The following is a 144,179-nucleotide window of genomic DNA, read 5'->3' on the forward strand; positions in this document are numbered from 1 at the left end:
TGCAGACAAAGCGGGCTCATCTTTCTGTTAAAGGCAGGCTCCCCAGGCCTCATATTTATACTTTCAGAAGTTGCAGAGTTCTTAGTATCATAAGGTGTCAACAAGACTTCAATATTCACAGTTGTCTGCCTGTCAGGAGAAAGAAACCCTCTGCAGAATCTCAGTCTCTGAAGTACAAAGTACAACTTTTCCTTTCTGGACATAATTACTACATTTGATTAATTGTCTTAGGAGATAGTTCAAGCTTAATTAGAGCTAATTATCTTAATACTAACTGATGTTCCACTAACCATGAGAGAGTATACTGATTTTCATATTATATCTTCTCTGTCCAGTCTGTTATGTGTGTAAACGTTTTAATTATAGTGAAATTATAAGTTAAGACTGCCACACCCAGTCTTCATCCTTTCAATTTTTAATTTATATTTTCCATGCTTAATCATGTCATCTTTATTATCCAACATTTCTATGTCAATTTCTATATAATTTCTAGGACTCTATACTCCTTCTTTGGAGTTAATTACTGTCGTCCTATTTAAGGCCTCATATTTTATTTTACTCTCTCTGCTAGATAGAAGGAATTATTTGTCACAGGAAAACCATCTGTTTAGTATGTTCCTCATTTTCAAGAAAGTCACATTTATATAATAGACTAGATTGATAAACATACTAGAGTATGAAAGAATAACATTAGTAATTTACTGAAAGTTTGTATGGACATGATATAATCAAATAAGTAACCATTGTTGCTACTGAAGTAAAATATAAATATCTACAGATCCATAAAACTGATAATATAGTAGATAGACTGAGGTTGTAGAACAGTGTACAGTGTGTAGTATGTACAAGGTCATGAGTTCAATCCCGAGCAACCTCTCTTCTATGGATAAAAAGTCACCAAGTAAAAATATGGGAAAGTTGCTTCAGTGTTTAATAATGAAGTAAAAGTCTTTCTCTATCAATATTTTATTTATCACTATTTTGGACTGTGAATACATAAGTATAGTAGCACCTCAAAATTTTAAAACAACGATCTCTGAGAACTATGCATTGTACACAAATAAGAATCTTGGTTGTGTTTATGAAAATAAATACTTCAGTTAAGAATCCAAAAGATTTGTGGATATGGAAAAATAGAAACTGGGTTATTAGTGAGTATAAAAGCATTAACAAAGACATCATAGAGAAACCTCAGATTTACTGAATGTTAGTGTTTCATTTAGTTGTTTAAATTCGTGTTTCAATGTATAACATATCAGAAAATATATGAGCAAAAGATTGATTTCTCCTTGCTATGACTTCTTCAACCTAATTACTCTCACAAGAGACAAGCCCTATTTTGTTCTTTTATTTTCTTATAGAGCTTCTTAATATAACAAACATAATTCTAAACATAAAATTACCTTTCATTTATCAATACAATTAATCTAGCATAACTTTAAAATTAGTTGTAACTAGATCTTAGCTATCATGATATACCAAGATATTTTGAATTAGACCATTCCTTTACAAGATCTCGAACATTTCCTTAGATTGGTCAATATAGTTGAATCTTTATATGAACAGATAACATCAATAGATGTAGATACCATGCTTTTAAAACAATACTGAACTCTGTGCTACTAATAAGAGCTGAGGAATGGATCCTTTCCCAGTGGCTATTCTCTCTTAATGAGATTGCCAACACTCAGCCAGATGTCCACCTCTGGGAATGAGTACAAAGGGACTGAAAAGTGCATAACCAAGGGACAGAAATTCTTGAACAGCCAGCGTTGTGGAATCATTCTCTAAAGACAAAGTTAGATATAAAGAAAGAAAACAATCTGTCCAATAAAAGAAAAGAAAACAAAGCATCAGAAATAAAACATTTTGAGTAGCTTTCATTTCAGGGGGAGTTTTGCAGAGAAAGTTGGAGTTCTGAAGGTAGAGAACACGCTGGTGGTGCTTATGGAGAAGAAATACCATGTAGCCACTGGCCATACCCATGATACCCTGAAACACAGCATCCCTCAAGACCATGAGGGTAAGAAAACTCCATCTCATTATCAAGTTGTCTGGTACAAAATAGCAATAGTTGTCATGTTTGCTAATTTGTGATGTGTTCATACTGCTATTTTTTATGTGGAATAGTAAGTTAATGCTTATCAAGGAATTGAGAATCCAAAAGAACAGCAAAGGGAGAAGGATGTGCCATTCAGATTGAAGCTTTAGCTTCCTCCACACAGAGTCTCTGGGGCTGATGATGATGGCCTGGACTAGGGTGAGGAGACTGCTGGTGCAGATGGAAAGTCCTCGAGCCATTCTTGTGAAGTAAACAATGATCTTACAGCCTATTTCATCAAAGAAGTTTCCCATATCTAAGGCTATTGTCTTTGGTATTCCTTTTAAGAGAAGGATCATAATGTTTGTAAAAGTCAAGTGGATAAATATAAGGTGTATAGATTTCTTCTGCGTGCCTTCAAACATGAATATGTAATTCACCAAAACAAACATGTTCCCCACAAAGCCAAGTCCAGTCACAAAGAAAAAGGTAGCTCCCTTAACAAGAGTCAAAACCATGTCTTCTTTTGTAGGCAGAGAAATTTGCTTTGAAGAAAACATCAGTAAATATTGATACATATCTGCAAAAATTATTTCATACCAATAGTGTTTGTATGGAGTGGAGAGATCGTCACAATATATATAATGGTGCATCATTAGTCCAAGAATTATTCCTTTCCTTTGGCCCTGGTTTTGGGCCATTCTATGTAGTCTAAAATGTCTTCCTGACAGTAAAATTTTTAAAAATCTAAAATTTCTCTCTAAATCTTCTAAGTCCACAATAGCATAACCATATCATTTGTTTAAACTTTTACACACGTATGTCCTATCAGTCTTGAACTGAACCTCAAATAATTCCTTATGGTTTTTATTTCATTCTTTCGTATTTCTACCATCCAGAGCCAAAATGACACGAGCTTATGTTCTACCTGTTTTCCTTTCTAACAGACCACATATAGATTCTTGTGCAACCCAGTTACTTCAAAACTTTAATGTCGCTCCAATGATCATATTATAACTTTCATTATGTTTTTTATTTTGTAAACTATTATTTTCTACTTGTATCTTTTGTGAGTACAGTTTCACCATTTGTATTTCCTTCAAAGTTTTATATCTTTGATAGCTCTACCTTAATATTCCTGTACTTCCAAAATCCTAACTGATTTTGTGATCATACAGATATTTCCGTATGAAATCAATAGTCCTCAGTATCAGGTCAAACTCCATTATGATTCTGTGGAAGATCGAACACTTAAAGTTGACTCAGTTATACACATCCAGGAAGAAGTTTTGATCTGAGAAGAAATTATATAACCCACTGGCCAGAGACAGTATCCTAGAGAAACATAGGAGGGTTTTAAAGGTTGAAGTTTCCAGAGTGACCTTGAGGGCCTTTATGTGACCTTGGATGTGTTTTGGATATGTCGATATTTCTCAAGCTAGATTATCTAGATGGGTATTTATCTTATGTACTATCATTACTTGAGAGCATTATTGGTATGGGAAAAGACCAGTGAATTAAGAGTAATGGTAGCATTTTAAACTGCTCCATGACCTTGTGAAAACCAATGATTTCAGTTTACTTTCAAAGCTACTTTTTTCTGAGTTATTCCTTTTAGTTTGATGAACAATCAGGCTGCATGTTCTATCAGTCCAAAGTCATCTTCCTATTTCAGGCTTAGAGGACTTGCTTTTTCGTATCTGAAAGTTCAATTCTTATTTGTTCCCTGGAAAATTTATGTACAAGTATGGACAAGTTCTGGATAATAAAATAAAGGAAGACATTTGAACTAATCTGTTGGTTTTGAACTTTAAAAAATAAACTTTGGACGCGGCGCTGTGACTCAAGTGGTAAAGCACTAGCCTTGAGCTGAAGAGCTGAGGGACAGTGCCCAGGCCCAGAGTTCAAGCCCCACGATTGACCAAAAAAAAAAAAACAAAAAAACCTTGGGCCTTTTTGGAAAGGAAACAATTACCCTTCCCTTCTTTCCAAATATAAGAGGATAGCTAGGTTTTTTTCCTACTGCAAATAGAATATTGATTAATAGAAGTATAATTGTTCATTATCTCGGGTTATATCAACTCCAAGCCTGGGAAACTAATAGCTGGAATTCTCAAGAGGAAAATAGTAATTTTTAAAAGCAATTCTGGTTTATATTTCTCACTATCAAGCAAACAAAGAAAAATGAATAAAATTGAGAACAAATGTATTATGAAATTAAATTTAGGGGGTGGAAAGTTTTTCTGGGGATTTAGCAACCTAACAGAAAACACAAATTTGACTCATACACAAATGCATCCAAAATTTAAAACTTAAACTCAAAGTACATTGAAAAGGAAGTGGTGCTGATACAATTTAAGTCAATGCAAGTCAAACTGGAGAAGAAAGAAAAAATAATTTTTCATAGAACATGGATAAAATGATTCTTTGAAGAGGGAAAAGAGGCAACTTTATTGAAAGATCTAGTACAGAGCACTGTTATGATTAATATTTGATCCTGAACATAGGCAAACAATTGATTCAATATTTCTAGAATCATATTTCTAGAAACTGGCCTCCTTTGCATTTCTGGCCTCAAAGTCTTGCTTTGTAAGCTATAGAGGAAGAAGAAGAATGAAAGTCCTAAGGCTCTCAGAGCCTCTTAGCAACACTCTGGTTTAGTCAAAGAGAAATTAGTATTCATGTTTCTGATTGCAATTTGAATGGCACATTATGAATAAATCAAAGAATTATCAGGATTACTCACCTAGTAGCTGTGGTGCAGTGAAAGCGGAGGTCGGTTGTCTGGCAAGCTGAGGCCTCCCAGGTCCTATTTGTACCACCCCGATGTGTGAAGCTCTAGGCTTTCCTAAACTATCAGACTTTAATTTTTTCAATTGTGTCCATGTCAGAGAGAAGCAAATTCTGTAGAATCTCAGTCCCTAAAGTACAATTTTTTCTCTCCCTCTACAATTAATACATATCATTGTCTCAGAAGTTATCTTTGGCTTAATTGAGACTTAATTATTTTAATAGAAGGAGGAAGTGAAGTGAAAACAAACAGCAAATCAAGTGTCTAGAGCTTGTGTCCAGTGTCTTCAAACTTGTTTTCATCTTCCCCAAGTTGCAAGCTTTGGAGCAGAGTGAGACTAGCTTCTGAGATAGAAAAAGTCACTTCCTTTTCTTCCTTAAGTCCTTCTGTAAACACAGAACATAATAAGAATAGCATTTCTGGGGCTGGGAAGTTGCTCAGTGGTTGAGTGCTGGCCTCACATGCATGAGACCCTGGGTTCGATTCCTCAGTACCATATAAGCAGAAAAAAGCCGGAAGAGGTGCTGTGGCTCAAGTGGTAGGGCGCTAGCTAGCCTTGAGCTGAAGAGCTCCAGAACAGTGCCCAGGCCCAGAGTTCAGCCCCCATGACCAACAAAAGAAAAAAGAAAGAAAAAGAAAAAGAATAGCATTTTTTTTCCAAGAGTGGGAGCAGCACTGGGCTGTTTTGAAGGCAAATTCATGGTCATTGGTCATTTGTGTATCTTGGCCACCAAAGAAACAAAAAATACTGTGCATAAATGAAAGAACACTCCTTGGTGATATGTCCATGATGTGGTTTTGAATAGGGAAATCCAGACACAGAGAGATTGAATAAGTTGGACTTGGCATCTTAAAAGTAAACAGAAATTGAAAAGTGGCAATAATTAATTTTACCTGGTGCATTGAATAGCATTTCTTTGTTTTTAGAGTAGTTGTTTAGGAAAATTATAAATTATTTTCCTCTCTTGTTTATATCTGTGCATATATATGCACAGTATGTGTACATGCATGTGTGTGTGTGTATAGAAGTTCTCATTCTGTTGTTGTTTTAATAAATCAGAAATGTTTTTCCAAAGGTCCTGAAAGTGTCTTTAGAACTGTAATCCTCATGGAAGATTGTGCTCAATTGCCCAGTTTTTGCATGAAGGAAAGAGCTTAGCTTTACTGTGTACTTTATTTCAAATTGTCAAATCATCCTTGTCAAAAAGATGTGATGGTATTTTTTTTCTTTTTCGTTTTCTTTTTTATGTCAGTTGTGGGGCCTGAACTCTGGGCCAGGGCGCTGTTCTTCAGTTCTTCAGCTTAAGGCTAGCTCTCTACCACTTGAAACACAGAGCCACTTCTGGTTTTTTCTGCTTATGTGATGCTGAGGAATCGAACCCAGGGCATCATGGATGCAAGGTAAGCAATCTACCATCGAGCCACTTTCCTAGCCTGTTTTTTTTCTTTTTCTTTTACTTTTTTTTAAAATAAAAGCAATGAACTAAGTGGAATAGTCCCCCAAATCACTAGATAAATTTAGGATGAACTATGTGCAACAAATAGTAAAGCTAATACTCTTAGTTTAGAATGAGGAGTTATTTTGCTTGAGAACATGTGTTTAATATAATTGCAATCTTTTGGTCCGTATTCTTTGATAATTGTTACATAATAATTAGGTATTTTTCAAAAATAAATTTCTCTTTGTCTTTTAATATAGGTTTTCTAGGTTGGGTGGAGAAGTTTTTAAATGATCCTTTTAGTGATCTTTCCTCAACACATCCAAAGAGAAGGAGCATCTGATATAGTTATGCTCCTCTTTGTGGCTTAATAATTCTATATACAACAAACGAGGTTTTCTTCATCCGTTCATTGGTTGAAGGACACCTAGGCTAATTTCATTGTAAATAGTACTACCATAAACTTAGTTGTGAACACATATGGATTGGATGTTGACTTACATTCCTTCAGGTATATGTCCAAAAATTTAAAGCCAAGTGTTGGTGGCTCATGCTATAATCCTAGCTACTCAGGAGACTAAGATCTGAAGACCACTTTTCAATGCTAGCCCAGGCAGGGAAGTCTGTGAGACTCTTTTTTTTTTTTGTTGGGGTCCAGTCATGGGACCTGAACTCTGGGCCTGGGCGCTGTCCCTCAGCTTTTCAGCTCAAGGCTAGTGCTCTACCACTTGTGCCACAGCACCACTTTTGGATTTTTTTTCTTTTTGCTTATGTGGTGCTGAGGAATCCCAGGGTCTCAGGCATGCAAGGCAAGTGCTCTACCACTAAGCCACCTTCCCAGCCCCCAGTCTGTGAGACTCTTATCTTCAATTAACCACCAGAAAACTGGAAGTGGTGCTGGGTACAAATGGTAGAGTGCTCACCTTGTGCTGAAGAGCTCAGGGAAAGTGCCCAGGCCCAGAGTTCAAGCCCCATGACTGACTGCCCCCCCCAAAAAAAGAATAAAAATAAATTGCTTAATATTTGTATTATCTTTAAGTAGTTGTACAAAGGAATTGCCATTTAACAAAGCAGCTTATGAATACAAATGCATCTTGACTGATATCACCCCTCTCACCATTTTCTCTAGTTGTTTTTAATTTTTTGAGGAATCTCCATAATGTTTACACTAATCCCAGTAATAGTTTATGAGGGATCCTTTCATCCTTCATACTCATCAGCAATTTGTTGTTTGTTTTTTAGATAATAGTGATTCTCACCATGGTGAAATTTAGAATTCAGTGTTTAATTGTTCTTCATAGAACTGTTTAAGAAGTTTATGTCTTCGTTCAATTTAATGAGGTCACTTCCATCTCAAAAGTAAGTCATTTCTTTAGATTTTCCTTTATATTGAACCTCTTTAATTGGAAGGTATTTTTTAAATATTTCCCAATCACCCACTGAATTTTGTTGGCATTTGTTGTGCTATCTCCCCTTGTTTTCTAATTATGTAATTATATTGATGTTGGTTTTCTCCATCACCTCTTTCTTGCTGATGTTCTGTTTTGCTTTGTTTTTGGGTTAGATTGGAAATTTTGTTTTCAGAGAATCAACTCTATTGTGTATTTTAGTCACAATTTCATGAATTTCTGCTCTGACCTTTGGTATTTCTGTCTACTGATTTTGATTTGTTCTTGCTTTTCTAAGCCCATGAGGCACATCAAGGGATATCTACTTGAAGTATACTTTTTTAATGGAGGCATTCATTTTCCTATTTGGCATTGTCCCAGTGCTATCCCCAAAGATCACAGTAATTTCTGATTTCATTTCTATTTCATTCTAGCCATTTTCTGATTCCCTCAATTATTCACTGATCATTCAAAAATGTTTCATATGTTTTACATATGTTTGCATAGTTATCTTGCTGCTGGATTCTAGCTATATTCTTTTGCAGTCTGATGAAGTTCTGTGGTTCATACCTATGGTCCCAGTTACTTGGGAGGTAGGTTTTGGAGAACTGTGGTAGGGTATTCTATGCAAATTTTAGTGAGAGCCAATCTCATTCAATAAGCTGTGCTTCGTGCTGCAAGTGTGCACTCACAGCTAAGTGGGAGGCCAAATGTAGAAGGATGGCTATCTGAGGCTAGACAGAGGGGTGGAGAGGGGATGAAAGATTTTAAAGAAAAAAATAGAAAAAAGGGCTGAGTGTAATTATAAAACCAACTTGGTACTAACACTTGAACAGAGGCCTGAGGTCAATGGAATAGAATGGAAGACTCAGAAATGAACCCACAGATCTATAGCCGTCTAATCTTTGATAAGGGAGCCAAAAACAGGATGGAAGAAAGACAGCCTCTTCAACAAATGGTGCTGGCAGAATTGGCTACACACGTGTAGGAAACTGCAGTTAGATTCTCATGTATCACCCTGCACCAGAATCAATTCCAAATGCATCAAAGACCTTAATGTAAGACCATCCACCCTGACAATACTACAGGAAGGGATAGGGGATACACTAGGGCTTCTTGGCCCAGAATGAACCTTGCTAAGTAAAGATCCAGAAACACAACCAATCAAAGAATTGCTGTATAAATGAGATTGCATTAAACTGAAGAGTTTCTGCTTGGCAAAGAGCATAGCTATCAGGATAAATACAAAGCTTATGGATTGGGAGGAGGTCTTTATTAGCTATACATCAGACAAGGGCCTCCTATCTAAAATATTATTAGAGCTCAAAAATTAAACCCCTAAAACAAACCCTCAAACAACAACCTATCAAATAACTGGGCTAAAGACTTAAAGAGAGACTTCTCCAAAGAAAAAATAAGAATGGCCAATAGACACATGAAGAAATGTCAACATCTCTGGCCATAAAACAATATTGAGATTCTACTTCTCCCTAGTTAGAATGGCCATTATCAAGAAAACTAATAACAGATGCTGGCTGGGATGTGGCCAGAGGGAATGCTAGTACACTGCTGGTGGGAATGTAAACTTGTTCAACCACTCTGGAAAGCAGTATGGAGGTTCCTGCAAAGTCTAAACATACAGCCTCCCTATGACCCAGCAATCCCAATCCTGGGCACTTACTGAAGTGACCACAAACCAGCCCTCACTAATGCCAGTGGCATAACCATGTTCATTGTAGCATTATTTACCATAGCTAGGATATGGAATCAGCCCAGATGAATGGATCAAGTAAATGTTGTGTATATACAGAATGGAATCTATGCTTCTATCAGAAAGAACGACCTTGTTCCATTTGTAAGGAAATGGAAGGAGTTGGAAAAAATTATATTGTGATGTAAGCTAAACCCAAAGGAGCATAGGCTGCATGGTTTCACTCATTTGTTATAACTTGAATATGACCATAAACCTACGAGTTAATCCAATGGATAGTAAAAGACAAATGATTACACTTGGATATGCTTAATTAACCAGCACTCTAAGCATTGCACAGTGACAACAAGGGACGATATTCTTAGGTGGGGATCACAATGGCTTAATAGCTATGTCTATATGACCATATAAAATGATGCTAATCAAAATGAATTCCAAGAAATGGAAACAAGAGGAGTTTTTTCTTTCTTTTTCCTTTCTTTCTTTTCCTTTGGTTTATTGCCTGTTGTGACTGTTTTTTAATTTCTGTACCCTTTGTCATGCATATAAGTTTATTTGATTTGTGGGAGGGAAGGGAAATCATAGCAATGGTGGGACAAATGGTGAACCAATTCAACAGTGATACTCACTGTTGGAACTCACTATATTGGAAATGATGTTTACAACTTGGAGGTAAGGTGGAGATGGGGAAAGTGGGAGAAGATGAGGGAGGGGATAACACTGCTTAAAAAGATATATACTCATTACCTTAGTTATGAAGGAGTAGCCCCTTTGTACAGCATATGAAAAGTGACAATAAAATTATTTTTGAAAAACAAAAATACAATGCTAAACCTAAAAGAATCAAACCCAGATGTTTTGTGGTTCACCAAAGACATATTGAGCGCTGAGTAATATAAAAGCACTAATCATTTTTGTTTCATTCATATTCATTTTCATTTATTTGTTTCATATGCTTTGAATGTACAAAACTGGAAATCTGTGACAGAAATTAAATTCTAATTATGACTTCATTAACCTAATTTCTTTCAATTTTATGCTATTTTTATATTGTTGATGAGTTTCATAATGTAATAGCAGAAAATTAAATATATTATTCTATTTTAAAAATACTATTAATCTCATATAGCTTTTAAATTATGGAAGAATCTGTGTACTATTATATATCAACATAATTTGAATTTTCCATCTTTCACAGGACCAAGAAAATTCCCTTCTACAAGTGTGCATGTTTTAAAACATTAGCAACAATGGCTGTTTACTGGAGATTTAGGTTATATTTTAAAAACACCATTGGTGCTGGGCATGCTGACATATCACAGTGAATCCCAGTTGTACAGGATGCAGAGACAGGTGGATGACTAGGTGAGGCCAGACTAGACACATATAGCTTCAAGACTCAGCCTCAAAAATAAGAAAAAAAGGGCTGAGACCATTGACCAATGCTAAAATGGCTCGTCTAGTCTAGCATGGGCCAGATTTTATTCCCAAACCAAGCAGAAGAAAATGAAACAAAACACTAAAATTTATGGAATCAATAAAATCAATGAAATGGAACTATCCCTAATGTGAATGCCAACATCCAGTGAGATTGCTATCTTTGGGAATCAGCATAAAAGGACTGAGAATTGCATAACCAATCCTGAAATATTCTTGAATATTTTTCATCATGGAATTATTCTCTAAGAAGGAATTGAAAGGTAGAGAAAGAATACATTCTGTCCAATAAAAGAAAAGAAAACAAAGCATGAGAAGGAGAACACTGTGAGCAGCTTTCATCTCAGGAGATGTTTTGTAGAGAAAGTTGGAGTTCTGCAGGTAGAGAACACGCTGGTGGTGCTTGTGGAGAAGAAATACCATGTAGCCACTGGCCACACCCATGATACCCTGAAACACAGCATCCCTCAAGACCATGAGGGCAAGAAAACTCCACCTCATTAAGTTGTCTGGTACAAAATAGCAATAGTTGTCCTGTTTACTAATTTGTGATGTGTTCATACTGCTGATATTTTTTATGTGATATAGTAAGTTCATGCTTATCAAGGAACTTATTATCCAAAAGAACAGCAACAGGGGTAGGATGTGCCATGCAGATTGAAGCTTTAGCTTTCTCCACACAGAGTCTCTGGGGCTGATGGTGATGGCCTGGACCAGGGTGAGGAGACTGCTGGTGCAGATGCAAAGTCCTCGAGTCACTCTCTCTAGGTAAACAAAAATCATACAGCCTATATCCTCTAAGAAGTTCTCCATGCCAAAGGCTGCTAGTGTCTTTGGTATTACTTTTAAAAGAAGCATTATGATGTTTGTAAAAGCTAAGTGGATGAATATAATGTGTATAGATTTCTTCTTGGTACCTTTAAACATGTGCATATAATTAAAAAAAATAAAGATGTTCCCTACAATGCCAAGTACAGATATAGAAAGGAAGATGGTTCCCTTGAAAAAACTCAATGACATAATCTTACTTTATCAGCATTGAAATTAGATCCAGCAAACACCATATTTAAGAAACCATCGGCAATGACAATAGGCAATCTGCAAAAAAAATCATAGGATATTTTTGCACCTTAAAGAATAGTCCTGTATTATGCAATTGTTTATCTCTTATCCATAGTACTCTGGCTTTTTCTATGTGACACTTTGTGCAAATCTCTCAGTGCAATCTAAAATGTCTTCTTTACAAATGCTTTCACAAATCTAAACTTTCTAACGAATGTTTTGAGTTCATAATAGCAAAACCTATCTACTTCCTTAAATACTACACATTTAACATATTCAAATCAGTGACAGAATTGAATCTGATTGTCCTTTAGAATTTCTTCCTGTTTTTTAAAATTTCATTCTATCATATTCCCATCAGACATTTCCACAGACCTTGACTGATGTCTTACCTACTTCCCCCACCTCTTCCACCCCAGATGATGATCAAATCCGGTTGCTTTAACATTTTCAATGTCTTGGAAATTTACATAGTATCTTTTGTTAATTATTCCTTTTACTTTCATTTTGGTGAGTACAACAGCTCAGGGATTATGTTTTGCTTCAAAGTTTTATCTTTGATGCCTATACTTTAACATTTTCATGTTTCAGTATCTCAAATGACTTGATGGTTTTAACTGCTGATAAGTATTCAGTGGATTTTGGGCCTCAGTATTAGGTCAAGCTGTGTAACCTTTTCAGCTGTGATATAGCACTTAAAACTGAATCAGCCAATAGTGTCTCTGGTCATCAAATGGGATATAACATCACTGGCTCCAGCTGGGATGAGTGCCCTAGAGGAACTGTTGGTTGCTGCCTGAAGGTCATTAGGAGGGGTTTAGGTTCCCATTTTGTGCCTATCAGGACCTCTGAGAGAAGCCTGAATCATTTCTGGATTTATTGATATTTATCAAGGTAGATCAGTTATTGTATACTGTTATGAGAGCTGGTTTTGCATTAGCAACACCCAATATTGACTGCATATAGTTAAGTCAGGTGGGAATGTTATCGGTTTGAAATGGTAGTATTCAAATAGGGTGTCATGATGGCATTTTACAGTTGCTGCATGACTTGAGAAGAAACAATGATCTCAACTAACTTTGCAAGCTGCTTCACCTATGTCATTTTTCCTATAAAATTGCAAGTTCCCCATCAGACCAAGTTCACTTTTCTTCTTCAAGCCTGGATAGGATTTAATCTTTAATATCTAAGAGCTCTAATTTCATTTGTTACCAAGAAATTATGTGAAAGAATTGATAGTTTTTACAAAATAAAATAAAATAAATTATTTGCATTTAAACTATGGAACTTTTGCATATTTTGGAATGTCTTTTTGTCAGCTTTTCCTTTCTTCTTCCTTCTAAATATTACAGGATTGCTTAAAATTAATTTGTCCTGAAGGTTTCTCTCAGCATGGTCTTCATAGAGCCTGATTTATACTCAACTTTGGTAACAGCTATTCCCTTTCAAACCTTTCCCTGAGAACTGAAGCAATTTATGCTATGCCAGTTACTCATGGGAAGCAATAATCCATCCTACATATCAAGCATATTATGAAACACGCCACAAGATTCAAAGGCAAACAGTATCAATTACTAATCTTAAATTTTGTTTAAGAATTTAGAGATTATAATCACTGAACTTTTAGTCAGAGATTTTAATCCATTAAACCTTCTGCAATCAATATATCTTAATATTATATCTTATAGTATATCTTTTACTCTTTGATTAATGCTTTTTGGTTACCAATGAGTCCCATTTTTCCAGCTCTTTCGTTCTTTCCCCAAACTCCCAAAACTGAATCAGATTTGGAATGAGCTTCTTAGATACGTATTAAGAAACTTGGGTTTTTTGTTTGTGAGTTGGTTGGTTTGGTTTTTTGTTTTTGGTGAGAAATGAATATCAGAGGAAGGCATAGTGGCTGCTTGCCTATATTTTCTTGGGAAACTCAATAGAAAACAAGTTTTAAAGATAGGCTTTACTCCAGGTGCCGGTGGCTCATGTCTATAATCCTAACTGCTCAGGAGGCTGAGATCTTAGGATGGTGGTCCAAAGTCAGCCTGGGCAGGAAAGTTCATGAGACTCTTAACTCCAATAAACCACTCAGAAAACCAGAAGTGGCACAGTGGCTCAAGTGGTAACACACTAGCCTTGAGCTGAAGAGCTAAGGGACAGAGTTCAGGCCTGTTTGGACCTAGCATTCAATAATTGAGGCAAGTTAATGCCCACACTTGGCCATTTTCTCAAATAAAAATAAGATAGTTGTCCTTTGCTACATAAAATTCATGTGAGGTTCTCTTAGGTTATGGTATTCACAACTTCACAGACCTTTTCATTAACTCCCTAATTCAAGCTGAGAACTTAACATTCAAGTTTCTAAGGTACTTTTTTTTTTTTTTTTGTCGGTTGTGGGGCTTGAATTTTGGGCCTGGGCACTGTCCCTGAGTTCTTCAGCTCAACGCGAGTGCTCTACCACTTGAGACACAGCGCCACTTCCGGTTTTCTGGTGGTGATCAGAATCTCATGGACTTTGCTGCCCAGGCTGGCTTTGAACCTTGATACTAAGATCTCAGCCTCCTGAGAGCTGAGGATTACAGGCGTGAGCCACCAGTGCCTGGCCTGAGGGATATTTTTGTAGCACCTATTTTGTAGTAAAATAAGGAATTGTTAAATCTACTTACCATGTTGCTGTACTGAAGACAAAGTCCTTTCTTGCCAAGGGAGGCTTCCCAAGTCATATTTGTACCCTCAGTGTCTCTAGAGCTCTCAGAAACTAGCCCCGACACTTCAGTTTTCACACTTGTCTCCCTGACAGGGTGGAGGAAACTCTGTAGAGTTTCAGTCCCTGAAGTACAACTTTTGCTCTCCCTCCACAATTACTACATTGATTGCCTCAGAAGTTGTAACAGCTTAATTGTCATTTATTTATTCTAGATAAAAAAGTGAGAAAGTATAACTTGAGAACAGGTATGGGAGGGAAAGTGAAGGAAGGGGTGACACTGAAAGAAAGAAATGCACTCATTACCTGACATAACATGGTCTAGCACCTTAAGACTATGTAATTGTAACCCCTATGTATGGTATTTTCATGATAAAGAATTAAAAATAAAAAAAAGACTTAAAGAGAAACTTCTCAAAAAAAAAATAAAATGAGAAAATGAACTATAGACCACTTTTTGATATCTAAACTTGCCCACGTCTCCAGATTTATCTTATTCCTACTGAAGTTCCAGTCTGTGGGAGCCAACTATTGAGTTAGAGAGTAGGCCACTTCCATTTCTCAACTCCTTCTGTAAGTGTATGAAATTACTGGATAGTACTTGGGATTCCATTTTCTGAGGAAGTCCTAATTGTTTTTCTGGGGAGGATAAGAATCACCTAGCCCTATGTATGCACATAGGCACTTCATGGACTTTGCCATATGTGGCTTTTGATTCCTTATGTAACAATAAATGGGACTTAGCAAATTAGGTGTGCCCATTTCTTCTCTTTTCAAAAAATCAACTCCATTGTTAAGTCATACTTACATAATTTATGTATACCAGTGATTGCCCAATCTATTAGTCTACTGCCAAGAAAGCCCTTTCTAGTCCCTGGTACAAAGGATTATAAATAAATGTGGACATAAAGCTGTAAATGTGGATTCTCCATTACTTAAAGCATAAGAAAGCTTCCTCAGCTGGGAATCTGCTTTGTTCTCAAACTCCATGTTGCTTCCCTCTCAGACCAATCTTTTTTATTATCCAAAGACCTTATATGAAGGACTTGCCTCTCCCAATCTTTCTATGTATCTGAAGATGGAATATGAAGGATTGAGTCCTGTCTTATTCAAGCAAAGGGTCAAGCCAAGCACCGGTGCTTGTCTGCAGGTAGATCATTTGGATCTTGGCCCCTAGGAGACAAGAGCCCCCACCCCCCAGGTGGAGCAATCCACTTGACCCGGCCCAGGACACCACCCTGAATTCCAAGAGAAATGTACTCATTATCGTACTGATGTACCTGTAACCCCTCTGTACAGTATTTTTACAATAAAAAATATTAAAAAGGTTGCTACACAGAAAAAGAGAGAGACAGGAAAAAACTGTGCATTTATTTATTATGTCAGTGGTAGGGCATTGGGTCTGGGCACTGTCCCTGAGCTCTTTATCATCAATGCTAGCTCTCTACCACTTTGAGCCACAGCAGCACTTCCAGCTTTTGAGTGGTTAATTGGAGATAAGCCTCCCATGGGAACTTTTCTGGCTTCAATTGCTTCCATACCATCCTCAGATCTCAGCCTCCTGAGTAGCTAGGATTACAGATGTAAAAGCCTCCAGCACCCAGCTACATTTGTATATTTACAGCGCATTAAATAAGTTTTCTGTCTCTTGCTCCCTGTTTCTCTTTCTCTCAGAAAGGCACAGAGGAATGTTTAAAAGCAACTGACAACCCTATTTACAAATTTCTGTTTTTTTTTTTCCTCACAGTGATGGATGAGCAATCCAAAATCTCCAATGTCATAGTTTGCGTTCCTATTTTAGAATTTTATTTTTTTATAATGCAATGTACGTTATATAAATGTGTGCTTATATATATGCACATGCATGAAACATTTCGAGATCTCTATTACAGCAGAAAAATGATGGGATTATTTTATAATACATTTATGTATCAAAACATCATTTAGTTGCATGTTAAGGTTAGTTATATTTATTGCTTGTACCAGGCTTGAACTGAGGGTTGTAAGCTCTTTCTCAGTGACTTTTTTCCCCTCATAACTGGTACTTTTTCACTTGACTCAGGCCTCCAACCCAGCTTTTTGCTGGTTAATTGGAAATATTCTCACAGACTTTTTTGCCTAAGTCTGATTGCATTCTGCAAACCTTAATATCTGGGCATTCTAAAGTGCTAGGATGTATAGATATGAGCCACCATTGCTCAGATCTGCTTTTAATTTTTTTAATTGAAAGACAAACAAACCACCAAAAAACAAGGAACATAAACAGTGCTGGATAAAAAAGTCAGCTAATTTTGCTTAATCTCTTATTCTCATACATATTGCCTACCCACAAAATTTCTTACAGAGACATTTAGATTTCCAGAGACCAGTGCTGGGCCTATTGCTCTTGCTTCCTCTAGAAAGTTTCCAAACTCAGAAGCTCAGGAGATGACTTTGGAACAAATAGAATTTTGGCTTCCATTCCATCAACTGCTTTCTACACCACCAAGTCTTTGCTCACAGAAACCTTTTTTCTGCTTCAAACTTATTTGTTAGGTGAGATCTGCAGCCAGTAGAAGGGCATAGCTTTAATAAAACACAGCTGAAAAGATTTTGCACACCTTCTAGATGAACCTGAGATGTAATGGACTGTGGTCTCCCCAGAGCATGGGTGAGTTGAGATCCCTCCTGTGGATGCCTGAGGCAGTGGGAGTTTCCTGAACTTCCACTTTCTCTGGTCTCCATGGGAAATCAGAGAAATGTTCACTTTGGTTTCAGCAATCACAACACACTCCTGCTTTCGGGAGTGGTGGTACATTTGTGCCATGAATCCAGCCCACATTTGCATCCATGAAAGGGTGAATACTCAGGATTGTGACTGGAGCAAAGACTTGGAGTTGTTCCTGTGCAGGCCATGTCATGAGTGACTTGAAGTGGAAGCTGTGTTCTCCAAAAGTGGTCTGTTGGCCTGTGAAATTTACAGTAGAGGTATCAATGCCAGAGATGCCCCAGCTATACATTGGAGCCCCATCTGGAGCATTGTTTTCAAAGCCGGGGTAGTATCCTTTGTAAAAGAATAGTTTTTCCCTGTGTGTATTCATAGATATTTCCTGACTATTATGGTCTTGCATGTGTTTCTAATTGGCATACAGTGTTTCTCATGATCAATTTCCTTAATGCTTTTGAAACCAAAGATCATCTGATTTTCTGTACAGATCTAAGTGACATCTCGGTTCTTCATCTTTCTTTTGTTCCTTAGAAAGCTGCTGGTACATACTTACAAGGTACTAAATAACTTCCTTAAGATTGTAAACAATAAAGTTTATTTGGTCTAACATACATACAAGGTTATTGGTTAATCAAAAGTTGGGGTTTGAGGGAAAATACACTATGTATTTGAAGGAGCAGAAGTATTTTCTTCCCAGGCAAGAAACTACAGGATGAGAATAAGAAGAAAATAAGGATCTATCTGGCCAAGATTCTAGAATCTCTGAATCAATCTTAGATTTTCAAGAACTAGACTTCTTAAAAATAAAAGAAATCTATGAAAATAAAGCCTTATTTTCATGATATCATAGTATGATAGCATAAAGAAATTTGGAATGTATTACACCTCTAGCTCATTGAGGAATCAATGTAAAGTAATTTTTGTACTTCTCAGTGAACTTTCCAGTATTTAGAAACCTGTGCATTCCTCATGATCAAGATGAAGGGGCTGAGACCAGCATACCTAAGACCTAGAAACACCTTGATATTTAGTACTGTGCAGGCATGTGTCATGATAGAGCCTATATAAATTGTGGAAATGAAATCTGCCCAATAAAAAAAAAGAAAACAGGTCAAGAGAATGAGAGCACTATGAATGGCTCTGATTTCTGAACTGGAATTGTGTGTGAACCTGGAGGACCTATGAAGGTAGAGGACTCGCTTGTGATGGTTATACAGATGGAAAGCCATGTACCCACTGCTCCAGTCCACGAGACTCTGAAAAATCACATCCCAAAGAGACAAGAGGGAGAGGAAAACCAACCTAACTACATGCTTAGATTAATGCATATGACAATATCCAACATGTATTTCAATTCTGGAGCTATTCATGCTATTGAGGAACAAATAGGAGCTTATCAGAGAGTTCAAGCTTTCTCAACAGGGTGGTTCTGGGGCTGATGGTAATGACCTGGACCATGGTGAGGAGACAGGTGGTGCAGACGGAAAGGCCTCGAGCTAGTTTTTCCATATAAATCACACTTTTATAACCAACATCACCTAGGAAGTTTATAAAACAAAGATCTGTAGTTAATATACCTCTGGCCCCTATGCTACAAATGATGAGTGTATTTGAAAAAAACAGGTGAATGTGGGTAAGGTATATGAGTTTCTCTTTTTCAGGACCCATAACAACAGTATATACATGTTTCACAAGTACAAGGAAGTTTCCTAAAATTCCAGGACCAGTATGCGTATAGAAGATTATCCTTTGAATGAGGTTACTCCAAATCATCTGATTTCATATACAGGACCAGGAAAAGCCTTTTGAGAAGCACAACCAAATAAAGATGACATATTTCAAGTCTATTGATTTTCCCTGTTTATATAGTAAAGTAATGGTTTATGAAGTATGTAAATGTACAAGGTCATTTCTTGGAAGATGCCTAATTTTCTTTCTTTCCTCATTTCCTCCCTCCCTTATTTCCTCATTTCCTTCATTTGTTCTCTTTCTTGTTTACTTTTTATCTTCTTTCCCTCACATCTTTCCTCTTTTTCTTCCTTCCCTCCCTCCCTCCTTCTCTCTCCCTTCCTCCCTTCCTCCCTCCCTACCTCCTTCCCTTCCTTCCTTCCTTCCTTCCTTCCTTCCTTCCTTCCTTCCTTCCTTCCTTCCTTCCTTCCTTCCTTCCTTCCTTCCTTCCTTCCTTCCTTCCTTCCTTCCTTCCTTCCTTCCTTCCTTCCTTCCTTCCTTCTTTGCTTCCTCTTTTACTCTTCCACTCTATCTGTCTGTCTGTCTCTCAGGTCCTGGGTGCTGTCTTTGAACTTTTTATCTCAATCAAGGCTACCACTCTACCAATTGAAACACAGCTGAACTTCCACCTTTTTTATTTTTGGTGGTTTATTGGAGATAAGTGTCCCATGGACTTTCGTACCTTGGCTGCTCTAGAACTGTGATCCTCTGATCTAAATCTCCTAAGTAGCTAGAATTACAGGCATGAGGTACCAGTGTCTAGGACTTTCTTCCTTTCTTGATTCCTGGGACCTGGGGATTCATGATGACTACAATTTAGACACAGATTACATGCATCCACCTGTTTTTCCTTCTTTGTATTCCTCATGTCCAAATTTTCTATGATCATTTTCTTTTTCCACAGGAGGTAAGCAAAAGCAATAAATACATGCAGTCAATTTCCAATATGTACACATTTCACTTCTCATACCCAATACATACAATCATTATGGTGGATTTTTTCTTTTTCTTTTTCTTTTTAAATCAGGTGTGTTGCTCCTGGGTGTGTTCCTGAACCTGTTTGTGTTCAAACTTAGTAATCTACCAATTGAGTAACAACAGTAATTCAGGTTTTAGAGTAGTTAATTGGCGATAAGAGTGTCAGGGGACTCTTTTGCCTCGGCTGGCTTTGTGTGTGTCTACTATGATCCTCAGATCTCAACCTCTACAGTAGGTAGGATTACAGGCATGAGCCACCAGCACCTGTCATTAGTAGTTTTGTTGTACTTTTCCTTCCCTGGGATCATCTGAATGATCCTGTATACATTCATCCTTCAAGTAAGCAAAGAATCCATACCCTGTAAAACAAACTACTCTAAAATCTCCTGCTGTGATTGTAAAACCACTTTATGAAGTGGTATCTTTTTCTTTTCTATGCATTCTGTATTATATTAAAAAATGAAGATCAAAAAAAAAATAAAAAATAAAAAATGAAGATCACAACATAAATTTATGTTGCTTTTATTCTTACAAATTATAAAAGCTTCCCATGTCAACCCAAATTTAGTCCCCAACAATTTTCTTGTTTATCAAATTTATTTGTGCAACATAAAAGATCATTCCCCACTTCCTATGACAGTTAACATATAGACACTTTGCCAAAAGAATATGAATATGTCACCATGGTGAACTTTTTCCCAACCAGTAACCTTCTTAGCACAATGCTGGCTATGGGTCAGAAATCAGCTTGGAATTTTGACTCTTAGTATTACCTGACCCCACCGGTCTGTGTTCCCTGGTTGGCTGGATGTCTGCCAGCTGCCATCATCCTCCCCTGCATAGTGAGAACTCCTTGGAGGTGTCGCATTTGAGTCTATTTACTTATCCTCCCTAACATAATCTATTCAAGCACTATTAAGTGCTTGAAAAACAGCTTACAAATAAATTATAAACTGAGGCACATGATTCAAAATTTGACAATAAACTCAGTTCAGCAATGTATCAGCTAAACAGATTGGGAATGTATTTGGGTTCCTTAATGTTTCATTAAGGATGTTAAAAACTGAGTGGCCTGGAGAAGTCAATGCACTTTGATTTCAGTTTCAGTGTCTCCTCACAGGTAGAGATGAGTTGAACACACAGGTTTCTACAGATACAGGGAATGACAGGGACTATCCTTAAAGACACTCATAAATCAGAGTTAATTTTTACTTGCAATATCTCTGGTGTTGCTATGGCTAAGATTTTACTTTAGAAAAATATACCAGTTGGTTCTCTGACATATCAATAATAGTCTTTGGAATAAAGAAAGAGTATTTTCTTGTCTTGATGAATGTCACAAGTGAGCTGGAAAAGCCATTCACCTATATCTACTCTAAAAACTGTTTAGGAGAGACATTGATGTGTATAGCTCATTAATATTTTAAAAAGGTTCTTATCTCCTAACTCAAGGGCTTCTTTTATTTTGTCTTTGGCCATTGTGGGGCTTGAACTCTGGGCCTAGGCACTGTCCCTCAGCTCTTCAGCTCAAGGCTAGCACTCTACCACTTGAGCCACAGCACCACTTCTTGTTTTCTGAGTGGTTTATTGGAGATGAGAGTCTCAAGGTCTTTCCTGCTTGGGATGGCTTTGAACTGCGATCCTCAGATCTCAGCCTCCTGAGCTAGGATTACAGGCCTGAGCCACTGGACCCGGCTCAAGGACTTCTTGTAGAGAGAAAAACAGAGGTTACCGGAATTAATAGGTCTTCTGCTACCTGGGTTCTGTTTGATATTTTCCTATTCTACAAATGGTCAAATGTTTCAGACCCTTCTCTCTCACCACCTGCATCTGACCAGCTCTGCCTCCACAGCTTCCCTTGTAACAACAAAGGCAGCCGCAAACTACAGTGCTGGATCACTTACCTACATAGTCTCTGCAGCTGCATCATGGTGGATATTGTGATTAAGCAGTAAGAGTCAGGATGTATTTATTCTTCATGAGTCCCACTGCTCATAAACCACTCCATTGTTGTCAAGATGTGACTGTCTTGAGTTTTATCTTCACCAGGTAAAAAGTGCTCCTTCTGCACCTCTCCATCCCTGAGGCACAATTCTGCTGTCTTCTTACTACTCTGTAATTTGCTGAGGCGAGAAACTTGCTGAGTGAATTATAGTGAATGTGCATTAATAAGGAGTGATGGTAATGGTGAAGAGTTCCCTAAAGTGTCCAAGTTTCTTAAACTTGGTTTTCCCTTTATCACACATCCTCCATTTATCACCAAAGCCAGGAAGTAATGTTAAAGAAACTTCTGAGAATCCACAGAGATCACTTTCTGAATATTTTCTGAGTATACCTTCATTGATAGAAAAGATCATCCAATGGTACAATCTAGATCTCCTCTTGTACATATTGTCCAGGACATGGCAGTTGGGGACTTATGAAGGGCTGGGATGGTGTGTGTCCTGCTTTCACTTCTGGCTGTTTGCTTGGGTCCCTTCATGTGACTTACTGAAGTATTCCCTTCTGTTTTATGGTACGTCTTAGAGGTATTTTTCCTTGAAATGTTCAGTGCCAAACCAAGATTGTCTTTTTTTTGTTGGTTGGTCTTGGGGCTTGAACTCAGGATTTGGACATTGTCCCTGAGCTCTTTTGCTAAAGGCTAGCACTGTACCCCTTTGAGGAACAGCTCTAAGTCAGATTTTCTGGTTGTTATTTGGCGATAGAAGTGTTACACTTTCCTTCCAGGGTAGTCTTTGAACTGTGATCCTCAGCTCTCAGCATCCTGAGTGGATAGGATTACATGTGTAAGTCACCAGCCCCAGCATGATTGTTTTTTAGATGCTCAATTTCTGTGGTCATTGCCCATGAGAGCTGAGAATATGTGTGTAAGCTTCCCTATGAAATTCACACCTCAGTTCTGTATCCCTAATACCATTTTCAGAAATGGTCTCTTTCTCATTGGACACCACAGAAGATCCAAGGAGAGGGAGGCAGGTAATTCTATATTCACCACAGGCAGATATGCAGATTTACCTTAAACAACACTTTCCTGAGCTCTTCCCATTGCCTAACACTTCCTGACATAAAGGAGTGCAGTGAAGTGAGTGGAATAAGAGACCTAACATTCAGATAACACTTGCTTTTTTTTAACTCATAAAACACTTGTATGTAGGTGGTGAAGAGGAGAGAAGAGAGGAGGTTTATACTCTTACCTGAAGAACTGAGAGCAGAGTCTGTGGGTTGTCCAAACTCCCTGCCTTTCTGTGACAACTTCTTCATGAGGATAGAGTACTTAGGCATCCTAGAATATCTCTCTGATCCATACTACCTAGTGATTTGGAAGCTGAGAACACCATTGTATGATCTTTTGCTAAAGGAACAGGAACACTTGTAAGACTTGGTCACCAAAGAGATGGTGGGTGTGGCTATGGCAATGGATCATGATCAGAATACTTTCGATCACTGAGATCTTGGCGGTGATTATTTGATTTTGTTCTGTGGTATCTGTATGTACACTGTAAGAGGAAAGAGCTCTCATTGATCTATACAATGAGAAAAACACACAGAGCAACTAAAGAGAAATCTGGCTTGAGTCACTAAATGTATCATAATCAATTTTCAGATTTGAATCCATATCATAACTCCTTCAAAGGAGATGAAGCCAGAGTCCCATCACAGTGATATCACTCCAAAGGTGTGCTGCCAATGTACCACCCAGGCCTGAACAAAAACAACTGCAGTCATTCACTAGTGTGCTGTGTAACAGGAGATCTACTTAGATTTCTTAGAAATGGATGAATATCAACTTTGAATAGAAACTGTGTTCTGGAGATCCAAAGTATTTCTATGAACCACAGGAATATGGCTTTAATAAAGAAATGTAATTACCAGAGTTTTATCTCAGGTTCATGTTTTCTTAAAATAAATATCTGTGGATCTTTGTTCTTTTGAGTTAAATCTTTTATTTCTCTTAGAACCGTTTCACATTTTTCAGTTGTTTAACTTTTAGAACCTTGTTTTAAGTGATGAGTATCTGTATGGATTAAAATGTTTTAATTGATATTAAAAAGGTGCTATACAGAAGGCTCACAGTTACACAAGTCAGGTAAATATTATATTATTTTTAAAAATACTTTATTGTCAGTGTTGATGTTTTGAGGTTTGCCTTCTTAGGGTTTTCTGAATCTCTTGAACTTGAAAGTTCATTTTGCCATTTGAAGTTTTCAGTCAATTTTTTCCCCAATCTTCCATAACATTTTACAGGCAAAAATCAATGCAGAGTTCATGTCTAGTATAGTGGAAAACAGTACTTGTGGATGTATGAGAAGGGAAACACAAAGTGATGTGACTTCTATCCAAGTGGGCAAGCTATGAAATTGTATGAGTCTGTGTTTTATTGCTACCTTCAACCATTTTGATGTATAAAAAATTTAGGAGTATTTTAATTTTTTATTAATTTCCTGCTGATGATTTAGATGCATGTTAACTATTGTCAACTCTGTTCTGAAGTAAAAGTGGAGCTTAAATAGCATGGTTTTGGGAAAGTTATATTCGAGGCTAGCAAATGATAATATCAGGCAGGAATTATATCTTCTTTGTGTATTCCACCCCCACCTTTTTTTCTGTGAGATGAAGTCTCTCTATTCAGGCTAAGCTGAGCTTGACATTTTAACCCCTAACCCCAGATCCCCACATCTGTGTTGACAGCTGTAAACTACCACACTCAGCCTTCTTGTTCTTAATATTCAGTAATATATTCTTCATGAAACAAACTTCATATGATAGCAGTTAATTTCCAGATTGTGACATACTTTGTTTGAATTTAATACTAATAATTGATTCAGAAAGTTTTACTTTGTTTGTTCTTTATGCTGAATGCAAAGGAAACACTTTTACAAAAATCTGTGAAATAAAGTTAAATTACTGTTTGCCTTCAAGCAAGTTGCAGCTATATGCAAAAGAAAGGTTCTGTACTTATAGTAATTTAAGTAATTTAAGAATTGTATATGAATAGTACTACTAACTCTAAAAGGAACTGACATTTATTACTATTACATAGGGCAATGTAATCCTGTATGTTCATATAGACAATAATGATAACTAATAGAACATTTTTTTTTGCCAATATGGGACTTAAAATCTTGGATGCTGTTCCTAAACTTTACTTGAGCCATATCTCCACCTTTAGCACTTCGTTGGTTAATTAGAAAGAAAAATCTCATAGGATTTTCCTGTCTAGGTTGGCTTTGAAAATATGATCCTCAAATCTCAGCCTCCTGAAAAGTTAGGCTTACAAGTGTCAACAACACCTGGCTTGGTCAATGCATTCTAAATGTATAAATTTGTAAACCTGTCTCTACCCAATTGATCAAAGCTTTTGTGTTTTGTGCCTATAATAAATGGCATCAATATTTTAAATATCTCCATCAGCTATTTTACTAATGAAAGTATGTATGCTATGCGTATACCTGTGTTGATTGGTTCTCTTTTAAGAAATTAATTGCAACCCCTGTTTAAATTAATGTAGAGTCATATTAATTTATAGCTATTTTAAATAAAGGCAATGAGAGCATGATGGAACATGCCAGGGCCCTAATGAATGGTGTCTCCGAAAAACGCCATTCTTTTTCCCCCCAATATGACTCCTTTATCCATTTAAAAAGAGAATAACTTATATTGATAACTACAATGAAAAACATAGAAAGGAGTCAACTGGAATTTCAGCTGCTGTGTCCAATTTCTCTCACAATGTACAGTTTCTCTTATGTTTGTCCAGAGATTCTTCATTCATATCACATAAGACAAATTTGTTTCCCTGAATTTTAGTCCCATTAATGACTTTGCTTTTATGAGAAGGTATCAAACTTTTTCTTTTATCATCTGCATACAATCAATTCTATTCTATGGATGAATATTTTTGTCTATTTTCAAGTAAACATTTACATCTGCTACCCTTTACATAGTGTCTTTGAAATAATGAATCAAACAATATACAATTTTTAGATTGTAATTCTCAAATATTAAATATATATGTATGATCAAGTGTTAGAAATGAAGTTCCTGGCATAAAGAATATACTAGTAATGTTGGAAAACTTACCAAGTTGATTTCCTGCTTCTTAATACAGGTAGTGTGCTACTAAAAAGCTAGGCTCACCAAAACAAGTATTAGAGTCAGTCCTTGAGGCTATCAGAATAGGGAATGAGATTCTGTGTCACTCTTGTAGTCCAAAATGTCAGTGCTAGTTCAATATTGCAGGTCTCCATTATTGACATTGGAGAATCAAATTTTACATGTTTAAGCTACTTTGAAATTACTTTGTTTTACAAACAACAAAACAAGTCTAAGGCTTATTTCTATCACTGACAAGTCACAGCAACTGATATTTTCAATGTCTTTGTTTCTGAAAGAAAATTGCAACAGGTCAGACCTCCATCTCTTTGAATCAGCACAAAGGGACTGAGAAATGCATACCCAATGGTCAAAATGCCATGAATGTTTAACATTGCAGAATTAGTTTCTAAGACAGAATTTAAAAATAGATAGAGAACACAGTCTGTCCAATAGAAGAAAAGAAAACATAACATCAGAAGGAGAACACTGTGGGCAGCTCTCATTTCAGGAAGAGTTTTGTGGAGGTGAGAGCTCTGAAGGTATAGAACACGCTGGTGATGCTTGTGGAGAAGAAATAGCATGTAGCCACCGGCCCCGCCCATGACACCCTGAAATATGGCACTGTGCATGACCATTAGAATAAGAACTACCCACTTGGCTTTCTGACTTTCTGGTTGAAAATAACAATAATTGTTAGTTTTAGCAGCTTCTGATGTGTTTTCTCTGACGTTTGCGATGTGTCGAAATAAGTTGATGCTTTTCAAGGAAGTGAGGATCCAAAAGAAGAGAAACAGGGGAAGAATTTTCTTTGGAGTCTTTGGCTTAAATCTCCAGCAGAGAGAGCTTCTGGGACTGATGGTGATGGCCTGGACCACAGTGAGGAGAGTGGTGGTACAGATGGAAAAGTCCCGGGCCACCTGCTCTAGAAAAACAACTACCTTACAGCCTATATCATCCAGGAAATATCTCAAACCAAAAGCTGCTATTGCCATTGGTAATCCTTTGGAAAGAAGTATTATGGTATTTGCAAAAGCCAAATGGATGAGAATAAGGTGTATAGACTTCTTTTGAACTCCTCTCCAAAATCTATGTATAAAATTCACAAAAACAATGATGTTCCCTACAATGCCTATTGCAGTTATAAAGAGGAAGAGGGTTCCCTTGACAACATTCAACATCATTTGTGTATGATGAGAAGATGTTGGATCCAGCAAACACATCTCTGAAGGGAATTCATCAGTAATGGTGATATAAATGTGGGAAAGTATTTCATAACTTAGAACACTTTAGAGTTTAAGAGACGATCATGATATATGTAATTGTTCACACACTGTTGGTACCAAAATGATTTTTATGTACAAAATGATAGTTTTCCCTTTCAAACTCTTTGTGAGTTATTTTTATTATTTTCAAATCCCTTTTGGACTGCCAAAATCAAACATCCAAATTTGCAGTTTAGTATTCTTTTGAGCACTATCATAATCAGAACACAGGCACAAATTGATTCAGTATTTCTAAAGTCGTATTTCTAGGAAGTTGCCTCCTTCGTATTTCTGGCCTCAGAAACCTGCTCCAAAGAAGAAGAAGAATGGAAATCTGTAGGCTCTCAGACCATCTCAACAACACCCTGTTTTAGTCAAAGAAAAATTAGTGTTCCCAATGAAAATTTGCGTGACATCATAATTCAAAGAATTATCAGGATTACTCACCTAGTAGCTGTGGTGCAGTGGAAGCCTTGGTCAGTTCTCTGCCAAGCTGAGGCCTCCCAGATCCTATTTGTATCACACTGATGTGTGAAGCTCTTGCCTTTCATAAACTCCCAGGCTTTAATTTTCTCAGTTGTGTCCATGTCAGAGAGAAGCAAACTCTGTAGAATTTCAATCCCTGTAGTACAACTTTTCTTCTCCCTCTACAATTAGTACTTATCATTGTCTCAGAAATTATCTTTGGCTGAATTGAGACTTAATTATTTTAATAGAAAGCAGTGAAGTGGAAAACTGAACAGCAACTCAAGTGTCCAGAGCTGTGTCAAGTGTCTTCAAACTTGTTTTCACCTGCTCCAAGTTGCAAGCTTGGAGCAGAATGGGACTAGTTCCCAAGACAGAATAAATCACTTTCTTTTCTATCTCAAGTCATTCTTTCAACAGAATATAATAAAGCTGGTCACTATTGGGGACTCCATATTTGAGCAAATCCTTACCAGTTCCTTGACAGGACAAGGGGTCTTGAGCCATGCCTCCAATGCAACATTTTTCTGGAAAATTGGAGATAGAGTTCACAGAGTTTTCTGTTGGCATACAACTGAGGCCCTCCAGATTCAAGTCTCCTAATTAGGGCAGAGATTTGAGGCACTGGTGCACACTTTCTAAAATTTTTATTTGAACAAAGTAGGGGGGAAGTGTTTCTATTTTGACCTTTCCATTTGTGAATAAAATGTGTTCCAATCAAACTGACTTGTTCTGTTTTTCTTCACCTGTTCAATTGATAAAGAATTAATAGCTGGAAACTTGCCTTGAGCTGAACAGCTGAGGAACAGCACCTAGGCCCAGAGTTCAAGCCCCAGAACCCCCCGAAAAAATAGTAATGGGGCGCTGGTCGCTCATACTTGTAATCCTAGCACTAAGGAGGCTGAGATCTGAGGATCACATTTCAAAGCCAGCCCAGGCAGCAAAGAGGTTCTTTCCTCCAATAAACCACCAGAAAATTGGAGGTGGTGCTGTGGCTCAAGTGGTAGAGTGCTAGCCTTGAGCTGAAGAACTCAAGGACAGTGCCCACACTCTGAGTTCAAGCCCCATGACTGGGGAAAAAATATCACAATAAACAAAGAGCTAAAAATTAGAAAATTAACCAGGAAAAAATATTAAAAGTTAAATAGCAAAATATTAATGCAACAACAATTAAAGCAATTAAAAATAGGCAACTAACTTGAACAGACAACTCTTAGAAGTACAAGTCATTAATAGATAAATGAAGAAATGTTCAACATCCATATCCATAAAGGAAATGAAAATAAAACTTCACTGATTCCATCTCACCAGTCATAATGATTATCATCCAAAACAAATAGCAATAAATACTGTCAGATTGAAGGGAAAAAGAATCTATTGATACCTTCGTAGAATGTAAACTAGTGCAACTATTATGGAAATATGTTTTCCTTTCCTCATAGAATAACAACAAATGGGACTCAAAGATTCAATGAGATCATCATTGTCTTTTCACAAAACCAATTCTGAAAGTAAACTTCTGTTATTCATCTACATTGAAGAATAATGCTTTTATTATTTATTCTACTACCCTGAAGGAACACTGAGAATAAATATACTCACACAGGACTGGAATTTTATGTAAAGGCAGCTTTTTTCCCAACAAAGTTGGAGCAACACTGGGCTGGGCTGGGAGGCAAAGTCATGGTCATTGTTTCCCATTTTGTGTATCTTGACCACTAAAGAGACAAAAAATACTGTGCCTAAACCACTAGAACATCTCTTAATAGCACATAAATTTTCCATTATCTGATGTTGAGTAGGGAAATCCAGACACAGAGGGATTGAACAAGTTTTACATGCTGTTTATTAAAGTAAACAGAAATTGAAAAGTAGATATAATTAACTTTACCTGGGACAATGGGTAGCATTTCTTTATCCTTTACAGTATTTGTTTATGAAAATTATAAATTCTTTCCCTTCATGTTTATATCTATGCTATGTATATGCACATTATGTGTGTGTGCCATGTGTGTGTATGTATAAAAGTTATTAAATTCTGTTGGTTTAACAAGACAGGGATGTTTTCCCCAAGGTCCTGAAACTCTCTTTAGAGCCCTTATCCTCATGGAAGACTTTGCCAAATTGTTCAGTATTTGCATAAAGGAAATAGCTTAACTTCACTGAGTACTTCAGTTCAAGTTGTCAAATCAATCCTTGTCAAAAGATGTGAAGACGGTATTTTTTTTTTGTCGGTTGTGGGGCCTGATTTCTGAGCCTGGGGGCTGTCCCTCAGCTCTTCATCTCAAGGCTAGTGCTCTACCAGTTGAGCCACAGAGCCACTTCTGGCTCTTTTTGCTTATGTGGTGCTGAGGAATCAAACACAGGGCCTCATGCATGCAAGGCAAGCAGGCTACCACTGAGCCCCCTTCTGAGCCTTGATTTTAGCTTTTTGAGCAATCTCCATAATGATTTCTTTAGTGATTATACTAATTCACATTCCCACCAACAAACTATGCAGAATCTTTTTTTCCTGCATGCTCATCAGCATTTATTGTTTGTTTTCATGGTAATAGTGAGTCATACTATGGTGAAATAGAATCTCTGTATATTTATGCCATGCATTTCTTTTACAACTCAAGATGTTGAACATTTTTCATGTGTATAGTTGCCATTTGTTGTTTTTAATGCTGTCCATTCATTTGCCTAAAAGTTAATTAGATTATTTGATTTTTATCATTTAGATTTTTGGACTCTTATATACTAGATATCTAGCGGTCTGGAGATTAGCAAAAAAGACATTAACCGATACTTGAAATTATCTATTATATCTGTTTGGTTCCTTTTTAATTTGCTGTGATTCAATTAGGAAATTCTTGTGCTTATTTTCTGTGCTTCTAGTTTCCTGTTCATGAAGTCATTGACTTTCCTATATTTTGTAACCTTTGGCTGTTGTATTTTCAAAGTTTAAAATGTCTCACTAAGGGCATTTATTTATTTAATTATTTACTTATTTACTTTTCGGCTGTGGTGGGGCTTGACCTCTGGGGTTGGGCGCTGTTACTGCACTCTTCAGCTCAAGTAGAGCGCTCTACCGCTTAAGCCACAGTGTCCCTTCCAGTTTTCTAGTGGTTTATTAGAGGTAAGAGTCCCATGGACTTTCCTGCCCAGTCTGGCTTTGAACCGTGATCCTCAGATCTCAGTGTCCTGAGTAGCTAGGACTAAAATATGGGCCCCCGGCTCCCGACAGGGCTTTTATTTTTATTTTTTCTTTAATTGTTATTATTTTTTTATTGTGAAAATACCGTCCAGCGAGGTTACAATTACATGAGTAAGGTGATGAATACATTTCTTATCAAGCATTGTTGCCTCCTCCTCCTTTGTTTCCCCTTCCCATCCCTTCCCATCGTCCCCAGCTCCATAGCCGCCTCCTTCCAGCCACGAGGGCGAAAGTTGTAAAGTTTGTTTTCCACATAACGACTTGTACATCTCATTGTTGCAATGGGTGCACCTGAATCCCTATTTAAACAATTTGTTTTTACCCTTCCCCTTCACAAATTATACCAACATCAAATACAGTGAAAGAGGAGTTATACCATGGGGGAGGGACATACAAAGCAACAAAGAAATCATCTTATTAATATATTAGAAACAATCACAAGAGAGAAAAACCATTTGAATCCTTATCTTGGGGTTCATTTCGCTTAACAACTAATCTGACCGTTTCTGCTTGTCTCAGACATATACTAGTTATTGCAAATAAGGGAAACCATGGGACCTGTTTCTTTGGGCCTGGCTTACTTCACTTAATATAATTTACCAGCACACCTTTGTTTATTGCAGCATTATTCACCATAGCTAAGATATGGAACCAACCCAAATGCCCCTGAGTAGATGAATGGATGAAGAAAATGTGGTATCTATACACAATGGAATTCTATGCCTCCATCATAAAGAATGACATTGCCCCATTTGTTAGGAAATGGAAAGACTTGGCCTTTTATTTTTAAATAGCCTTTGTACAAGGTGAAGGACAGAGGTCTAATTTCAAACTCACACCTGTGGATAACCAGTTGTCCTCGAACAAATTGTTAAAAAGACTGTCTTCTCCAACATAGGTTTTAGGGTCTTTTGTCAAAAACCAGGCAACTCTAGGTCTATGGGTACATTTCTCAATATTCTATGATATTATTTTCTGTTTCCCTTTCACTCTGGTTCTGTTGAATTCCATTTTGTTCCCATCTCATTGTTTGTCTGCATGTCTGTTTGTGTCATTACCAAAGTTTTTTCTTATTCAGTCTGAGTAGTCCAATTCTAAGTCAGCATTTCTGTTGGTCCTCAGGTTTGTTCTATTTGAGTTCTGTTGTGAATGCCACATGAATTTTAAGACTGAGTTTTCTATTTCTATGAAAAATGACACTGATGTTTGGATGTGGATTGCAGTATATGTAGAATAGTTTCAGTAATATAGCCATTCCGTCCACATGACTACTGCCAATCCATGAGCATGGAAAGTCTTCATCTTCTATTGTCTTCAAGTTCTTCCCACATGGTTGTGTAGTTAAAATTATATGAGACTTTCACCCCCTTCAATTTATTCCTAGGTATGTAGGTGTGCTATTGTGAGTGATATTGTTTTCCTTCCCTTTCTTAGCATGATTATTGATGATATTGAATAACTACAGAGAGACTAGACATATTTGTCTCACTCTTGACAGTTTTCTACACTTAGTCAAATATTAGCTATAGGCATATTATATGCAATCATTACTATGTCACAGTACATCCTTTCCATTCCTGTTTTTTTTCACAGATTTTATCATGTAAAAACAGTAAATTTCACTGGAGGCTTTTTTCTGTATTTATTGAGATGATTATGTGTTTTTATCCATTATTCTGTTTATGTGGTACATTATGTTTCTGATTCCATGTGTTTGAAAAATCTTTCCTTCACTAGAATGAAACCAGTTTGATCATACTGTATGGTTTACAAAATTCATATTTGAGCTACCGTTTATGTGTAATACAAGGAAGTTATGTGATATTTCCTTTCCTGTGCAGAGTGCACTTGGAACAAATTCAACCACTTCACCCCTTCTATTTTCCTCTCTCTATGGGCTTTTTGACGTGCTGTTTTTCAAGTATTTTATTGACAATTTTCACCTATGGGCATGAGTGAGATTTTCTATACATTTGAGATTTCATTTGTATTTGATTTAATCATTTTCTGCTTCCTTCAATGATTCACTGATCATTCAAAAATGTGTTATTTCTTCTACATGCTTTTGCATATTTCTCTTGCTGCTGAATTCCAGGTATAGTCTGATAAAATCCAGCAGCTCATACCTGTTGTCCCAGATACGTGAGAGGAAGGCTTTTGAAAAAGGGTGGTAGGATTTCCTAGGCAAATTTTAGTGAGAGTCAATCTCATTCAGCAAGCTGGGCTTTGTGCTGCAGGTGTGCACTCACAGTTAAGTGGGAGGCCATATGTAAAAGGATGGCTATCTGAGGCTAGCTCACAAGGCGGGGTGGGGAGGGGAGGGAAGATAACGAATGAAAGATTTTATATAAAATAAAAATAAAAAAGGGCTGAGATATGCTATTTTTTTTGTATCTGTGATGACTGGCTTTATCCCATAAATTTGGTTTATTTTGTTAACATTGTATAAGCTGCTTAGAAACATGTGTCTTGTTGGTGTGTATGATAAAATATTCCACACATGTCTTTTAGGTTAATTTGACTGATAGTACTGAAATCTACATCCCTACTCCTTGTTACCAGAGTTGTTGAAGTTTCCATTTCCAGATTTTCAATTTATTATTTTTGCATTACTGTGAACTATCACTAAGAGGAGGCCTTCGTTTAATGGAGGTGGGGGTGTCTGTTAGCCAATGGAGTTTTGTCTCATATCCAGGATTTGTTTTAAATATTTTGTGTTTTGGCTATTTTGTGGTTTGAACTTGGGGTCTCATGTTTGCTAGCAGAGGCTTTACTACTGATCCATGCCTGCTGCCCTTATGCAAAACAGTGGGTTTTCCTTATGAAATTCCAGAACCAATCTCTGTGTTTTTCTGTCTCTCTCTTTCCTCTCTTCCTTCCGTCTCTCTCTTTCTTCCTCCCTCCCTCCTATTTTTGCTCCCTCCTTTTGTTTTCCATCCCTCTTTCCCTTCCTCCCTCCCTCCCTTCTTTCTTTCCTTCCTTCCTTCCTTCCTTCCTTCCTTCCTTCCTTCCTTCCTTCCTTCCTTCCTTCCTTCCTTTCTTTCTTTCTTTCTTTCTTTCTTTCTTTCTTTCTTTCTTTCCTTCTTTCATTCTCCATTCTCCATAATTTTGGAGCAGTTTGCCCTTTAAAGCTAAAATACTATATTACACCTACATCCAATAAAAAATCTGAGGCACAAAACTGTTATTCAAAAGTATTCAAATGTAACTTAGGATCTCAACATTGATACTAATAAAAAATTAAATCTGAGAAATAAAAAGATTATCATAACCAAGCTATTTCACTGCACTAACTTAGAAATATATGAAGTTTAAAATTTTTGTTTTATTTTTGAATGAGCATATAATCATAATACCAAGGGATTTCATTGTTGTGATTGCATACATGCACACTGAGTACCTCTACTCAGCTCACTCTGCCCATTTTGTTCCATTCCTACCTTTTTTCTGCTTCCATCATCAGGGTTTTGGGGAATTGTTTTCTGCCTCACTGGCTTTTATTTCTCCCACTTTTTGAATACATATTTGCCTATGTATGTGTGACATCCTTCACTCCCCTTCACTCCTCAGTATCCTTTCTTTTTCCTCTCTACCCTACTACCATTGTTCTACCCTAGATAGTCTTTTGTTTTTACTTGGTTACCATGGTTATGATTGTGATTACCATCATCATTGTACGAGAAGCTGCTATATTTGATTTTTTTATTTAACTGTTATTGTAAGATGATGTACGCAGGGGTTAAAGTTACATAAATCAGGTAATGAGACCAAAAGAAAAGAAACTGGCCCTTGCACCCTGATGCTTCCACTTATACCTTCAAAGTGGCTTGTGTTATGGCATTTGCCACATGGGTGAGATAGGATCTTGATAACTTTTTTCCTGTCTGACCTCAGACCAGAGACTTCTCAATCTAGGTCTCTTGAGTAGCTAGTATTACAAGTGTGAGCCACTAGAGCCTGGCTATGTGTAACAATTTAACTCACGTTTCTCTCTGTCTTCTCTATGTCTTAGCATCAGAATTTATGATCGTAGAAGTGACTTACGTTTCCAAATATCAGCTCATATTTTTTGGTTGTGGGGCTTGAACTCTGGGCTTGGGTGCTGTCCCTCAGCTCTTCAGCTGAAAGCTAGTGTTCTACCAGTTGTGCCATAGCACCACTTCCGGTTTTCTGAGTGGTTTCTCAGAGATAAGAGTCTCATAGGCTTTCCTGCTTTGCCTGGCTTTGAACTGTGATCCTCAGATCTCAGCCTCCTGAGGAGCTAGCATTACAGGTGTGAGCCACCAGCCCCTGGCTTCCTAATCTCAACTCTAATATCTGGAAGGAAATGTAATAATGCTCAATTAAGGAAGCTAAGTGTCATACTCTTTTTCAGTAATTTTTGTTACCGTCACAAAAAAGCACCTTATCCATTTAGAGACTTTCTTTAGTGCTAACCATCTCCTCTTCATGATTCAGTGTTTCCTGTCAATTTTATTTCTCTTCAGGGATTCATATTCCTTCCTTTTAGAATGATAATGGGGACCTAGTTGGGGACCTCTTATTTGGCCTTATTTTCTGTAGCATAGATGAAGAACAGCCTGTCACAAGAAAACTCTGAAACTAAGATAAACACCATACTGCACATCTCCAATCACACCATAAACCCTCAAACATCACAGAGTATGACATGATAATGTTACTAACACCAATTTTGTGTGGGTATAATGCAAGCCAAACACACAAATAGATACAGAGCCAGAAAAAAACATGTAGATGAGGCATTCTTAACAATGGAGTGAAGAGTGTTGGGCATTTGAGTGCTGGTGTGTGAGGAAGATACATGTCAGCAGCTGGCCTCAATCCCGACATTTTCCCAAACAAAAGACTACAAGTATAAAAATTTTGGAAAATTTAGCAAAATAAGTATTAAAGTAGTAATAAAAAGTATTTTTACTATTTAATACTGGAGTCTAAGTCTGTGTCCATCAGTGCCAATATTTTCTATTATGGATATGTGAAATGAATGAAACGTTATGTATTCTTAAACATGAGTGATTTTTGAGGGCTCACACCTGTTATATTAGGTAATCAGTAGTTTGAGTTCTCAGGTGGTAGTTTAAAGCCAACCTGGGCATGAATGTCTGTCAGACTCTTATCTCCAACTAAACATCAAAAAGATGAAAGTGGAGCTAGGGCTCAAGTGGTACAGCACTAGACATGAGCACAAAAGCGTAGGACAGCACCCAAGCACTTGAGCTCAAGCCCTAGGAATGGCACCCCTACCCCACAAAATGGTTGACATGATATATTATAATCATAACTATGCATTCCATAAAAGTTTTTTTCATTCCAAAAAAGAACAACAACAAAAAAAGCTGTGTGAAGGTATGAGAGGGACAAACTGGTAGAAAGTAAAGGAAGGGGTGACGTTGTTCAAAAAAAAAAGAAATGTACTCATTACCTCATTTATGAAATGTGAACTCCTCTTTAAACACTTTAATAGTAACAATAAAATTATTTTTGAAAACACAAAGTGTTTCACCACAATAATCATTCCCAGCTGTTTTGTCGATTACTAAAGACAAACTGTTCATTGAGCAGTGTAAGAGCACTAATCAGTGATATCTATAGACAAATTTCTATTTGTTGCATTTTCATTTATTTGTTTAACATGCATTGAATTCACAAAAAATCTGGAAACCTGTGATGAAATTCTCCTGATTATGACCCCACTAACCTAATTTCTTTCAAAAGAGGTGAGATTCTATTTCCGTCCCACAATCCAAACAGAAAAAAACAGAAAACATGAAATCTATGTAAGCAATAAAATCAATGATATGGACCTTTCATAAATGGGTATCCTATGCTAACATTGAGCCAGATTTCCATCTCTGGAAATCAGTATAAAGGGACTGAGAATGGCATAACCAACTTTCAGAAATTCTTGAATGTTTTGCATCATGGAATTATTCTCTAAGAAGGAAATTAAAAGTACAGAAAAAGCACATTCTGTCCAATAAAAGAAAAGAAAACAAAGCATGAGAAGGAGAACACTGTAAGCAGCTTTCATCTCAGGAGAAGTTTTGTAGAGAAAGTTGGAATTCTGCAGGTAGAGAACACGCTGGTGGTGCTTGTGGAGAAGAAATACCATGTAACCACTGGCCACACTCATGATACCCTGAAACACAGCATCCCTCAAGACCAGGAAGGTAAGAAAAATCCATTTCATTATCGAGTTGTCTGGTACAAAATAGCAATAGGTATCACTTACACTAGGTTGTGATATGTTCATACTGCTGATATTTTTTATGTGGAATAGTAAGTCCAAGCATATCAAGGAATTGAGAACCCAAAAGAACAGCAATAGGAGAAGGATGTGCCACGTAGACTGAAGCTTCAGCTGCCTCCACACAGAGTCTCTGGGGCTGATGGTGATGGCCTGGACCAGGGTGAGGAGACTGCTGGTGCAGATGGAAAGTCCTCGAGTCACTCTCTCTAGGTAAGCAGACATCACACAACCTATATCCTCTAAGAAGTTCTCCATGCCAAAGGCTGCTACTGTTGTTGGTATCACTTTCGAAAGAAGCATTATGATGTTTGTAAAAGCCAAGTGGATGAATACAATGTGTACAGATTTCTTCTTGGAACCGCTAAACATGTGCATATAATTCAAAAGAATAAAGTTGTTCCCTACAATGCCAAGCCCAGATGTAGAAAGGAAGATGGTTGCCTTGAAAAAACTCAAAGACATAGCGTACTTTATAGGCAGAGAATCTTGGATCCAGCCAACATCACATTTAAGAAACTGTTAGTAATGACAATAGGCATCTGCAAAAAAAATCACATATTTTGCAGTGTAAAACACAGTCAAGTTCTATGAAGTGGTTTATCTTTTGTCTAAAGGACTCTATTTTGTTCTACATGACAGTGTGTAGAAATATTTCACTATAATCTGACATGCCTTATTGAAAAATATGTTTACCAATCTAAACTTTTCTATGTATGATTGAGTTTATAATAGCAAAAACCTATCTACTTCATTAAAGCCTGCACATTTAAGATATCCAAATCAGAGTGACAGATGGAACTTCCAAGTCCTTTAACTAGACATTAACTGTTTGTTTTTTTTTAAAAAAAATTTCTACCTAGTGAATTCTCCTCAAACATTTCTAGACACCTGGCTTCATGATACACCCCCAAAGTTCTGAAATTCTATTGTTTCAACATTTCAATGCCTTTCAATAACTTCCATTGTAGCTCTTGTTTTGTTAAATATGCCTGGCTTACCTAAATTTTGCTTCAAAGTTTAACTTTGTTTTTATTTATTATTTTAAATTTATTATTGTGAAAATTCTGTACAGAGGGGTTGCAATTACATAGGCAAGATAATGAGTACCTTTCTTACCAAGCATTGTTGCCTCCTCCGTTGTTTCCCCTTCCCATCCAAAGTTTTACTTTGATGCTTATACCTTAACAGTTTTTGTGTTTCCTCAAATGATTTTATGGTTTTTACTGCTGACAAATATTCAGTGGATTTTGGGTCCTCAATATTAGGTTAAACTGTGTTGTTACCTTTTCAGCTATGATACAGCACTTAAAACTGAATCAGCCAATCGAGTTCTAGTCATCAAATGTCAGAATGTTAGAACCCCTCTGTACCAGGTAGGAGGGGTGCCCTAGAAGAACTCTGGATTAGTGCCTCAGGGTCATTAGGAGAGGTTTAAATTCTCATTTTGTGCCCATCAGAACCACTGAGAGAAACCTGAATCATTTCTGCATTTGTTATTTATCAAGGTAGTTCAGGGGAAGTGGATTACCTAGGAATTGTGTACTCTTTTATGCTGAGAGCTGTTTTTTTTTTTTTTTTAGCAATACCTAAATTTGACTGTATGTAGATAAGTCCATTGGGGGCATTATTGGTTTGAAATGGTCATACTCAAATAGGGTGGCATTCAAACGGTGGCATTTTACAGTTGCTGTGTGACCTGGGAAGAAAGAATGATCTCAACTGACTTTGCAAGCTACTTTAGCTGTGTCACTTTGCTATAAAGTTGCAAGTTCCCCATCAGACCAAGTTCACTTTTCCTCTTCAAGCCTGGATAAGATTTAATCTTTTACATCTAAGAGCTCTAATTTCATTTGCTACATAGAGATTATGTAAAACAACTAACAGTTTTTTTAAATAAAATAAATGAAGTTATTTGCATTAATCCATGGATCCTTTGCATGTTTTGGAATGTGTTTCTGTCAGCCTTTCCTTTTCCTTTCCTTTTAAATACTACAGGATTGCTTTAACTTAATTTGTCCTGAAGGTCTCTCACAGCATGGTCTTCATAAATGTTTATATTCAGCTAGCTTTATGATTGTAGTTATTGCCTTTCAATCCTTTCTGTAACATTTGGAGCAATTTTGCCTATAAAAGTGCCTCATGGGAATAACCCATCGTAAAGATGAAGCATATAATGAAACATGCCACAAGAATCAAAGGCAAAGAGTAACAATTACCATCAAATCTTAAAATTTAAGAATTTAAAAATTATAATCACTAATTTTTGAGTGATTTTTGGGGAGAGGATCTCAAAGTGAGGAATACCTGAATAAGGAATAGTGAGCACTTGCCTACATTGTCTTGGCAAATACAATTTAAAAAAAGACAGCCTTTACAATAAGCTAAGTGGATTAAGCCCTGGCTAGAATGAGCATCCAGTAGTTGGGGCAAATTAATGCCCACACCTGGACATTTTCTCAAGTAAAAGTAAGATGGTTGCCTATTGCTAAATACTACTAGAATAAAATTCATGTGAGTTACCTCAGGCCTTGTAATTAACTCCCTGATTCAAGCAAAGAGGTTAATATTGAAGTTTCTAAGCACATATTTTGTAGTAAAATAAGAAGTTGTTAAATCTACTCACCATGTTAGCTGCACTGAAGACAAATTCCAGCTTAGTCCTTCTGGCCAAGGGAGGCTTCCCAAGTCATATTTGTACCCTCAGTGTCTCTAGAGCTCTCAGAAACTAGCACTGACACTTCAGTTTTCACACTTGTCTCCCTGACAGGGAGGAGGAAACTCTGTAGAGTTTCAGTCCCTGAAGTACAACTTTTGTTCTCCCTCCACAATTACTACATTGATTACCTCAGAAGTTGTAGCAGCTTAATTGTCATTTATTTATTCTAGATACAAAAGTGAGAAAGTATAACTTGAGAGCAGGTACAGGAGGGAAAAGTGAAGGAAGGGGTGACATTGTCCAAGAAAGAAATGTACTCGTTACCTGACTTATGAAATGGTAACCCTTCTGTACAACACCTTAATAGCAACTATAAAATTGTATTTTATAAAAAGGGGAAATTGAACTACAGACTAGGTTTCCGTAATTAGAGTTTCTCACTTCTCCAGATTTGTCTTATTCCTCCTTAAGTTCCAACCTGTGAGAACTAGTTATTGAGACAGAGATTAGGCCACTTTTATTTCTTTCTCCAGTTCTCTGTGAGTATATGAAATTATTACAGAATGGTTAGTACTTGGGACTCTGTTTTCTGAGTGAGTGCCAATCATTTTTCTCGGTAGGATAAGAATCACTTTCTTCTATGTTTACATGCACATAGGCACTTCAAAGTCTTAGCCATATGTGGATTTTGATTCTTTATTTGTTCAACAGTAAATGGGACTCAGCAAATTAAGTGTGTTCATTTCTGCCCCCTTTCCAAAAAATCAACTGCAACACAGAATGTTAAATCACACTTCCATAATTTATCAATATCAACAATTGGTCCTATCTATTATTTAGTCTCTTGCCAGGAAGGACCTTTTTACTTTCTGGTACAAAGTATTGTAAATAAATGTGGACATAAAGGTGGGATTCCAGGTGAGAATATATCATTATTTTTTCCAGTAGTGAGAGACAACCTCACGGTTACTGATTCTGGTCACTGAGATGATACACTATTATTTATGCATCTGTAATAGTCTCAGTTTTGTGATGTATTTGGTACTTTTCTCTTTGAAGAAATATACATATATATATATATATATATGCGGTTTTCTTTTTCCTTTTTTGTTTTTTCTTTTGGCTGTTGTGGGGCTTAAACTCATGGCCTGGGCACTGTTCTGAGTTCTTTTGCTCTCAATTGCTTTGAGCCATGGATCTACTTGCATTTTTTGAGTGTTTAAATGTAAATAAGAGTCTCAGAAATTTTTTCTGTCTCAGCTGTCTTGGAACCAGGGATCTTCAGATCTCAGCCTCCTGAGTAGTTAGGATTATAGACCTGAGGCCCCAATTCCCAGATTGTGATTTCTTTTTCTTACCTTTTAAAAGAAACAATGTTTAAATCAGATAGTGTAATGAATTTAAATTAAAGCTTGAAATCTCCAACATCCCTCAGCATTCTTTAGGTTTTCCCAATTTGGTTCAGCCCGTTTCCTCGGCCAGAATTACCTATATCTTCACCACCTCTAGCAACCTTGTTCTTTGTGATTCAAATTAGTCTGTTCACAGGCATTTATGATTAAACTCCTCAAAATTATGCACCACTCATGCACATTTTATTCATTCTTATGATACATCAAAATAGAGCTAAAAAATCTATGTCCGTTCTTTCCTGAGTCCTGAGTCTTTAAGTTTTAAGTGCTGGATCCTTTGGAAATCCATATGAAAACAAGTCAACCTTACCCTTAGAAAGCCATCTTATGATACAGATAGATATATGTGGAAGCATCCTTGGATCTTAAGTGGGGAACAAAGTACCCCAGGAACAAGGAATAGACTCTATGATGTTTCATCCTGCAGTGTAGAAGAATCAGTATCACTGGGTAGAAATTCGGTACTGCCAGTACTACTGAACAGACAGATTTGTGAACAGACATGTGGTCTCCCTTTCCATACTATTACATTCGTTGTGAATTAGGGGTCCAGAGAAGATATTCTGAGTTTGACTGCACTAGCCCCAATGTGAGAGCCTCTGTCACCTAAATGCGGATTCCAGAGTGTATCCTTGCACTATAGTGAGCACACAAGAACATTGACCAGGCTCATTGCTATTAGAAGCTATTAGTCCAGGTAGTTCCTTCTCAACACGACAATACCTTTAACCCAGAAAGTTGCTTCCCTCAGGGGGCACCAGGAAGCAGGGGAAAAAAAAAATGACCATACAAACAATGATTTTTTTCAATAGTCTCAACTATTTTATTAGTCATTAAAGCTAAAATCATTCTGCCCCATACTACTCCTAAAGAGTGTCTTCTCCAGGTTTTTGGTCACTAACATACAAAGTGGGAATCCCCACATCTCTCACAACTTTCCAACCCAATTTGTGAGGATCCTCTTAGTTAAGACACTATTGAGATTCCAAGTCCATATCCTCTCTGAAATAAGAAACTCAGAAGAGTAACATATTATGAGGAAACTTTCTTGTGTTTAAAGTAATGGAGAAATCAAGATGCTTCAATATGTGGACATTGAACAAGAAATGTGCAGAAAGTAAACAAACGTATGATTTTAAGAAATGCACACAGGGCGCAGGTGGCTCACACCTGTAATCCTAGCTACTCAGGAGGCTGAGATCTGAGCATCATGGTTCAAAGCCAGCTGGGGCAGGAAAAGTCATGAAGGTCATGAGACTCTGATTTCCAATTGACCACCAGGAAACTGGAAGAGGTGCTGTGGCTCAAGTGGTAGAGTGGTTACCTTGAGCTGAGGAAAGTGCCTGGGCCCACAATTCAAGCCCATGAAAGAAAGAAAGCAAGAAGGCAAGAAAGGAAGGAAGGATACAGAAACTTCAGTAGTATTTCAAAATATTGGGTGAAATGTTAGCTTTTAAATGCAATGATAGTGCACCCAGTTTTACTGTATTAACTGCAAGATGGTTTCTTTGTCTTGACTATATTCATGAGACATTTATGTGTCCTAGTAACAACAATGAAAATAAATAACTCCTTTTTCAAGTTGAATCATCACATTTTTCATTATTGTGCTAATACTTGGTAATGAAGTAGAGTAGTCATAACAAGTTCTATTTATCTATACATCCATGTGCCATGTTATACACTTAAATATTCTTGTTTGGGAGGAATTATTTGGTGCAGGTTTCAAAGTCTTTACTGGTCATTGTATATATTGACAAATTAAAAAATTATGGTATACCAGATGCCCCACAATAGATGAGTAGATCCAAACACTTGGTGCCTATATACAATAGAATTTTACACAACCATCAGAAGAAGAAAATAATCTTCAGAGAAATGGATGGAGCTCGAACCAATCATGTTAAATGTGGTAAGCCCAGATCAGAGAGACAAATGACACATGTTTTCCCTGGTTAGCAAAAGTGATCTAAAATCCACTGAGATATGACAAATTTCTTGCATAAAGTGAGACCAAAAGAGGGTAGTCTTAGGAGAGAATCACAAAGGTGTCAGACCCAAGTGCCTGTTCATATATAGATAAAATAATATACATAGTGAAAGGAACACCAAAGATCCAAAGGCATGGGAGCAAAGGACATTTTTCTTAATATGTTTTTTCTTGTGCTGATAATTCTGTATTCTTTACTTTATGTAAAGTGTATTCACGTGCATATATGTAGGATGGTGGGGGAAGGGCACAGAATCTGAGGAAAAAGGGTGAAAAAGTGCAGCAGTGAAGTGCACTGGACATTCATGAAAGTGAAGATTGCAACTCATTGTGGAGATGGGGGTGAAGGAATAGGAGAGAATGAGGAAACAGATGATACTGCATGAAAGGAAATGTATTTATTACCTGATGTATGTAAATGTAACACTTCTGTACATAAGCTGGAAAATAACAAAAAATTTAAAACATTCCTACTTTTGGACAATACAGCACTGATTTTCATAAATTAATTTTATGAAAGTAGACTCTGAAAAATGTGGTAGAGTTGACCAATACAAATTGTGCATTTATGTATGTATGTATGTATGTATGTCAGTGGTGTGGTGTTGGGCCTGGGCACTGTCTCTGAGCTCTCTATGCTTAATTCTAACTCTTTACCACTTTGAGCCAGGGCAGTACTTCCAGTTTTTGATTGGCTAGTTAGAGAGAAGACTCTCATGGCAACTTTTCTGTTTTTGATTGGCTTCAAAGCACCAGCTTCAGATCTCAGCCTTCTGAGTAGCAAGGATTACAAGTGTGAGCGACCAGCACCCAGCTGCTTTTGTATATTTATATACAGTGTATTATGTAGTTTTTCTGTTTCTTCCTTGATGTCTCTTATTCCCGGTTTCTCTCCCGCCCCCCACTCCCCGCAAGAAAGCATAGGAAATGTTTAAAAGTAACTGACAACTTTGTTACAAATTTGTTTACTTTTCCCACAGTGTAATAGGAACAATCCCAAATTTCCAGTGTCATAGTTTATTTTCCTATTTTGGAAATTTATTATTATATAGTGCTATATAAGTTTTATAAATGTGTGTTTTATAAATACATGTGCATGAATGAAACCTTTTGAGATCTCTATTATATCAGAAAAATGATGGTATTATTTTATAGTACATTTATGTATTCAAACAACATTTAATTGGATATACCTAAAGTTAAGGTTAATTTTAAAGACGTTAATTTATTGGTTGATTGATTGCTTGTATCAGGTTTGAACTGAGGGTTGTAACTCTTTCCCAGTGACTTTTTTTTTCTGAGAGCTGGCACTTTACCACTTGAGTCAGGCTTCCAGTCCAGCATTTTTGCTGGTTAAGTTAGAAATAGTCTGACATAAATTTTTCCCTAGGGTTGATTTCAATCTTAAAATCTTCGCAGTGTAAAGTGTTAGAGATGTAGGCATGAGACATCATTGCCCAGATCTGCTGTTAATTTTTGTAATTGGAAGATGAACAAAAATCAAGGAACATAAACATGCTGGATAGAGAGGTGAGCTAATTTTGCTTACTCTCTTATTTTCACACATATTGCCTACCCACAAATTTTCTAACAGAGACATTTAGATTTCCAGAGACCAGTGCTGGGTCTATTGCTCTTGCTTCCTCTAGAACGTTTCCAAAGTCAGAGCTCAGGAGACGACTTATGGAACAAATAGAGTTCTGGCTTCCATTCTATCAACTGCTTTCTACACCACCAGGTCTCAGAAAATACAGAGTAGGACCACTCCCTCTTTGCTTATAGAAGTCCTTTTTTCTGCTTCAAAAATCTTGGTTAAGTGAGATCTGAAGCCAGCAGAAGGCTTTAATAAAACAGCTGAAAAGGTTTTGTGCACCTTCTAGAATAACCTGAGATGCAGTGGTCTTCCCAGAGCACGGATGAGCTGAGATTCCTTCTGTGGATGCCTGAGGCAGTGGGAGTTTCCTGAACTTCCACTTTCTCTGGTCTCCTTGGAAAATCAGAGAAATGTCCACCTTTATTTCAGCAATCACAACACACTCCTGCCTTCGAGAGTGTTGGTCCTTATGTGCCATGAATCCAGCCAACATTTGCATCTATGAGAGGGTGAATACTCAGTATTGTGACTGGAGCAAAGACTTGGAGTTTTTCCTGTGCAGGCCATATCATGAGTGACTTGAAGTGAAAGCTGTGTTCTCCAAAGGTGCAGTCTCTTGGCCTGTGAAATTTACAGTAGAGATATCAGTGCCAGAGATGCCCCAGCTATACATTGGAGCACCAACTGGAGCATTGTTTTCAAAGCCAGGATAGCATCCTTTGTAAAAGAACAGTTTCTCCCTATGTGTATTTGTAGGTATTTCTGACAATTATGGTCTTGGATATGTTTCTAATTGGCATACAGTGTTTTTTATGATCAATTTTTTTAACGGTTTTGAAACCAAACATCTGATTTTCTGTACAAATCTAAGTGACTCATCTTGATTCTTCATTTTTCTTTTGTTCCTTAGAGAGCTGCTGGTACATACTTACAAGGTATCAAATAACTACCTTAATATTATGAACACTAAAGTTTATTTGGTCTAACATTAATACAAGGAATTGAGAAAATACACTATGTATTTGAAGGAGCAGAAGTATTTTCTTCCCAGGCAAGAAACTACAGGATGGGAATAAGAAGAAAATAAGGATCTGTCTGGCCAAGATTTTAGAACCTCTGAATCAACCTTAGATTTTTCAAGAACTAGACTTCTTAAACTTAAAAGAAATTCATGAAAATAAAGCCTCATTTTCATGATTTCATAGAACAGTAGCATAAAGAAATTTGTAATGTGTTACACCTCTAGCTCATTGAGAAATCAATACAGAAAGTAATTTTTGTATTTGTCAGTGAACATTCCAGTATTTAGCAGCCTGTCAATCCCTGATGATCAAAATGAAGGAGTTGAGACCAGCATACCTAAGACCTAGAAACACCTTGATATTTAGTGCTGTGCAGTCATGTGTCATGATAGAACCTATATAAATTGTGGAAATGAAATCTGCCCAATTAAAAAAAAAAGAAAACAGGTCAAGAGAATGAGAGTACTATGAGTGGCTCTGATTTCTGGGCTGGAATTGTGTGTGAACCTGGAGTTATGAAAGTAGAGGACTCACTTGTGCTGTTTATACAGATGGAAAGCCATGTACCCACTGCTCCAGCCCATGAGACTCTGAAAGATCACATCCCGAAGAGCCATAAGGGAGAGGAGAAGCCACCTAACCACGTGTTTAGATTGATGCATATGACAATACCCAACATGTATTTCAATACTGGAGCTGTTCCTGCTATTAAGTGATGTCATGTAGAGGAACCTTATCAGAAATAGGAGCTTATCAGAGCATTCAAGACCCAAAAGAAGAGGAGATAGGGAAGAACTTGCCATGAAGTCTTTGGTTTGAGCTTTCTCCACTGGGTGGTTGTGGAGCTGATGGTAATGACCTAGACCATGGTGAGGAGACAGGTGGTGCAGATGGAAAGGCCTCGAGCTAATTTTTCCATATAAATCACAGTTTTGCAACCAACATCACCTAGGAAGTTTATGAAACAAAGATCTGTGGTTAATATACCTCTGGCCCTTATGCTACAAATAATAATTATATTTGAAAAACACCAGGTGAATGTGGATAAGATATATGGGTTTCTTTTTTTCAGGACCCATAACGACAGTATATCCATGTTTCACTAGTACAAGGAAGTTTCCTAAAATTCCAGGACCAGTGAGTGTATAGAAGATTATCCTTTGAATGAGATTACTCCAAATCATCTGATTTCATGTACAGGACCAGGAAAAGCCTTTTGAGAAGCACAACCAAGTAAAGATGACATATTTCAGGTCTATTAATTTTCCCTGTTTATATAGTAAAGTAATGGTTTGTGAAGTATGTAAATGTACAAGGCCATTTCTTGGAAGATGCCTAATTTTCTTTCTTTGCTCATTTCCGCCCTCCCTTATTTCCTCATTTCCTTCATTTGTTCTCTTTCTTGTTTACTTTTTATCTTCTTTCCCTCACATCTTTCCTCTTTTCCTTCCTTCCCTCCCTCCCTCTCTCTCTCTCCCTTCCTTCCTTCCTTCCTTTCCTTCTTCCTTCCTTCCTTTCTTCCTTCCTCCTTCCTTCCTTCCTTCCTTCCTTCCTTCCTTCGTTCCTTCGTTCCTTCCTTCCTTCTTCCCTTCCTTCTTTCTTCCCTTCCTTCCTCTTTTTCTCTTTCACTCTGTCTGTCTGTCTCTCAGGTCCTGGGTGATGTCTTTGAACTTTTATCTCAATCAAGGCTACCACTCTACCAATTGAAACACAGCCGCACTTCCACCTTTTTTATTTTTGGTGGTTTATCGGAGATAAGTGTCCCATGGACTTTCGTGCCTTGGCTGTTCTGGAACTGTGATCCTCTGATCTAAATCTCCTAAGTAGCTAGAATTACAGGCATGAGGTACCAGTGTCTAGCACTTTCTTCCTTTCTTGATTCCTGGGACCTGGGGATTCATGATGACTACAATTTAGACACAGACTACGTGCATCCACCTGTTTTTCCTTCTTTGTATTCCTCATGTCCAAATTTTCTATGACCATTTTCTTTTTCCACAAGAGGTAAGCAAAAGCAATAAATACATGCTGTCAATTTCCAATATGTACACATTTCACTTCTCATACCCAATACATACTATCATTATGGTGGATTTTTTTCCTTTCTTTTCTTTTTAATCACGTGTGTTGCTCCTGGGTGTGTCCTGAGCCTGTTTGTGTTCAAACTCAGTACTCTACCAATTGAGTAACAACACTAATTCAGGTTTTAGAGTAGTTAATTGGCGATAAGAGTGTCAGGGGGACTGTTTTTTTTTTTGCCTGGGCTGGCTTTGTGTGTGCCAAAAGAATATGAATATGTCATCATGGTGAACTTTTTCCCAACCAGTAACCTTCTTAGCACAATGCTGGCTATGAGTCAGAAATCAACTTGAAATTGTTTCCCTTAGTATTACCTGATCCCACTGGGCTGTGTTCCCTGTCTGGATGGTTGTCTGCCAGCTGCCATCTTCCACAACTGCATAGTAAGAACACGTTGGAGATGTCGCTTTTGAGTCTACTTATGCTCCCTAACATAATCTCTTGCTATTAAGTGCTTGAAAAACAGCTTACAAATAAATTATGAACAGAGGCATATGATTCAAAACCTTGACAATATCCTCAGCTCAGCAATGTATCAGCCAGGTTGTGAAGGTATTTGGGTTCCTTTATGTTTCATTATGGATGATAAAAACTGAGTGGCCTGGATAAGTCAATGCACTTTGATTTCAGTTTCAGTGTTTCCTCACAGGTAGAGATGAGTTGAACACACAGGTTTCTACAGATACAGGAAAGACAGGGACTATCCTTAAGACACTCATAAACCAGAGTTAATTTTTACTTGCAATATCTCTGGTATTGCTATGGCTAAGATTTTACTTTAGAAAAATATACGTGTTGGTTCTCTGACATATCAATAAAAGTCTTTGGAATAAAGAAAGAGTATTTTGTTGTCTTGAATGTCACAAGTGGGCTGGAAAAGCCATACACCTATATCTACTCTAAAAACTGTTTAGGAGAGACATTGATGTGTATACTTCATTAATATTTTAAAAGGTTCTTATCTCCTTCCAACTCAAGGGCTTCTTTTTTTTTCTTTAATCTGTTGTGGGGCTTGAATTCTGGGCCTGGGTGCTGTCCCTCAGCTCTTAACCTCAAAGCTAGCACTCTACCACTTGAGCCACAGCACCACTTCTGGTTTTCTGAGTGGTTTATTGGAGATGAGAGTCTCAAGGTCTTTCCTGCTTGGGCTGGCTTTGAACTGCGATCCTCAGATCTCAGCCTCCTGAGCTAGGATTACAGGCCTGAGTCACTGGACCTGGCTCAAGGACTTCTTGTAGAGAGAAAAACAGAGGTTATTGGAATTAATAGGTCTTCTGCTACCTGGGTTCTGTTTGATATTTTCCTATTCTACAAATGGTCAAATGTCTCAGATCCTTCTGTCCCACCACCTGCATCTGACCAGCTCTGCCTCCACAGCTTCCCTTGTAACACCAAAGGCAGCCACAAACTACAGTGCTGGATCACTTACCTACATAGTCTCTACAGCTGCGTCATGGTGGATATTGTGATTAAGCAGTAAGAGTCAGGATGTATTTATTCTTCATGAGTCCCAGTGCTCATAAACAACTCCATTGTTGTCAAGATGTCACTGTCTTGAGTTTTATCTTCATCAGGGTAAAGTGCAGTACCTCTCCATCCCTGAGGCACAATTCTGCTGTCTTCTTACTACTCTGTAATTTGCTGAGGCCAGAAAACTTGGGGAGTGAATTATAGTGAATGTGCATTAATAAGGAGTCATGGTGATGATGAAGAGTTCCCTAAATGGTCCAAGTTTCTTCAACTTGATTTTACTCTTATCCCATATCCTCCATTCTTCATCAAAGCCAGGAAGTAATGTTAAAGAAACTTCTGAGAATCCACAGAGATCACTTTCTGAATATTTTCTGGGTATACCTTCATTGATAGAAAAGATCATCCAATGGTACAATCTAGATCTCCTCTTGTACATATTGTCCAGGACATGGCAGTTGGGGACTTATGGAGAGCTGGGATGGTGTGTGTCCTGCTTTCACTTCTGGCTGTTTGCTTCGGTCCCTTCATGTGTCTTACTGAAGTATTGACTTCTGTTATATGCTACTTCTTAGAGGTAATTTTCCTTGAAATGTTCAGTGCCAAACAAGGATTGTCTTTTTTTTGTTGGTTGGTCTTGGGGCTTGAACTCAGGACTTGGACACTGTCCCTGGCTTCTTTTGCTCAAGGCTAGTACTGTACCACTTTGAGGCACAGCTAAGTCTGGTTTTCTGGTGGTTATTTGGATATAGAATTGTTACACTTTGCTTCCAGGGTAGTCTTTGAACTGTGATCATCAGCTCTCAGCATCCTGAGTGAATAGGATTACATGTGTAAGCCACCAGCCCCAGCATGATTGTTTTTTTAGATGCTCAACTTCTGTGGTCATTGCCCATGAGAACTGAGAGTATGTGTGTAGGCTTCCCTATGAGATTCACACCTTAGTTCTGTATCCCTCATACCATTTTCAGAAATGGTCTCTTTCTCATTGGACACCACAGAAGATCAGAGGAGAGGGAGGCAGGTAATTCTATATTCACCACAGGCAGATATGCAGATTTACCTTAAATAACACTTTCCTGAGCTCCTCCCATTGCCTAACACTTCCTGAAGTAAAAAAGTGCAGTGAAGTGAGTGGAATAAGAGACTAACATTCAGTTGACACTTGCTTTTTCTAACTCATAAAACAGTTGTATGTAGGGAGTGAAGAGGAGAAAAGAGAGAAGGTTTATACTCTTACTTGAGGAACTGATAGCAGAGTCTGTGGGTTGTCCAAACTGCCTGCCTTTCTGTGACAACTACTTCATGAGGATAGAGTACTTAGGCATTCTAGAATATCTCTTTGATCCATACTACCTACCGAGTTGGAATCTGTATACACCATGGGTTGATCTTGTTTTCAAGGAACAGGATCACTTGTAGGACTTGGTCACCAAAGAGATGGTGGATGTGGCTATGGCAAGGATCATGATCAGAATACTTTCAATCACAGAGATCTTGGCAGTGATTAGGTGATTTTGTTCTATGGTATCTGTATGTACACTGTAGGACAAAGAGCTCTCATTGATCTATACAATGAGAAAAACACACAGAGCAACTAAACAGAAATCTGGCTTGAATCACTAAATAATCAATTTTCAGATTTGAATCCATATCATAACTCCATCACTCCAAAGGTGTGCTGCCAATGTACCACCCAGGCCTGGACAAAAACAACTGCAGTCATTCACTAGTGTGCTGTGTAACAGGAGATCTACTTAGATTTCTTAGAAATGGATGAATATCACTTTGAATAGAAACTATATTCTGGAGATTCAAATTTTTCTATGAACCATAGGATTATGGCTTTAATAAAGAAATTTGCTTACCAGAGTTTTGTCTTAGATTCATATTTTCTTAAAATAAGTATCTGTGGATCTTTGTTCTTTTGAGTTAAATCTTTTATTTCTCTTAGAACCGTTTCACATTTTTCAGTTGTTTAACTTTTAGAACCTTGTTTTAAGTGATGAGTATGTGTATGGATTAAAATGTTTTAACTCATATTATAAAGGTGCTATACAGAGGGCTTACAGTTACATAAGTCAGGTAAATAATATATTTCTTAAAAATACTTTATTTTCAGTGTTGATGTTTTGAGGTTTGCCTTCTTAGGGTTTTCTGAACCTCTTGAACTTGAAAATTCATTTTACCATTTGAAGCTTTCAGGCAATTTTTCCCTCCAATCTTCCATAAGATTTCACAGGCAAAAATCAATGCAGAGTTCATGTCTAGTATAGTGGAAAACAGTACTTGTGGATGTATGAGAAGGGAAACACAGGTGATGTGACTTCTGTCCATGTGGGTAAAGTATGAAATTGTATGAGTCTGTGTTTTTTTAATTTAATTTAATTTTTTGTGAACATGCTGTACAGAGTGGTTACAATTACATGGGCAGGATAATGCGTACATTTCTTACCAAGCATTGCAGCCTCCTCCTTTGTTTACCCTTCACCTCCCTTCCCAGCCTCCCCCCTACCCCCCACCCAATCATACCCCCCCACCCCCACCCTCCACCCCCCGCGCTGCGGGGGCATACCTGAGACACAGTCCGGGACGAAGGAGCCAGACGCAGTGGACGAGCGGATTCCACTCAACACCAGCAAGAACCCACAAGGAGTGGACAACTTCATCCTGCACTTTGCAGACCAGAGACGACCCAGGATCCAAGACTGGGCGTGAGTAGAAGCCCGACTTGCTCACTCCTTCTCAGGGAGCAGAGGAGGGAAGGCCACCCCTCCCCCCCCAGCACCGGTGATCTCCATCTTGGATACCAACAAAGCTCGGAGGAGCGGCTAGCTCCAGTTCAGGCCTTGGAATAAAACGAGTCACAAGAACTTAAGGGCGAAGTGACCTCACAGACTCAGTTCCATCCAGGGAAAAGTCACCCAGGTCAGGCGCCAGCCATTGGAGTGGCTCTCCTCACCGGGTAACCAGAGTCAGAGGCTGCCCCTCCCTCTAGCAGCCACCACAATCAATTGAAAAACAGAAACCCTGAGAATGGCTCCAGGCTGGGTGCTGTGAGTTTTTTTCACAAAATAGCTTCAGGGAAAAGCTACTGTACATTGTTGTAACAGGTCCACCTGTATCCTTAAACGACTTGTTTGTCCCCATCTCCTCCACAAGTTATACTGACATCAAATATAGTGAAAGCAGGGATTTACTGTGGGGGAGGGACATACAAAGCAACAAAGAGATAATCTTATATATGCGTTAGAAACAAATGCATGAAAGAAAAAAACATTAAAATACACATCTAAGTGTTCATTTTCCTAACATCACATTATCTGAACTTTTCCGCTTGACTCATACATATACTAGATATTGCAAATAAGGGAAACCATGGGACCTATGTTTCTTTGGGCCTGGCTTACTTCACATAATAAAATTTTTTCCAAGTGTTTCCATTTCCTAACAAATGGGGCAATGTCATTCTTTCTGATGGAGGCATAGAATTCCATTGTGTATATATATCACATTTTCTTGTTTATTGGAGCATTCTTTACCATACCTAAGATATGGAACCAACCCATATGCCCCTCAGTAGATGAATGTATCAAGAAAATGAGTCTGTGTTTTATTGCTACCTTCAACCATTTAGATGTATAAAAAATTTAGGAGTATTTTAATTTTTTATTAATTTTCTGCTGATGATTTCGATGCATTTTAACTATTGTCAACTCAGTTCTGAAATATCAAAGTGGAGCTGAAAATAGCACGGTTTTAGGAAAGTCATATTAGAGGCGAGCAATTTATAACATCAGGCAGGAATTTTATCTTCTTTGTGTATACCACACCCACCTTCTTCATCTTTTCCTTGAGATGGAGTGTCTCTATTCAGGCTAAGCTGAGCTTGACATTTCAACCCCTAACCCGAGATCCCCACAGCTGTGTTGACAGCTGTAAAGCACCCAACTCAGGCTTCTTGTTCTTAATATTCAATAATATATTCTTCATGAAACAAACTTCTTATGCTAGCAGTTCATTTCCAGATTGTGACTTACTTTGTTTGAATTTAATACTAATAATTGATTCAGAATGTTTTTGCTTTGTTTTGTTCTTTATGTTGAATGCAAAGGAAACACTTTTCCAAAAAGCAGTGAAAGAAAGATAAATTATTGTTTGCCTTCAAGCAAGTCGCAGCTATATGCAAAAGAAAGATTCTCTACTTGGAGTAATTTAGGCTATTTAACAATTGTGTATGAATAGTACTACTAACTCAAAAAGGAACAGATATTTACTACTGTTATGTAGGGTAATGTAATCCTGTATGTTCATATGGACAATAATGATAACTAATAGAACATTTTTTTTTTTGCCAATGTGGGACTTAAACTGTTGGATGCTGTTCCTAAACTTTTTCTGTTCAAGGGTAGCATTCTACACTTGAGCCATATCTCCACCTTTAGCACTTCATTGGTTAATTAGAAAGAAAAATCTCATAGGCTTTCCCTGTCTAGGTTGGCTATGAAAACATGATCCTCTGATCTCAGCCACCTGAAAAGCTAGGCTTAAAGGTGTCACCAACACCTGGCTTGGTCGATGCATTCTAAAAACATAAATTTGTAAGCCTGTCTCTACCCAATTGATCAAAGCTTTTGTGTTCTGTGCTTATAATAAATGGCATCAATATTTTATATCAATATATAAAATACTATATATTATATAAAATATTATATTAATATATAAAATATCAATATATAATTATATATTATGTATAGTATATCAATATCTTTATCAGCTATTTTACTGATGAAAGTATGTATGCTATGCATATACCTGTGTTGAATGGTTCCGTTTTAAGAAATTAATTGCAACCCTTGTTTAAATTAATGTAGAGTCATATTAATTTATAGCTATTTGTAGATAAAGACAATGATAGCATGATGGAACATGCCAGGGCCCTTATGAATGGTGTCTAGGAAAAACTCAATGCTTTTTCCCCCGAATATGACTCATTTATCCATTCAAAAAAGAGATTACTTCATATTGTTAACTACAGTGAAAAACATAGAAAGGAGTCAAGTGGAATTTCAGCTGTGTCCAATTTCTCTCACAATGTACAGTTTCTCTTATGTTTGTCCAGAGATTCTTCATTCATATCACATAAAACAAATATGTTTCCCTGAATTTTAGTCCCATTAATGACTTTGCTTTTATGAGAAGGTATCGAACTTATTCTTTTATCATCTGCATACAATCAATCCTATTCTATGGATGAATATTTATGGCTATTTTCAAATAAAAATTTACAACTGCTACCCTTTACATAGTGTCTTTGAAATAATGAATCACATGATATACAATTTTTAGATTGCTATTCTCAAATATTAAGTATACATGTATGATCAAGTGTTAGAAATGAAGTTCCTGGCATAAAGAATATACTAGTAATGTTGAAAATCTTACCAAGTTGATTTCCTGCTTCTTAATACAGGTACTGTGCTACTAAAAAGCTAGGCTCACCAAAACAAGTATTAGAGTCAGTCCTTGAGGCTATCAGAATAGGGAATGAGATTCTGTGTCAGTCTTGTAGTCCAAAATGTCAGTGCTAGTTCAATATTGCAGGTCTCCATTATTGACATTGGGGAATCAAAATTTACATGTTTAAGCTACCTTGAATTTACTTTGTTTTACAAACAACAAAACAAGACTAAGGCTTATTTCTATCACTGACAAGTCACTGCAACTGATATTTTCATTTTCTTTCTTCCTGAAAGAAAATTGCAACAGGTCAGACCTCCATCTCTATGAATCAGCACAAAGGGACTGAGAAATGCATACCCAATGGTCAAAATGCCATGAATGTTTAACATTGCAGAATTAGTTTCTAAGACAGAATTTAAAAATAGATAGAGAACACAGTCTGTCCAATAGAAGAAAAGAAAACATAACATCAGAAGGAGAACACTGTGGGCAGCTCTCATTTCAGGAAGAGTTTTGTGGAGGTGTGAGGTCTGAAGGTAGAGAACACGCTGGTGATGCTTGTGGAGAAGAAATAGCATGTAGCCACCGGCCCCACCCATGACACCCTGAAACATGGCACTGTGCATGGCCATTAGAATAAGGACTACCCATTTGGCTTTCTGACTTTCTGGTTGAAAATAACAATAATTGTCAGTTTTAGCAGCTTCTGATGTGTTTTCTCTGACGTTTGCGATGTTTTGAAATAAGTTGATGCGTTTCAAGGAAGTGAGGATCCAAAAGAAGAGAAACAGGGGAAGAATTTTTCTTGGAGTCTTTGGCTTAAATCTCCAGCAGAGAGAGCTTCTGGGACTGATGGTGATGGCCTGGACCACAGTTAGGAGAGTGGTGGTACAGATGGAAAATTCCCGGGCCACCCTCTGTAGAAAAACAACTACCTTACAGCCTATATCATCCAGCAAGTATCTCAAACCAAAAGCTGCTATTGCCATTGGTAATCCTTTGGAAAGAAGTATTATGGTGTTTGCAAAAGCCAAATGGATGAGAATAAGGTGTGTAGACTTCTTTTGAACTCCTCTCCAAAATCTATATATAAAATTCACAAAAACAATGATGTTCCCTACAATGCCAATTGCAGTTAGAAAGAGGAAGAGGGTTCCCTTGACAACATTCAAAATCATTTGTGTATGATGAGAAGATGTTGGATCCAGCAAACACTTCTCTGAAAGGAATTCATCAGTAATGATGATATAAATGTGGGAAAGTATTTCATAACTTAGAACACTTTAGAGTTTAAGAGATGATCATGATACATGTAATTGTTCACACACTGTTGCTACCAAACTGATTTCTTCTGTACAAAATGATTGTTTTCCCTTTCAAACTCTTTGTGAGTTATTTTTATTATTTTCAAATCCCTTTTGGACTGCCAAAATCAAATATCTAAATTTGCAGTTTAGAATTTTTTTGAGCACTGTCATGATCAGAACTTGATCCTGAACACAGGCACAAAATTGATTCAGTAATTCTAAAGTCGTATTTCTAGGAAGTGGCCTCCTTCATATTTCTGGCCTCAGAAACCTGCCCCAAAGAAGAAGAAGAATGGAAATCCGTAGGCTCTCAGACCATCTCAACAACTCCCTGTTTTAGTCAAAGAAAAATTAGTGTTCCCAATGAAAATTTGCATGACATCATAATTCAAAGAATTATCAGGATTACTCACCTAGTAGCTGTGGTGCAGTGGAAGCCTTGGTCAGTTCTCTGCCAAGCTGAGGCCTCCCAGATCCTATTTGTACCACACTGATGTGTGAAGCTCTTGCCTTTCATAAACTCCCAGGCTTTAATTTTCTCAGTTGTGTCCATGTCAGAGAGAAGCAAACTCTGTAGAATTTCAATCCCTGTAGTACAACTTTTCTTCTCCCTGGACAATTAGTACTTATCATTGTCTCAGAAGTTATCTTTGGCTGAATTGGGACTTAATTATTTTAATAGAAGGCAGTGAAGTGGAAAACTGAACAGCAACTCAAGTGTCCAGACCTTGTGTCAAGTGTCTTCAAACTTGTTTTCACCTGCTCCAAGTTGCAAGCTTGGAGCAGAATGGGACTAGTTCCGAAGACAGAATAAATCACTTTCTTTTCTATCTCAAGTCATTCTTTTAACAGAATATAATAAAGCTGGTCACTATTGGGGACTCCATATTTGAGCAAGTCCTTACCAGTTCCTTGACAGGACAAGAGGTCTTGAGCCATGCCTCCAATGCAACATTTTTCTGGAAAATTGGAGATAGGGTCCACAGAGTTTTCTGTTGGCAAACAACTGAGGCCCTCCAGATTCAAGTCTCCTAATTAGGGCAGAGATGTGCGGCACAGGTGCACACTTTCTAAAATTTTTATTTGTACAAAGGAGGGGGGAAGTGTTTCTATTTTGAGCTTTCCATTTGTGCATAAAATGTGTTCCAATCAAACTAACCTGTTCTGTTTTTCTTCACCTGTTCAATTGATAAAGAATTAATAGCTGGAAACTTGCCTTGAGGTGAACAACTAAGGAACAGCACCTAGGCCCAGAGTTCAAGCCTCACAAACCGCCCCCAAAAATAGTAACTGGGTGCTGGTTGCTCATACTTGTAATCCTAGCACTAAGTAGGCTGAGATCTGAGGATCAGGTGTCAAAGCCAGCCCAGGCAGCAAAGAGATTCTTTCCTCCAATAAACCACCAGAAAATTGGAGGTGGTGCTGTGGCTCAAGTGGTAGAGTGCTAGCCTTGAGCTGAAGAACTCAAGGACAGTGCCCACAACCTGAGTTCAAGCCCCATGACCGGGAAAAAAATCAAAATAAACAAAAAGCCAAAAATTAAAAAATTAAACAGGAAAAAATATTAAAAGTTAAATAGCAAAATATTAATGCAACAACAATTAATGCAATTAAAAATAGGGAAATACTTGAACAGACAACTCTTAGAAGTACAAGTCATTAATAGATAAATGAAGAAATGTTCAACATCCATATCCATAAAAGGAAATGAAAATAAAAACTACACTAAGATTCCATCTCACCAGTCACAATGATTATCATCAAAAACAAACAGCAATAAATACTATCACATTAAAGGGAAAAAGAATCTATTGTCCCCTTGGTAGAATGTAAACTAGTGCAACTATTACGGAAATATGTTTTTCTTTGCTCATATAATAACAACAAATGGGACTAAAAGATTCAATGAGATCATCATCGTCTTTTCAAAAAACCAATTCTGAAAGTAAACTTCTGTTATTCATCTACACTGAAGAATAATGCTTCCATTATTTATTCTACTTCCCTGAAGGAACACTGAGAATAAATATACGCACACAGGACTGGAATTTTATGTAAAGGCAGCTTTTTTCCCCCACAAAGTTGGAGCAACACTGGGCTGGGCTGGGAGGCAAATTCATGGTTATTGGTTCCCATTTTGTGTATCTTGCACACTAAAAAGACAAAAAATACTGTGCCTAAACCAATAGCATGTAAATAGCATGTAATTTTCTTAATAGCATGTAAATTTTCCATTGTCTGATGTTGAGTAGGGAAATCCAGACACAGAGGTATTGAGCACTTTTTACATGCTGTTTACTAAAGTAAACAGAAATTGAAAAGTAGATATAATTAACTTTATCTGGGACAATGGGTAGCATTTCTTTATTTTTTTACAGTATTTGTTTATGATAATTATAACTTCTTTCCCCTCATGTTTATATGTATGCTATGTATTTGCACATTATGTGTGTGTGCATGTGTGCGTATGTATAAAATTATTAAATTCTGTTGGTTTAACAAGACAAGGATGTTTTCCCCAAGGTCCTGAAACTCTCTTTAGAGCTGTTATCCTCATGGAAGACTTTGCCAAATTGTTCAGTATTTGCATAAAGGAAATAGCTTAACTTCACTGAGTACTTCATTTCAAGTTGTCAAGTTGTCAAATCAACCCTTGTCAAAAGATGTGAAGAGTGTATTTTTTTTTTTTTGTTTTACGGTTGTGGGGCCTGAATTCTGAGCCTGGGGGCTGTCCCTCAGCTCTTCAGCTCAAGGCTAGCACTCTACCAGTTGAGCCACAGAGCCACTTCTGGCTCTTTTTGCTTATGTGTTGCTGAGGCATCAAACACTTGGTCTCATGCATACAAGGCAAGCAGGCTACCACTGAGCCCCCTTCTGAGCCCTGATTTTAGTTTTATTGAGGAATCTCCATAATGATTTCTTTAGTGATTATACTAATTCACATTCCCACCAACAAACTATGCAGAATCTTTTTTTCCTGCATGCTCATCAGCATTTATTGTTTGTTTTCATGGTAATAGTGATTCATACTATGGTGAAATAGAATCTCTATATTTATGACATGCATTTCTTTTACAACTCAAGATGTTGAACATTTTTCATGTGTATAGTTGCCATTGTTGTTTTTAATGCTGTCCATTCATTTGCCTAAAAGTTAATTAGATTATTTGATTTTTAACATTTAGATTTTTGGACTCATATATACTAGTTATCTAGCGGTCTGGAGATTAGCAAAAAAGGACATTAAGCGATACTTGAGATTATCTATTACATCTGTTTGTTTGTGTTTTTAATTTGCTGTGATTCAATTAGGAAATTCTTGTGCTTATTTTCTGTGCTTCTAGAATCCCGTTCATGAAGTCATTGACTTTCCTATATCTTCTAAGCTTTTTTTGTTGTATTTTCAAAGTTTTAAATGTCTCACTAAGGGCATTTATTTATTTATTTATTTTTCGTCTGTTGTGAGGCTTGAAATCTGGGCTTGGGTGCTGTCCCTGCACTCTTCAGCTCAAGTAGAGCGCTCTACCACTTAAGCCACAGTGTCCCTTCCAGTTTTCTAGTGGCTTATTAGAGATAAGAGTCTCATGGACTTTCCTGCCCAGTCTGGCTTTGAACCGTGATCCTCAGATCTCAGTGTCCCGAGTAGCTAGGACTAAAATGTGAGCCACCGGCGCCCAACTGGGCTTTTATTTTTATTTTCTTCTTTAATTGTTATTATTATTTTATTGTGAAAATACCGTACAGCAAGGTTACAATTACATGAGCAAGGTGATGAATACCTTTCTTATCAAGCATTGTTGCCTCCTCCTCCTTTGTTTCCCCTTCCCATCCCTTTTCATTATCCCCAACTCCAAAGCCCCCTCCTCCCCCCTGCGTGGGCCAAAGTTGTAAAGTTCGTTTTTGACATAACGACTTGTATATCTCATTGTTGCAATAGGTCCACCTGTATCCCTATTTAAACAATTTGTTTTTTTCCTTCCCCTTCACAAATTATACCTACATCAAATACAGTGAAAGAGGGGTTATACCGTGGGGGGAGAGACACACAAAGCAACAAAGAAATCATCTTATCAATATGTTAGAAACAATCACAAGAAAGAAAAACCATTTGAATCCTTATCTTGGGGTTGATTTCCCTAAACTACTTATCTGACGTTTTCTGCTTGTCTCAGACATATACTAGTTATTGCAAATAAGGGAAACCATGGGACCTGTTTCTTTGGGCCTGGCTTACTTCACTTAAAATAATTTACCAGCACAGCTATATTTATTGCAGCATTATTCACCATAGCTAAGATACAGAACCAACCCAACTGCCCCTCAGTACATGAATGGATGAAGAAAATGTGGTATATATACACAATGGAATTCTATGCCTCCATCAGAAAGAATGACATTGCCCCATTTGTTAGGAAATGGAAAGACTTGGGCTTTTATTTTTAAATAACCTTTGTACAAGGTGAAGGACAGAAGTCAAATTTCAAACTCACACCTGTGGATCACCAGTTGTCCTGGAACAAATTGTTCAAAAGACTATCTTCTCCAACATAGGTTTTAGGGTCTTTTGTCAAAAACCAGGCAACTCTAGGTCTATGGGTACGTTTCTCAACATTCTATGCTATTATTTTCTGTTTCCCTTTCACTCTGGCACTGTTGAATTCCATTTGGTTTCCATCTCATTGTTTGTCTGCATGTCTGTTTGTGCCATTACCAAGCTTTTTTTCCTATTCAGTGTTAGTAGTCCAATTCTAAGTCAGCATTGCTGTTGGTCCTCAGGTTTGTTCTATTTGAGTTTTGTTGTGAATGCCACATGAATTTTAAGACTGAGTTTTCTATTTCTATGAAAAATGGCACTGATGTTTTGATGTGGATTGCAGTAAATGTAGATTAGTTTCAGTAATATAGCCATTCCCTCCACATGACTACTGCCAATCCATGAGCATGGAAAGTCTTCATCTTCTATTGTCTTCAAGTTCTTCCCACATGGTTGTGTAGTTAAAATTATATGAGACTTTCACCCCTTCAATTTATTCCCAGGTATTTGGGTGTGCTATTGTGAGTGATATTGTTTTCCTTCCCTTTCTTAGCATGATTATTGATGATATTGAATAACTACAGAGAGAATAGATATATTTGTCTCACTCTTGACAGTTTTTTACACTTAGTCAAATATTAGCTAAAGGTATATTATATGCAATCATTATTATGTCACAGTACATCCTTTCCATTCCTGTTTTTTCACAGATTTTATCATGTAAAGACAGTAAATTTCACTGGAGGCTTTTTTCTGTATTTATTGAGATGATTATGTGTTTTTATCCATTATTCTGTTTATGTGGTACATTATGTTTATGATTCCATGTGTTTGAAAAATCTTTCCTTCACTAGAATGAAACCAGTTTGATCACACTGTATGGTTTACAAAATTCATATTTGAGCTACCGTTTATGTGTAATACAAGGAAGTTGTGTGATATTTCCTTTCCTGTGCAGAGTGCACTTGGAACAAATTCAACCACTTCACCCCTTCTATTTTCCTCTCTCTATGGGCTTTTTGACATGCTGTTTTTCAAGTATTTTATTGACAATTTTCACCTATGGGCATGAGTGAGATTTTCTATACATTTGTGATTTCATTTCTATTTGATTTAATCATTTTCTGCTTCCTTCAATGATTCCCTGATCATTCAAAGTTGTGTTATTTCTTCTGCATGCTTTTGCATATTTCTCTTGCTGCTGAATTCCAGGTATACTCTGTTGCAGTCTGATGAAATTCAGCAGCTCATACCTGTGGTCCCAGATACTTGAGAGGAAGGCTTTTGAAGAAGGGTGGTAGGATTTCCTAGGCAAATTTTAGTAAGAGTCAATCTCATTCAGCAAGCTGGGCATTGTGCTGCAGGTGTGCACTCACAGTTAAGTGGGAGGCCATTTGTAAAAGGATGTGTATCTGAGGCTAGCTCACAAGGGGGGGTTGGGAGGGGAGGGAAGATAAGGAATGAAAGCTTTTATATAAAAATAAAAAAGGGCTGAGATATGGCTTCAGTGATGGAAGGCCTGCCAAAGAAATGTGAGGCTCTGATATAAAACTCCAGTGCTGAAAAATAGGATACGATGTAGTTTTTTGTTTGTATCTGTGACGACTGGCTTTATCACATAAATTTGGTTTATTTTGATAACATTCTATAAGCTGCTTAGAAACATGTGTCTTGTGGGTGTGTATAATAAAATATTCCAAACATGTCTTTTAGGTTAATTTGAGTGACAGTACTGAAATCTATATCCCTACTCCTTGTTACTAAAGTTGTTGAAATTTTCATTTCCAGATTTTCAGTTTATTGTTTTTGCATTACTGTGAACTATCACTAAGAGGAGGGCTTCGTTTAATGGAGGTGCGGGGTGTCTGGTAGCCAATGGCGTTTTGTCTCATATCCAGGATTTTTTAAAATGTTTTTTGTTTTGGGTATTTTGTGGTTTGAACTTGGGGTCTCATGTTTGCTAGCAGAGGCTTTACTACTAATCCATGCTTGCTGCCCTTGTGCAAAACAGTGGTTTTTCCTTTTGAAAGTCCAGAACCAATCTCTGTGTTTTTCTGTCTCTCTTTTCTCTCTTCATTCCCTCTCTCCCTTTCTTCCTCCCTTCCTGCTATTTTTGCTCCCTCCTTTTCTTTTCCCTCCCTCTTTCCCTTCTTCCCTCCTTCCCTTCTTTCCTTCCTTCCTACCTTCCTTCCTCTCATTCTCTCTTTAATATCTTTCCTTCTTCCTTCCTTTCTTTCTTCTTTCATTCTTTCTTTCTTCCTTCTTTCTTTCTTTCTTTCTTTCTTTCTTTCTTCCTTCCTTCCTTCTTTCCTTCCTTCCTTTTTCTCTCTCTTTTTCTCTTTCTTTCTTCTTCTTTCTTTCTTTCTTTCTTTTTTCTTCTTTCTTTCTTTCTTTCTTTCTTTCTTTCTTTCTTTCTTTCTTTCTTTCTTTCTTTCTTTCTTTCTTTCTTTCTTTCTTTCTTTCTTTCTTTCTTTCTCCATTCTCCATCATTTTCGAGCAGTTTGCCCTTTAAAGCTAAAATACTTTATTACACCTACATCCAATTAAAAAAACTATGGGGCAAAACTGTTATTCAAAAGCATTAAAATGTAACTTAGGATCTCAACATTCAGACTAATATTTATTCTGAGAGGAAGTAAGAAAATTAGCATAACCAAGCTATTTCACTGCACTAACTTAGAAATATATGAAGTTTAAAATTTTTGTTTTATTTTTGAATGAGCATATATTCATAATACCAAGGGATTTCATTGTGGTGATTGCATACATGCACACCACGTACCTCTATCCACCTCACTCTGCCCATTTGGTTCTCATTCCTACCTGGTTTCTGCTCCCATCATCAGGGTGTTTGGGAATTTTTTTCTGCCTCACTGGCTTTTATTTCTCCCCCTTTCTGAATGCATATTTGTCTATGTCTGTGTGACATCCTTCACTCCCCTTCACTCCTCAGTATCCTTTCTTTTTCCTCTCGACCCAACCATTGTTCTACCCTAGATACTCTTTTGTTTTTACTAGGGTACCATGGTTATGATTGTGATTACCATCATCATTGTACGAGAAGCTGCTGTATTTGATTTTTTTATTTAACTGATATTGTAAAGGTGATGTACGCAGGGGTTACAGTTACATAAATGAGGTAATGAGAACAAAAGAAAAGAAACTGGCCCTTGCAACCTGATGCTTCCACTTATACCTTCAAGGTGGCTTGTATTATGGCATGTGCCACATGGTTGAAATAGGATATTGATAACTTTTTTCCTGTCTGACCTCAGACCAGAGACTTCTCAATCTAGGTCTCTTGAGTAGCTAGCATTACAAGTATGAGCCACTAGAGCCTGGCTATGTGTAACAATTTAACTCACATTTCTCTCTGTGTTCTCTATGTCTTAGCATTAGAATTTATGACTGTAGAAGTGATTTATGTTTCCTAATCTCAACTCCTTTTTTTTGGTTGTGGGGCTTGAACTCTGGGCTTGGGCGCTGTCCCTTAGCACTTCAGCTGAAGGCTAGTGCTCTACCAGTTGAGCCATAGCACCACTTCCTGTTTTCTGAGTGGTTTCTCAGAGATAAGAGTCTCATAGGCTTTCCTGCTTTGCCTGGCTTTGAACTGTGATCCTCAGATCTCAGACTCCTGAGTAGCTAGCATTACAAGCATGAGTCACCAGAGCTCTGGCTTCCTAATCTCAACTCTAATATCTGGAAGAAGATGTAATAACGCTCATTTAAGGAAGTTAAGTGTCATACTCTTTTTCAGTAATTTTTGTTACCGTCACAAAATAGCACCTTATCCATTTAGAGACTTTCTTTAGTGCTAACCATCTCCTCTTCATGATTCAGCCTTTGCTGTCAATTTTAATTTGTCTTCAGGGATTCCTATTCCTTCCTTTTGGAATGATAATGGGGACCTAGTTGCGGACCTATTATTTGACCTTATTTCCTGTAGCATAGATGAAGAAAAGCCTGTCACAGGAAAACTCTGAAACTAAGATAAACACCATACTGCACATCTCCAATCACACCATAAACATCACAGAGTATGACATGATAACATTAGTAACACCAATTTTGTGTGGGTATAATGCAAGCCAAACACACAAATAGATACAGAGCCAGAAAAAAACATGTAGATGAGGCATTCTTAACAATGGAGTGAAGAGTGTTGGGCATTTGAGTGCTGGTGTGTGAGGAAGATACATGTCAGCAGCTGGCCTCAATCCCAACATTTTCCGAAACAAAAGACTTCAAGTATAAAAATGGCAGAAAATTTAGCAAAATAAGTATTAAAGAAGTAATAAAAAGCATTTTTACTATTTAATACTGGAGTCTAAGTCTGTGTCCATCAGTGCCAATATTTTCTATTATGGATATGTGAAATGAGTGAAATGTTATGTATTCTTAAACATGAGTGACTTTTGAGAGCTGAGCACCAGTGGCTCACACCTGTAAGTGGCTCACACTCAGTAGTCTGAGTTCTAAGGGTGGCAGTTTAAAGCCAGCCTGGGCATGCATGTCTGTGAGGCTCTTATCTCCAACTAAACATCAAAAAACTAAAAGTGGAGCTAGGACTCAAGTGGTACAGCACTAGACGTGAGCACAAAAGCTTAGGGACAGCACCCAAGCACTTGAGCTCAAGCCCTAGGAATGGCACCCCTACCCCCCAAATGATTGACTTAACATATTATAATGATAACTATGCATTCCATACAAGTTTTTTTTCATTCCAAAAAAGAACAACAAAAAAAGCTGTGTGAAGGTATGAGAGGGGCAAACTGGTAGAAAGTAAAGGAAGGGGTGATGTTGTTCAAAAAAAAAGAATTGTACTCATTACCTCATTTATGAAATGTGAACTCCTCTTTAAACACTTTAATAGTAACAATAAAATTATTTTTGAAAACACAAAGTGTTTCACCACAATAATCATTCCCAGCTGTTTTGTCGATTACTAAAGACAGACTGTTCATTGAGCAGTGTAATAGCACTAATCAGTGATATCTATAGACAAATTTCTATTTGTTGCATTTTCATTTATTTGTTTAACATGCATTGAATTCACAAAAAATCTGGAAACCTGTGATGAAATTCTCCTGATTATGACCCCACTAACCTAATTTCTTTCAAAAGAGGTGAGATTCTATTTCTGTCCCACAATCCAAACAGAAAAAAACAGAAAACATGAAATCTATGTAAGCAATAAAATCAATGATATGGAACTTTCATAAATGGGTATCCTATGCTAGCATTGAGCCAGATTTCCATCTCTGGAAATCAGTATAAAGGGACTGAGAATGGCATAACCAACTTTCAGAAATTCTTGAATGTTTTGCATCATGGAATTATTCTCTAAGAAGGAAATTAAAAGTACAGAAAAAGCACATTCTGTCCAATAAAAGAAAAGAAAACAAAGCATGAGAAGGAGAACACTGTAAGCAGCTTTCATCTCAGGAGAAGTTTTGTAGAGAAAGTTGGAATTCTGCAGGTAGAGAACACGCTGGTGGTGCTTGTGGAGAAGAAATACCATGTAACCACTGGCCACACTCATGATACCCTGAAACACAGCATCCCTCAAGACCAGGAAGGTAAGAAAAATCCATTTCATTATCGAGTTGTCTGGTACAAAATAGCAATAGGTATCACTTACACTAGGTTGTGATATGTTCATACTGCTGATATTTTTTATGTGGAATAGTAAGTCCAAGCATATCAAGGAATTGAGAACCCAAAAGAACAGCAATAGGAGAAGGATGTGCCACGTAGACTGAAGCTTCAGCTGCCTCCACACAGAGTCTCTGGGGCTGATGGTGATGGCCTGGACCAGGGTGAGGAGACTGCTGGTGCAGATGGAAAGTCCTCGAGTCACTCTCTCTAGGTAAGCAGACATCACACAACCTATATCCTCTAAGAAGTTCTCCATGCCAAAGGCTGCTACTGTTGTTGGTATCACTTTCGAAAGAAGCATTATGATGTTTGTAAAAGCCAAGTGGATGAATACAATGTGTACAGATTTCTTCTTGGAACCGCTAAACATGTGCATATAATTCAAAAGAATAAAGTTGTTCCCTACAATGCCAAGCCCAGATGTAGAAAGGAAGATGGTTGCCTTGAAAAAACTCAAAGACATAGCGTACTTTATAGGCAGAGAATCTTGGATCCAGCCAACATCACATTTAAGAAACTGTTAGTAATGACAATAGGCATCTGCAAAAAAAATCACATATTTTGCAGTGTAAAACACAGTCAAGTTCTATGAAGTGGTTTATCTTTTGTCTAAAGGACTCTATTTTGTTCTACATGACAGTGTGTAGAAATATTTCACTATAATCTGACATGCCTTATTGAAAAATATGTTTACCAATCTAAACTTTTCTATGTATGATTGAGTTTATAATAGCAAAAACCTATCTACTTCATTAAAGCCTGCTCATTTAACATATCCAAATCAGAGTGACAGATGGAACTTCCAAGTCCTGTAACTAGACATTAACTCTTTGTTTTTTTAAAAAACTTTCTACCTAGTGAATTCTCCTCAAACATTTCTAGACACCTGGCTTCATGATACACCCCCAAAGTTCTGAAATTCGATTGTTTCAACATTTCAATGCCTTTCAATAACTTCCACTGTAGCTCTTGTTTTGTTAAATATGCCTGGCTTACTTAAATTTTGCTTCAAAGTTTAACTTTGTTTTTTTTATTATTTTAAATTTATTATTGTGAAAATACTGTACAGAGGTTTTGCAATTACATAGGCAAGATAATGAGTACCTTTCTTACCAAGCATTGTAGCCTCCTCCGTTGTTTCCCCTTCCCATCCCAAAGTTTAACTTTGATGCTTATACCTTAACAGTTTTTGTGTTTCCTCAAATGATTTTATGGTTTTTACTGCTGACAAATATTCAGTGGATTTTGGGTCCTCAATATTAGGTTAAACTGTGTTGTTACCTTTTCAGCTATGATACAGCACTTAAAACTGAATCAGCCAATCGAGTTCTAGTCATCAAATGTCAGAATGTTAGAACCCCTCTGTACCAGGTAGAAGGGGTGCCCTAGAAGAACTCTGGATTAGTGCCTCAGGGTCATTAGGAGAGGTTTAAATTCTCATTTTGTGCCCATCAGAACCACTGAGAGAAACCTGAATCATTTCTGCATTTGTTGATATTTATCAAGGTAGTTCAGGGGAAGTGGATTACCTAAGAATTGTGTACTGTTTTATGCCGAGAGCTGTTTTTTTTTTTTTTTTTTTTTTTTTTTTTTAGCAATATCTAAAGTTGACTGTATGTAGTTAAGTCCATTGGGGGCATTATTGGTTTGAAATGGTCATACTCAAATAGGGTGGCATTCAAATGGTGGCATTTTACAGTTGCTTTGTGACCTGGAAAGAAAGAATGATCTCAACTGACTTTGCAAGCTGCTTTATCTGTGTCATTTTGGTATAAAATTGCAAGTTCCCTATCAGACCAAGTTCACTTTTCCTCTTCAAGCCTGGATAAGATTTAATCTTTTACATCTAAGAGCTCTAATTTCATTTGCTACATAGAGATTATGTAAAACAACTAACAGTTTTTTTAAATAAAATAAATGAATTTATTTGCATTAATCCATGGAACGTTTGCATGTTTTGGAATGTGTTTCTGTCAGCCTTTCCTTTTCCTTTCCTTTTAAATACTACAGGATTGCTTTAACTTAATTTGTCCTGAAGGTCTCTCACTGCATGGTCTTCATAAAGGTTTATATTCAGCTAGCTTTATGATTGTAGTTATTGCCTTTCAATCCTTTCTGTAACATTTGGAGCAATTTTGCCTATAAAAGTGCCTCATGGGAATAACCCATCGTAAAGATGAAGCATATAATGAAACATGCCACAAGAATCAAAGGCAAAGAGTAACAATTACCACCAAATCTTAAAATTTAAGAATGTAAAAATTATAATCACTAATTTTTGAGTGATTTTTGGGGAGAGGGTCTCAAAGTGAGGAATACCTGAATAAGGAATAGTGAGCACTTGCCTACATTGTCTTGGCAAATCCAATTAAAAAAAAGACAGCCTGGACAATAAGCTAAGTGGATTAAGTGAATGAGCATCCAGTAGTTGGGGCAAATTAATGTCCACACCTGGACATTTTCTCAAGTAAAAATACAATGGTTGCCTATTGCTAAATACTAGTAGAATAAAATTCATGTGAGTTATCTCAGGCCTTGTAATTAACTCCCTGATTCAAGCAAAGAGGTTAATATTGAAGTTTCTAAGCACATGTTTTGTAGTAAAATAAGGAGTTGTTAAATCTACTCACCATGTTAGCTGCACTGAAGACAAATTCCAGCTTAGTCCTTCTGGCCAAGGGAGGCGTCCCAAGTCTTATTTGTACCCTCAGTGTCTCTAGAGCTCTCAGAAACTAGCACTGACACTTCAGTTTTCACACTTGTCTCCCTGACAGGGAGGAGGAAACTCTGTAGAGTTTCAGTCCCTGAAGTACAACCTTTGTTCTCCCTCCACAATTACTACATTGATTGCCTCTGAAGTTGTAGCAGCTTAATTGTCATTTATTTATTCTAGATACAAAAGTGAGAAAGTATAACTTGAGAGCAGGTACAGGAGGGAAAAGTGAAGGAAGGGGTGACATTGTCCAAGAAAGAAATGTACTCATTACCTGACTTATGAAATGGTAACCCTTCTGTAAAACACCTTAATAGTAACAATAAAATTGTATTTTTTAAAAAGGGGAAATTGAACTACAGACTAGGTTTCCGTAATTAGAGTTTCTCACTTCTCCAGATTTGTCTTATTCCTCCTTAAGTTCCAATCCGTGAGAACTAGTTATTGAGACAGAGATTAGGCCACTTTCATTTCTTTCTCAAGTTCTCTGTGAGTATATGAAATTAATACAGAATGGTTAGTACTTGGGTCTCCATTTTCTGAGCGAGAGCAAATCATTTTTCTCGGTAAGATAAGAATCACCTAGTTCTATGTATACATGCACATGGGCACTTCAAGGTCTTAGCCATATGTGGATTTTGATTCTTTATTTATTCAACAGTAAATGGGACTCAGCAAATTAAGTGTGTTCATTTCTGCCCCCTTTCCAAAAAATCAACTCCAACACAGAATGTTAAATCACACTTCGATAATTTATCAATATCAACAATTGGTCCTATCTGTTATTTAGTCTCTTGCCAAGAAGGACTTTTTTAGTTTCTGGTACAAAGTATTGTGAATAAATGTGGACATAAAGGAGGGATTCAAGGTGAGAATATAGCATTATTTGTTCCAGTAGTGAGAGACAAGCTCATGGTTACTGATTCTGGTCACTGAGATGGTACACTATTATTTATGCATCTGTAATAGTCTCAGTTTTGTGATGTATTTGGTACTTTTCTCTATTTTAAGAAATATATATATATATATATATATATATATACACACACACAAGCGGTTTTCTTTTTCCTTTTTTCTTTTGGCTGTTGTAGGGCTTAAACTCATGGCCTGGGCACTGTCCTGAGTTCTTTTGCTCTCAATTGCTTTGAGCCATGGCTCTACTTCCATTTTTTGAGGGATTAAATGTAAATAAGGGTCTCAGAAATTTTTTTCCGTCTCAGCTGACTTGGAACCAGGGATCTTCAGATCTCAACCTCCTGAGTAGCTAGGATTATAGGCCTGAGGCCCCAGTGCCCAGATTGTGATTTCTTTTTCTTCTCTTTTAAAAGAAACAGTGTTTAAATCAGATAGTGAAATGAATTTAAATTAAAGCTTGAAATCTCCAGCATCCCTCAGCATTCTTTATGTTTTCCCAATTTGTTTCAGCCCATTTCCTCAGCCAGAATTACCTATATCTTCATCAGTTCTATCAACCTTATTCTTTGTGATTCAAATTAGTCAGTTCACAGGCATTTATGATTAAACTCCTCAAAATTATGCACCACTCAAGCACATTTTATTCATTCTTATGATACATCAAAATAGAGCTAAAAAAATCTATGTCCGTTCTTTCCTGTGTCCTGAGTCTTCAAGTTTTAAGTGCTGGATCCTTTGGAAATCCATATGAAAACAAGTCAACCTTACCGTTAGAAAGCCATCTTATGATACAGATAGATATATGTGGAAGCATCCTTGGATCTTAAGTGGGGAACAAAGTACCCCAGGAACAAGGAATAGACTCTGTGATGTTTCATCCTGCAGTGTAGAAGAATCAGTATCACTGGGTAGAAATTCGGTACTGCTAGTACTACTGAACAAACAGATTTGTGAACAGACATATGGTCTCCCTTTCCAGACAATTACATTAGTTGTGAATTAGGGGTCCAGAGAAGATATTCTGAGTTGACTGCACTGGCCCCAATGTGAGAGCCTCTGTCACCTAAATGCGGGTTCTAGAGTGCAGCCTTGGACTGTAGTGAGCACACAAGAACTTTTTGACCAGGCTCATTGCTATTAGAAGCTATTAGTCCAGGTAGTTCCTTCTCAGCATGACCATACCTTTAACCCAGAAAGTTGCTTCCCTCAGGGGGCACCAGGAAGCAGGGAAAAAAAGAATGATCATGCACACAATGATTTTTTTTCCAATAGTCTCCACTATTTTATTAACCATTAAAGCTAAACTCATTTTGTCCCATACTACTCCTAAAGAGTGTCTTCTCCAGGTTTTTGGTCACTAACATACAAAGTGGGAATCCCCACATCTCTCACAGCTTTCCTACCAATTTTGTGAGGATCCTCTTAGTTAAGACACTATTGGGATTCCAAGTCCATAACCTCTCTGAAATAAGAAACTCAGAAAAGGTAGCATATTATGAGGAAACTTTCTTGTGTTTAAAATAATGGAGAGATCAAGATGCTTCAATACGTGGACATTGAACAAGAAATGTGCTGAAAGTAAACTAATGTATGATTTTAAGAAATGCACACAGGGCGCAGGTGGCTCACACCTGTAATCCTAGCTACTCGGGAGGTTGAGATCTGAGGATCACAGTTCAAAGCCAGCTGGGGCAGGAAAGGTCATGAAGGTCATGAGACTCTTATCTCCAATTGACCATCAGGAAACTGGAAGAGGTTCCATGGCTCAAGTGGTAGAGTGGTTACCTTGAGCTGAGGAAAGCCCCTGGGCCCACAGTTCAAGCCCATGAAAGCAAGAAAGCAAGAAAGCAAGGAAGGAAGGAAGAAAGAAAGGAAGGAAGGCAGGAAAGAAGGTAGGAAGGAAAGAAGGAAGGAAGGATACAGCAACTTTAGTAGTATTTCAAAATGTTGGTTGAAGTGTTAGATTTTCAGTGTCATGATGGTGCACCCAGTTTTATTGTATTAACTACAAGTTACTTTCTTTGTCTTGACTGTATTTATGAGACATTTATGTGTCCTAGTAACAACAATGAAAATAAATAACTCCTTTTTCAATTTGAAATATCACATTTTTTGTTATTGTGCTAATACTTGGTAATGAAGTGGAGTAGTCATAACAAGTTCTATTTATCTATACATCCATGTGTCATGTTATATACTTAAATATTCTGGTTTTGGAGGAATTATTTGATGCAGGTTTCAAAGTCTTTACTGGTCATTGCAAATGTTGACAAACTAAAAAAATATGGCATACGAGATGCCCCACAATAGATGAGTAGATCCAAAGATGTGGTGCCCATATACATCAGAATTTTACACAACCATTAGAAGAAGAAAATAATGTCATCTTCAGGAAAATGGATGGAGCTAGAACCAATCATGTTAAGTGTGATAAGGCAAGATCAGACAGACAAATGACACATGTTTTTCCTGGTAAGCAGAAGTGATCAAAAATCCACTGAGATATGACAAATTTCTCGCATATAGTCAGACCAAAAGAGGATAGTCTTAGGAGAGAATCACAAAGGTGTCAGACCCAAGTGCCTGTTCATATATAGATAAAATAATATACATAGTGAAAGGAACACCAAAGATCCAAAGGCATGGGAGCAAAGGACATTTTTCTTAATATGTTTTTTCTTGTGCTCATAATTCTGTATTCTTTACCTTATGTAAAGTATATTCACGTGCATATATGTAGGATGGTGGGGGAAGGGCACAGAATCTGAGGAAAAAGAGTGAAAAAGTGCAGCAGTGAAGTGCACTGGACCTTCATGAAAGTGAAGATTGCAACTCATTGTGGAGATGGGGTGAAGGAATAGGAGAGAATGAGGGAACAGGTGATACTGCATGAAAGGAAATGTATTTATTACCTGATGTATGTAAATGTAACACTTCTGTACATAAGCTGGATAACAACAAAAAATTTAAAACATTCCTACTTTTGGACAATAAATCACTGATTTTAATAAATAAATTTTATGAAAGTAGACTGAAAAATGTGGTACAGTTGACCAATACAAATTGTGCATTCATGTATGTATGTATGTATGTATGTATGTATGTATGTATGTATGAATGCCAGTGGTGGGGTGCTGGGCCTGGGCACAGTCCCTGAGCTCTTTATGTTCAATGGTAGCTCTTTACCACTTTGAGTCAGGGCAGTACTTCCAGTTCTTGATTGGCTAATTAGAGAGAAGACTCTCATGGCAACTTTTCTGTTTTTGATTGGCTTCAAAGCAGCATCTTCAGATCTCAGCCTTCTGAGTAGCAAGGATTACAAGTGTGAGCGTCCAGCACCCAGCTGCATTTGTATATTTATATACAGTGCATTATGTAGTTTTTCTGTTTCTCTCTCTCTGTCCCTTATTTCCCGTTTCTCTCCCCCTGCCCTGCCCCCCAGAAAGCATAGGAAATATTTAAAAGTAACTGACAACTTTGTTACAAATTCATTTTCTTTTCGCATAGTGTTGTATGAACAATCCCAAATTTCCAAAGTCATAGTTTATTTTCCTATTTTAGAAATTTATTATTATATAATGCAGTATAAGTTTTATAAATATGTGTCTATATACATGTGCATGCATGAAACCTTTTGAGATCTCTATTACTTCAGAAAAATAATGGGATTATTTTATCATACATTTATGTATGCAAACACGATTTAATTAGATATACCTAAAGTGAAGGTTAATTATATATGTCCTTAATTTATTGGTTGATTGATTGCTTGTATCAGGCTTGAACTGAGGCTTGTAACCCTTTCCCAGTGACTTTTTTTTCTCAGAGCTGGCACTTTACCACTTGAGTCAGGCTTCCAGTCCAGCATTTTTCTGGTTAGTTGGAAATAGTCTGAGAGACATTTTTCCCTAGGGTTGATTTCAATCTTAAAATCTTCACATTGTAAAGTGCTAGATATATAGGCATGAGATAGCATGCCCAGATCTACTTTTAATATTTTAATTGCAAGATGAACAAAAATCAAGGAACATAAACAGTGTTCGATAGAAAGGTCAGCTAATTTTGCTTACTCTCTTATTTTCACACATATTGCCTACCCACAAAATTTCTAACAGAGACATTTAGATTTCCAGAGACCAGTGCGGGACTTATTGGTGTTGATTCCTCTAGAAAGTTTCCAAAGTCAGAGCTCAGAAGATGATTTATGGAACAAATAGAGTTCTGGCTTCCGTTCCATTAACTGCTTTCTACACCACCTAGTCTCAGAATTCACAGAGTAAGACCACTCCCTCTTTGCTTATAGAAACCTTTTTCTGCTTCAAAAATCTTGGTTAAGTGAGATCTGAAGCCAGCAGAAGGCTTTAATAAAACAGTTGGATAGGTTTTGTGCTCCTCTAGATGAAACTGAGCTGCAGTGGACTGTGGTCTGCCCAGAGCACGATGAGCTGAGATTCCTTCTGTGGATGCCTGAGGCAGTGGGAGTTTCCTGAACTTCTACTTTCTCTGGTCTCCATGGGAAATCAGAGAAATGTCCACCTTGGTTTCAGCGATCACAACACACTCCTGTCTTCGGGAGAGGTGGTCCTTATGTGCCATGAATCCCAGCCAACATTTGCATCCATGAAAGGGTGAATACTCAGGATTGTGACTGGAGCAAAGACTTGGAGTTGTTCCTGTGTAGGCCATGTCATGAGTGACTTGAAGTGGAAGCTGTTTTCTCCAAAGGTGCAGTCTCTTGGCCTGTGAAATTTACAGTAGAGATATCAGTGCCAGAGACGCTCCAGCGATACATTGGAGCACCATCTGGAGCATTGTTTTCAAAGTCAGGAAAGCATCCATTGTAAAAGAACAGTTTCTCCCTGTGTGTATTCCTAGATATTCCTCACCATTATGGTCTTGGATGTGTTTCTAATTGGCATACAGTGTTTCTCATGATCAATTTCTTTAATGCTTTTGAAACCAAAGATCATCTGATTTTCTGTACAGATGTAAGTGACACATCTTAATTCTTCATTTTTCTATTGCTCCTTAGAAAGCTGCTGGTACATACTTACAAGGTACTAAATAATTTCTTTAAGACTGTGAACACTAAAGCTTATTTGGTCTAACATTAATACAAGGTTATTGGTTAATCAAAAGTTGAGGTTTGAGGGAAAATATACTATGTATTTGAAGGAGCAGAAGTATTTTCTTCCTACTTAAGAAACTACCGGATAAGAATAGGAAGAAAATAAGGATCTGTCTGGCCAAGATTCTAGAATCTCTGAATCAATCTTAGATTTTCAAGAACTAGACTTCTTACAAATAAAAGAAATCTATGAAAATAAAGCCTTATTTTCATGATATCATAGTATGGTAGCATAAAGATATTTGGATTGTATTACACCTCTAGCTCATTGAGGAATCAATGTAAAGTATTTTTTGTACTTCTCAGTGAACTTTCCAGTATTTAGCAATCTGTGCATTCCCCATGATCAAGATGTGCAGTCACGTGTCATGATAGAACCTATAAATTGTGGAAATGAAATCTGCCCAATTAAAAAAAAGAAAACAGGTCAAGAGAATGAGAGTAGTATGAGTGGCTCTGATTTCTGGGCTGGAATTGTGTATGAACCTGGAGTTATGAAGGTAGAGGACTCCCTTGTGCTGTTTATACAGATGGAAAGCCATGTACCCACTGCTCCAGCCCATCAGACTCTGAAACATCACATCCCGAAGAGCCATAAGGGAGAGGAGAAGCCACCTAACCACAGGCTTAGATTGATGCCTATGACAATACCAACATGTATTTCAATTCTGGAGCTGTTCATGCTATTGAGGAACAAATAGGAGCTTATCAGAGAGTTCAAGACCCAAAACAAGAGGATATAGGGAAAAACTTGACATATAGTCTGTGCTTAGAGCTTTCTCCACTGGGTGGTTCAGGGGCTGATGGTAATGACCTGGACCATGGTGAGGAGACAGGTGGTGCAGATGGAAAGGCCTTGAGCTAGTTTTTCCATATAAATCACAGTTTTGCAACCAACATCACCTAGGAAGTTTATGAAACAAAGATCTGTAGTTAATATACCTCTGGCCCCTATGCTACAAATAATAATAGCATTTGAAAAAAACAGGTGAATGTGGATAAGGTATATAGGTTTCTTTTTTTTCAGGACGCATAATGATAGTATATACATGTTTCACAAGTATAAGGAAGTTTCCTAAAATTCCAGGACCAGTATGCATATAGAAGATTATCCTTTGAATGAGGTTACTCCAAATCATCTGATTTCATGTACAGGACCAGGAAAAGCCTTTTGAGAAGCACAACCAAGTAAAGATGACATATTTGAGGTCTATTGATTTTCCCTGTTTATATAGTAAAGTAATGGTTTATGAAGTATGTAGATGTACAAGGTCATTTCCTCGAAGATGCCTAATTTTCTTTCCTCATTTCCTCCCTCCCTTATTTCCTCATTTCCTTCATTTGTTCTCTTTCTTGTTTACTTCTTATCTTCTTTCCCTCACATTTTTCCTCTTTTCCTTCCCTCCCTCCCTCCCTATTTCCCTTCCTTCCTTCCTTCCTTCCTTCCTTCTTTACTTCCTTCCCTCCCTCCATCCCTATTTACCTTCCTTCATTCCTTTCTTCCTTTCTTCCTTCCTTCCTTCCTTGCTTCCTTCTTTCCTTCTTTCCTTCCTTCCTGCCCTCCCTCCTTCCTTCCTTCTTGCCTGCCTTCCTTCTTTTCTTCCTTCCTTCCTTCCCTCCCTCCCTCTCTCCCTATTTCACTTCCTTCCTGCCTTCATTCCTTTCTCCTTCCTTCCTTCCTTCCTGCCTTCCTTCCTTCCTTCCTTCCTTCTTGCCTGCCTGCCTGCCTTGCTTCCTTCCTGCCTTCCTTCCTTCCTGCCTGCCTGCCTTCCTGCCTGTCTTCCTTCCTTTCTTCCTTCCTTCCTTCCTTCCTTCCTTCCTTCCTTCCTTCCTTCCTTCCTTCCTTCCTTCCTTCCTTCCTTCCTTCCTTCCTTCCTTCCTCTCTATCTCTTTCACTCTGTCTATCTGTCTGTCTGTGTCTCAGGTCCTGCTGTCTTTGATCTTTTTAGCTCAATCAAGGTTACCACTTTACCAATTGAAACACAGCTGCACTTCCACCTTTTTTTATTTTTCGTGGTTTATTGGAGATAAATGTCCCATGGACTTTCGTGCCTTGACTGTTCTGGAACTGTGATCCTCTGATCTAAATCTCCTAAGTAGCTAGAATTACAGGCATGAGGTACCAGTGTCTAGCACTTTCTCCTTTCTTGATTCCTGGGACCTGGGGATTCATGATGACTACAATTTAGACACAGACTACATGCATCCACCTGTTTTTGCTTCTTTGTATTCCTCATGTCCAAATTTTCTATGATCATTTTCTTTTTCCACAAGAGGTAAACAAAAGCAATATATGCATGCAGTCAATTTCCAATGTGTACACATTTCAGTTCTCATACCCATACATACAATCATTATGGTGGATTTTTTCTTTTCTTTTCTTTTTTTATTTTAATCAGGTGTGTTGCTCCAAGGTGTGTTCCTGAGCCTGTTTGTGTTCAAACTTAGTACTCTACCAATTGAATAACAACACTAATTCAGGTGTTAGAGTAGTTAATTGGCGATAAGAGTGTCAGGGGGACTCTTTTGCCTGGGCTGGCTTTGTGTGTGTCTACTATGATCCTTAGATCTCAACCTCTACAGTAGCTAGGATTACAGGCATGAGCCACCAGCACCTGTCATTGGTAGTTTTGTTGTACTTTTCCTTCCCTGGGATCATCTGAATGATCCTGTATACATTCATCCTTCAAGTAAGCAAAGAATCCATACCCTGTAAACCAAACTACTCTAAAATCTCCTGCTGTGATTGTAAAACCATTTTAAGAAGTGGTATCTTTGTCTTTTCTATGCATTCTGTATTATATAAAAAAATGAAGATCACAAATTTATGTTGCTTTTATTCTTACAAAATATAAAAGCTTCCCTTGTCAACCAGAATTTAGTCACCAACAATTTTTTTGTTTATCAGTTTTATTTGTGCAATACTTACAAGATCATTGACCACCTCCTATGACAGTTATCCATAGACACTTTGCAAAAGAATATGAATATGTCTCCATGGTGAACTTTTTCCTAACCAGTAACCTTCCTAGCACAATGCTGGCTATGGGTCAGCAATCAGCTTGGAATTTTGTCCCTTAGTATTACCTGACCCTACAGGGCTATGTTCCCAGGCTGGATGGATGTCTGCCAGCTGCCATTATCCTCCCCTGCAGAGTGAGAACTCCTTGGAGGTGTTGCTTTTGAGTCCATTTTTATATTTTTCCTAACATAATCTCCTGTTATTAAGTGCTTGAAAAACAGCTTACAAATAAATTATGAACTGAGACATATGATTCAAAACCTTGACAATAAACTCAGCTCAGCAACGTATCAGCTAAATAGTTTGTGAAGGTATTTGGGTTCCTTTTTGTTTCATTCTGGATGTTAAAAACTGAGTGACCTGGAGAAGTCAATGCACTTTGATTTCAGTTTCCTCACAGGTAGAGATGAGTTGAACACACAGGTTTCTACAGATACAGGGAATGATGGAGACTATCCTTAAGACACTCATAAATCAGAGTTAATTTTTACTTGCAATATCTCTGGTATTGCTATGGCTAAGATTTTACTTTAGAAAAATATACCCGTTGGTCCTCTGACATATCAATAATAGTCTCTGGAATAAAGAAAGAATATTTTGTTGTCTTGATGAATGTCACAAGTGGGCTGGAAAAGCCATACACCTATATCTATTCTAAAAACTTTTTTGGAGAGACGTTGATGTGTATATTTCATTAATATTTTAAAAAGTTCTTATCTCCTTCTAAATCAAGGGCTTCTTTTTTTTTTTTTCTTTTGGCCGTTGTGAGGCTTGAACTCTGGGCCTGGGTGCTGTCCCTGAGCTCTTCAGCTCAAGGCTAGCACTCTACCACTTGAGCCACAGCACCACTTCTGGTTTTCTGAGTGGTTTATTGGAGATGAGAGTCTCAAGGTCTTTCCTGCTTGGGCTGGCGTTGAACTGCGATCCTCAGATCTCAGTCTCCTGAGCTAGGATTATAGGCCTGAGCCAGTGGCACCCGGCTCAAGGACGTCTTGTAGAGAGAAAAACAGAGGTTACTGGAATTAATAGGTCTTCTGCTACCTGGGTTCTGTCTGATACTTTCCTATTCTACAAATGGTGAAATGTCTCAGTCCCTTATCTCTCACCACCTGCATCTGACCAGCTCTGCCCCCATAGCTTCCCTTCTAACACCAAAGGCAGCCGCAAACTACAGTGCTGGATCACTTACCTACATAGTCTCTGCAGCTGCATCATGGTGGATATTGTGATTAAGCAGTAAGAGTCAGGATGTATTTATTCTTCATGAGTCCCACTGCTCATAAACCACTCCATTGTTGTCAAGATGTGACTGTCTTGAGTTTTATCTTCACCAGGGGAAAAATGGCCTGATGATGAAGAGTTCCCTAAAGTGTCCAAGTTTCTTCAACTTGATTTTACTCTTATCCCATATCCTCCATTCATCATCATCAAAGCCAGGAAGTAATGTTAAAGAAACTTCTGAGAATCCACAGAGATCACTTTCTGAATATTTTCTGAGTATACCTTCATTAATAGAAAAGATCATCCAATGGTACAATCTAGATCTCCTCTTGTACATATTGTCCAGGACATGGCAGTTGGGGACTTATGGAGAGCTGGGATGGTGTGTGTCCTGCTTCTGGCTGTTTACTTGGGTCCCTTCATGTGTCTTACTGAAGTATTGACTTCTGTTTTATGCTACTTCTTAGAGGTATTTTTCCTTGAAATGTTCACTGCCAAACCAGGATTGTCTTTTTTTTGTTGGTTGGTCTTGGGACTTGAACTCAGGACTTGGACACTGTCCCTGGCTTCTTTTGCTCAAGGCTAGTACTGTACCACTTTGAGGCACAGCTAAGTCTGGTTTTCTGGTGGTTATTTGGAGATAGAAGTGTTACACTTTCCTTCCAGGGTAGTCTTTGGACTGTGATCCTCAGCTCTCAGCATCCTGAGTGGATAGGATTACATGTGTAAGCCACCAGCCCCAGCATGATTGTTTTTTAGATGCTCAACTTCTGTGGTCATTGCCCATGAGAGCTGAGAGTATGTGTGTAGGCTTCCCTATGAGATTCACACATCAGCTCTGTATCCCTAATACCATTTTCAGAAATGGTCTCTTTCTCATTGGACACCACAGAAGATGCAAGGAGAGGGAGGCAGGTAATTCTATATTCACCACAGGCAGATATGCAGATTTACCTTAAATAACACTTTCCTGAGCTCCTCCCATTGCCTAACACTTCCTGAAGTAAAGGAGTGCAGTGAAGTGAGTGGAAAAAGAGACCTACCATTCAGTTGACACTTGCTTTTTTTTAACTCATAAAACAGTTGTATGTAGGGAGTGAAGAGGAGAAAAGAGAGAAGGTTTATACTCTTACCTGAGGAACTGATAGCAAAGTCTGTGGGTTGTCCAAACTACCTGCCTTTCTGTGACAACTACTTCATGAGGATAGAGTACTTAGGCATTCTAGAATATCTCTTTGATCCATACTACCTACCGAGTTGGAATCTGTATACAACATGGGTTGATCTTGTTTTCAAGGAACAGGATCACTTGTAGGACTTGGTCACCAAAGAGATGGTGGATGTGGCTATGGCAATGGATCATGATCAGAATACTTTCAATCACAGAGATCTTGGCAGTAATTAGGTGATTTTGTTCTATGGTATCTGTATGTACACTGTAGGACAAAGAGCTCTCATTGATCTATACAATGAGAAAAACACACAGAGCAACTAAACAGATATCTGGCTTGAATCACTAAATAACCAATTTTCAGATTTGAATCCATATCATAACTCCATCACTCCAAAGGTGTGCTGCCAATGTACCACCCAGGCCTGAACAAAAACAACTGCAGTCATTCACTAGTGTGCTGTGTAACAGGAGATCTACTTAGATTTCTTAGAAATGGATGAATATCACTTTGAATAGAAACTATATTCTGGAGATTCAAAGTATTCCTATGAACCATAGGATTATGGCTTTAATAAAGAAATTTGCTTACCAGAGTTTTGTCTTAGATTCATGTTTTCTTAAAATAAGTATCTGTGGATCTTTGTTCTTTTGAGTTAAATCTTTTATTTCTCTTAGAACCGTTTCACATTTTTCAGTTGTTTAACTTTTAGAACCTTGTTTTAAGTGATGAGTATGTGTATGGTTTAAAATGTTTTAATTGATATTATAAAGGTGCTATACAGAGGGCTTACAGTTACATAAGTCAGGTGAATAGTATATTTTTTAAAAATACTTTATTGTCAGTGTTGATGTTTTGAGGTTTGCCTTCTTAGGGTTTTCTGAACCTCTTGAACTTGAAAATTCATTTTGCCATTTGAAGTTTTCAGGCAATTTTTCCCTCCAATCTTCCATAAGAGTTCACAGGCAAAAATCAATGCAGAGTTCATGTCTAGTATAGTGGAAAACAGTGCGTGTGGAAGTATGACAAGGGAAACACAAGTGACGTGACTTCTGTCCATGTGGGTAAGGTATGAAATTGTATGAGTCTGTGTTTTTTTTAATTTAATTTAATTTTATTTTTTGTGAACATACTGTACAGAGGGGTTACAATTACATGGGCAGGATAATGCGTACATTTCTTATCAAGCATTGCAGACTCCTCCTTTGTTTACCCTTCACATCCCTTCCCAGCCTCCCCCCTCCCTGAACCCTCCCCTCCAGCCCCCCCCCCCTCCCCGCACCATGTTGTAAAGTTCGTTTTCCACATGACAACTTGTACTTCTCATTGTTGTAACAGGTCCACCTGTATCCTTAAATGACTAGTTTTTCCCCATCTCCTCCACAAGTTATACTGACATCAAATATAGTGAAAGCAGGGGTTAGACTGTGGGGGAGGGACATACAAAGCAACAAAGAGATAATCTTATAAATGCGTTAGAAACAAATGCATGAAATAAAAAAGCATTAAAATACATATATAAGGGTTCATTTTCCTAACATCACATTATCTGACCTTTTCCGCTTGACTCATACATATACTAGATATTGCAAATAAGGGAAACCATGGGACCTATGTTTCTTTGGGCCTGGATTACTTCACTTAATATAATTTTATCCAAGTTTTTCCATTTCCTAACAAATGGGGCAATGTCATTCTTTCTGATGGAGGCATAGAATTCCATTGTGTACATATATCACATTTTCTTGTTTATTGAAGCATTATATACCATAGCTAAGATATGGAACCAACCCAGAGGCCCCTCAGTAGATGAATGGATCAAGAAAATGAGTCTGTGTTTTATTGCTACCTTCAACCATTTAGATGTATAAAAACTTTAGGAGTATTTTAATTTTTTATTAATTTTCTGCTGATAATTTAGATGCATTTTAACTATTGTCAACTCAGTTCTGAAATATAAAAGTGGAGCTGAAAATAGCACGGTTTTAGGAAAGTCATATAAGAGGCGAGCAATTTATAACATCAGGCAGGTATTTTATCTTCATTGTGTATACCACACCCACCTTCTTCATCTTCTTTTCCTTGAGATGGAGTGTCTCTATTCAGGCTAAGCTGAGCTTGACATTTCAACCCCTAACCCGAGATCCCCACAGTTGTGTTGACAGCTGTAAAGCACCCGACTCAGCCTTCTTGTTCTTAATATTCAATAATATATTCTTCATGAAACAAACTTCATATGCTAGCAGATCATTTCCAGATTGCGACATACTTTGTTTGAATTTAATACTAATAATTGATTCAGAATGTTTTTGCTTTGTTTTGTTCTTTATGCTGAATGCAAAGGAAACACTTTTCCAAAAAGCAGTGAAAGAAAGATAAATTATTGTTTGCCTTCAAGCAAGTGGCAGCTATATGCAAAAGAAAGATTCTCTACTTGGAGTAATTTAGGTAATTTAACAATTGTGTATGAATAGTACTACTAACTCAAAAAGGAACAGACATTTACTACTCTTACGTAGGGCAATGTAATCCTCTATGTTCATATGGACAATAATGATAACTAATAGAACATTTTTTTTTTTGCCAATGTGGGACTTAAACTGTTGGATGCTGTTCCTAAACTTTTTCTGTTCAAGGGTAGCATTCTACACTTGAGCCATATCTCCACCTTTAGCACTGCATTGGTTAATTAGATAGAAAAATCTCATAGGCTTTCCCTGTCTAGGTTGGCTATGAAAACATGATCCTCAGATCTCAGCCACCTGAAAAGCTAGGCTTAAAGGTGTCACCAACACCTGGCTTGGTCGATGCATTCTAAAAGCATAAATTTGTAAGCCTGTCTCTACCCAATTGATCAAAGCTTTTGTGTTCTGTGCTTATAATAAATGGCATCAATATTTTATATCAATATATAAAATACTATATATTATATAAAATATTATATTAATATATAAAATATCAATATATAATTATATATTATGTATAGTATATCAATATCTTTATCAGCTATTTTACTGATGAAAGTATGTATGCTATGCGTATACCTGTATTGAATGGTTCCGTTTTAAGAAATTAATTGCAACCCTTGTTTAAATTAACGTAGAATCATATTAATGTATAGCTATTTGTAGATAAAGACAATGATAGCATGATGGAACATGCAAGGGCCCTAATGAATGGTGTCTAGGAAAAACTCAATGCTTTTTCCCCCCGAATATGACTCATTTATCCATTCAAAAAAGAGATTACTTCATATTGTTAACTACAGTGAAAAACATAGAAAGGAGTCAAGTGGAATTTCAGCTGCTGTGTCCAATTTCTCTCACAATGTACACTTTCTCTTATGTTTGTCCAGAGATTCTTCATTCATATCACATAAGACAAATATGTTTCCCTGAATTTTAGTCCCATTAATGACTTTGCTTTTATGAGAAGGTATCGAACTTATTCTTTTATCATCTGCATACAATCAATCCTATTCTATGGATGAATATTTATGGCTATTTTCAAGTAAAAATTTATATCTGCTACCCTTTACATAGTGTCTTTGAAATAATGAATCACTTAATATACAATTTTTAGATTGCTATTCTCAAATATTAAGTATACATGTATGATCAAGTGTTAGAAATGAAGTTCCTGGCATATAGAATATACTAGTAATGCTGAAAAACTTACCAAGTTGATTTCCTGCTTCTTAATACAGGTACTGTGCTACTAAAAAGCTAGGCTCATCAAAACAAGTATAATAGTCAGTCCTTGAGGCTATCAGAATAGGGAATGAGATTCTGTGTCAGTCTTGTAGTCCAAAATGTCAGTGCTAGTTCAATATTGCAGGTCTCCATTATTGACATTGGGGAATCAAAATTTACATGTTTAAGCTACCTTGAATTTACTTTGTTTTACAAACAACAAAACAAGACTAAGGCTTATTTCTATCACTGACAAATCACTGCAACTGATATTTTCAATGTCTTTCTTTTTGAAAGAAAATTGCAACAGGTCAGACATCCATCTCTCTGAATCAGCACAAAGGGACTGAGACATGCATACCCAATGGTCAAAATGCCATGAATGTTCAACATTGCAGAATTAGTTTCTAAGACAGAATTTAAAAATAGATAGAGAACACAGTCTGTCCAATAGAAGAAAAGAAAACATAACATCAGAAGGAGAACACTGTGGGCAGCTCTCATTTCAGGAAGAGTTTTGTGGAGGTGAGAGGTCTGAAGGTAGAGAACACGCTGGTGATGCTTGTGGAGAAGAAATAGCATGTAGCCACCGGCCCCACCCATGACACCCTGAAACATGGCACTGTGCATGGCCATTAGAATAAGGACTACCCACTTGGCTTTCTGACTTTCTGGTTGAAAATAACAATAATTGTCAGTTTTAGCAGCTTCTGATGTGTTTTCTCTGACATTTCCCGTGTGTCGAAATACGATGATGCTTTTCAAGTAAGTGAGGATCCAAAGGAAGAGAAACAGGGGAAGAATTTTTCTTGGAGTCTTTGGCTTAAATCTCCAGCAGAGAGAGCTTCTGGGACTGATGGTGATGGCCTGGACCACAGTTAGGAGAGTGGTGGTACAGATGGAAAATTCCCGGGCCACCCTCTGTAGAAAAACAACTACCTTACAGCCTATATCATCCAGCAAGTATCTCAAACCAAAAGCTGCTATTGCCATTGGTAATCCTTTGGAAAGAAGTATTATGGTGTTTGCAAAAGCCAAATGGATGAGAATAAGGTGTGTAGACTTCTTTTGAACTCCTCTCCAAAATCTATATATAAAATTCACAAAAACAATGATGTTCCCTACAATGCCAATTGCAGTTAGAAAGAGGAAAAGGGTTCCCTTGACAACATTCAAAATCATTTGTGTATGATGAGAAGATGTTGGATCCAGCAAACACTTCTCTGAAAGGAATTCATCAGTAATGATGATATAAATGTGGGAAAGTATTTCATAACTTAGAACACTTTAGAGTTTAAGAGACGATCATGATACATGTAATTGTTCACACACTGTTGCTACCAAACTGATTTTTCTGTACAAAATGATTGTTTTCCCTTTCAAACTCTTTGTGAGTTATTTTTATTATTTTCAAATCCCTTTTGGACTGCCAAAATCAAATATCTAAATTTGCAGTTTAGAATTTTTTTGAGCACTGTCATGATCAGAACTTGATCCTGAACACAGGCACAAAATTGATTCAGTAATTCTAAAGTCGTATTTCTAGGAAGTGTCCTCCTTCATATTTCTGGCCTCAGAAACCTGCCCCAAAGAAGAAGAAGAATGGAAATCCGTAGGCTCTCAGACCATCTCAACAACTCCCTGTTTCACTCAAAGAAAAATTAGTGTTCCCAATGAAAATTTGCATGACATCAAAATTCAAAGAATTATCAGGATTACTCACCTAGTAGCTATGGTGCAGTGGAAGCCTTGGTCAGTTCTCTGCCAAGCTGAGGCCTCCCAGATCCTATTTGTATCACACTGATGTGTGAAGCTCTTGCCTTTCATAAACTCCAAGGCTTTAATTTTCTCAGTTGTGTCCATGTCAGAGAGAAGCAAACTCTGTAGAATTTCAATCCCTGTAGTACAACTTTTCTTCTCCCTGGACAATTAGTACTTATCATTGTCTCAGAAGTTATCTTTGGCTGAATTGGGACTTAATTATTTTAATAGAAGGCAGTGAAGTGGAAATCTGAACAACAACTCAAGTGTCCAGAGCTTGTGTCAAGTGTCTTCAAACTTGTTTTCACCTGCTCCAAGTTGCAAGCTTGGAGCAGAATGGGACTAGTTCCCAAGACAGAATAAATCACTTTCCTTTCTATCTCAAGTCATTCTTTCAACAGAATATAATAAAGCTGGTCACTATTGGGGACTCCATATTTGAGCAAGTCCTTACCAGTTCCTTGACAGGACAAGGGGTCTTGAGCCATGCCTCCAATGCAACATTTTTCTGGAAAATTGGAGATAGGGTCCACAGAGTTTTCTGTTGGCAAACAACTGAGGCCTTCCAGATTCAAGTCTCCTAATTAGGGCAGAGATGTGCGGCACAGGTGCACACTTTCTAAAATTTTTATTTGTACAAAGGAGGGGGGAAGTGTTTCTATTTTGACCTTTCTGTTTGTGCATAAAATGTGTTCCAATCAAACTAACCTGTTCTGTTTTTCTTCACCTGTTCAATTGATAAAGAATTAATAGCTGGAAACTTGCCTTGAGGTGAACAACTAAGGAACAGCACCTAGGCCAAGAGTTCAAGCCTCACAACCCCCCCCTAAAAATAGTAAATGGGCACTGGTCGCTCATGCTTGTAATCCTAGCACTAAGGAGGCTGAGATCTGAGCATCAGGTGTCAAAGCCAGCCCAGGCAGCAAAGAGATTCTTTCCTCCAATAAACCACCAGAAAATTGGAGGTGGTGCTGTGGCTCAAGTGGTAGAGTGCTAGCCTTGAGCTGAAGAACTCAAGGACAGTGCCCACACCCTGAGTTCAAGCCCCATGACCGGGAAAAAAATCAAAATAAACAAATAGCCAAACATTAAATAATTAAACAGGAAAAAATATTAAAAGTTAAATAGCAAAATATTTATGCAACAACAATTAATGCAATTAAAAATAGGGAAATAACTTGAATAGACAACTCTTAGAAGTACAAGTCATTAATAGATAAATGAAGAAAATGTTCAACATCCATATCCATAAATGGAAATGAAAATAAAAACTACACTAAGATTCCATCTCACCAGTCATAATGATTATCATCAAAAACAAACAGCAATAAATACTATCAGATTAAAGGGAAAAAGAATCTTGACACCTTGGTAGAATGTAAACTAGTGCAACTATTATGAAAATATGTTTTTCTTTGCTCACATAATAACAACACATGGGACTAAAAGATTCAATGAGATCATCATCGTCTTTTCAAAAAACCAATTCTGAAAGTAAACTTCTGTTATTCATCTACACTGAAGAATAATGCTTCCATTATTTATTCTACTACCCTGAAGGAACACTGAGAATAAATATATACACACAGGACTGGAATTTTATGTAAAGGCAGCTTTTTTCCCCCACAAAGTTGGAGCAACACTGGGCTGGGCTGGGAGGCAAATTCATGGTTATTGGTTCCCATTTTGTGTATCATGAACACTAAAAAGACAAAAAATACTGTGCCTAAACAAATAGCATGTAAATAGCATGTAATTTTCTTAATAGCATGTAAATTTTCCATTGTCTGATGTTGAGTAGGGAAATCCAGACACAGAGGTATTGAGCACTTTTTACATGCTATTTTTAAACAGAAATTGAAAAGTAGATATAATTAACTTTATCTGGGACAATGGGTGGCATTTCTTTATTTTTTTACAGTATTTGTTTATGATAATTATAAGTTCTTTCAACTCATGTTTATATGTACGCTATGTATTTGCACATTATGTGTGTGTGCATGTGTGCGTATGTATAAAATTATTAAATTCTGTTGGTTTAACAAGACAAGGATGTTTTCCCCAAGGTCCTGAAACTCTCTTTAGAGCTGATATCCTCATGGAAGACTTTGCCAAATTGTTCAGTATTTGCATAAAGGAAATAGCTTAACTTGACTGAGTACTTCATTTCAAGTTGTCAAATCAACCCTTGTCAAAAGAGGTGAAGAGTGTATTTTTTTTTTTTTTTTTTTTGTCGCTTGTGGGGCCTGGTTTCTGAGCCTGGGCGCTGTCCCTCAGCTCTTCAGCTCAAGGCTAGCACTCTACCACTTGAGCCACAGAGCCACTTCTGGTTCTTTTTGCTTATGTGGTGCTGAGGAATCAAACGCTTGGTCTCATGCATGCAAGGCAAGCAGGCTACCACTGAGCCCCCTTCTGAGCCCTGATTTTAGTTTCTTTGAGGAATCTCCATAATGATTTCTTTAGTGATTATACCAATTCACATTCCCACCAACAAACTATGCAGAATCTTTTTTTCCTGCATGCTCATCAGCATTTATTGTTTGTTTTCTTGATAATAGTGATTCATACTATGGTGAAATAGAATCTCTATATTTATGACATGCATTTCTTTTACAACTCAAGATGTTGAACATTTTTCATGTGTATAGTTGCCATTTGTTGTTTTTAATGCTGTCCATTCATTTGCCTAAAAGTTAATTAGATTATTTGATTTTTAACATTTAGATTTTTGGATTCATATATACTAGATAATTAGCGGTCTGGAGATTGGCAAAAAGAGACATTAACCGATGATTGAAATTATCTATTACATCTGTTTGGTTTTCTAATTTGCTGTGATTCAATTAGGAAATTCTTGTGCTTATTTTTTGTGCCTGTTTAATCCCGTTCATGAAGTCATTGACTTTCCTACATCTTCTAAGCTTTTACTGTTGTATTTGCAATGTTTTAAATGTCTCACTAAGGGCATTTATTTATTTATTTATTTTTCGTCTGTTGTGAGGCTTGAACTCTGGGCTTGGGCGCTGTCCCTGCGCTATTCAGCTGAAGTAGAGCGCTCTACCACTTAAGCCACAGCGTCCCTTCCAGTTTTCTACTCACTTATTAGAGATAAGAGTCTCATCTACTTTCCTGCCCATTCTGGCTTTGAATCGGGATCCTCAGATCTCAGTGTCATGAGTAGCTAGGACTAAAATTGTGAGCCACCGGGGAACGACTGGGCTTTTATGTTTATTTTCTTCTTTAATTGTTATTATTATTTTTTATTGTGAAAATACCGTACAGCAAGGTTACAATTACATGAGCAAGGTGATGAATACATTTCTTATCAAGCATTGCTGCGTCCTCCTCCTTTGTTTCCCCTTCCCATCCCTTCCCATCGTCCCCCCCTCCAAAGCCCCCTCCTCTCTGCCACAAGGGCCAAAGTTGTAAAGTTTGTTTTCGACATAACGTCTTTTACATCTCATTGTTGCAATGGGTCCTCCTGAATCCCTATTTAAACAATTTGTTTTTTCCCTTCCCCTCCACAAATTATACCAACATCAAATACAGTGAAAGAGGGGTTATACTGTGGGGGGAGGGACATACAAAGCAACAAACAAATCATCTTATAAATATGTTAGAAACAATCACAAGAAAGAAAAATCATTTGAATACTTATCTTGGGGTTCATTTCGCTTAACAACTTATCTGACCGTTTCTGCTTGTCTCAGACATATACTAGTTATTGCAAATAAGGGAAACCATGGGACCTGTTTCTTTGGACCTGGCTTACTTCACTTAATATAATTTACCAGCACAGCTATGTTTATTGCAGCATTATTCACCATAGCTAAGATATGGAACCAACCCAGATGCCCCTCAGTAGATGAATGGATGAAGAAAATGTGGTATATATACACAATGGAATTCTATGCCTCCATCAGAAAGAATGACATTGCCCCATTTGTTAGGAAATGGAAAGACTTGGGCTTTTACTTTTAAATAGCCTTTGTACAAGGTGAAGGACAGAGGTCTAATTTCAAACTCACACCTGTGGATAAACAGTTGTCCTGGAACCAATTGTTCAAATGACTGTCTTCTCCAACATAAGTTTTAGGCTCTTTTGTCAAAAACCAGGCAACTCTAGGTCTATGGGTACATTTCTCAACATTCTATGCTATTATTTTCTGTTTCCCTTTCACTCTGGTTCTGTTGAATTCCATTTTGTTCCCATCTCATTGTTTGTCTGCATGTCTGTTTGTGCCATTACCAAGCTTTTTTTCTTATTCAGTCTGAGTAGTCCAATTCTAAGTCAGCATATCTGTTGGTCCTCAGGTTTGTTCTATTTGAGTTCTGTTGTGAATGCCACATGAATTTTAAGACTGAGTTTTCTATTTCTATGAAAAATGACACTGATGTTTGGATGTGGATTGCAGTTAATGTAGATTAGTTTCAGTAATATAGCCATTCCCTCCACATGACTTCCGCCAATCCATGAGCATGGAAAGTCTTCATCTTCTAATGTCTTCTTCAAGTTCTTCCCACATGGTTGTGTAGTTAAAATTATATGAGACTTTCACTCCCATCAATTTATTCCCAGGTATTTGGTTGTGCTATTGTGAGTGATATTGTTTTCCTTCCCATTCTTAACATGATTATTGATAATATTGAATAACTACAGAGAGAATAGACATATTCTCTCACTCTTGACAGTTTTCTACACTTAGTCAAATATTAGCTATAGGCATATTATATGCAATCATTATTATGTCACAGTACATCCTTTCCATTCCTGTTTTTTCACAGATTTTATCATGTAAAGACAGTAAATTTCATTGGAGGCTTTTTGATTTATTTATTGAGATGATTATGTGTTTTTATCCATTATTCTGTTTATGTGGTACATTATGTTTATGATTCCATATGTTCTTTCACTAGAATGAAACCAGTATGATCACACTGTATGGTTTACAAAATTCATATTTGAACTACCGTTTATGTGTAATACAAGTATGTTATGTGATATTTCCTTTCTTGTGCAGAGTGCACTTGGAACAAATTCAACCACTTCACCCCTTCTATTTTCCTCTCTCTATGGGCTTTTTGACATGCTGTTTTTCAAGTATTTTATTGACAATTTTCACCTATGGGCATGAGTGAGATTTTCTATGCATTTGTGATTTCATTTGTATTTGATTTTATCATTTTCTGCTTCCTTCAATGATTCCCTGATCATTCAAAGTTGTGTTATTTCTTCTGCATGCTTTTGCATATTTCTCTTGCTGCTGAATTCCAGGTATACTGTGTTGCAGTCTGATGAAATCCAGCAGCTCATATCTGTGGTCCCAGATACTTGAGAGGAAGGCTTTTGAAAAAGGGTGGTAGGATTTCCTAGGCAAATTTTAGTGAGAGTCAATCTCATTCAGCAAGCTGGGCGTTGTGCTGCAGGTGTGCACTCACAGTTAAGTGGGAGGCCATATGTAAAAGGATGGCTATCTGAGGCTAGCTCACAAGGCTGGGTGGGGAGGGGAGGGAAGATAATGAATGAAAGCTTTTATATAAAAATAAAAATAAAAAAGGGCTGAGATATGGCTTCAGTGATGGAAGGCCTGCCAAACAAATGTGAGACTCTGACATAAAACTCCAGTGCTGAAAAATACGATACGATGTGGTTTTTCTTTTTTTTTTTTTGTATCTGTGATGACTGGCTTTATCCCATAAATTCGGTCTATTTTGATAACATTCTATAAGCTGCTTAGAAACATGTGTCTTGTGCGTCTTTATGATAAAATATTGCACACATGTCTTTTAGGTTAATTTGACTGACAGCACTGAAATCTACATCCCTACTCCTTGTTACCAGAGTTGTTGAAGTTTCCTTTTCCAGATTTTCAATTCATTATTTTTGCTACTGTGAACTATCACTAAGAGGAGGGCTTAGTGTAATAGAGGTGGAGGTGTCTGTTAGCCAATGGAGTTTTATCTCATATCTAGGATTTGCTTTAAATATTTTGTGTTTTTGCTATTTTGAGGTTTGATCTTGGTGTCTCATGTTTGCTAGGCAGAGGCTTTACTACTAATCCATGCCTGCTGCCCTTGTGCAAAACAGTGGTTTTTCCTTATGAAAGTCTAGAACCAATCTCTGTGTTTTTCTGTCTCTCTCTTTTCTCTCTTCCTTCCCTCTCTCCCTTTCTTCCTCCCTCCTTACCTTTTTCCCTCCCTCCTTTTCTTCTCCCTCCATCCCTCCCTCCCTCCTTCCCTCCCTCCTTCTCTTCCTCCCTCCCTTCCTTCCTCTCTTTCTTTCTTTCTTTCCTTTCTTTCTCCATTCTACATCATTTTGGAGCAGTTTGCCCTTTAAAGCTAAAATACTATATTACACCGACATCCAATAAATTCAAATGTAACTTAGGATCTCAACATTCAGATTAATAAAGAATTTATTCTGAGAAGAAGTAAAAAGATTAGCATAACCAAGCCATTTCACTGCACTACGTTAGAAATATATGAATTTTAAAATTTTTGTTTAATTTTGAATGAGCATATATTCATAATACCAAGGGATTTTATTGTGGTGATTGCATACATGCACACCATGTACCTCTAACCAGCTCACTCTGCCCATTTTTTTTTCGTTCCAACCTTGATTCTGCTCCCATCTTTAAGGTATTGGGGAATTGTTTTCTGCCTAACTGGCTTTTATTTCTCCCCCTTTCTGAATACAAATTTGCCTATGTCTGTGTGACATCCTTCACTCCCCTTCACTCCTCAGTATCCTTTCTTTTTCCTCTCTACCCTACTACCATTGTTCTACCCTAGATAGTCTTTTGTTTTTACTTGGGTACCATGGTTATGATTGTGATTACCATCATCATTGTAGGAGAAGCTGCTGTATTTGATTTTTTTATTTAACTGTTGTTGTAAAGGTGATGTACTCAGGGGTTAAAGTTACATAAATCAGGTAATGAGAACAAAAGAAGAAACTGGCCCTTGCACCCTGATGCTTCCACTAATACCTTCAAGGTGGTTTGTGTTATGCATGTGTCACATGGTTGAGATAAGATCTTGGTAACTATTTTCCTGTCTGACTCAGACCAGAGACTTTTCAATCTCCGTCTCTTGAGTAGCGAATATTACAAGTGTGAGCCACTAGAGCCTGGCTATATGTAACAATTTAACTCAGGTTTCTCTCTGTCTTCTCTATGTGTTAGCATTAGAATTTATGATTGTAAAAGTGACTTAGGTTTCCTAATCTCGACTCCATTTTTTTTTGGTTGTGGGGCTTGAACTCTGGGCTTGGATGCTGTCCCTCAGCTCTTCAGCTCAAGGCTAGTGCTCTACCAGTTGAGTCATAGCACCACTTTCGGTTTTCTGAGTGTTTTCTCAGTGATAAGAGTCTCATGGGCTTTCGTGCTTGGGCTGGCTTTGAACTGTGATCCTCAGATCTCAGCCTCCTCAGTAGCTAGGTTTACAGGCGTGAGGCACCAGCCCCTAGCTTCCTAATCTCAACTCTACTATCTGGTAGAAAATGTAATAACTCTCAATTAAGGAAGTTAAGTGTCATACTCTTTTTCTGTAATTTTTGTTACCGTCACAAAATAGCACTTTATCCATTTAGAGATTTTCTTTAGTGCTAACCATCTCCTCTTCATGATTCAGTGTTTGCTGTCAATTCTAATTTCTCTTCAGGGATTCATATTCCTTCCTTTTGGAATGATATTGGGGACCTAGTTGGGGACCTCTTATTTGACCTTATTTCCTGTAGCATAGATGAAGAAAAGCCTGTCACAGGAAAACTCTGAAACTAAGATAAACACCATACTGCACATCTCCAATCACACCATAAACATCACAGAGTATGACATGATAATGTTACTAACACCAATTTTGTGTGGGTATAATGCAAGCCAAACACACAAATAGATACAGAGCCAGAAAAAAACATGTAGATGAGGCATTCTTAACAATGGAGTGAAGAGTGTTGGGCATTTGAGTGCTGGTATGTGAGGAAGATACATGTCAGCAGCTGGCCTCAATCCCGACATTTTCCCAAACAAAAGACTTCGGGTATAAAAATGGCGGAAAATTTAGCAAAAAATGTATTAAAGAAGTAATAAAATGTATTTTTACTATTTAATACTAGAATCTAAGGCTGTGTCAGTCAGTGCCTATATTTTCTATTATGGATATGTGAAATGAGTGAAACGTTATGTATTCTTAAACATGAGTGATTTTTGAGGGCTCACACCTGTTATATTAGGTAGTCAGTAGTTTGAGTTCTCAGGTGGTAGTTTAAAGCCAACCTGGGCATGAATGTCTGTCTGACTCTTATCTCCAACTAAACATCAAAAAGCTGAAAGTGGAGCTAGGGCTCAAGTGGTACAGCACTAGACATGAGGACAAAAGCGTAGGACAGCACCCAAGCACTTGAGCTCAAGCCCTAGGAATGGCACCCCTACCCCACAAAATATTTGACATGATATATTATAATGATAACTATGCATTCTATACAAGTATTTTTCATTCCAAAAGAGATAAGCAAAAACAAACCTGTGAGAAGGTATGAGAGGGGGAAACTGGTAGAAAGTAAAGGAAGGTGTGACGTTGTTCTGAAAAAAGAAATGTACTCATCACCTCACTTATGAAACGCTAGCCCCACTGTAAACACATTAATAGTAACAATAAAATTATTTTTGAAAACACAAAGTGCTTCACCAAAAATAATCAATCCCAGATGTTTTGTCGATTACTAAAGACAGACTGCTCATTGAGCAGTGTAATCTTTAGACAAATTTCTATTTGTTTCATTTTCATTTATTGGTTTAACATGCATTGAATTCACAAATTCTGGAAACCTGTGATGAACTTCTCTTGATTATGACCCCACTGACGTAATTTCTTTCAAACGAGGGCCAGATTCTATTTCAGTAACACAACCAAACAGAAAATCAGAAAACATGAAATCTATATGAGCAATAAGTCAATGATATGGAACTTTCATAAATGGGTGTTCTATGCTAACATTGAGCCAGATTTCTATCTCTTGAAATCAGTATGAAGGGACTGAGAATTACATAACCAACTTTCAGAAATTCTTGAATATTTTTCATCATGGAATTATTCTCTATGAAGGAATTTAAAAGTAGAGAAAAAACACATTCTGTCCAGTAAAAGAAAAGAAAACAAAGCATGAGAAGGAGAACACTGTAAGCAGCTTTCATCTCAGGAGAAGTTTTGTAGAGAAAGTTGGAATTCTGCAGGTAGAGAACACGCTGGTGGTGCTTGTGGAGAAGAAATACCATGTACCCACTGGCCACACCCATGATACCCTGAAACACAGCATCCCTCAAGACCAGGAAGATAAGAAAAATCCATTTAATTATCGAGTTATCTGGTACAAAATAGCAATAGGTGTCACTTACACTAGGTTGTGATATGTTCATACTGCTGATATTTTTTATGTGGAATAGTAAGTTCATGCTTATCAAGGAATTGAGAATCCAAAAGAACAGCAATGGGAGAAGGATATGCCATGTAGATTGAAGCTTTAGCTTCCTCCACACAGAGTCGCTGGGGCTGATGGTGATGGCCTGGACCAGGGTGAGGAGACTGCTGGTGCAGATGGAAAGTCCTCGAGTCACTCTCTCTAGGTAAGCAGACATCACACAACCTATATCCTCTAAGAAGTTCTCCATGGCAAAGGCTGCTACTGTCGTTGGTATCACTTTCGAAAGAAGCATTATGATGTTAGTAAAAGCCAAGTGGATGAATACAAAGTGTACAGATTTCTTCTTGGAACCTTTAAACATGTGCATATAATTCAAAAGAATAAAGGTGTTCCCTACGATGCCAAGTCCAGATATAGAAAGGAAGATGGTTGCCTTGAAAAAACTCAAAGACATAGCACACTTTATAGGCAGAGAATCTTGGATCCAGCCAACACCATATTTAAGAAACTGTTAGCAATGACAATAGGCATCTGCAAAAAACATCACATATTTTGCAGTGTAAAACACAGTTATGTTCTATGAAGTGGTTTATCTTTTGTCCAAAGCACTCTATTTTGTTCTACATGACAGTGTGTAGAAATGTTTCACTGTAGTATGACATGCCTTCTTGAAAAATGTTTACCAATCTAAACTTTTCTATGTATGATTGAGTTTATAATAGCAAAAATCTATCTACTTCATTAAAGCCTTCAAATTAAACATATCCAAATCAGAGTAACACCTTGAACTTCCAAGTCCTTTAACTAGACCTTTACTGTTCCTTTTTAAAACACTTTCTACCTAGTGTATTCTCCTCAAACATTTCTAGACACCTGGCTTCATGATACACCCCCAAAGTTCTGAAATTCTATTGTTTCAACATTTCAACGCCTTTCAATAACTTCCACAGTAGCTCTTGTTTTGTTAAATATGCCTGGCCTACTTACATTTTGCGTCAAAGTTTAACTTTGATGCCTATACCTTAACAGTTTTTGTGTTTCCTCAAAAGATTTTATGGTTTTTACTGCTGACAAATATTCAGTGGATTTTGGGTCCTCAATATTAGGTTAAACTGTGTTACCTTCTCAGCTATGATAAAGCACTTAAAACTGAATCAGCCAACCGAGTTCTGGTCATCAAATGTCAGAGTGTTAGAACCAGGTAGGAGGGGTGTCTGCACCAGGTAGGAGGGGTGCCCTAGAAGAACTCTGGATTAGTGCCTGAGGGTCATTAGGAGAGGATTAAATTCTCATTTTGTGCCCATCAGGACCCCGGAGAGAAGCCTGAATCATTTCTGCATTTGTTGATATTTATCAAGGTAGTTCAGGGGAAGGGGATTACCTAGGTGCTGTTTTAAGTTGAGAGCTGTTTTGTTTTAGCAATACCTAACGTTGCCTGTGTGTAGTGCAGTCCATTGGGGGCATTATTTGTTTGAAATGGTCCTACACAAATAGAGTGGCATTTAAATGGTGGCATTTTATAGTTACTGTGTGACCTGAGAAGAAAGAATGATCTCAACTGACTTTGCAAGCTGCTTTATCTGTATCACTTTGCTATAAAGTTGCAAGTTCCCCATCAGACCAAGTTCACTTTTCCTCCTCAATCCTGGATAGTATTTAATCTTTCACATCTAAGAGCTCTAATTTCATTTGTTACCTAGAGATTATGTAAAATAACTAATAGGTTTTTTTGGGGGGGGTCCGGTCCTGGGGCCTGAACTCTGGGCTTGGGCGCTGTCCCTCAGCTCTTCAGCTCAAGGCTAGCGCTCTACCCCTTGAGCCACAGCGCCACTTCCGCCTTTTTTCTTTTTGCTTATGTGGTGCCGAGGAACCAAACGCAGGGCCTCTAGCATGCAAGGCAAGCGCTCTACCATTAAGCCACCTTCCCAGCCAAAAATAACTAATAGTTTTTACAAAATAAAATAAATGAAGTTATTTGCATTAATCCAGGGAACGTTTGCATGTTTTGGAATGTGTTTCTGTCAGCTTTTCCTTTTCCTTTCCTTTTAAATACTACAGGATTGCTTTAACTTAATTTGTCTTGAAGGTCTCTCACATCATGGTCTTCATAAAGGTTTTATTCAGCTAGCTTTATGGTTGTAGTTATTGCCTTTCAATCCTTCCCCTAACATTTGGAGCAATTTTGCCTATAAAAGTGACTTATGGGAATAACACATCCTAAATATGAAGCATATAATGAAACATGCCACAAGAATCAAAGGCAAAGAGCAACAATTACCACCAAATCTTTAAATATAAGAATGTAAAAATTATAATCCCTGATTTTTGAGTGATTTTTGGGAAGGGTGGCTGGAAGTGAGGAATACCTGAATAAGGAATAGTGACCACTTGCCTACATTGTCTTGGCAAATCCAATTAAAAAAAGACAGCCTTGACAATAAGCTAAGTGGATAAATCCCTGTCTGGAATGAGCATCCAGTAGTTGGGGCAAATTAATGCCCACACCTGGACATTTTCTTAAGTAAAAATAAGATGCTAACTACTAATAGAATAAAATTCATGTGTTACCTCAGGCCTTGAAATTAACTCCCTGATTCAAGCGAAGAAGTTTACATTCAAGTTTCTAAGGGATATTTTTGTAGCACATATTTTGTAGTAAAATAAGGAGTTGTTAAATCTACTCACCATGTTAGCAGTGGTGAAGACAAACTGCAGCTTAGTCCTTCTGGCCAAGGGAGGCTTCCCAAGTCATATTTGTACCCTCAGTGTCTGGAAAGCTCTCAGAAACTAGCACTGACATTTCAGTTTTCACACTTGTCTCCCTGACAGGGAGGAGGAAACTCTGTAGAGTTTCAGTCCCTGAAGTACAACTTTTGTTCTCCCTCCACAATTACTACATTGATTGCCTCAGAAGTTGTAGCAGTTTAATTGTCATTTATTTATTCTAGATACAAAAGTGAGAAAGTATAACTTGAGAGCAGGTACAGGAGGGAAAAGTGAAGGAAGGGGTGACATTGTCCAAGAAAGAAATGTACTCATTACCTGACTTATGAAATGGTAACCCTTCTGTACAACACCTTAATTGTAACAATAAAATTGTATTTTTTAAAAAGGGGAAATTGAACTACAGACTAAGTTTCTGTAATTAGAGTGTCTCACCTCTTCAGATTTGTCTTATTCCTTCTTAAGTTCCAACCTGTGAGAACTAGTTATTGAGATAGAGATTAGGCCATTTTCATTTCTTTCTCCAGTTCTCTGTGAGTATATGAAATTAATGCAGAATGGTTAGTACTTGGGACTCCATTTTCTGAGGATAAGAATCACCTAGTTCTATGTATACATGCACATAGGCACTTCAAGGTCTTAACCATCTGTGGATTTTGATTCCTTATTTATTCAACAGTAAATGGGACTCAGCAAATTAAGTGTGTTCATTTCTGCCCCCTTTCTAAAAAATCAACTCCAACACAGAATGTTAAATCACACTTCTATAATTTATCAATATCAACAATTGATCCTATCTATTATTTAGTCTCTTGCCAAGAAGGACTTTTTTAGTTTCTGGTACAAAGTATTGTGAATAAATGTGGACATAAAGGTGGGAATCAAGGTGAGAATATAGCATTATTTGTTCCAGTAGTGAGAGACAAGCTCATGGTTACTGATTCTGGTCACTGAGATGATACACTATTATTTATGCAACTGTAGTATTCTCATTTTTTTGATGTACTTGGTACTTTTCTCTATTTGAAGAAATATGCATATATGTGGTTTTCTTTCTCCTTTTTTGTTTTCCTTTTGGCTGTTGTGAGGCTTAAACTCATGGCCTGGGCACTGTCCTGAGATTTTTTGCTTTCAATTGCTTTCAGCCATGGCTCCACTTCCATTTTTTGAATGTTTAAATGTAAATGAGGGTCTCAGAGATTTTTTTCTGTCTCAGCTGGCTTGGAACCAGGGATCTTCAGGTCTCAGGCTCCTGAGTAGCTAGGATTACAGGCCTGAGCCCCAGTGCCCCGATTGTGATTTCTTTTTCTTCTCTTTTAAAAGAAACAATGTTTAAATCAGATATTGAAACGAATTTAAATTAAAGGTGGAAACCTCCAGCATCCCTCAGCATTCTTTAGGTTTTCCCAATTTGGTTCAGCCCGTTTCCTCAGCCAGAATTACCTATATCTTTACCACCTCTAGCAACCTTGTTCTTTGTGATTCAAATTAGTCTGTTCACAGGCATTTATGATTAAACTCATCAGAATTATGCACCACTTCTGCACATTTTATTAATTCTTATGATACAGCAAAATAGAGCTGAAAAATCTATGTCCCTTCTTTCCTGAGTCGTTTTTCCCCTAAAGAAGAAAACTTTCTTCAAGTTTTAAGTGCTGGATCCTTTGGAAATCCATAGGAAAATAAATCAAATTTTCCCTTAGAAAGCCATCTTATGATACAGGTAGATATATGTGGAAGCATCCTTGGATCTTAAGTGGGGAATAAAGTACCCCAGGAACAAGGAATAGTTTCTGTGAGGTTTCATCCTGCAGTGTAGAGGAATCAGTAACACTGAGTTGAAATTCGGTAATACCAGTATTACTGAACAGACATATATGTGAAAAGACATATTGTCTCCATTTCCAGACAATTACATTAGTTGTGAATTAGGGGTCCCGACCAGATTTTCTGTTTGACTGGACTGGCCCCAATGTGAGAGCCTCTGTCACCTAAATGTGGGTTCCAGAGTCCATCCTTGGACTACAGTGAGCACACAAGAACATTGACCAGGATCATTGCTATTAGAAGCTATTAGTCCAGGTAGTTCTTTCTCAGCATGACCATACCTTTAACCCAGAAAGTTGCTTCCCTCAGGAGGCACCAGGAAGCAGGGAAAAAAAGAATGATCATGCACACAATGATTTTTTTTCCAATAGTCTCAACTATTTTATTAGTCATTAAAGCTAAACTCATTTTGCCCCATACTACTCCTAAAGAGTGTCTTCTCCAGGTTTTTGGTCACTAACATACAAAGTGGGAATCCCCACATCTCTCACAGCTTTCCTACCAATTTAGTGAGGATCCTCTTAGTTAAGACACCATTGGGATTCCAAGCCCATACCCTCTCTGAAATAAGAAACTCAGAAGAGTAACATATTATGAGGAAACTTTCTTGTGTTTAAAATAATGGAGAAATCAAGATGCTTCAATATGTGGACATTGAACAAGAAATGTGCAGAAAGTAAACAAATGTATGATTTTAAGAAATGCACACAGGGCACAGGTGGCTCACAACTGTAATCCTAGCTACTCAGGAGGCTGAGATCTGAGCATCGTGGTTCTAAGATAGCTGGGGCAGGAAAAGTCATAAAGGACATGAAACTCTGATTTCCAATTGACCACCAGGAAACTGGAAGAGGTGCTATGGCTCAAGTGGTAAAGTGGTTATCTTGAGCTGAGGAAAGTGCCTGGGCCCAGAGTTCAAGCCCATGAATGAAAGAAAGCAAGAAGGCAAGAAAGGAAGGAAGGAAGGAAGGATACAGAAACTTCAGTAGTATTTCAAAATGTTTGGTGAAATGTTAGCTTTTAAATGCAATGATAGTGTACCCAGTTTTACCATATTAACTGCAAGATGCTTTCTTTGTCTTGACTATATTCATGATACATTTATGTGTCCTAGTAACAACAATGAAAGTAAATAACTCCTTTTTCAATTTGAATCATCACATTTTTCATTATTGTGCTAATACTTGGTAATGAAGTCGAGTAGTCATGACAATTCTATTTATCTATACATCCATGTGTCATGTTATACACTTAAATATTCTGGTTTGGGAGGAATTATTTGGTGCAGGTTTCAAAGTCTTTACTGGTCATTGTATATAGTGACAAATTAAAAAATTATGGTATACCTGATGCCCCACAATAGATGAGTAGATCCAAACACGTGGTGCCTATATACAATAGAATTTTATACAACCATCAGAAGAAGAAAATAAAGTAATCTTCAGAGAAATGGATGGAGCTCAAACCAATCATGTTAAATGTGGTAAGCCCAGATCAGAGAGACAAATGACACATGTTTTCCCTGGTAAGCAGAAGTGATCTAAAATCCACTGAGATATGACAAATTTCTGGCATATCGTGAGACCAAAAGAGGATAGTCTTAGGAGAGAATCACAAAGGTGTCAGACCCAAGTGCCTGTTCATATATAGATAAAATTATATACATAGTGAAAGGAACACCAAAGATCCAAAGGCATGGGACCAAAGGACATTTTTCTTAATATGTTTTTTCTTGTGCTCATAATTCTGTATTCTTTACTTTATGTAAAGTGTATTCACGTGCATATATGTAGGATGGTGGGGGAAGGGCACAGAATCTGAGGAAAAAGGGTGAAAAAGTGCAGCAGTGAAGTGCACTGAACCTTCATGAAAGTGAAGATTGCAACTCATTGTGGAGTTGGGGGTGAAGGAATAGGAGAGAATGAGGAACAGATGATACTGCATGAAAGGAAATGTATTTATTACCTGATGTATGTAAATGTAACACTTCTGCACATAAGCTGGATAAGAAAAAATTTAAAACATTCCTACTTTTGGACAATAAATCACTGATTTCAATAAATAAATGTTATGAAAGTAGACTCTGAAAAATGTGGTACAGTTGATCAATACAAATTATGCGTTTATTATGTATGTATGTATGTATGTATGTATGTATGTCAGTCATTCAGTGGTGGGGTGCTGGGCCTGGGCACAGTCCCTGAGCTCTCTCTATGCTCAATGTTAGCTCTTTACCACTTTGAGCCAGGGCAGGAATTCCAGTTTTTGATTGGCTAATTAGAGAGAAGACTCTCATGGCAACTTTTCTCTTCTTGATTGGCTTCAAAGCACCAGCTTCAGATTTCAGCCTTCTGAGTAGCAAGGATTACAAGTGTGAGTGTCCAGCACCCAGCTGCATTTGTATATTTATATACAGTGCATTATGTAGTTTTTCTGTTTCTTCCTCACTGTCTCTTATTCCCTGTTTCTCTCTGCCCCCACCCACCAGAAAGCATAGAAAATGTTTAAAAGTAACTGACAGCTTTGTTACAAATTTGTTTTCTTTTCCCATAATGTTGTATGAACAATCCCAAATTTCCAATGTCATATTTTCCTATTTTAGAAATTTATTATTATATAATGCAGTATAAGTTTTATAAATGTGTTTCTATATACATGTGCATGCATGAAACCTTTTGAGATCTCTATTACATCAGAAAAATAATGCTATTATTTTATCATACATTTATGTATGCAAACACCATTTAATTGGAAATACCTAGAGTTAAGGATAATTATAAAGATGTTAATTTATTGGTTGATTGATTGCTTGTATCAGGCTTGAACTGAGGGTTCTAACTGGTTCCCAGTGACTTTTTTTTTTCCTCAGAGCTGGCACTTTACCACTTGAGTCAGGCTTCCAGTCCAGCATTTTTGCTGGTTGGTTGGAAATAGTCTGACAGACATTTTTCCCTAGGGTTGATTTCAATCTTAAAATCTTCGCAGTGTAAAGTGCTAGATATATAGGCATGAGACACCATTGCCCACATCTGCTTTTAATTTTTGTAATTGAAAGATGAACAAAAATCAAGGAACATAAACAGTGCTGGATAGAAAGGTCAGCTAATTTTGCTTACTCTCTTATTTTCACACATACTGCCAACCCACAAGATTTCTAACAGAGACATTTAGATTTCCAGAGACCAGTGCTGGGCCTATTCCTGTTGCTTCCTCTAGAAAGTTTCCAAAGTCAGAGCTCAGGAGATGACTTATGGAACAAATAGAATTTTGGCTTCCATTCCATCAACTGCTTTCTACACCACCTAGTCTCAGAAAACACAGAGTAAGACCTCTCCCTCTTTGCTTATAGAAACCCTTTTTCTGATTCAAAAATCTTATGTAAGTGAGATCTGACGCCAGCAGAAGGCTTTAATAAAACAGCTGAAAAGGTTTTGTGCTCCTTCTAGATGACCTTGAGATGCAGTGGTCTTCCCAGAGCATGGATGAGCTGAGATTCTTTCTGTGGATGCCTGAACCAGTGGGAGTTTCCTGAACTTCCACTTTTTCTGGTCTCCATGGAAAATCAGAGAACTGTCCACGTTGGTTTCAGCAATCACAACACACTCCTGCCTTCGGGAGTTTTGTCTTTTTGTGCCATGAATCCAACCGACATTTGCATCTATGAAAGGGTGAATACTCAGGATTGTGACTGGAGACAAGACATGGAGTTGTTCCTGTGCAGGCCATGTCATGAGTGACTTGAAGTGGAAGCTGTGTTCTCCAAAGGTGCAGTCTGGTGGCCTGTGAAATTTACAGTAGAGATATCAGTGCCAGCGATGGTCCAGCTATACATTGGAGCACCATCTGGAGCATTGTTTTCAAAGCCAGGATAGCATCCTAGCATCCTTTGTAAAAGAATAGTTTCTTCCTGTATGTGTTCCTAGATATTTCCTGACCATTATGGTCTTGGATGTGTTTCTAATTGGCATACAGTACTTCTCATGATCAATTTCTTTAATGCTTTTGAAACCAAACATCATCTTATTTTCTGTACAGATCTAAGTGACACCTCTTAATTCTTCATTTTTCTTTTGTTCCTTAGAAAGCTACTGGTATATACTTACAAGGTACTAAATAATTTCTTTAAGATTGTGAACACTAAAGCTTATTTGGTCTAACATTAATACAAGGTGATTGGTTAATCAAAAGTTGAGGTTTGAGGGAAAATACACTATGTGTTTGAAGGAACAGAAGTATTTTCTTCCTAAGAAAGAAATTACAGGACGAGAATAGGAAGAAAATAAGGATCTGTCTGGCCAAGATTCTAGAATCTCTGAATCAATCTTAGATTTTCAAGAACTAGACTTCTTAAAAATTAAAGAAATCTACGAAAATAAAGCCTTATTTTCATGATATCATAGTATGGTAACATAAAGAAATTTGGAATGTATTACACCTCTAGCTCATTGAGGAATCAATGTAAAGTAATTTTTGTACTTCTCAGTGAACTTTCCAGTATTTAGCAATCTGTGCATTCCCCATGATCAGGATGTGCAGTCAAATGTCATGATAGAACCTATATAAATTGTGGAAATGAAATCTACCTAATGAAAAAAAAAGAAAACAGGTCAAGAGAATGAGAGTACTATGAGTGGCTCTGATTTGTGGGCTGGAATTGTGTGTGAACCTGGAGCTATGAAGGTAGAGGACTCCCTTGTGCTGTTTATACAGATGGAAAGCCATGTACCTACTGCTCCAGCCCATCAGACTCTGAACCATCACATCCCGAAGAACCATAAGGGAGAGGAGAAGCCACCTAACCACATACTTAGATCGATGCCTATGACAATACCCAACATGTATTTCAATTCTGGAGCTGTTCATGCTATTGAGGAACATATAGGAGATTATCAGAGAGTTCAAGACCCAAAACAAGAGGAGATAGGGAAGAACTTGCCATGTAGTCTGTGGTTAGAGCTTTCTCCACTGGGTGGTTCTGGGGCTGATGGTAATGACCTGGACCATGGTGAGGAGACAGGTGGTGCAGATGGAAAGGCCTCGAGCTAATTTTTCAATATAAATCACAGTTTTGCAACCAACATCACCTAGGAAGTTTATGAAACAAAGATCTGTGGTTAATATACCTCTGGCCCCTATGCTACAAATAATAATTTTATTTGAAAAGAGCAGATGAATGTGGATAAGGTATATATGTTTCTTTTTTTCAGGACGCATAATGATAGAATATACATGCTTCACAAGTATAAGGAAGTTTCCTAAAATTCCAGGACTAGTATGCATATAGAAGATTATCCTTTGAATGAGGTTACTCCAAATCATCTGATTTCATGTATAGGACCAGGAAAAGCCTTTTGAGAAGCACATCCAAGTAAAGATGACATATTTCAGGTCTATTGATTTTCCTTGTTTATATAGTAAAGTAATGGTTTATGAAGTATGTAAATGTACAAGGTCATTTCCTTGAAGATGCCTAATTTTCTTTCTTTCCTCATTTCCTCCCTCCCTTATGTCCTCATTTCCTTCATTTGTTCTCTTTCTTGCTTACTTTTTATCTTCTTTCCCTCACATTTTTCCTCTTTTCCTTACCTCCCTCCCTCCCTATTTCCCTTACTTCATTCCCTCCTTCCTTCCTTCCCTCACTCTCTCCCTATTTCCCTTCCTTCCTTCCCTCCTTCCTTCCTTCCTTCCTTTCCTCCCTCCCTCCATATTTCTATTCATTCCTTTCTTCCTTCCTACTTTCCTTTCTTTCTTCCTTCCTTCCTTCCTTCTTTCCTTCCTGCCTTCCTTCCTTCCTTCCTTCCTTCCTTCCTTCCTTCCTTCCTGGCTTCCTGCCTTCCTGCCTTCCTGCCTGCCTGCCTTCCTTCCTTCCTTCCTTCCTTCTTTCCCTCCTTCCTTCCTTCCTTCTTTCCTTCCTTCCTGCCTTCCTTCCTTCCTTCCTTCCTTCCTTCCTTCCTTCCTTCCTTCCTTCCTTCCTTCCTTAATATTTGAGAATTACAATCTAAAAATTGCATATTGTGTGATTCATTATTTCAAAGACACTATGTAAAGGGTAGCAGATGTAAATTTTTACTTGAAAATAGACATAAATATTCATCCATAGAATAGGATTGATTGAATGCAGATGATAAAAGAATAAGTTCGATACCTTCTCATAAAAGCAAAGTCATTAATAGGACTAAAATTCAGGGAAATATATTTGTTTTATGTGATATGAATGAAGAATCTCTGGACAAACATAAGCGAAAGTGTACATTGTGAGAGAAATTGGACACAGCAGCTGAAATTCCAGTTGACTCCTTTCTATGTTTTTCATTGTAGTTAACAATATAAAGTAATCTCTTTTTTAAATGAATAAATAAGTTATATTGGGGGGGAAAAGTATTGAGTTTTTCCTAGACACCATTCATTAGGGCCCTGGCATGTTCCATCATGCTATCATTGTCTTTATCTACAAATAGCTATAAATTAATATGACTCTACATTAATTTAAACAAGGGTTGCAATTAATTTCTTAAAACGGAACCATTCAATACAGGTATATGCATAGCATACATACTTTCATCAGTAAAATAGCTGATAAAGATATTTAAAATATTGACGCCATTTATTATAGGCACAAAACACAAAAGCTTTGATCAATTGGGTAGAGACAGGCTTACAAATTTATGCTTTTAGAATGCGTCGACCAAGACAGGTGTTGGTGACACTTGTAAGCCCAGCTTTTCAGGAGGCTGAGATCTTTGGATCATGTTTTCAAAGCCAACCCAGATAGGAAAATCATATGAGATTTTTCTTTCTAATTAACCAATGAAGTGCTAAAGGTGGAGATATGGCTCAAGTGTAGAATGCTACCCTTGAACAGAAAAAGTTTAGGAACAGCATCCAAGAGTTTATGTCCCACACTGGCAAAAAAAAAAATGTTCTATTAGTTATAATTATTGTCCATATGAACATAGAGGATTACATTGCCCTACGTAAGAGTAGTAAATGTCTGTTCCTTTTTGAGTTAGTAGTACTATTCATACACAATTGTTAAATTACCTAAATCACTACAAGTACAGAATCTTTCTTTTGCATATAGTTGCGACTTGCTTGAAGGCAAACAGTAATTTATCTTTCTTTCACTGCTTTTTGGAAAAGTGTTTCCTTTGCATTCAGCATAAAGAACAAAACAAAGCAAAAACATTCTGAGTCAATTATTAGTATTAAATTCAAACAAAGTATGTCACAATCTGGAAATGAACTGCTAGCATATGAAGTTTGTTTCATGAAGAATATATTACTGAATATTAAGAACAAGAAGGCTGAGTCGGGTGCTTTACAGCTGTCAACACAGCTGCGGGGATCTGGGGTTAGGGGTTGAAATGTCAAGCTCAGCTTAGCCTGAATAGAGGGACTCCATCTCAAGGAAAGAAGATGAAAAAGGTGGGTGTGGTATACACAAAGAAGATATAATTCCTGCCTGATATTATAAATTGCTAGCCTCTAATATGACTTTCCTAAAACCGTGCTATTTTCAGCCCCACTTTGATATTTCAGAACTGAGTTGACAATAGTTAAAATGCATCTAAATCATCAGCAGAAAATTAATAAAAAATTAAAATACTCCTAAATTTTTTATACATCAAAATGGCTGAAGGTAGCAATAAAATACAGACTCATACAATTTCATACCTTACACACATGGAGAGAAGTCACATCACTTATGTTTCCCTTCTCATACATCCACAAGTACTGTTTTCCACTATACTAGACATGAACTCTGCATTGATTTTTGCCAGTGAAATCTTATGTAAGATTGGGGTGAAAAATTGCCTGAAAACTTCAAATGGCAAAATGAACTTTCAAGTTCAAGAGGTTCAGAAAATCCTAAGAAGGCAAACCTCAAAACATCAACACTGAAAATGAAGTATTTTTAAGAAATATACTATTTACCTAACTTATGTAACTGTAAGCCCTCTGTATAGCACCGTTATAATATCAATTAAAACATTTTAATCCATACACATACTCATCACTTAAAACAAGGTTCTAAAAGTTAAACAACTGAAAAATGTGAAACGGTTCTCAGAGAAATAAAAGATTTAACTCAAAAGAACAAAGATCCACAGATACTTATTTTAAGAAAACATGAATCTGAGACAAAACTCTGGTAAGTAAATTTCTTTATTAAAGCCATAATCCTACGGTTCGTAGAAATACTTTGAATCTCCAGAACATAGTTTCTATTCAAAGTTGATATTCATCCATTTCTAAGAAATCTAAGTAGATCTCCTGTTACACAGCACACTAGTGAATGACTGCAGTTGTTTTTGTTCAGGCCTGGGTGGTACATTGGCAGCACACCTTTGGAGTGATATCACTGTGATGGGGCTCTGGCTTCATCTCCTTTGAAGGAGTTATGATAGTTCAAATCTGAAAATTGATTATGATACATTTAGTGACTCAAGCCAGATTTCTGTTTAGTTGCTCTGTGTGTTTTTCTCATTGTATAGATCAATGAGAGCTCTTTCCTCCTACAGTGTACATACAGATACCATAGAACAAAATCACCTAATCACTGCCAAGATCTCTGTGATTGAAAGTATTCTGATCATGATCCATTGCCATAGCCACACCCATCATCTCTTTGGTGACCAAGTCCTACAAGTGATCCTGTTCCTTTAGGAGAAGATCATCCCATGGTGTTCACAGATTCCAACTCACTAGGTAGTATGGATCAGAGAGATATTCTAAGATGCCTAAGTACTCTATCCTCATGAAGTAGTTGTCACAGAAAGGCAGGGAGATTGGACAATCCACAGACTCTGCTATCAGTTCCTCAGGTAAGAGTATAAACCTCCTGTCTACTCTCCTCTTCACTCCCTACATACAACTGTTTTATGAGTTAAAAAAAGCATGTGTTATCTGAATGTTAGGTCTCTTATTCCACTTACTTCACTGTACTCCTTTACTTCAGGAAGTATTAGGCAATGGGAGGAGCTCAGGAAAGTGTTACTTAAGGTAAATCTGCATATCTGCCCATGGTGAATATAGAATTACCTGCCTCCCTCTCATTGGGTCTTCTGTGGTGTCCAGTGAGAAAGAGACCATTTTTGAAAATGGTATTAGGGATAAAGAACTGAGGTGTGAATCTCATAGAGAAGCCTACACACATACTTTCAGCACTCATGGGCAATGACCATAGAAGTTGAGCATCTAAAAAACAATCATGCTGGGGCTTGTGGCTTACACATGTAATCCTATCCACTCAGGATGCTGAGAGCTGAGGATCACATTTCAAAGACTACCCTAGAAGGAAAGTGTAACACTCCTATCTCCAAATAACCAAAAGAAAACCTGACTTAGAGCTGTGCCTCAAAGTGGTAGAGTGCTAGCCTTGAGCAAAAGAGCCCAGGGACAGCCTCCAAGTCCTAAGTTCAAGCCCCAAGAACAGCCAACAAAAAAAAAGACAATCCTGGTTTGGTAGTGAAAGTTTCAAGGAAAAATACCTCTAAGAAGTAGCATATAACAGAAGTCAATACTTCAGTAAGACATATGAAGGGACCCAAGCAAACAGCCAGAAGTGAAATCGGGACACACACCATCCCAGCTCTCCATAAGTCCCCAACTGCCATGTCCTGGACAATATGTACTAGAGGAGATCTAGATTGTACCATTGGATGATCTTTTCTATCAATGAAGGTATACTCAGAAAATATTCAGAAAGTGATCTCTGTGGATTCTCAGAAGTTTCTTTAACATTATTTCCTGGCTTTGATGATGAATGGAGGATATGGGATAAGAGTAAAATCAAGTTGAAGAAACTTGGACCATTTAGGGAACTCTTCATCATCACCATGACTCCTTATTAATGCACATTCACTATAATTCACTCCCCAAGTTTCTGGCCTCAGCAACTTACAGAGTAGTAAGAAGACAGCAGAATTGTGCCTCAGGGATGGAGAGGTACAGAAGGTGCATTTTTCCCATGGTGAAGGTAAAACTCAAGACAGTGACATCTTGACAACAATGGAGTTGTTTATGAGCACTGGGACTCATGAAGAATAAATACATCTTGACTCTTACTGCTTAATCACAATATCACCATGATGCAGCTGCAGAGACTATGTAGGTAAGTGATCCAGCACTATAGTTTGTGGCTGCCTTTGGTGTTACAAGGGAAGCTGTGGAGGCAGAGCTGGTCAGAGGCGGGTGGTGACAGAGAAGGGTCTGAGACATTTGACTATCTGTAGAATAGGAAAATATCAAACAGAACTCAGGTAGTGGAAGACCTATTGATTCCAGTAACCTCTGTTTTTCTCTCTATAAGAAGTCCTTTAGCCAGGTGCCAGTGGCTCAAGACTGTAATCCTAGCTCAGGAGGCTGAGATCTGAGGATCACAGTTCCAAACCAGCCCAAGCAGGAAAGACCTTGAGACTCTCATCTCCAATAAACCACTGAGAAAACCAGAAGTGGTGCTGTGGCTCACGTGGTAGAGTGTTAGCCTTGAGGTGAAGAGCTGAGGTACAGTGCCCGGGCCCAGAGTTCAAACCCCACAACAGCCAAAAGAAAAAAAAAAGAAGCCCTTGAGTTAGAAGGAGGTAAGAACCTTTTAAAATATTAATGAAATATACACATTAATATCTCTCCTAAAGAGTTTTTTGAGTAGATATACGTGAATGGCTTCTCCAGCCCACTTGTGACATTCATCAGGACAAGACAATATTCTTTCTTTATTCCAAAGACTTATTGATATGTCAGAGAACGGACACCTATATTTTTGTAAAGTAAAATCTTAGCCATAGCAATACCAGAGATATTGCAAGTAAAAATTAATTGATTTATGAGTGTCTTAAGGATAGTCCACGTCATTCCCTGTGTCTGTAGAAATCTGTATGTTCACCTCATCTCTACCTGTGAGGAGAAACTGAAACTGAAATCAGAGTGCCTAGACTTCTCCAGGCCACTCAATTTTTAACATCCATAATGAAACATAAAGGAACCCAAATACCTTCACAAACTGTTTAGCTGAGTTGCTGAGCTGAGTTTATTGTCAAGGTTTTGAATCATATGCCTCAGTTCATAATTTATTTGTAAGTGGTTTTTCAAGCACTTCATAGCAGGAGATTATGTTAGGGAGCAAATGTAAATAGACTCAAAAGCGCCATCTCCAACGTGTTCTTACAATGCAATGGAGGATGATGGCAGCTGGCAGACAACCATCCAGTCAGGGAACACAGCCCGGTGGGGTCAGGTAATACTAAGGGACAAAATTCCAAGCTGATTGCTGACCCATAGCCAGCATTGTGCTAAGAAGGTTACTGGTTGGGAAAAAGTTCACCATGGAGACATATTATTATTCTTTTGCAAAGTGTCTGTATAATAACTGTCATAAGAGGTGGGGAATGATCTTGTAAGTATTGCACAAATAAATTTGATAAACAAGAAAATTGTTGGGGACTAAGTTTCAGTTGACAAGAGAAGCTTTTATAATTTGTAAGAATAAAAGCAACATAAATTTGTGATCTTCATTTTTTAATATAATACAGAATGCATAGAAAAGAAAAAGATACCATTTCATAAAGAGGTTTTACATTCACAGCAGGAGATTTTAGGATAGTTTGTTTTACAGGGTATGGATTTTTTGCTTACTTGAAGGATTAATGTATACAGGATCATACAAATGATCCCAGGTAAGGAAAAGTACAACAAAACTACTAATGACAGGTGCTGGTGGCTCATGCCTGTAATCCTAGCCACTGTAGAAGTTGAGATCTGAGGATCATAATAGGCACACACAAAGCCAGCCCAGGCAAAAAAGTCCCCCTGACACTCTTATCGCCAATTAACTACTCTAAAACCTGAATTACTGTTGTTACTCAGTTGGTAGAGTACTAAGTTTGAACAGACTCAGGAACACACCTAGGAGCAACACTCCTGATTAAAAAAGAAAAGAAAAGAAAAGAAAAAAATCCACCATAATGATTGTATGTATTGGGTATGAGAACTGAAATGTGTACACATTGGAAATTGACTGCATGCATTTATTGCTTTTGCTTCTTGTAGAAAAAGAAAATGATCATAGAAAATTTGGACATGAGGAATACAAAGAAGGAAAAACAGGTGGATGCATGTAATCTGTGTCTAAATTGTAGTCATCATGAATCCCCAGGTCCCAGGAATCAAGAAAGGAGGAAAGTGCTAGACACTGGTACCTCATGCCTGTAATTGTAGCTACTTAGGAGATTTAGATAGGAGGATCACAGTTCCAGAACAGCCAAGGCATGAAAGTCCATGGGACATTTATCTCCAATAAATCACCAAAAATAAAAAAGGTGGAAGTGCAGCTGTGTTTCAATTGGTAAAGTGTTAGCCTTGATAGAGCCAAAAAGTTCAAAGAAAGCAGCCAGGACCTGAGAGACAGACAGATAGACAGAGTGACAGAGAAAGAGAGGAAGGAAGACAAGAAGGAAGGAAGAAAAGAAGGAAGGAAGGAAAGAAGGAAGGAAGGAAGGAAGGAAGGAAGGAAGGAAGGCAGGTAGACAGGCATGAAGGAAGGAAGGAAGGAAGGAAGGAAGAAGGAAGGAAGGAGGAAGGAAGGAAGGAAGGAAAGAAAGAAAGAAGGGAGGGAGGAAGGAAGGAAGGAAAGAAAGAAGGGAGGGAGGAAGGAAGGGAAAGAGGGAGGGAAAAGAAAAGGAGGGAGCAAAAATAGTAGGGAGGGAGGAAGAAAGGGAGAGAGGGAAGGAAGAGAGAAAAGATAGAGACAGAAAAACACAGAGATTGGTTCTGGACTTTCATAAGGAAAACCCACTGTTTTGCATAAGGGCAGCAGGCATGGATCAGTAGTAAAGCCTCTGCTAGCAAACATGAGACCCCAAGTTCAAACCACAAAATACCCAAAACAAAAAAAAATATTTAAAACAAATCTTGGATATGAGACAAAACTCCATTGGCTAACAGACACCCCGCACCTCCTTTAAACGAAGCCTTCCTCTTAGTGATAGTTCACAGTAATGCAAAAATAATAAATTGAAAATCTGGAAATGGAAACTTCAACAACTCTGGTAACAAGGAGTAGGGATATAGATTTCAGTACTGTCAGTCAAATTAACCTAAAAGACACATGTAGAATATTTTATCATAAAGACCCACAAGACACATTTTCTAAGCAGCTTATAGATTGTTAACAAAATAAACCAAATTTATGGGATAAAGCCAGTCATCACAGATACAAAAAAAACCCATATCTCAGCCCTTTTTTATTTTTATTTTTATATAAAAGCTTTCATTCCTTATCTTCCCTCCCCTCCCCACCCAGCCTTGTGAGCTAGCCTCAGATAGCCATCCTTTTGCATATGGCCTCCCACTTAACTGTGAGTGCACACCTGCAGCACAACGCCCAGCTTGCTGAATGAGATTGACACTCACTAAAATTTGCCTAGGAAATCCTACCACCCTTTTTCAAAAGCCTTCCTCTCAAGTATCTGGGACCACAGATATGAGCTGCTGGATTTCATCAGACTGCAGTAGAGTATACCTGGAATTCAGCAGCAAGAGAAATATAAAAAAGTATGCAGAAGAAATAACACATTTTTGAATGATCAGTGAATCATTGAAGGAAGCAGAAAATGATAAAATCAAATAGAACTGAAATCACAAATGTATAGAAAATCTCACTCAGGCCCATAGGTAAAAATTGTCAATAAAATACTTGAAAACAGCATGTCAAAAAGACCATAGAGAGAGGAAAATAGAAGAGGTGAAGTTGTTGATTTTGTTCCAAGTGCACTCTACACAAGAATGGAAATATCACATAACTTCCTTGTAATACACATAAACGGTAGCTCAAATATGAATTTTGTAAACCATACAGTGTGATCAAACTGGTTTCATTCTAGTGAAGGAAAGATTTTTCAAACATATGGAATCATAAATATAATGTACCACATAAACAGAATAATGGATAAAACACATAATCATCTCAATAAATACAGAAAAAAGCCTCCACTGAAATTTACTGTCTTTACATGATAAAATCTGTGAAAAAACAGGAATGGAAAGGATGTACTGTGACATAATAATGATTGCATATAATATACTTTTAGCTAATATTTGACTTAGTGTAGAAAACTGTCAAGAGTGAGACAAATATGTCTATTCTCTCTGTAGTTATTCAATATCATCAATAATCGTGCTAAGAAAGGGAAGGAAAACAATATCACTCACAATAGCACACCCAAATACCTGGGAATAAATTGATGGGGTGAAAGTCTCATATAATTTTAACTACACAACCATGTGGGAAGAACTTGAAGAAGACAATAGAAGATGAAGACTTTCCATGCTCATGGATTGGCAGTAGTCATGTGGAGGGAATGGCTATATTACTGAAACTAATCTACATTTACTGCAATCCACATCCAAACATCAGTGTCATTTTTCATAGAAATAGAAAACTCAGTCTTAAAATTCATGTGGCATTCACAACAGAACTCAAATAGAACAAACCTGAGGACCAACAGAAATGCTGACTTAGAAATGGACTACTCAGACTGAATAAGAAAAAAAGCTTGGTAATGGCACAAACAGACATACAAACAATGAGATGGGAACAAAATGGAATTCAAAAGAACCAGAGTGAAAGGGAAACAGAAAATAATAGCATAGAATGTTGAGAAATGTACCCGTAGACCTAGAGTTGTCTGGTTTTTTTTTTTTTTTTTTCACTTTCACTTGTTTATTGTTTTTTTTTTTTATTGTAAAGCTACTATACAGACGGTTACAGTTACATGAGTGAGGTTATGAGTACACTTCCTCTTGAACATTGTTACCCCCTCCATTGTTTTCCCCCTACCATCCCCTCCCTCCCTCCCTTCCCCGAGGTTCTTTTTTTTTTTTTTTTGATTGTGATTAAATGATTACATAATTTCAAAGTCACAAGTTCATTCTAATTTCCCTGGAGCAAATTGTCTACCACAGTCTGTAATATATAACAGTGTTCACATGTTATATACCATATTTGTGATCAGCAGCATGGGGATATTTAGTAGTGGTTCAACCAGATGAGCGGGAGTTCTTTGTTTCTTAAGTCCTGTTAGTTTTGTCGTTTCACCTAACCTTTTGGATTTAGCATCCACTTATCAGGGAGACCATGTACCGTTTGTCTCTTCGTTCTTGGCTTACCTCGCTCAACATGATTCCTTCTAGCTCCATCCATTTCCCTGCAAATGCCATTATTTTGTCATTTCTAATGGCTGCATAATATTCCATTGTGTATAGATACCACAATTTTTGGATCCATTCATCTGTGGTGGGGCACCTAGGTTGTTTCCATATCCTAGCTATTGCGAACAGTGCTGCAATAAACATGGAGGTGCACGTGTCCTTGTATATTGGTTCCTGTTGTTCAGGGTAGATGCCTAGAAGTGGTATGACTGGGTCGTAAGGGAGGTCAATCTTTAGCTTTCTAAGGACCCTCCAGACTGCTTTCCAAAGTGGTTGTATAAGTGTACATTCCCACCAGCAGTGTAATAGGGTTCCTCTTTCTCCACATCCCCTCCAGCATTTGTCGTTGGCTGATTTGTGGATGTGGGACATTCTGACTGGGGTAAGGTGGTATCTCAGGGTTGTCTTTATTTGCATTTCCTTCACCACCAGGGATGATGAACATTTCCTCATGTGTTTCTTTGTCATTTTTATTTCTTCATTTGAGAAGTCCCTCTTTAGTTCCCTTGCCCATTTAGTAATTGGATTGTTAGGTTTGGGAGGGATTAGTTTCTTGAGTTCCCTGTATATACAGGATGTTAACCCCTTGTCTGATGTATTGCTGGTAAATATTTTTTCCCAATTAGTTGGTTGTCTTTCTAGCTTAGTTGCGATAGATTTAGCTGTGCAGAAGCTTTTTATTTTAAGGTAGTCCCATTTGTCGAGTCTCTCTCCAACTTGTTGTGATACTGGGACTCTGTTCAGGAAGTTCCTTCCTGTGCCTATTAGTTCAAGTGTCTCTCCTACTCTGTCCTGTAGTAGTTTCAGAGATTCAGGTGTAATGTTAAGGTCTTTAATCCATTTTGAGTTGATGTTGGTGCATGGTGATAGGCTGGGGTCCACTTTTAGTTTTCTGCATGTGGCTGCCCAGTTTTCCCAGCACCAGCGGTTGAAGAGGCTGTGTTTCTTCCATTGTATGTCTTTGGCTCCTTTGTCGAATATCACCTGGCTGTAGGCCTGTGGATTTATATCTGGATCTTCTATTCTGTTCCATTGGTCTTCGGGTCTGTTTTTGTGCCAGTACCATGCTGTCTTTGTGATTATAGCTCTGTAGTAGAGTTTGAAGTTCGGCCTGGATAGCCCTCCCATATTGTCTTTATCCCCTAGAATTGTTTTGGCTATTCTAGGTCTTTTGTTGTTCCATATAAATTTTTGGACTGTTTTCTGTATTTCAGTGATGTATGTCATTGGGATTTTAATAGGAATTGCATTGAATTTGTATATTAGTTTTGGAAGTATCACCATCTTTACTATATTAAGTCGGCCTATCCAGGAGCATGGGAGGTCTTTCCATTTCCTAGTGTCTTCTGCAATTTCTTTCTTTAACTTTTTATAGTTCTCATTAAATAGTTCTTTTACATCTTTGGTTAGGTTAATTCCTAAATATTTTATTTTTGGGGAGGTTATTGTGAATGGGGTTGCTCCCTTTATTTCCCTCTCTTCCTGTGCGTTACCAGTGTATAGGAAGGCAACTGATTTTTGTGGGTTTATTTTGTATCCTGCTATTTTGCCGAAGTGACTTATGATTTCTAAAAGTTTGGGGATGGAGTTTTTGGGATCGTGGAGGTATAGTATCATGTCGTCTGCAAAAAGGGATAGTTTAACTTCTTCTTTCCCTATGCGGATCCCTTTAATGTCTTTTTCTTGCCTTATTGCCCTGGCTAAGGGTTCTAGGACTATGTTGAAGAGGAGTGGAGACAGTGGACATCCTTGCCTTGTTCCTGTTTTTAGGAGGATTGGTTGTAGCTTTTCCCCATTAAGTATAATATTGGCTATTGGTCTGTCATAAATGGCTTTTATTGTTTTTAGAAATGTTCCTTCTATTCCTATTTTCTCCAGAGCTTTTAGCATGAATGAATGTTGAATTTTATCAAAGGCCTTTTCTGCATCTGTGGCGATAATCATGTGATTCTTGACCTTGGCTCTGTTGATATGCTGGATTACATTTATTGACTTACGTATGTTAAACCATCCCTGTGTCTCTGGGATGAAGCCTACCTGATCATAGTGTATTACTTTTTTTATGTGTTTCTGGATTCTGTTAGCTAGAATCTTGTTAAGGATCTTTGCATCTGTGTTCATCAAGGAGATTGGCCTGTAATTCTCCTTTTTGGTTGGGTCTTTGCCTGGTTTGGGGATGAGTGTGATATTGGCTTCGTAGAATGAGTTTGGGATAGCTCCCTCCTTCTCTGTTTCTCTGAAGAGCTTGAGGAGTATGGGTATTAGTTCTTCTTTAAAGGTCTTATAGAATTCTGCTGTGAATCCATCTGGTCCTGGGCTTTTTTTTGTTGGAAGACTTTTGATAGCTTCCTGTATCTCATTATAGGATATTGGCTTATTTAATTGGTTAACTTCTTCTTTGCTCAGTTTGGGTAACTTGTATTTCTCTAAAAATGCATCCATTTCCACCAGATTTTCTTCCTTTAGAGAGTATAGCTTTTGAAAGTAGTCTGTTAGAATTGTTTGGATATCTTGGGTACGAGTTGTGATGTTTCCCGTGGCATCCCTAATCCTATTAATATGGGTTTCCTCTCTTCTTTTTTTAATTAATCTTGCCAACGGGCCATCAATTTTGTTTATTTTTTCAAAGAACCAGCTTTTTGTTTGGTTTATTTTGGTTATGGTTTTCTGATTTTCTAATTGGTTAATCTCTGCTCTCAATTTGGTTATCTGGCTTTGTCTAGTAGCTTTAGGTCCCATTTTTTCTTGTTTTTCTAGCTGTTTTAGTTGCAACATGAGATTATTTACTTGGTCTGTCTTCATTCTCTTGATGTGGGCACTGAGGGCAACAAATTTGCCCCTCAGGACTGCTTTTGCTGTGTCCCACAAGTTTCTTTGTGAGGTGTTTTCATTTTCATTGAGTTGTAGGAAATGCTTTATTTCTTCTCTGATCTCTTCTGTTACCCAGGCCTTGTTAAGGAGTGTGCTGTTCAATTTCCATGTATTAGAGAAATTTCTGCGGTATGCTTTGTTATTGAGAGCTAGCTTGATTCCACTGTGGTCAGATAGGATACAGGGGATTATGTCGATCCCTTTGTATTTGCTTAAGTTCCTTGCATGAACTATGATATGGTCTATTTTGGAGAAAGTTCCATGAGCTGCTGAGAAGAATGTGTACTGTGTTGTTTTAGGGTGAAATACTCGGTAGATGTCAGTTAATTCCGCTTGAAGTATGGCCTCACTTAATTCGGTAGCTTCTTTGCCAATCCTCTGGTTGGTAGACCTGTCCTTTGGTGAGAGTGGCGTGTTAAAGTCTCCTAGTATTATCGTATTGGGATCTATTTTATTCTGTAAGTTTGAGAGCATTTGTTTAACATATCTGGGTGCAACGATATTTGGGGCATATAAGTTGATGATGGTTATATCCTCCTCTTGGATTGTTCCCTTTATTAATATGTAGTGTCCGTCCTTGTCTTTCTGTACTGATTTTAATGAAAAGTTTATTTTGTCAGATATCAGGATAGCTACACCTGCTTTCTTATTGGGGGCATTTGATTGGTAGATCCTTTTCCACCCCTTCACTCTGAGTTTGTTTGTATGTTTGGCTGAGAGGTGGGTCTCCTGAAGGCAACAGATGGATGGGTCTTGTTTTCTGATCCAGTCCTCAGTTCGTTTTCTTTTAATTGGCGAATTCAGCCCATTTATATTAAGAGAAAATATAGAGAGATGCATTGTTGTCCCTGCCACTCCGTTTTCCTAAGTTTTTCTTCTTTCCTTTCCTCCTGTGCTTGCTCAGTTAGACTTTGAGTAATGCCTGTTTGGGACAGGTCCCAGTTCCTGGTTGCTTTCTTCAGGTTGTGTCCCCCCTCTTAGAATTCTTTGTAATGCTGGCTTAATGTTTATGTATTCATTTAGTTTTTCTTTGCTATTAAAAGTTTTCAGTTCTCCATCGAATGTGAGTGCTAGCTTTGCCGGGTATATCAGTCTGGGTTGGCAGTTATTGGCTCTCAGGGCTCGTATGGTGCTTTCCCAGGCTTTTCTTGCATTCATTGTTTGTGTGGAGAGATCTGCAGTGATTCTAATTTTTTTCCCGTTGTAGTATAGCTCCTTCTTCATTTTTGCTGCATGCAGGATTGTTTCCTTATTATTCAGATCCATCATTTTTACTATAATGTGCCTAGAAGTGTTTCTCCTGGGATCTTGCTTGTTGGGTGTTCGATAAGCTTTTGTGATGTAGTTAAGATGGTCGTTTTTGAGGTGGGGAAAATTTTCATTGACTATCTTGTTAAATAGGTGTTGCATTCCCTTGCTCTGGAATTCCTCACCTTCGTCCACTCCGATTATGCGAAGGTTAAATTTTTTAGCATTATCTGCTTGCTCTTGAATTTCCCTTTGGTTTAATTTGAGTGATTTTTCCATATCTGTCACCTTTTGGTCCAGTTGGTGTATTCTGTCTTCTGTATCTGACACTCTACCTTCCATTTCATTCACTCTGTTGACCGTGGGTTCTATTGTGGTTTGCATGGTGGAAATGGATCCCTTTATGGATTCAATGTTGGTTCTCAGAGTACTGATCTCACCTCTCAATGAGGTGAGATCAGTATGCATTACCTCTAATTTGGCGTTTATCTCACTTCTTACTGAGGTTTGTGCAGCTTCTATTTTTGCATCCAACTTTTGTTTGATGACCTGTATATCTTTTAATAGTTCATCCTTGTGCTCTTTCAATTTCTGATCCATTTCTTGCTTTATTTCTTGAGTCATTGCCTCCAGCAACCCTTGGATGTAGTTTTTGTCTTCCATTCCTACTTTGCTCCCACTGGGGCTCTCCCCTGCGTGGCTGCTGGCTTTTGAGGTGAGCTTGCTGTCCTGGGTAGTGGTAAACCTTGTGATTTTTCTCTGTGATTTTCGCATGGGGGTTCAGGAGACTGCTCTTCAATCTTGTTTTGGTGTGTCTGTCTTTGCTTGGTTGCTGATTCTGTATTGGTAGAGAGAGCCTGTGCCTGATCTGGATTCTGTTGGGAGCCTATTTCCAGCTGCTATTCTGACTTACTTAGGATTCTCAGCTCTCTGCTGTAGCAATTCCCGCCTTTGGAAGGGTTGAGCAGCCTAGACTGCTTGTGTTTGCTCCTGCGGGTGCTCTTGGGAAGATCAGATGCTCTGGATGCACTCTCCCAAATACTGGAGTCTGCTATGGGCTCCTGATATGTTTTTGTTTGTTTGTTTTGGGCTGGTTGTGGGCTTGAACTCTAGGTTTGGGTGCTGTCCCTCAGCTCTTCAGCTCAAGGCTGGCACCCTACCATTTGAGCCACAGCCCCACTTCTGATCCTTTTTGCTTTGTTCAGCCGCCGGTCCCCGGGCCTGGTTCTGGCCCCAGCCTGGAGCATGCTCGTTAGGCCTGTGCTAATGTGTATACCACCTAGGTTATGCAGCCTGGAGGACACAGTTCAAATTTCTTCTACTGTTGGTAGTCTTGACCCAGGGGCGCTGTTCCTGGCTTGGGCATTTAAGCTCCCTTCCAGGGGCGCTCTTGCTCTGGCCTGGCCAGCAGAGTGTGCTCCACTGGCTGGTGGAGCTCTCGAACAGTTCCCAGTTTTAGTGGGTCCTGTGGTCCAGGTGTTGGGGTAGGGAGTCTAGGTCAGGGTCTGGGGATTCCCTCCAGCTCTGGTCTCCCTTGATGGATTCACTGTCCCCTGTGGGGTACTCACCCTGTAGGTCGTGTGTTGTTGTTGCAATCCGAGTTCAGTTGGGGTGGTTGCGGGCTGGGTTGGGCGGCCCCCCGCCGGGTAGTTGCAATCGCGATTGGGCGGGTGGTCTGCCGACAGGTCCCTTTGTCGCGCTGCTGGTACCAGGCGGCTTTGGCGGGATGGAGCCTCTCCGCTCTGGTGGAGAGTGAGGGGTGGGGGTGGGATCCTCATGGAGACTCCCGGCTGGTAAGTTTCTCTGTTCCTGGTGATCCGCTGTTCTGCAATCCGGTACCTGGTGATCTGCAAGCAGCCCCCTGTGTCTCTGTGGCTCCGGCAGCCCCCGCCGGGCCGGCTGGCCGGCGGCTTGGCGCACTGCCGCGCGGCCAGTAAAGGTTGGGGGGGGGGGGTCTTCGCTCTTCTCTGTTCTGAATTTCTTCTTTTCCTCTCTTTCTTTTTTTGTTATTTTCCACCTCTGGTTTTTCTCTGAGTGTTCGTCTTTTTGTTGTTGTCGGTCTCTTGGGGAGATTAAACGTTGGAACTCGAACTCTCTTTTTGGTTGGGGAGAGCTGTGGCATTTCCCTACTGCCCCGTCGCCATCTTGGTCCCCCCTCAGTTGTCTGGTTTTTGACAAAAGAGCCTAAAACCTATGTTGGAGAAGACAGTCTTTTGAATAATTTGTTCCAGGACAACTGGTTATCCACAGGTGTGAGTTTGAAATTAGACCTCTCTCCTTCACCTTGTACAAAGGCTATTTAAAAATAAAAGCCCAAGTCTTTCCATTTCCTAACAAATGGGGCAATGTCATTCTTTCTGATGGAAGCATAGAATAGATGGTGAATAATGTTGCAATAAACATAGCTGTGCTGGTAAATTCTATTAAGTGAAGTAAGCCAGGCCCAAAGAAACAGGTCCAATGGTTTCCCTTATTTGCAATAACTAGTATATGTCTGAGACAAGCAGAAACGGTCAGATAAGTTGTTAAGTGAAATGAACCCCAAGATAAGGATTCAAATGGTTTTTCTCTCTTGTGATTGTTTCTTACATAATAATAAGATGATTTCTTTGTTGCTTTGTATGTCCCTCCCCCCACGGTATAACTCCTCTTTCACTGTATTTGATGTTGGTATAATGTGTGAAGGGGAAGGGAAAAAACAAATTTTTAAATAGGGATACAGGTGGACCCAGTGCAACAATGAGATGTGGAAGTCGTTATGTCGAAAACGAACTTTACAACTTTCGCCCTTGTGGCGGGTAGAGGGGGCTTTGGAGGGGGGGACGATGGGAAGGGATGGGAAGGGGAAACAAAGGAGGAGGAAGCAACAATGATTGATAAGAAATGTATTCATCACCTTGCTCATGAAATTGTAACCTTGCTGTACGGTATTTTCACAATAAAAAAATAATAACAATTAAAGAAGAAAATAAAACTAAAAGCCCAATCGGGCGCCGGTAGCTTACATTTTAGTCCTAGCAACTCAGGACACTGAGATCTGAGGATCACGGATCAAAGCAAGACTGGGCAGGAAAGTCCATGGGACTCTTATGCCTAATAAACCACTAGAAAACTGGAAGGGACACTGTGGTTTAAGCGGTAGAGCGCACTAATTGAGCTGAAGAGCGCAGTAACAGCACCCAACCATAGAGTTCAAGCGTCACACCAGAAGAAAAATAAATAAATAAATAAATAAATAAATAAATAAATGAATGAATAAATGAATGTCCTTAGTGAGACATTTAAAACTGAAAATACAACAGCAAAAGCTTAGAAGATATAGGAAAGTCAATGACTTCATGAACGGGATTCTACAGGCACAAAAAATAAGCACAAGAATTTCCTAATTGAATCACAGCAAATTAAAAACACAAACAAACAGATGTAATAGATAATTTCAAGTATCGGTTAATGTCTTTTTTTGCTAATCTCTAGTCCGCTAGATATCTAGCATATATGAGTCCAAAAATCTAAATGTTAAAAATCAAATAATCTAATTAACTTTTAGGCAAATGAATGGACAGCATTAAAAACAACAAATGGTAACTATACACTTGAAAAATGTTCAACATCTTGAGTTGTAAAAGGAATGCATGTCATAAATATAGAGATTCTATTTCACCATAGTATGAATCACTATTATCAAGAAAACAAACAATAAATGCTGATGTGCATGCAGGAAAAAAAGATTCTGCATAGTTTGTTGGTGGGAATGTGAATTAGTATAATCACTAAAGAAATCATTATGGAGATTGCTCAAAAAACTAAAATCAGGGCTCAGAAGGGGGCTCAGTGGTAGCCTGCTTGCCTTGCATGCATGAGGCCCTGTGTTTGATTCCTCAGCACCACATAAGCAAAAAGAGCCAGAAGTGGCTCTGTGGCTCAAGTGGTAGAGCTGAGGTGATGAAGAGCTGAGGGACAGACCTCAGGCTCAGAATTCAGGCCCCACAACCGAGAAAAAAAAATACACTCTTCACATCTTTTGACAAGGGTTGATTTGACAACTTGAAATGAAGTACTCAATGAAGTTAAGCTATTTCCTTTATGCAAATACTGAACAATTTGGCAAAGTCTTCCATGAGGATAACAGCTCTAAAGAGAGTTTCAGGACCTTGGGGAAAACATCCCGTATTGTTAAACCAACAGAATTTAATAACTTTTATACATACACACACATGGCACACACACATAATGTGCATATACATAGCATAGATATAAACATGAAGGGAAAGAATTTATAATTTTCATAAACAAATACTGTAAAGGATAAAGAAATGCTACCCATTGTCCCAGGTAAAGTTAATTATATCTACTTTTCAATTTCTGTTTACTTTAATAAACAGCATGTAAAACTTGTTCAATCCCTCTATGTCTGGACTTCCCTACTCAACATCAGATAATGGAAAATTTACATGCTATTAAGAGATGTTCTATTGGTTTAGGCACAGTATTTTTTGTCTCTTTAGTGTTCAAGATACACAAAATGGGAAACAATGACCATGATTTTGCCTCCCAGCCCAGCCCAGTGTTGCTCCAACTTTGTTGGGAAAAAAGCTGCCTTTACATAAAATTCAGTCCTGTGTGTGTATATTTATTCTCAGTGTTCCTTCAGGGTAGTAGAATAAATAATGGAAGCATTATTCATCAGTGTAGATAAATAACAGAACTTTCCTTTCAGAATTGGTTTTTTGATAAGACAATGATGATCTCATTGAATCTTTGAGTCCCATTTGTTGTTATTATATCAGCAAAGGAAAACATATTTCCATAATAGTTGCACTAGTTTACATTCTACCCAGGTGTCAATAGATTCTTTTTCCCTTCAATCTGACAGTATTTATTGCTATTTGTTGTTGATGATAATCATTATGACTGGTGAGATGGAATCTTAGTGTAGTTTTTATTTTCATTTCCTTTATGGATATGGATGTTGAACATTTCTTCATTTATCTGTCAATGACTTCTAGTTCTAAGAGTTGTCTGTTCAAGTTATTTGCCTATTTTTAATTCCATTAATTGTTGTTGTATTAATTTTTTGGTATTTAAATTTTAATATATTTTCCTGTTTAATTTTTTAATTTTTGGCTCTTTGTTTATTTTGATTTTTTTCCCCGGTAATGGTGCTTGAACTCAGGGTGTGCTCACTGTCCTTGAGTTCTTCAGCTCAAGGCTAGCACTCTACCACTTGAGTCACAGCACCACCTCCAATTTTCTGGTGGTTTATTGGAGGAAAGAATCTCTTTGCTGCCTGGGCTTGCTTTGACATGTGATCCTCAGATCTCAGCCTCCTTAGTGCTAGGATTACAAGCATGAGCGACCAGGCCCAGTTACTATTTTTGGGGTTGTTGTGTGGCTTGAACTCTGAGCCTAGGAGCTGTTCCTGAGCTGTTCAGTTCAAGGCAAGTTTCCAGCTATTAATTCTTTATCAATTGAACAGGTGAAGAAAAACGGAAGAGGTTAGTTTGATTGGAACATATTTTATGCACAAATGGAAAGGTCAAAATAGAAACACTTCCCCCCTCCTTTGTACAAATAAAAATTTTAGAAAGTATGCACCAGTGCCTCACATCTCTGTCCTAATTAGGAGACTTGAATCTGGAGGGGGTCAGTTGTATGCCAACAGAAAACTCTGTGGACCCTATCTCCAATCTTCCAGAAAAATGTTGCATTGGAGGCATGTCTCAAGACCCCTAGTCCTGTTGAGGAACTGGAAAGGACTTGCTCAAATATGGAGTCCCCAATAGTGACCAGCTTTATTATATTCTGTTGACAGAATGACTTGAGATAGAAAAGAAAGTGACTTATTCTGTCTTGGGAACTAGTCCCATTCTGCTCCAAGCTTGCAACTTGGAGCAGGTGAAAACAAGTTTGAAGACACTTGACACAAGCTCTGGACACCTGAGTTGCTGTTCAGTTTTCCACTTCACTGCCTTCTATTAAAATAATTAAGTCCCAATTCAGCCAAAGATAACTTCTGAGACAATGATAAGTACTAATTGTAGAGGGAGAAGAAAAGTTGTACTACAGGGATTGAAATTCTACAGAGTTTGCTTCTCTCTGACATGGACACACTGAGAAAATTTAAAGTCTGGCAGTGTATGAAAGCCAAGAGCTTCACGCATCAGTGTGATACAAATAGGATCTGGGAGGCCTCAGCTTGGCAGAAAACTGACCAAGGCTTCCACTGCACCACAGCTACTAGGTGAGTAATCCTGATAATTCTTTGAATTATGATGTCAGGCAAATTTTCATTGGCAACGCTAATTTTTCTTTGACTAAAACAGGGTGTTGTTGAGATGGTCTGAGAGCCTACAGATTTCCATTCTTCTTCTTTGGGGCAGGTTTCTGAGGCCAGAAATACGAAGGAGGCACTTCCTAGAAATATGACTTTAGAACTACTGAATCAATTTGTGGCTGTGTTCAGGATCAAGTTCTGATCCTGACAATGCTCAAAAGAATTCTAAACTCTAAATTGGGATGTTTGATTTTGGCAGTCCAAAAGGGATTTGAAAATAATAAAAATAACAAGTTGGAGAGAGACTCGACAAATGGGACTACCTTAAAATAAAAAGCTTCTGCACAGCTAAATCTATCGCAACTAAGCTAGAAAGACAACCAACTAATTGGGAAAAAATATTTACCAGCAATACATCAGACAAGGGGTTAACATCCTGTATATACAGGGAACTCAAGAAACTAATCCCTCCCAAACCTAACAATCCAATTACTAAATGGGCAAGGGAACTAAAGAGGGACTTCTCAAATGAAGAAATAAAAATGGCAAAGAAACACATGAGGAAATGTTCATCATCCCTGGTGGTGAAGGAAATGCAAATAAAGACAACCCTGAGATACCACCTTACCCCAGTCAGAATGTCCCACATCCACAAATCAGCCAACGACAAATGCTGGAGGGGATGTGGAGAAAGAGGAACCCTATTACACTGCTGGTGGGAATGTACACTTATACAACCACTTTGGAAAGCAGTCTGGAGGGTCCTTAGAAAGCTAAAGATTGACCTCCCTTACGACCCAGTCATACCACTTCTAGGCATCTACCCTGAACAACAGGAACCAATATACAAGGACACGTGCACCTCCATGTTTATTGCAGCACTGTTCGCAATAGCTAGGATATGGAAACAACCTAGGTGCCCCACCACAGATGAATGGATCCAAAAATTGTGGTATCTATACACAATGGAATATTATGCAGCCATTAGAAATGACAAAATAATGGCATTTGCAGGGAAATGGATGGAGCTAGAAGGAATCATGTTGAGCGAGGTAAGCCAAGAACGAAGAGACAAACGGTACATGGTCTCCCTGATAAGTGGATGCTAAATCCAAAAGGTTAGGTGAAACGACAAAACTAACAGGACTTAAGAAACAAAGAACTCCCGCTCATCTGGTTGAACCACTACTAAATATCCCCATGCTGCTGATCACAAATATGGTATATAACATGTGAACACTGTTATATATTACAGACTGTGGTAGACAATTTGCTCCAGGGAAATTAGAATGAACTTGTGACTTTGAAATTATGTAATCATTTAATCACAATCAAAAAAAAAAAAAAAAGAACCTCGGGGAAGGGAGGGAGGGAGGGGATGGTAGGGGGAAAACAATGGAGGGGGTAACAATGTTCAAGAGGAAGTGTACTCATAACCTCACTCATGTAACTGTAACCCTCTGTATAGTAGCTTTACAATAAAAAAAAAAACAATAAACAAGTGAAAGTGAAAAAAAAAAAAAAAAAAACCAGACAACTCTAGGTCTACGGGTACATTTCTCAACATTCTATGCTATTATTTTCTGTTTCCCTTTCACTCTGGTTCTTTTGAATTCCATTTTGTTCCCATCTCATTGTTTGTATGTCTGTTTGTGCCATTACCAAGCTTTTTTTCTTATTCAGTCTGAGTAGTCCATTTCTAAGTCAGCATTTCTGTTGGTCCTCAGGTTTGTTCTATTTGAGTTCTGTTGTGAATGCCACATGAATTTTAAGACTGAGTTTTCTATTTCTATGAAAAATGACACTGATGTTTGGATGTGGATTGCAGTAAATGTAGATTAGTTTCAGTAATATAGCCATTCCCTCCACATGACTACTGCCAATCCATGAGCATGGAAAGTCTTCATCTTCTATTGTCTTCTTCAAGTTCTTCCCACATGGTTGTGTAGTTAAAATTATATGAGACTTTCACCCCATCAATTTATTCCCAGGTATTTGGGTGTGCTATTGTGAGTGATATTGTTTTCCTTCCCTTTCTTAGCACGATTATTGATGATATTGAATAACTACAGAGAGAATAGACATATTTGTCTCACTCTTGACAGTTTTCTACACTAAGTCAAATATTAGCTAAAAGTATATTATATGCAATCATTATTATGTCACAGTACATCCTTTCCATTCCTGTTTTTTCACAGATTTTATCATGTAAAGACAGTAAATTTCAGTGGAGGCTTTTTTCTGTATTTATTGAGATGATTATGTGTTTTATCCATTATTCTGTTTATGTGGTACATTATATTTATGATTCCATATGTTTGAAAAATCTTTCCTTCACTAGAATGAAACCAGTTTGATCACACTGTATGGTTTACAAAATTCATATTTGAGCTACCGTTTATGTGTATTACAAGGAAGTTATGTGATATTTCCATTCTTGTGTAGAGTGCACTTGGAACAAAATCAACAACTTCACCTCTTCTATTTTCCTCTCTCTATGGTCTTTTTGACATGCTGTTTTCAAGTATTTTATTGACAATTTTTACCTATGGGCCTGAGTGAGATTTTCTATACATTTGTGATTTCAGTTCTATTTGATTTTATCATTTTCTGCTTCCTTCAATGATTCACTGATCATTCAAAAATGTGTTATTTCTTCTGCATACTTTTTTATATTTCTCTTGCTGCTGAATTCCAGGTATACTCTACTGCAGTCTGATGAAATCCAGCAGCTCATATCTGTGGTCCCAGATACTTGAGAGGAAGGCTTTTGAAAAAGGGTGGTAGGATTTCCTAGGCAAATTTTAGTGAGTGTCAATCTCATTCAGCAAGCTGGGCGTTGTGCTGCAGGTGTGCACTCACAGTTAAGTGGGAGGCCATATGCAAAAGGATGGCTATCTGAGGCTAGCTCACAAGGCTGGGTGGGGAGGGGAGGGAAGATAAGGAATGAAAGCTTTTATATAAAAATAAAAATAAAAAAGGGCTGAGATATGGGTTTTTTTTGTATCTGTGATGACTGGCTTTATCCCATAAATTTGGTTTATTTTGTTAACAATCTATAAGCTGCTTAGAAAATGTGTCTTGTGGGTCTTTATGATAAAATATTCTACATGTGTCTTTTAGGTTAATTTGACTGACAGTACTGAAATCTATATCCCTACTCCTTGTTACCAGAGTTGTTGAAGTTTCCATTTCCAGATTTTCAATTTATTATTTTTGCATTACTGTGAACTATCACTAAGAGGAAGGCTTCGTTTAAAGGAGGTGCGGGGTGTCTGTTAGCCAATGGAGTTTTGTCTCATATCCAAGATTTGTTTTAAATATTTTTTTTTGTTTTGGGTATTTTGTGGTTTGAACTTGGGGTCTCATGTTTGCTAGCAGAGGCTTTACTACTGATCCATGCCTGCTGCCCTTATGCAAAACAGTGGGTTTTCCTTATGAAAGTCCAGAACCAATCTCTCTGTTTTTCTGTCTCTATCTTTTCTCTCTTCCTTCCCTCTCTCCCTTTCTTCCTCCCTCCCTCCTATTTTTGCTCCTTCTTTTTCTTTTCCCTCCCTCTTTCCCTTCCTTCCTCCCTCCCTTCTTTCTTTCCTTCCTTCCTTCCTTCCTTCTTTCTCTCTTTCTTTCTTTGTCTCTTTGTCTCTTCCTTTCTTTCTTTCCTTCTTTTTTTCATTCTCCATTCACCATCATTTTGGAGCAGTTTGCCCTTTAAAGCTAAAATACTATATTACACCTACATCCAATAAAAAAAAAAAATGAGGCACAAAAGTCTTATTTAAAAGTATTCAAATGTAAATTAGCATCTCACCATTGAGACTAATAAAGAATTAATTCTGAGAAGTAAAAAGATTAGCATAATCAAGCTATTTCACTGCACTAACTTAGAAATATATGAACTTATAATACTTGTTTTATTTTTGAATGAGCATATATTCATAATACCAAGGGATTTCATTGTGGTGATTACATACATGCACACCGCGTACCTCTAACCAGCTCACTCTGCCCATTTTGTTCTCATTCTGACCTTGTTTCTGCTCTCACATTCAGAGTTTTGGGGAATTGTTTTCTGCCTCACTGGCTTTTATTTCTCCCCCTTTCACAATACAAATTTGCCTATGTATGTGTGACATCCTTCACTCCCCTTCACGCCTCAATATCCTTTCTTTTTTCTCTCTACCCTACTACCATTGTTCTACCCTAGATACTCTTTTGTTTTTACTTGGGTGCCATGGTTATGATTGTGATTACCATCATCATTGTAGGAGAAGTTGTTGTATTTGATTTTTTTTATTTAACTGTTACTGTAAAGGTGATGTATGCAGGGGTTACAGTTACATAAATCAGGTAATGAGAACAAAAGAAAAGAAACTGGCCCTTGCACCCTGATGCTTCCACTAATACCTTCAAGGTGGCTTGTATTATGGCATGTGCCACATGGTTGAGATAGGATCTTGATAACTTTTTTCCTGTCTGACCTCAGACCAGAGACTTCTCAACCTGGGTCTCTTGAGTAGCTAGTATTATAAGTGTGAGCCACTAGAACCTGGCTATGTGTAACAATTTAACTCACATTTCTCTCTGTCTTCTCTATGCCTTAGCATCAGAATTTATGATTGTAGAAGTGACTTACTTTTCCAAAGCTCAACTCCTTTTTTTTGGTTGTGGAGCTTGAACTTTGGGTTTGGGTGCTGTCCCTCGGCTCTTCAGCTCAAGGCTAGTGCTCTACCAGTTGAGCCATAGCACCACTTCCTGTTTTCTGAGTGGTTTCTCAGAGATAAGAGTCTCATGGGCTTTCCTGCTTGGACTGGCTTTGAACTGTGATCCTCAGATCTCAGCCTCCGGAGGAGCTAGCATTACAGGCATGAGCCACCAGAGCTCTGGCTTCCTAATGTCAACTCTAATATCTGGAAGATAATGTAATAATGCTCAATTAAGGAAGTTAAGTGTCATACTCTTTTTCAGTAATTTTTGTTACCATCACAAAATAGCACCTTATCCATTTGGAGACTTTCTTTAGTGCTAACCACCTCCTCTTCATGATTCAGCGTTTGCTGTCAATTCTAATTTTTCTTCAAGGATTCATATTCCTTCCTTTTGGAATGATAATGGGTACCTAGTTGAGGACCTCTTATTTGGCCTTATTTCCTGTAGCATAGATGAAGAAAAGCCTGTCACAGGAAAACTCTGACACTAAGATAAACACCATACTGCACATCTCCAATCACACCATAAACCCTCAAACATCAGAGTATGACATGATAATGTTACTAACACCAATTTTGTGTGGGTATAATGCAAGCCAAACACACAAATAGATACAGAGCCAGAAAAAAACATGTAGATGAGGCATTCTTAACAATGGAGTGAAGAGTGTTGGGCATTTGAGTGCTGGTGTGTGAGGAACATACATGTCAGCAGCTGGCCTCAATCTGACATTTTCCCAAACAAAAGACTTCAAGTATAAAAATGGCAGAAAATTTAGCAAAATAAGTGTTAAAGAAGTAATAAAAATTATGTTTACTATTTAATACTGGAGTCTAAGTCTCTGTCCATCAGCGCCATATTTTCTATTATGGGTATGTGAAATGAGTGAAACAAGTTATGTATTCTTAAACATGAGTGACGTTTGAGAGCTGAGCACCAGTGGCTCACACCTGTAAGTGGCTCACGCTCAGTAGTCTGAATTCTAAGCGTGGCAGTTTAAAGCCAACCTGGGCAAGAATGTCTGTGAGACTCTTATCTCCAACTAAACATCAAAAAACTAAAAGTGGAGCTAGGGCTCAAGTGGTACAGCATTAGACTTGAGCACAAAAGCTTAGGGCCAGCACCCAAGCACTTGAGCTCAAGCCCTAAGAATGGCACCTTTACCCCCCAAATGATTGACTTAATATATTGTAATGATAACTATGCATTCCATACAAGTTTTTTTCATTCCAAAAAAGAACAACAACAACAAAAGCTGTGTGAAGGTATGAGAGAGGCAAACTGGTAGAAAGTAAAGGAAGGGGTGACGTTGTTCAAAAAAAAAGAAAGAAATGTACTCATCCCTTCACTTATGAAATGCTAACTCCTCTTTAAACACAATAATAGAAACAATAAAATTATTTTTGAAAACACAAAGTGTTTCACCACAATAATCATTCCCAGCTGTTTTGTCGATTACTAACGACAGACTGTTCATTGAGCAGTGTAATAGCACTAATCAGTGATTTCTATAGACAAATTTCTATTTGTTGCATTTTCATTTATTTGTTTAACATGCATTGAATTCACAAAAATTCTAGAAACCTGTGATGACATTCTATTGATTATGACCCCACTAACCTAATTTCTTTCAATAGAGGGCCAGATTCTATTTGCGTCCCACAAACCAAACAGATAAAACAGAAAACATGAAATCGTTGTAAGCGATAAAATCCATGATATGGAACTTACATAAAATGGATATTCTATGCTAACAATGAGCCAGATTTCCATCTCTGGAAATCAGTATAAAGGGACTGAGTATGGCATAACCAACTTTCAGAAATTCTTGAATGTTTTGCATCATGAAATTATTCTCTAAGAAAGAAGTTAAAAGTACAGAAAAAGCACATTCTGTCCAGTAAAAGAAAAGAAAACAAAGCATGAGAAGGAGAACACTGTAAGCAGCTTTCATCTCAGGAGAAATTTTGTAGAGAAAGTTGGAATTCTGCAGGTAGAGAACACGCTGGTGGTGCTTGTGGAGAACAAATACCATGTAACCACTGGCCACACCCATGATACCCTGAAACACAGCATCCCTCAAGACCATGAGGGTAAGAAAAATCCATTTCATTATCAAGTTGTCTGGTACAAAATAGCAATAGGTGTCACTTACACTAGGTTGGGATATGTTCATACTGCTGATATTTTTTATGTGGAATAGTAAGTACAAGCATATCAAGGAATTGAGAATCCAAAAGAACAGCAATAGGAGAAGGATATGCCATGTAGATTGAAGCTTTAGCTTCCTCCAAACAGAGTCTCTGGGGCTGATGGTGATGGCCTGGACCAGGGTGAGGAGACTGCTGGTGCAGATGGAAAGTCCTCGAGTCACTCTCTCTAGGTAAACAGATATCACACAACCTATATCCTCTAAGAAGTTCTCCATGGCAAAGGCTGCTACTGTTGTTGGTATCACTTTCGAAAGAAGCATTATGATGTTAGTAAAAGCCAAGTGGATGAATACAAAATGTACAGATTTCTTCTTGGAACCTTTAAACATGTGCATATAATTCAAAAGAATAAAGTTGTTCCCTACAATGCCAAGCCCAGATGTAGAAAGGAAGATGGTTGCCTTGAAAAAACTCAAAGACATAACGTACTTTATAGGCAGAGAATCTTGGACCCAGCCAACACCACATTTAAGAAACTGTTAACAATGACAATAGGCATCTGCAAAAAAAATCACATATTTTGCAGTGTAAACACAGTCATGTTCTATGAAGTGGTTTATCTTTTGTCCAAAGCACTCTATTTTGTTCTACATGACAGTGTGTAGAAATGTTTCACTATAGTCTGACATGCCTTCTTGAAAAATATGTTTACAAATCTAAACTTTTCTATGTATGATTGAGTTTATAATAGCAAAAACCTATCTACTTCATTGAAGCCAGCACATTTAACATATCCAAATCAGAGTGACAGATTGAATTTCCAAGTCCTTAACTAGACCTTAACTATGTTTTTTTTAAAAAAAAAAAAAAAACATTCTACCTAGCGTATTCCCCTCAAAATTTTTAGACACCTTGATTCATGATACTCCCCCAAAGTTCTGTAATTCTATTCTTTCAACATTTCAACGCCTTTCAATAACTTTCACAGTAGCTCTTGTTTTGTTAAATATGCCTGGCCTACTTACATTTTGCGTCAAAGTTTAAGTTTGATGCCTACACCTTAAGTTTTTGTGTTACCTCAAGTGATTTTATGGTTTTTACTGCTGACAAATATTCAGTGGATTTTGGGTCCTCAATATTAGGTTAAACTGTGTTACCTTTTCAGCTATGATACAGCACTTAAAACTGAATCAGCCAATCGAGTTCTAGTCATCAAATGTCAGAGTGTTAGAACCCCTCTGCACCAGGTAGGAGGGGTGCCCTAGAAGAACTCTGGATTAGTGCCTGAGGGTCATTAGGAGAGAATTAAATTCCCATTTTGTGCGCATCAGAACCACTGAGAGAAGCCTGAATCATTTCTGCATTTGTTGATATTTATCAAGGTAGTTCAGGGAAAGGGGATTACCTAGGTATTCTGTACTGTTTTAATCAAGAGTTGGTTTATTTTAGCAATACCTAACGTTGACTGTGTGTAGTTAAGTCCATTGGGGGCATTATTGGTTTGAAATGGTCATACTCAAATAGGGTGGCATTCAAATGGTTGCATTTTACAGTTGCTGTGTGACCTGGGAAGAAGGAATGATCTCAACTGACTTTGCAAGCTACTTTATCTGTGTCACTTTGCTATAAAGTTGCAAGTTGCCCATCAGACCAAGTTCACTTTTCCTCTTCAAGCCTGGATAAGATTTAATCTTTTACATCTAAGAGCTCTAATTTCGTTTGCTACCTAGAGATTATGTAAAACAACTAATAGTTTTTACAAAATAAAATAAATGAAGTTATTTGCATTAATCCATGGAACGTTTGCATGTTTTGGAATGTGTTTCTGTCAGCCTTTCCTTTTCCTTTTCTCCTAAATACTACAGGATTGCTTTAACTTAATTTGTCCTGAAGGTCTCTCACAACATGGTCTTCATAAAGGTTTATATTCAGCTTTATGATTGTAGTTATTGCCTTTCAATCCTTTCTATAACATTTGGAGCAATTTTGCCTATAAAAGTGACTCATGGGAATAACCCATCCTAAAGATGAAGCATATAATGAAACATGCCATAAGATTTAAAGGCAAAGAGCAACAATCACTACCAAATCTTAAAATTTAAGAATTTAAAAATTATAATCACTGATTTTTCAGTCAGAGATATTAATACATTAAAACCTCCTGCAATCAACATATCTTACTATTTTGTGGATTTCTTAAATCTTTTATTGTTTAATTAATGATTATTTGTTTGTCAATGAGTCCCATTTTTGAAGCTCTTTCGTTCTTCTTTTCCCTAAATTCCAAATTTCTGAATCATATTTGGAATGAGATTCTTAGATACATATTGAAAGACTCTTTTGTTTTGGTGTTTTTGGGAGAGAGGAGCTGGAAGTGAGGGATGCCTGGATAAGGAATAGTGACCACTTGCCTACATTGTCTTGGCAAACCCAATTTAAAAAAAGACAGCCTTGACAATAAGCTAAGTGGATATATCCCTTTCTAGAATGAGAATCCAGTGGTTGAGCAAATTAATGTCCACACCTGGACATTTTCTCAAATGAAAATAATATGGTTGCCTATTGCTAAATACTACTAGAATAAAATGCATGTGGGTTACTACAGGCCTTGTAATTAACTCCCTGATTCAAGCAAAGAGGTTAACATTCAAGTTTCTGAGGGATATTTTTGTAGGACCTATTTTGTAGTAAAATAAGGACCTGTTAAATCTACTCACCATGTTAGCTGTGGTGAAGACAAACTCCAGCGTAGTCCTTCTGGCCAAGGGAGGCTTCCCAAGTCATATTTGTACCCTCAGTGTCTGGAGAGCACTCAGAAACTAGCACTGACACTTCAGTTTTCACACTTGTCTCCCTGACAGGGAGGAGGAAACTCTGTAGAGTTTCAGTCCCTGAAGTACAACTTTTGTTCTCCCTCCACAATTACTACATTGATTGCCTCAGAAGTTGTAGCAGCTTAATTGTCATTTATTTATTCTAGATACAAAAGTGAGAAAGTATAACTTGAGAACAGGTACAGGAGGGAAAAGTGAAGGAAGGGGTGACATTGTCCAAGAAAGAAATGTACTCATTACCTGACTTATGAAATGGTAACCCTTCTGTACAACACCTTAATAGTAACAATAAAATTGTATTTTTGAAAAAGGGGAAATTGAACTATGAAGTTTCTCACTTCTCCAGATTTGTCTTATTCCTCCTTAAGTTCCAACCTGTGAGAACTAGTTATTGAGATAGAGATTAGACCACTTTCATTTCTTTCTCAAGTTCTCTGTGAATATATGAAATCAATACAGAATGGTTAGTACTTGGGGCTCCATTTTCTGAGCAAGTGCCAATCTTTTTTCTTGGTAGGATAAGAATCACCTAGTTCTATGTATATATGCACATAGGCACTTCAAGGTCTTAGCCATATGTGGATTTTGATTCCTTATTTATTCAATAGTAAATGGGACTCAGCAAATTAAGTGTGTTCATTTCTGCCCTTTTTCCAAAAAATCAACTCCAACACAGAATGTTAAATCACACTTCCATAATTTATCAGTATCAACAATTGGACCTAGCTATTATTTAGTCTCTTGCCAAGAAGGACCTTTTTAGTTTCTGGTACAAAGTATTGTAAATAAAAGTGGGCATAAAGATGGGATTCACGGTGAGAATATAGCATTATTTGTTCCAGTAGTGAGAGACAAGCTCATGGTTACTGATTCTGGTCACTGAGATTAAACTCTATTATTTATGCATCTGTAATATTCTCAGTTTTGTGATGTACTTGGTACTTTTCTCTATTTGAAGAAATATACACATATATATATATATATATATACATATACAGATATATATATATATATATATGTGCTTTTCTTTTTCCTTTTTTGCTTTTCTTTTGGCTGTTGTGGGGATGAAACTCATGGCCTGGGCACTGTCCCTGAGTTCTCTTGCTCTCTATTGCTTTGAGCCAGGGCTCTACTTCCATTTTTTGAGTGTTTAAATGTAAATAAGAGTCTCAGAGATTTTTTTCTGTCTCAGCTGGCTTGGAACCAGGGATCTTCAGATCTCAGCCTCCTGAGTAGCTAGGATTATAGGCCTGAGGCCCCAGTGCCCAGATTGTGATTTCTTTTTCTTCTCTTTTAAAAGAAACAATGTTTATATCATATAGTAAAACAAATTTAAATTAAAGCTTGAAATCTTCAGCATCCCTCAGCATTCTTTAGGTTTTCCCAATTTGGTTCAGCCCATTTCCTCATCCAGAATTACCTACAACTTCACCAACTCTAGCAACCTTGTTCTTTGTGATTCAAATTAGTCTGTTCACAGGCATTTATGATTAAACTCATCAGAATTATGCACCACTCATGCACATTTTATTCATTCTTATGATACAGCAAAATAGAGCTGAAAAAAATCTATGTCCCTTCTTTCCTGAGTCGTTTTTCCCCCTAAAGAGGAAAACTTTCTTCAAGTTTTAAGTGCTGGATCCTTTGGAAATCCATATGATAACAAGTCAAACTTTCCCTTAGAAACCCATCTTATGATACAGATAGATATATGTGGAAGCATCCTTGGATCTTCAGTCGGGAACAAAGTACCCCAGGAACAAGGAATAGTCTCTGTGACATTTCATCCTGCAATAGAAGAATCAGTAACACTGAGTAGAAATTCGGTATTACTGAACAGACAGATTTGTGAACAGACATATGGTCTCCCTTTTCAGACACTTACATTAGTTGTGAATTAGGGGTCCAGACAAGATTTTCTGAGTTTGACAGTATTGGCCCCAGTGTGAGAGCCTCTTTCACCTAAATGTGGGTTTTAGAGTGCATCCTTGGACTACAGTGAGCACACAAGAACATTGACCAGGCTCATTGCTATTAGAAGCTATTAGTCCAGGTAGTTCCTTCTCAGCATGACCATACCTTCAACCTACATAGTTGCTTCCCTCAGGGGGGCACCAGGAAGCAGGAAAAAAAGAATGACCATGAAAACAATGTTTTTTTTCAATAGTCTCAACTATTTTATTAGTCATTAAAGCTAAAATCATTCTGCCCCATACTACTCCTAAAGAGTGTCTTCTCCAGGTTTTTGGTCACTAACCTACAAAGTGGGAATCCCCACATCTCTCACAGCTTTCCAACCCATTTTGTGAGGATCCTGTTAGTTAAGACACTGTTGGGATTCCAAGTCCATATGCTCTCTGAAATAAGAAACTCAGAAGAGTAGCATATTATGAGGAAACTTTCTTGTGTTTAAAATAATGGAGAAATCAAGATGCTTCAATATGCGGACATTGAACAAGAAATGTGCAGAAAGTAAACAAATGTATGATTTTAAGAACACTAAAGAGACAAAAAAATATTATGCCTAAACCAATAGAACATCCTTAATAGCATGTAAATTTTCCATTGTCTGATGTTGAGTATGGAAATCCAGACACAGAGCTATTGAGCAAGTTTTACATGCTATTTGTTAAAGTAAACAGAAATTGAAAAGTAGACATAATTAACTTTATCTGGGACAATGAGTAGCATTTCTTTATTTTTATATTATTTTTTATGATAATTATAAGTTCTTTCCCCTCATGTTTATATCTATGCTATGTATTTGCACATTATGTGTGTGTGCATGTCTGTGTATGTATAAAATTATTAAATTCTGTTGGTTTAAGAATACAGGGATGTTTTCCCCAAGGTCCTGAAACTCTCTTTAGAGCTGTTATCCTCATGGAAGACTTTGCCAAATTGTTCAGTATTTGCATAAAGGAAATAGCTTAACTTCACTGAGTACTTCATTTCAAGTTGTCAAATCAACCCTTGTCAAAAGATGTGAAGAGTATATATTTTTTTTTTTTTTGTCAATTCTCGGGCCTGATTTCTGAGCCTGGGGGCTGTCCCTCAGCTCTTCAGCTCAAGGCTAGCGTTCTACCACTTGAGCCACAGAGCCACTTCTGGCTCTTTTTGATTATGTGGTGCTAAGGAATCAAACACAGGGTCTCATGGATGCAAGGCAAGCAGGCTACCACTGAGCCCCCTTCTGAGCCCTGATTTTAGTTTCTTTGAGGAATATCCATAATGATTTCTTTAGTGATTATACTAATTCACATTCCCACCAACAAACTATGCAAAATCTTTTTTCCTGCATGCTCATCAGCATTTATTGTTTGTTTTCTTCATAACAGTGATTCATACTATGGTGAAATAGAATCTCTGTATATTTATGACATGCATTTCTTTTACAACTCAAGATGTTGAACATTTTTCATGTGTGTAGTTGCCATTTGTTGTTTTTAATGCTGTCCATTCATTTGCCTAAAAGTTAATTAGATTATTTGATTTTTAACATTTAGATTTTTGGACTCATATATACTAGATATCTAGCAGTCTGGAGATTAGCAGAAAAAGACATTAACGGATACTTGAGATTATCTATTACATCTGTTTGATTGTTTTTTTTAATTTGCTGTGATTCAATTAGGAAATTCTTGTGCTTATTTTCTGTGCTTCTAGAATCCCGTTCATGAAATCATTGACTTTCTTATATCTTCTAAGCTTATGCTGTTGTATTTTCAATGTTTTAAATGTCTCACTAAGGGCATTTATTTATTTATTTATTTATTTCTCGTCTGTCGTGGGGCTTGAACTCTGGGCTTGGGCGCTGTCCCTGCACTCTTCAGCTCAAGTAGAGCGCTCTACCACTTAAGCCACAGTGTCCCTTCCAGTTTTCTAGTGGCTTATTAGAGATAAGTGTCTCATGGACTTTCCTGCCCAGTCTGACTTTGAACCGTGATCCTCAGATCTCAGTGTCCTGAGTAGCTAGGACTAAAATGTGAGCCACAGGTGCCCAACTGGGCTTTTATTTTTATTTTCTTCTTTAATTGTTATTATTATTTTATTGTGAAAATACCATATAGCAAGGTTACAATTACATGAGCAAGGTGATGAATACATTTCTTATCAAGCATTGTTGTCTCCTCCTCCTTTGTTTCCCCTTCCCATCCTTCTCATAGTCCCCAACACCAATGCCCCCTCCTGCCCACAGCGTGGGCCAAAGTGGTAAAGTTCATTTTTGAGATAACGACTTGTATATCTCATTGTTGCAAAAGGTCCACCTGTATCCCTATGTAAACTATTTGTTTTTTTCCTTCCCTTTCACAAATTATACCTACATCAAATACAGTGAAAGAGGGGTTATACCGTGGGGGGAGGGACATACAAACCAACAAAGAAATCATCTTATCAATATGTTAGCAAAGGCAGTACTCAGAGGCAAGTTTAAAGCTCTGAGCTCCTACATCAACAAATTGGAGAGATCTGAAACTAACAATTTAATGACATATCTAAACCTCCTTGAAAAAGAGCAGCAACATAAACCCCAATCCAGTAGACGGAAAGAAATAATCAAAATTAAATCAGAATTAAATGAATTAGAATCCAAAAAAACTATAGAAAGAATCAACAAAACAAAGAGTTGGTTCTTCGAAAAACTTAACAAAATTGACAGACCCTTAGCAAATCTTATCAGAAAAAGAAGAGAACACACCCAAATTAATAAACTCAGAGATGAGAATGGAAACATCACCACGGAAACAACCAAGATTCAGAACATTATAAGGGAATATTTCTCAAAACTTTATGCTATTAAGTTTGAGAACTTGACAGAAATGGACCTCTTCCTAGCAAATATTGACATGCCAAAACTAAACTAAGATGAGGTAAACTATCTTAACAGGCCCATATCAAGCATTGAAATAGGAACAGCAATAAGAGACCTCCCAGCTAAGAAAAGTCCAGGACCAGATGGTTTTACAGCGGAATTTTACAAGGCCTTCAAAGCAGAGCTCACTCCAATTCTCCTCCAACTCTTCAATGAAATTGAAAGAGAAAGCTCACTACCGAACACATTCTATGAAGCCATCATAACCCTCATCCCAAAACCAGGCAGGGACTCATCAAAGAAAGAGAACTATAGACCCATTTCTTTGATGAACATTGATGCAAAACTTCTCAACAAAATTTTGGCCAACCGACTTCAACAATTCATCCAAAAAATCATACACCACGATCAAACAGGATTCATTTCAGGGATGCAAAGCTGGTTCAATATACACAAATCAATTAATATTATTCATCACATCAACAGGAGCAAGAATAAGAACCACATGGTTATCTCAATAGACGCAGAAAAAGCATTCGACAAGATCCAACACCCCTTCCTGATGAAGGTTTTGGAAAAATTAGGAATCCATAGAACATTCCTCAATACAATAAAGGCTGTATATGACAAACCTACAGCCAGCATTATACTCAATGGTGAAAAACTAAAGCCATTTCCCCTTAACTCAGGAACAAGACAAGGTTGCCCACTCTCTCCACTTCTCTTCAATCTAGTATTAGAATGCCTAGCTACAGCAATAAGACGAGATGCAGACATAAAGGGGATCCAAATAGGGAAAGAAGAAATAAAACTCTCCCTCTTTGCAGATGACATGATCTTATATTTAAAGAATCCCATAGACTCCACTCCCAAATTACTCAAGCTGATTCAAAACTTTGGCAAAGTAGCAGGTTATAAAATTAACCCCCAAAAATCAATGGCTTTTCTGTATGCCAACAATGAGAAAAGTGTGGCTGAAATTAGGAAAGCAACTCCATTTGTAATAGCCCCACAAAAAATAAAATACCTAGGAATTAACTTAACTAAAGAAGTGAAGGACCTCTATGATGAAAACTTTAAAATCTTGAAAAAGGAAATCAACACAGAACTTAAAAAATGGCAAAACCTCCCATGTTCCTGGATTGGAAAGATTAACATCGTGAAAATGGCAATACTTCCCAAGGCTATCTACAAATTCAACGCAATACCTATCAAAATTCCAACCTCATTCTTCAAGGAAATAGAAGAGGCAATCCAAAAATTCATATGGAAAAATAAAAGAGCCCGAATAGCAAAAACGCTCCTCAACGGAAAGAACACTGCTGGAGGAATATCAATACCAAATTTCAAACTCTACTATAAAGCCATAGTAATCAAAACAGCTTGGTATTGGCATAAGAACAGACCTCAGGACCAATGGAATAGAATTGAAAACCCAGAAATGAACGTACAGACCTATAGCCATCTAATCTTCGATAAGGGAGCTAAAACAATAGAATGGAAGACAGACAGCCTCTTCAGTAAATGGTGCTGGCAAAACTGGTTAACTACATGTGGAAAACTAAAGCTAGATCCTTATATATCAACCTGCACCAGAATCAACTCCAAATGGATCAAAGACCTCGAAGTCAAAGCAGACACTCTGAAAACATTACAGGATGGAATAGGAGAAACCCTGGGTCTCCTTGGCTCAGGCCGAAATTTTCTGAATAGAGACCCGGAAACACAACAAATCAAAGAAAGGTTGGACAAATGGGATTGCATAAGGTTGCAGAGCTTCTGCAGGGCAAATGACATAGCTAGCAAGATCAATAGAAAGCCCACGGATTGGGAGAAGATCTTTACTAGCCATACAACGGACAAGGGTCTCATATCTAAAATATACTTGGAACTCAAAAAATTAAACCACCCAACAACAAATCCTCAAAGAAACAACTGCCCAATAAGTAAGTGGGCGAAAGACTTAAAGAGAAGCTTCTCTGAAGAAGAAAGAAGGATGGCCAATAGACACATGAAGAAATGTTCAACATCCCTAGCCAGAAAAGAAATGCAAATCAAAACAACATTGAGATATCACCTCACTCCAGTTAGAACAGCAAAAATCAAGAACTCTAACAACAACAGATGCTGGAGGGGATGTGGACAGAAAGGAACCTTACTTCATTGTTGGTGGGAATGTAAACTTGTTCAACTACTTTGGAAAGCAGTATGGAGGTTCCTCAAAAGACTTCACATAGAGCTCCCCTATGACCCAGCAATCCCATTTTGGGGAATTAACCCTAATGTTTACAAAAAAAGACCACACTAAAGCTACCAGCACAACTATGTTTATTGCAGCATTATTTACCATAGCTAAGATATGGAACCATAAGCTAAGATATTTACCATAGCTAAGATGCCCCTCAGTAGATGAATGGATCAAGAAAATGTGGTATATATACACAATGGAATTCTATGCCTCCATCAGAAAGAATGACATTTCCCCATTTGTTAGGAAATGGAAAGCCTTGGAAAAAATTATATTAAGTGAAGTAAGCCAGGCCGAAAGAAACATAGGTCCCATGGTTTCCCTTATTTGCAATATCTAGTATAGGTATGAGTCAAGTGGAAAAAGTCAGATAATGTGATGTTAGGAAAACGAACCCTCAAATATGTATTTTAATGTTTTTGTTTCTTTCATGCATGTGTTTCTAACGCATTTATAAGATTATTTCTTTGTTGCTTTGTATGTCCCTCCCCCACAGTGTAACCCCAGCTTTCACTATATTTGATGTCAGTATAACATGTGGAGGAGATGGGGACAAACAAGCCGTTTAAGGATTCAGGTGGACCTGTTGCAACAATGAGAAGTACAAAATGTCATGTCAAAACCAGCTTTACAATGTAGGTGTGTGGCGGGGGAAGGGGGGTATAATTGGGTGGGGGGGAAGGGGGAGGCTGGGAAGGGAGGTGAAGGGTAAACAAAGGAGGAGGCTGCAATGCTTGGTAAGAAATGTATGCATTATCCTGCCCATGTAATTGTAACCCCTCTGTACAGTATGTTCACAAATAAAATTAAATTAAATTAAAAAAAAAAAACAACAGAAAAAAAAATTTATCCCCAAAAATCAATGGCTTTTCTGTATGCCAACAATGAGAAAAGTGTGGCTGAAATTAGGAAAGCAACTCCATTTGTAATAGCCCCACAAAAAATAAAATACCTAGGAATTAACTTAACCAAAGAAGTGAAGGACCTCTATGATGAAAACTTTAAAATCTTGAAAAAGGAAATCAACACAGAACTTAAAAAATGGCAAAACCTCCTATGTTCCTGGATTGGAAAGATTAACATCGTGAAAATGGCAATACTTCCCAAGGCTATCTACAAATTCAACGCAATACCTATCAAAATTCCAACCTCATTCTTCAAGGAAATAGAAGAGGCAATTCCAAAAATTCATATGGAACAACAAAAGACCCCGAATAGCAAAAACGCTCCTCAACGGAAAGAACACTGCTGGAGGAATATCAATACCAAATTTCAAACTCTACTATAAAGCCATAGTAATCAAAACAGCTTGGTATTGGCATAAGAACAGACCTCAGGACCAATGGAATAGAATTGAAAACCCAGAAATGAACCCACAGACCTATCGCTATCTAATCTTCGATAAGGGAGCTAAAACAATAGAATGGAAGAAAGACAGCCTCTTCAGTAAATGGTGCTGGCAAAATTGGTTAACTACATGTGGAAAACTAAAGCTAGATCCTTATATATCAACCTGCACCAGAATCAACTCCAAATGGATCAAAGACCTCGAAGTCAAAGCAGACACTCTGAAAACATTACAGGATGGAATAGGAGAAACCCTGGGTCTCCTTGGCTCAGGCCGAAATTTTCTGAATAGAGACCCGGAAACACAAATCAAAGAAAGGTTGGACAAATGGGATTGCATAAGGTTGCAGAGCTTCTGCAGGGCAAATGACATAGCTAGCAAGATCAATAGAAAGCCCACGGATTGGGAGAAGATCTTTA

The 144,179-nt window shown here is 37.7% G+C and overlaps 9 protein-coding genes and 4 pseudogenes across 9 annotated transcripts; all 13 read right to left on the bottom strand.

The window, feature by feature from the left end:
* Positions 1 to 1,668: 1,668 nt before the first annotated feature.
* Positions 1,669 to 2,580, bottom strand: LOC122111553 (vomeronasal type-1 receptor 51-like). The gene has a single exon (XM_042684418.1). The coding sequence runs from the start codon at positions 2,557 to 2,559 to the stop codon at positions 1,669 to 1,671; it is 891 nt and encodes a 296-aa protein (XP_042540352.1). The 5' UTR covers positions 2,560 to 2,580.
* An 8,353-nt stretch (positions 2,581 to 10,933) lies between these two features.
* On the bottom strand, positions 10,934 to 12,453 carry LOC122111241 (vomeronasal type-1 receptor 3-like). Its single transcript, XM_042683964.1, has 2 exons — positions 12,446 to 12,453; positions 10,934 to 11,834 (listed from the first exon to the last, which is right to left on the bottom strand). The coding sequence occupies exons 1-2, from the start codon at positions 12,451 to 12,453 to the stop codon at positions 10,934 to 10,936; spliced, it is 909 nt and encodes a 302-aa protein (XP_042539898.1).
* Positions 12,454 to 18,203: 5,750 nt separating this feature from the next.
* LOC122111242 lies at positions 18,204 to 23,241 on the bottom strand (annotated as a pseudogene).
* A 3,080-nt stretch (positions 23,242 to 26,321) lies between these two features.
* Positions 26,322 to 27,257, bottom strand: LOC122111243 (vomeronasal type-1 receptor 4-like). Its single transcript, XM_042683965.1, has one exon. The coding sequence runs from the start codon at positions 27,255 to 27,257 to the stop codon at positions 26,322 to 26,324; it is 936 nt and encodes a 311-aa protein (XP_042539899.1).
* A 9,363-nt stretch (positions 27,258 to 36,620) lies between these two features.
* On the bottom strand, positions 36,621 to 39,955 carry LOC122111521 (vomeronasal type-1 receptor 4-like). Its single transcript, XM_042684387.1, has 2 exons — positions 39,897 to 39,955; positions 36,621 to 37,812 (listed from the first exon to the last, which is right to left on the bottom strand). Exon 2 carries the CDS (start codon positions 37,733 to 37,735, stop codon positions 36,851 to 36,853), a length of 885 nt encoding a protein of 294 aa, XP_042540321.1. The 5' UTR covers positions 37,736 to 37,812; positions 39,897 to 39,955; the 3' UTR covers positions 36,621 to 36,850.
* A 6,286-nt stretch (positions 39,956 to 46,241) lies between these two features.
* Positions 46,242 to 47,131, bottom strand: LOC122111522 (annotated as a pseudogene).
* An 8,070-nt stretch (positions 47,132 to 55,201) lies between these two features.
* LOC122111244 (vomeronasal type-1 receptor 4-like) lies at positions 55,202 to 56,137 on the bottom strand. Its single transcript, XM_042683966.1, has one exon. It carries the CDS (start codon positions 56,135 to 56,137, stop codon positions 55,202 to 55,204), a length of 936 nt encoding a protein of 311 aa, XP_042539900.1.
* A 9,669-nt stretch (positions 56,138 to 65,806) lies between these two features.
* LOC122111519 (vomeronasal type-1 receptor 4-like) lies at positions 65,807 to 69,175 on the bottom strand. The gene is made up of 2 exons (XM_042684385.1): positions 69,089 to 69,175; positions 65,807 to 66,998 (listed from the first exon to the last, which is right to left on the bottom strand). Exon 2 carries the CDS (start codon positions 66,919 to 66,921, stop codon positions 66,037 to 66,039), a length of 885 nt encoding a protein of 294 aa, XP_042540319.1. The 5' UTR covers positions 66,922 to 66,998; positions 69,089 to 69,175; the 3' UTR covers positions 65,807 to 66,036.
* A 6,398-nt stretch (positions 69,176 to 75,573) lies between these two features.
* Positions 75,574 to 76,353, bottom strand: LOC122111245 (annotated as a pseudogene).
* An 8,214-nt stretch (positions 76,354 to 84,567) lies between these two features.
* On the bottom strand, positions 84,568 to 85,503 carry LOC122111246 (vomeronasal type-1 receptor 4-like). Its single transcript, XM_042683967.1, has one exon. It carries the CDS (start codon positions 85,501 to 85,503, stop codon positions 84,568 to 84,570), a length of 936 nt encoding a protein of 311 aa, XP_042539901.1.
* Positions 85,504 to 95,075: 9,572 nt separating this feature from the next.
* Positions 95,076 to 95,960, bottom strand: LOC122111520 (vomeronasal type-1 receptor 4-like). The gene has a single exon (XM_042684386.1). The coding sequence runs from the start codon at positions 95,958 to 95,960 to the stop codon at positions 95,076 to 95,078; it is 885 nt and encodes a 294-aa protein (XP_042540320.1).
* An 8,633-nt stretch (positions 95,961 to 104,593) lies between these two features.
* Positions 104,594 to 105,376, bottom strand: LOC122111247 (annotated as a pseudogene).
* Positions 105,377 to 132,114: 26,738 nt separating this feature from the next.
* LOC122111249 (vomeronasal type-1 receptor 4-like) lies at positions 132,115 to 132,999 on the bottom strand. Its single transcript, XM_042683968.1, has one exon. It carries the CDS (start codon positions 132,997 to 132,999, stop codon positions 132,115 to 132,117), a length of 885 nt encoding a protein of 294 aa, XP_042539902.1.
* Positions 133,000 to 144,179: the final 11,180 nt, after the last annotated feature.

This window comes from Dipodomys spectabilis, unplaced genomic scaffold, assembly GCF_019054845.1.
Source record: "Dipodomys spectabilis isolate Male_0828 unplaced genomic scaffold, ASM1905484v1 ptg000085l, whole genome shotgun sequence".
Lineage (NCBI taxonomy): Eukaryota > Metazoa > Chordata > Mammalia > Rodentia > Heteromyidae > Dipodomys > Dipodomys spectabilis.

Coding starts and splice junctions, on each gene's coding strand:
- LOC122111519 (XM_042684385.1), bottom strand. CDS start 66,921: ATGTCTTTGAGTTTTTTCAAGGCAACCATCTTCCTTTCTACATCTGGG.
- LOC122111243 (XM_042683965.1), bottom strand. CDS start 27,257: ATGATGTTGAATGTTGTCAAGGGAACCCTCTTCCTCTTTATAACTGCA.
- LOC122111249 (XM_042683968.1), bottom strand. CDS start 132,999: ATGTCTTTGAGTTTTTTCAAGGCAACCATCTTCCTTTCTACATCTGGG.
- LOC122111521 (XM_042684387.1), bottom strand. CDS start 37,735: ATGTCTTTGAGTTTTTTCAAGGCAACCATCTTCCTTTCTACATCTGGG.
- LOC122111520 (XM_042684386.1), bottom strand. CDS start 95,960: ATGTCTTTGAGTTTTTTCAAGGCAACCATCTTCCTTTCTATATCTGGA.
- LOC122111244 (XM_042683966.1), bottom strand. CDS start 56,137: ATGATTTTGAATGTTGTCAAGGGAACCCTCTTCCTCTTTCTAACTGCA.
- LOC122111246 (XM_042683967.1), bottom strand. CDS start 85,503: ATGATTTTGAATGTTGTCAAGGGAACCCTTTTCCTCTTTCTAACTGCA.
- LOC122111553 (XM_042684418.1), bottom strand. CDS start 2,559: ATGGTTTTGACTCTTGTTAAGGGAGCTACCTTTTTCTTTGTGACTGGA.